Source organism: Podarcis raffonei, chromosome 10 (assembly GCF_027172205.1).
Source record: "Podarcis raffonei isolate rPodRaf1 chromosome 10, rPodRaf1.pri, whole genome shotgun sequence".
In the NCBI taxonomy this organism is placed as follows: Eukaryota; Metazoa; Chordata; class Lepidosauria; order Squamata; family Lacertidae; genus Podarcis; species Podarcis raffonei.
Genome location: NC_070611.1, coordinates 45,689,070 through 45,790,239, shown reverse-complemented (window position 1 = coordinate 45,790,239; position 101,170 = coordinate 45,689,070). Strand labels below are relative to the sequence as shown.

At 42.8% G+C, this 101,170-nt stretch overlaps 4 protein-coding genes and 1 non-coding gene across 13 annotated transcripts; 3 read left to right on the top strand and 2 right to left on the bottom strand.

Annotated features, from left to right (window-relative positions):
* Positions 1-3,779: 3,779 nt before the first annotated feature.
* On the bottom strand, positions 3,780-15,997 carry CHADL (chondroadherin like). 3 transcript variants are annotated; one of them, XM_053406730.1, is made up of 5 exons: positions 15,879-15,997; positions 10,555-10,723; positions 7,615-9,285; positions 6,249-6,415; positions 3,780-5,568 (listed from the first exon to the last, which is right to left on the bottom strand). In XM_053406730.1, the coding sequence occupies exons 2-5, from the start codon at positions 10,708-10,710 to the stop codon at positions 5,277-5,279; spliced, it is 2,286 nt and encodes a 761-aa protein (XP_053262705.1). In that variant the 5' UTR covers positions 10,711-10,723; positions 15,879-15,997; the 3' UTR covers positions 3,780-5,276. The 3 variants fall into 3 exon arrangements, with proteins under 3 accessions (XP_053262705.1, XP_053262704.1, XP_053262703.1); XM_053406729.1 differs by lacking the exon at positions 15,879-15,997 and adding an exon at positions 11,604-11,672; XM_053406728.1 differs by lacking the exon at positions 15,879-15,997 and adding an exon at positions 11,362-11,593.
* Positions 15,998-19,877: 3,880 nt separating this feature from the next.
* On the top strand, positions 19,878-19,993 carry LOC128422942 (U5 spliceosomal RNA). Its single transcript, XR_008332626.1, has one exon. It is a non-coding gene; the product is annotated as a U5 spliceosomal RNA (small nuclear RNA).
* A 1,305-nt stretch (positions 19,994-21,298) lies between these two features.
* Positions 21,299-30,802, top strand: LOC128422579 (chondroadherin-like). 2 transcript variants are annotated; one of them, XM_053406731.1, is made up of 4 exons: positions 21,299-21,553; positions 25,932-26,374; positions 27,813-28,411; positions 29,304-30,802. In XM_053406731.1, the coding sequence occupies exons 2-4, from the start codon at positions 25,936-25,938 to the stop codon at positions 30,162-30,164; spliced, it is 1,899 nt and encodes a 632-aa protein (XP_053262706.1). In that variant the 5' UTR covers positions 21,299-21,553; positions 25,932-25,935; the 3' UTR covers positions 30,165-30,802. The 2 variants fall into 2 exon arrangements, with proteins under 2 accessions (XP_053262706.1, XP_053262708.1); XM_053406733.1 differs by having other exon boundaries at positions 25,915-26,374.
* RANGAP1 (Ran GTPase activating protein 1) lies at positions 30,674-52,755 on the bottom strand. 2 transcript variants are annotated; one of them, XM_053406738.1, is made up of 16 exons: positions 52,647-52,755; positions 46,010-46,168; positions 45,493-45,620; positions 44,334-44,393; positions 43,119-43,298; positions 42,199-42,333; positions 41,029-41,187; positions 40,740-40,853; positions 40,012-40,111; positions 38,353-38,437; positions 37,037-37,205; positions 35,575-35,697; positions 35,087-35,189; positions 34,511-34,599; positions 33,685-33,806; positions 30,674-31,771 (listed from the first exon to the last, which is right to left on the bottom strand). In XM_053406738.1, exons 2-16 carry the CDS (start codon positions 46,119-46,121, stop codon positions 31,702-31,704), a joined length of 1,749 nt encoding a protein of 582 aa, XP_053262713.1. In that variant the 5' UTR covers positions 46,122-46,168; positions 52,647-52,755; the 3' UTR covers positions 30,674-31,701. The 2 variants fall into 2 exon arrangements, with proteins under 2 accessions (XP_053262713.1, XP_053262714.1); XM_053406739.1 differs by lacking the exon at positions 52,647-52,755 and adding an exon at positions 52,292-52,314.
* A 314-nt stretch (positions 52,756-53,069) lies between these two features.
* On the top strand, positions 53,070-99,381 carry ZC3H7B (zinc finger CCCH-type containing 7B). Of its 5 annotated transcripts, none has more exons than XM_053406719.1 (23): positions 53,070-53,090; positions 64,355-64,415; positions 66,254-66,287; positions 67,551-67,748; positions 68,241-68,399; positions 69,028-69,108; positions 70,448-70,507; positions 71,328-71,370; positions 72,134-72,384; positions 73,906-74,254; positions 75,101-75,159; positions 75,968-76,130; positions 76,209-76,370; positions 77,156-77,361; positions 78,109-78,209; positions 79,325-79,506; positions 80,104-80,189; positions 88,214-88,347; positions 90,553-90,658; positions 94,225-94,333; positions 96,042-96,172; positions 97,152-97,315; positions 98,396-99,381. In XM_053406719.1, exons 2-23 carry the CDS (start codon positions 64,363-64,365, stop codon positions 98,586-98,588), a joined length of 3,024 nt encoding a protein of 1,007 aa, XP_053262694.1. In that variant the 5' UTR covers positions 53,070-53,090; positions 64,355-64,362; the 3' UTR covers positions 98,589-99,381. The 5 variants fall into 5 exon arrangements, with proteins under 5 accessions (XP_053262694.1, XP_053262696.1, XP_053262693.1 ...); XM_053406721.1 differs by lacking the exon at positions 53,070-53,090 and adding an exon at positions 58,746-58,962 and having other exon boundaries at positions 70,451-70,507; XM_053406718.1 differs by lacking the exon at positions 53,070-53,090 and adding an exon at positions 58,746-58,962.
* The last annotated feature ends 1,789 nt before the right edge of the window (positions 99,382-101,170 follow it).

Genomic DNA, 101,170 nt, shown 5'->3' with positions numbered 1-101,170 from the left:
AGAGAAGAGACTACGTTTACTTCAGGATCTGGGGCGGAATACAGCTGAGCAAAGTGAGAGTGCCAACTGGCTGCTGTGATATTATTAACGATGAACGAGTGGGGTCTTAAACCTGCATTAATTAAATTCCAGAATTTCTTGTCGTCACGGGTTTTAATGGCCACTGACAGGGCCGTCCAGCGTTCTTTCGCAAAGAGCAATTTCTTATGTTGAACTTCTTGTAGAATGAACGGAATTGGGCTAACTCCCTGATTTTGCTCTGGGAGCTGTCTGATTTCATATCAGACTGAAGAAATCTAAGCCAACTTCTGCACTGTTTGCATTCTTGGTCGAACCAAGTTTGATTCTTCCAGGTTAGAATCGCACGGGGAGGTTTCGTGAGTGAGGGAAGCAAGTAGGCTAGAATTTGCTGGAAAGTTGAGAAATGATTCACATTCGTTGTTAACAGCTGAGCTTTCAAGGCTAGGATCTCAGGGGAATTTAGGAGGACTTTTATGTCTTGCTCCAGATAGATATCCCACTTCTTACGTCCGGGGGCTAAGATCAGTGGGTCCTGGAGGTGGAATGAGCTGGGAAACCCCAGCTGTGTGTGGGGGAAGGAGATGGCAATTGGAAGGTGGTCACTTTCGGTTCTGTTGAACACATTGAAGCAATATGCCTTATCATTAAATGCCGAGGAGGACCAGATGTAGTCTATAACGCTTGCCCCTCTCGAACCTAGAAAAGTATAGAATCCCCCGGACCAGTCTTTGGGTGTGCCATGCAAGCTGTGCAGCCCGCAGTTTATGGTAAGCTCCAGTAGTATGATGCCAGCCCTATTGATGGTCTTATCATGTGAGTTCCACGTAGGAAACCACTCTTCTTCTATGAATAATTGCGACTTATGGGTGAATGAGCCTATATCTGCTCCGATTCTGGCGTTAAAGTCCCCCATTATAAGGATCTCTGACTTTGGAAATTCAGCCACCGATTTATCGAGGATAAATCTTAAATCCTCCCAAAACTGATTTGATTGAGAAGGGGAGGAGGTAGATGGATTGTACAAGTTTACACATATGAAGTCCCCAACCGAGCTATTAGTGATATGTAAAGTTTGAATGGAATTACTCTCTAACCAAAAGAGAGGAGAGATATTAAGTTGAAGCTCCTGCGAAACAAATGTTGCCAGGCCACCACTAGGGCGCCCATACAAATGTGTTTTGGACGCAGGAATCACAAAGGCGTCATAGCCCGGTAGGGATGGGGGGGGTGACGATTCTAGGCACCAGGTCTCTTGTATACCCATAATCTGGAATTTCGCTAAAAACTCTTTCATATCCCCGCCATCCTGTTTGGACGTCCATCCCGCCACATTCCAGGATAGCACATTAAAGCAGTTTGAGGAGGGACTATGTGCTAGTCAGTTACTCTGGTTACTGGTGGGAGAGGCATTGCCAAGGGTCTGAGACAGCACCAGGCGTGAAGTTGCCGGAGGTGACGAAGGGGTGGTAATTTGATTGATATGTCCAACAGGGTCATCAATAAGACCTGAGCTGTCTCTTTGCACAGTGGCTTCCTTAACGTTTATGTATTGGCTTGAAGAGGTTGTGGGTAAATGAGGTTCTGCCAAAAGAGGTTGACTGGCAAAGGACGAGGATGTACAGTCATCTGAGTGGGCCGCACTGATTGAAGACTCCAGGTCAGGCATAGATGAATAGGACATTGACAGATTTCCAAGATGGGGGGTGTTTGGCGCCTTGCTCTTTAAGACGAAGGGCGAAGTAGTTGATTGCAGATCTATTAGTAGAGGTGAAGGGAGACTGCGTTGCGACGGAGTATGAGGAGCTTCCGCCAGGCAGGCTGCCATATCATCCGTTAATGGAGTCCCAATATTTGGCAGGGATTTCTGGGGTGTTAGCCCCTTCGTGACTGCGTTCCTTTGATTTAGTAGGTTACTATGACCAGATTTTGAGGAGATTTTTTTCTCTTGAAGTACATGTGTAAGATGCTGCTTGAGTATATCAAGCCTATTTATAACTTCCTGCTGTTCTTCTAATGGCAACTCACCATAGGATGAGATAAGGTCCCTCTCCTCTAAAGCAGCCAGATGGTCATGCTTCTCTGTTGCTGGAGTAGATAAACCAGGTAGCTTGGGCTGAGAGGGAGGGTGAGGTTCCCGGGTGGGCAGCTTGAATTTCAAGACTATGTCGCGCCAGTCTGGTGAGCGGGTACCTTTTTGTACGATATTACGGAAAAGAGGTTTAATCCTGGTGTCGTGAAAGACTCTCGTTGGAAAGATGCCCCAGGTGGCCAAAAACGCTTTACGCCTAACCAGTAAGGAAGGAATTTTTGGTGACTGGAAGGAGAGCAGTACTTTTTGGAACCGATGGTAGTAGTTCAAAAGTTTCACTGAACTAAGATCTATTAGTGGAGGCCAAATCTGAAGGAGTTGCCTTAGATGATCTTTGATATCTCTTGAATTATTCCACCTTGGGGACCAGGGGTCACTGCTGCGTATAGTTAGACATATTTTGTTTGGTTGTAGGATCAGAGATTGAGAGTCCAATTGAGCTTTTAATAAGTGACCACCAGAACCACTTTCATGTCTAACAGGGGAGGTACACCTCTGTCCCTTTAAATCCCTCGGAGGCAGAGTGAGGTTGAGCTGCAACTCCAACAAATGGGCCTCAAGCTTTTGGTGAAGGTTATTCACCTGCATGGAGATCCCATTTATGCTCTTAAAGATGCAGCGCAGGGTCCTGGTTATTAATTGGAAATGATCGAATCCCATGCCGTCGCCCAGGGCCAACTCGGACTCCCCCTTCGAGGTGGCTCTCACTTCTTTGTCATTATCCTTAGCATTATTCGTTGCCTTCGAGTTCACCCCCTCCACTTCTATGTCGGCTGCGAGGTCAATTAAAGGATTAAAACGATTGTGAGTTTCAACCGTGTAGCTATCTTCCTCGTTATTTCTGCTACAGTTAAAAAAGAAAGAGTCAATCTTGGACTGTTTGGGCCTCGGGGGAGGCATTGCCTCGTCCAGGTCCCTTGGCCGCTTGCCATGACCCATAGTGGAGATAAGGAGAAATATCCACAGTAATTGGCAATATCTTAATGCACCTTAGAGAGTATTGTAGGAGGCAGGGGAGTGGTAAGTAAGAAAAAGTTGGTAGAGTTCGTTGCTTACTTACAATTCTCAGTCCACATAACTCATCGCCTCTTAGGCAGCTCCGGCACAATACAACCTCTCCCCTCTTTATTATTTTCTGTTCTTCTTAGCCAGTAGACGAAGCAATGGACGAAACTGCAAGTTGGTCGCAAGGACTACAATCAATCTTCACTGGGCGTTCATTGTTACGCTAAGTCGAGTAGAGCCATAAAACAATAAAACAGTGCCAATAAACTAAAAACAAAGGAAGACAAAAAGATAGGCAACTATAAGGCAGCTAATAAAACAATTAAAATGTGAACTTAGGATCAAAAGGTGACTAAAAACAACTTAAAAGCTTAATGGAAGGCGGGAGGCTGTGACTAGGCTGCTGCCTCCGCCGCCATTTTTTTCTCTCTCCCGTTATTCTTTACTAGAGTGACATTTAAGATTTGTCTCTTACATTGCACTGGCAATGCACTTCCTTCTAAGAATATGAATTCCTTCCTTGTTTTGTTGCTGTAGCTGCCAGCATCCCCGACCATACAGATGACAGCCATAGTCCAGCACTGGTCCCTGGTGAGGTTAAAAGTGTGGTTAAAAGTGGCCTAAGCCTGTGAGAATCTATTCTGAGAAGTGAAGCAAGAGGAGCAGCCACATTGCCACTATGAACCAGTCTTAAAATTCTCACCACGAGAGCAGATGGGCCGTGGTATATCTCCAGAAGAGGGTTGCCATTTGAGAAAATATTAATAATGACGCTTTTCATTCTGCTAAGCTGTTACCTTGTGAAATAATGGTTGGAATAAATACTGGCCCAGCCCCCTGCAATGGCAGCTTCCTGGGATTTAAATTATGCCCATTACTTATGCATGTTTTTCCATCATCCCAGTGTTTTGAAAAGCTCCTAGGAGGAAATCTCACTACTTCCCTGGGCAACTTGTTCCATTGTCTGACGCTTCTTACAGTGAAAAGGTGCTTCCTGATACGCGGCTTTCAGCTGCTAACTTTAGCATGGACACTTAGAAAGAAGTCATTTTGCAAGCAAAGGAACTTGCTTTTGAAAAAGGCTGTAAATCTGCTGTGCTGCAACTTGCCCCCACGGCTGCTTTTGTTTCCTGCTGTGAAACGCTTGATTTCATTTTTGTTTGGGGACATCTTGGTTCTTTGGAACCATCTTATCCCATGGTTCTTTCAATGCACATTCTTTTGCTATTGCGTCAAATCCCCCGTATTTTGTCTCTTGTAGAATGTTTGCCACCTCCAGAGATAACTCCAGAACACACCAGAGATAAGAGGCAGTTTAACCTTGGGAAGAGCATTGGTTGCTTACAGATGGTGAGCTCCTAGCACTACCCAATTATTGCTCTTCTGTGGTAAGCTATGCTAGAATTCACAACAAATTCCTCAACTCTGAATTGCAAAATTCTGTATATAGTGCCAAAGGCTATTGGCATAGTAGAACATCAATGCATAAATTTGGCAAACTGAATACAATGAGTAGCAGAAGACAAAGACTTAGCCAAATTGTAGCTTAGCCCAAATATTCCAATGCTTAGAAAAAGCATCACAAGAGCATTAACTTTAATAATAACTAAATATACTTCACAAAGTCAACTTTCTAACTATCTCATCTAACAGAAAGTGCTGTTTCGACTTCAACTAAATGCTCCTGCTTGAGACTGTGGGTTCTTTTACAATTTAGCCATGATGCAGAAACAGCACACAGTTCAGCTGTGGGCAAAAAATCCAGCAACCTTGAGAATGCTTTACATTACCTATGTATGTATGGCAAGCTCTTAATACTTTTTAAACCCTTGTTAAATACAGACTGGAAAGTGTGCAGGACATGTCTGGCTAAATCATGGTGACAAGAGGAGTACTTGGTACCTGCCACTACTTCCAGACTAGCAGAATAAACTATAGAATATTTAAGTGTGCACATTTGCCTATAGAGTACAAGCATCTTGGAGATTTCAACCATGCTCAGTGCATGATTGTACAGGCAGACAGCTACAGCATACCGCTCCACTTGCCTGCCTCTTTAACATCTAAGATTGACTTTTGGTATAATTATCAAGTATTCCTTTGAAAATGCACCTTTTGTAGTATGGAGGGATTTACAGGCCATAAAAATGTGCCCCCCCCCTCAAGCCTTTCTCCCCCTATTAGTGGAGAAGCGCATTTTCAGCAACTTGCTTTTCCTGCTTCTGCTTTTCCTGCTTTTCTTGACTCGTATATTCCCAGCTTGCTGCTGCCTCTTCTTACTGGAGCTCCTTCCAGCCTTGGCTTTGGCTTTAGTTGAACTGGTTCGTTTTGTCTTCTTGGTATTCCAGCCTGGGCAGCTTTGGAAGATAGTGACGAGCTTCACCTTCTGGCCACGTACCTCTGCTGGGGAGCCACAGGTGGCTCCTACTCTAAGATTCAGCTTGTCAAGCCACCTGAAAAGGAGGAAGAAGTGAGGCAATATAATCAGCCTAAGTGCTAAGCCTTTGTATCTTCACAGTCACACACTTTCCTGAGAGCTTGCTTCTTGATACAAGAGGACCTTCAGTTATTGTGAAACACAGAGGAGGAGAAAGGAAGGTATGGAGACTTGATGATTTCATTTAATGAATTAATTTAAAAATTAATTTTAAAAAAATCTAAGTCAGCCTAGGCAACTATGGAGCTCAGCTGATCAGCTTGATGCATAAACAAATGAATCACCTTTTCTGACTGTGTTGGGTTGCCTATCTCTTACCTAGCTTTAGTCTAGATACACTGCAGCATTTGAGTCAGCTTAAAGCATATTGGCTTGAAGGCAGATGCAATAGCATTTGAAGTGAATTGGTATAATGAAAGAGTTGCTTCGTATTTGCTGCTCTTGGGCCTTCCCCATCCCTTATTTGGTTTATTGGCAATAAAGAGGAACATGTTGAATTACTGTACAATTTTGTGACTAGGCAACAGAAACTAGAACAGTGCCCATAATCGCTTTGCTGAGATGGCTGGCAAGAGTGCTAGTCTGAGCATGTTAATAGGATGCGTTTGAAGCCCTGCCAAATAAGAAAGAGAGACAAACGTTCTGCCCACTGCTGTTCTACAAGCCCTTGTGCAGTAGTGGGAACTAGCAGCTCACTTGCGTAGCGGGAGAAGTTGGCAGTCACAAGAGAAAGGAACATCACTCAGGCTGATGACCTCCAGAGCTGTAAAGCTGTGTAAGTTCGGCAAACTGCGCACTTTGTTTTTCTCAAGATACAGACTTCTTATCTGTGGGCCCAAGCCAGTGAAGGCACCAGAGGAAATCTGCAAACACAGAACGAGTTTGGCTGTCAGACACTTAATGACATCAGCAGTAAATTCTACGTTAGCATCCTGATCTAGGCCAGTTATCTGAAACTTCTGGCGACATTGACCCACTTGGTGTGTCCCACCAGAACCCTTTGGAATGTGCTCTTCTACTTATCCAGGCACTTTAGCTTCCACATCCCACCCCAGACTGATTACGGTCGTTCCATATTACTTTAAGGAAAAAACTTGGATGGGGAAATGGAATTGCTCTACCAGATCTGAGCATCTTCAACCTATAGCTATAAGGGTGCTGGAATAAAGGAAATAATAGTTCTAGCTTTTAAATTTGCTCATCTGCCATGTTTTCTGCTTTGTACCTTCTCCCAGCCCCTTTCAGATGGTGGCTTTTAATCAAAAGAAAATCAGCAATAACCCCCAGGGTCATATTTATACATTGTGCAGGTAGTTTGGATGCAAGCTGTTTAAAAAGTCAGACTGAGTCAGACCCCTGGTTCATTTAGCTGCGCTCTGGGGTTTTATTCAGGCAGCCATCTTTCCCAGTCATAGCAGGAGATGTCAAGGAATGAACCTGGGACCTTTTTGCATAAGAAGCCTGTGTCCTGATAACTGGGCAATGGCCATTCCCTCAGCCTGCAAGAGCCATGACATGAAATGGAACAGCTGTGCAGCAGAGAGAGTTTGAGTAGGGACAGCCTCTCCTGTCGCCACTGCAATGTGTGGAAAAGCCACACCTGCTAGAAAATGTATTTCATATCTCTCTTAAAGGCCTAAGAGCAGATTTTGTGGTCCAGGGGGAAGGTCATTAGCTCAGAGGCAGGCACCTTCCTTGCATGCAGAAAGTCCTGCACTTAATGCCTGGCATTGCCAAGTGGGGCTGGGGAAAACCCCTGTCTGAAACCCTTGATTGCTGCTGTCAATTGGTTACTGAGCTAGATGAACCAATGCAAGTCTGATTTGATTAAGTTTATCCCCTTCAGGTGAAGCTTGTATTTGGGGAAGGTGGCAAGATAGGGCCTACAGGTGGGTTAGGGCCTCCTAACACATTTATACAATTTCCCAAATTCTTCTTATGACACCTGAGAACTTGGTATTCAATAAAATTAAGCAAAGAAACATTTGCAAAGGGGTGTTATTGGGAATATGATGGCAAGAGAAGGCAGGTCTTAATTTCCAACCTCCCTACCCCTGCTTACCTGTTCTAGCCCCATATCATCCAAATACAGGTGCTGTAGAGATCTTGCCACTGGCAGGAAGGCACCATCCCCAATGTACTTTATGGGATTCTTGGACAACTTCAGTTCACTAAGCGTGGGCAGCCCTCTGAGAGACTTGGTGGGCACTTCCTGCAAAAGATTCTCATCTAGATGCAGCTTCTCCAGCAGCTTGGCATGTCCCAGAGCCTTGGGAGACATGTGAGTGATGCGGTTCCCTGTTAAGTATAACCAGCGTAGCTTCTCCAGCCCAGCCAGATCATTATCGGTCAGCTGACCGATGGAGTTGTGTTGCAAGTGGAGGGCAAAGAGGTTCGGCAAGAGAGTGAAGGAGCTTTTGGATATTTGGTTGAATCCATTGTGGTCCAGGTAGAGATATGCAAGCTGGGCAGGCCCTTTGAAAACATCAGCATCTACAGAATCTATGTTGTTGTTAGACAGGTAAAGGTAGACGAGGTTTTTCAAGTCCTGGAAAGCACCAGGCTGCAGCCTTGCAATCTTGCAGTTCTGCAGATGGAGTGATGTCAGGTTTCTCAAGCCAGGGAAGGAGTCTTGCGGTACCGAGTGGAACTCATTATAGCGCAAGTCCAGAAGTTGGGTGTTGCTTGGAAAGCCTTTGGGAATACTCTGGAGGTTTCTGCTGACACAGTTTGCATGCTGGGAATCTGGTGAACAAGTACATCCTTGTGGGCATCTTACAGCATCCTTCTCTGGTTCCCTGGTGACCGTGGCCAGGCTAGGCAGCAGCTCCTCACCCAATGCGTGACTTCTGCACTTCATATCTGTTGCCCTCAGGGATTCCAGGTGCTCTCCCCTGACGGCAGCAGGACCAGCACATACCACATCGGCGTGTATTCTTGCTTTCGCAGCCCATTCTTTGAAGGGGCGCATTTCACAAGTGCAAAGGACAGGGTTCCCTGTTAGGTCAATTTTTTTGAGGTGGGCCATCTCCGTCTGTGGCTGCAACACGGACAGCTGGTTGTTATGCAGGTCAAGAGTGTGCAGCAGGGGGCTCTTGACAAAAGCTCTGTGTGAGACTTCCTGAAGGGCCATGTTGTCCAAGAAGAGCTGTTTCAGGGATGCCATCTCAATGGCCTCCTCACCAATATAAGTGATTGGGTTATGTCCGAGGTCTAGCTGGGCTGTGCCAGACAATCTAGAGAGGGCCTCGTTAGGAAGGAACTGAAGTTCATTGTGATCTAGGCTTAGCCTCCTAAGGGTCGATAATCCACCAAAGGCCTCGTTGGCAAGCACATTGAGTGAGTTGTGGGACAAATTAATCCACTTGATCAACTGAAGTCCCTGGAAGACCATATCTGGTAGGTAAACCAAGGAGTTTCTGGCCAGGTTAAGAAAGGTGAGGAAGCCCAGCTGACTAAAAGCCCCTGGCTTTATTTCCTCAATGCTATTATTTTCCAGGATAAGCTGCCGGAGGGAGGAGAGGCCATCTAGAGACTCTTGGTAGATGAATGCTATATTGTTGGAAGCTAAATTGAGGTAGACAAGCCGTCCTAATCCCCTGAAAGCCCCTTCCTCAATGCTTTCCACCTTGCATCTCTGAAGTTTCAGGTGGGTGAGGTATGGAATAGGCAAGAAAGTTCCTGCAGAGATGACTTTGATTTCATTACCCCGGAGGTCAAGTCTTTGAGTGACCTGTTGATTACACAGATAAGCTTAAATGTCTAGTTGCATGGACCTGATACCAAATGGGAATTTGTCTACTTGAGACCAGAGTTTTGGGAGTCTCAGGTCTGGGTAGCCACAGGGTATCAGTAGCTTCAAATAAAGCAGTTTGTACAAAAAGGAGTGGGTAATATTTTCAGGCCGCATCAAACAACTTGTTTGAGAAGGTGGTTATAGAATACACTTTAATAAAGGGGGTACTTTCTCAGTTGTATAATCTGTGATATGATTTTGACTATTATAAAATTCCTTGGAACAGAGACTTGGGTTCTTGGATTTCTGAAAGTGCTTGGTCTGTCATAACAATATGATGACTTCTTTGGCTTGTTATGATTTAGGAGCATAAGAAGCTGCCTTATGCTGAGTCAGGCCAATGGTCCATCTGGCTCAGTATTGCTTACACTGACTGGCAGATGCTCTCTGGGGTTTCAGGCAGGGAGTCTCTCCCAGCTTTATCTGGTTATTGAACCTGGGACTTTTAACATGGAAGGCAGATGCACTACCACTGAGCTGTGGCCCTTCCACTTTATGGGGAAGTCCAATATAATATTGTGTTTAAGTGGCATATTATTCCAGCTAAAACCTCAGACCAACTGCAGGATGTGTGCAAGGGGGGCATGCCAGTTTTATCCATTTGGGTGGAATTGTAATATGGTGCATGGGTGAGGTATACAGGTTTTGGATGAAGATAGGGCCAATCTTAGGTGCTAGTGCTATCGTAATTACTCACCTCACTGTCTTAATAGTGTAGGTAATGGATATAAAATGTATGTGTATTATTTTGACCTGTTTGCAATTGCTGAGATTGTTCTTTCTGGTAGTGCAAGGCTCAAGGTATATGATTGATTAAGGAATGTCTGATTAAATCCTTAGATATGATGTAAATGGATGAACTGACATACTATTAATATTAGAAATTTGTTAGAGGCAGCTATTTATTAAAAAAAAAAAGTCTCTGGGTCACAGAGACCTTAGATGGCTTCACTAGAACTTTTAAAGAAACTCCAACCCACTGCTAATGCAGAAAACCCATTAAACATCTCTGATAGGTAGCATTCCAGCCTTGGCTGAATAATAAAAGAGCACTCACCACTTTACAAGGCATTTCCCCCCCAAAACTCTTTTCAGTTTGAACTTTGCCAGTAGGGTGTTGGAGGAAAGGGCCCTATGGATGCTTCATAGAAGTGCACTTGCGCAAACCTCGTGTTGCACGCCCCTTGTTGCTTCCCGCAAACTGACCTGAGGGATGTTAATGGGCACCTTGGTGAGGTTCTTGTTCAAGCACATGACTTGATGCTTGATGCCGTCGCAGAGGCAGATTTGTGGGCAGCGTTCAGCAACCGTCTTTCCGGTGAGTAGGGTTGACAACAGGAGAAGGCGCACAGAGGTCCACATCTTGGGGAAGCGGCTGAGTAGGGAATATGCAAGAAAGCCAAGTCGTAAGGCAATATTAAACTTTCTGCTGCTGTCGTGGACTGGCTGGAGGCAGAGGAGCGGTGGGAGGCTGGATGGGTAAATGGTTTGAATAAGGCTGCATCCTGAAAGGTGTTAGAAAACACAAGGCAAATCCTCAACATGTGTTCCCACCATACTTCTTTAGTAACTGTTAAACAAATGGACTTGTGCACTGGGTGTGCATGCTGAATGCACAAAACCACATACAGTGGTACCTCGGGTTACAGACGCCTCAGGTTACAGATGCTTCAGGTTACAGACTCCGCTAACCCGGAAGTAGTACATCAGGTTAAGAACTTTTCTTCAGGATGAGAACAGAAATCGTGCGGTGGCAGTGGGAGGCCCCATTAGCTAAAGTGGTACCTCAGGTTAAGAACAGTTTCAGGTTAAGAATTGACCTCCAGAACAAATTAAGTTCTTAACCAGAGGTACCACTGTATTTTTTAAAAAATGCTCTACACAGATGACCTTAATATTGTCACTGTGATGTAATAAAAAGGGGTATAAACTGAGCAAGTGATCTTAAGATACACTGCCTCCCCTCCCCCCCAATCCAAACTTTAATATATCCAAGACAGGCACTTTCCATACCAGAAACCTTCATTCTTCCTCATTTGCAATGTTGCTCCTGGACTGGAAGCAAATCACAGTTCTTGAGAATTAAGACCAATTAAAGCAATCTCATGTTGAGAATACAACTTTAATCAATTTAGCTCTTTAATACTTCTGCTTCCTGCTTTTCCTTCACTGCTCTTCACTTTGTGTATTTTTTAATGGCTGTTTTTAAAAGACAAATGTTAAGGCTCCCGTTGTTAGAAGTGAATCTGACCTACCTTAGGGAGGCCCCTCAGCCAAAGTAAAGAGAACAGCAGGGGCTTTGGAGAGAGACCAAGAGAGAGAAGGAAATGGAGGAGGGGTGTGTGCACTTGGAATCACAAATCAACATAGTTTAGACAAAATTAAAATGGAGGAAGAAATCCCTGAAGATTTAGAAACATACATAACCTGGGCACAAAAGCCCAAAGCAAAAATCAGTAATTTTTCATTTACAGGGCAATAAAATTGATTTATACTGTATATAGCCCTCTCTTCTGCCCACCCCACCTCAACTGATGTGCAGGTTATTTTACATAATGCAACAAAATGAAACCATCACTTGATGCCAAGAGGTTCATTTCTTTGCTTTCCCTTCATTTGCCTTCTTTTTGCGCGACCTTCTTTGTGAATTTTCATTTTTCTTTGCCTGTTCTCTCAAATCTGCATGTCTTGGTTATTTTCTGTGCCTGTCAATTTTCCTCTATTGCCAAGGTTAAGATTTCACTCCTCCCTGAAGACCCCTTTCTCTGTAGAATACAAGAGTCTTTACATACATACACCACTTCATTCATTAATTCATTCCACACCTCACCCATTACAACTAATAATACAAAAAAAAATAGATTTCCTAAGGGTTAGTCTTGCTTATTGGAAATATAAAATATTTCTCCTTACTTCCTCTCAGTAAACTGTCAATTACAATACACTCTTCACACATAAAATAAACAGAATGTTTAATACCAGTGAACACAACTGTATCCTGGAAGTGTTATGAATTGCATATTTTTTTGTTTTAGAGAAAGAAGCTCCTGTACTTTAAGCGACTAATTACAATGAAAGTGGAGTTTACAAAGGTATATGGTACTGTTTTAAGTGTTGCATTTTTTATGGACAGTTCCAAACCTGGCGGATTCCACAGCCGTCCCTGTCAGAGAAGCACAGTATGATTCAGATGTCCTTGGCATCTAACTCCCATCATCCCTCACCACTAGCCTTGCTGGCTGGGGCTGATGGCAACTGGAGTCCAGCAACATAGGGAGGGCCAAGTCTAAGAAGCCTTGTCTTCTAATCCATCTCTCTCTTTATTCCTTCTGTGCCAGCAGGCAGCCTGATACAAACCCAGCTGCAATATTTATACCCTTCTTTTACTTCAAAGAGGTCAAAGCAGCTGAGGTCAGGCTAATGTTCCCCCGATTCTCTGGAATGTGTGCTAAGCTTGAGTCTCATGTCCTTGGTGGTATTGGGTCTCAATATCTCCATTTCCTGAGTCACATGTTTACTATGACCAGTTTGTCTGTCTGTCTCTGCAGTGCAGCTGGCTAGACACAAAGCATCCCAAATTATTCATCAAATGTTGAAATACTTAAAGACTAAAAATACATCACCCACCCCATTGCACAATGCTGACTTAAAACATCTGCTTCTAAGTTTATTAGACTTTTTACATCTTGAACTCTACAACTAATTCTTACAGTCATGTTGTGGAGAAATACCCACTTAGGAATGAAGTGTCCCTATTCCTTTAGCCAGAAAGCTTCCTATTATTTGGCAGCAAAAGGGAGTTGTAAACAAAAACTTCTCCCTTTCCGTTATGGGGTACACAAGAGCCCTTACAGAGTCCTTTGTAGGTTCTCCATCAGTAGGAGAAAATAACAGCGGCCAACCAGAGAATTTTGAGAAGCAAAGCAGCTAGTAAGTCTGATCTTTATTAAAGCTGTTGCAACAGGGTGTTCCCTCCACATGCAGGAGAGAGGAGGAGGACCCAGGACAAAGGTGTGCAAGCCCTTATATAGACTTTTGAACTGCCCACCCTAGAGCCCAAGACCACCCCTCCATACATCATACATACATCAGAGAAGGGGCGGACTACAACAGAAATCTGAGTGCGTTGTTTTTATCTTGTCTGCCAGGTTACCTGATTGGATTACCTGGGCATCCTGGCCACTCTTTTGTTATCGTAGCTACTCAGTTTCTGAATCCAGGTCACAGGTCACAGGCTCACCCTATTCATATCCCTTAAGGTAGGACTTGTGAACAAAGAGACAATGGGAAGACTTCCCATTTCCTTCGACCTTGCAGAGAAATATTTGAGGTCATTTGGGAGAGACAAAATGGTTTCAGGACTTTTTTCTGTGGGGTTTCAGACATGTGGTTTATACATTTATGTACGTGCTTGCTTGGTACGTTTATGAACATTTATTTTTTATATATAAGACCTTAAAATTCTTATAACAAGGGCTTTATAATTATCCCCAACTACAACTGACAAAATGCTTCTCCTTCCCCAAGGTGCCCACTAACTTACCTAGTTCCTTACCTGGATAAGTCTACGTAAAGTTGGGAAGAATAAAAGAAATATTGGTGTGAAAACTATCAGAACCTTGTAAACATTCCTGGTATGTGCATTTGCAATGAAAAGAGCTGAATGAGCTCTTGTTCAACAGTGGTGTGTGTGCGCTCTCTCACTCCCTCTCAAACACACAAACACACAGGGAGGGTGGAAGCAGGGAAGGCAGCAGCAAAAAGGAAGACCTGCAATTACCTTTAATTTATCAGTTGCTGCTACCTATAATATTTGGGGGTCAACTGAGGAGTTTTCTATGTACACCAATAAAATAGCATGCAGAATAATTTGAAAGCACATCCACATGTCTCTTGAGTACCTTCGCAGAGTACCTTTTAAATTTTTAAATTTAAAAATTGTACTTCTGTTTAGGAATTAATATGAAACCAGCATATGGATTGCAAACTCAATATGTTTATTTATCATGTGTATAGGTATCCCTCTTGAGCACACTGGGTAAGACCTGTGTGTAAAGTCATCATCCGTTGTTGTTGTAATTAATTCACATCCCACACATGTTGCAGGGCGTTTTGTAGTCACATTAATTCTTAGATGCAAGAGTCTTCCGTGTAGGAATTGTGTCATATATGCAATGGCACTCATTTAGGGGAGTGTTTCAGTGCATTTACTCTGCATAATCTCAGGGCATATTCTAAATCAGAAATGGCTAACCCTCAGTCTGAGAGCCTGATCTGTCCCTCCTAGCAAATTTTTCTGGACCCCTAAGACCCCATCAATTTTGGCAACGAAAACAAAAAACAAGGGAAACCTCTTGTTGGGTTTAAAACCTCTCTGCTCACTCCAGTAGTCTGGTGGGAGTGAGAATGGACTTGTCAGCTGATCAGTTATCTGATGAGCAGGAAAGGAGTGAAGTGGCATCTGTTTTTGGGTGGTGCTCATGGAATATAGCTGATAGTGTGGAAAGTGAATATCGAAAGTACTTGCAGCTTTCAACAGAATAACAGTAGGCTAGAAGGCCACCAGAGATTTATACCCAAATGCCCAGGCAAGAGCAAATTCAGAACTAAAGGTAGACATTTTGTACAGCTCATCTTTCACACAAGGCAGGGACAACAGTCAAATAGCATTGCGGAAAGTGTTGGGAGGCACAGAGCATAACACAGGCTTGGCCAGTCACATTCCACCCTCTTTTGAGGGGGTTGCACTGGCAATATTTATCTGCCTGCTGGAGGCCTTGCTTTACCGCTCATAAAGTAGATTTGGATGTAACAGTCCCTTCATTTATTTCAAACTATTCAAGTAACTCCATGTGCATGAGGTAATTTGTTTTCTGTATAATTTCCTTTGCTGCTTATGGTGCACTGGAAAGCTAGAATTTTCCACAAAGTTTGGGAAATTGTCTTTATGGAGGGTTGTGGGACTGAAGGGAGAATGCTGGTTTATTTGCCATAGGGTTGAAATGATCACCCCCCCCACCCCCCCCCCCCACCGTTGGGAATGCCTGTAAAGCTGCCATACTGTTGCTTTGAATGTCAAAAAAAATAAGGGACATGGTTAATTTCGGAATGCTTCTGCCAACGGAAACCCTGTATTCAGAATGTCCTTTGAAAATGTCAGGATTTCAGCCTACAAAGGGAGAGTTTATTATCATCACAAAAGTGACCCAAAGTGACTTACATTAAAGCCAATTAAAATAAGCACAGCCAATAAAAACCTAAAAACACACCTACACAGATAAAAGGCAGTTCTTACAGATCCTAACCCTCTAATAGAGGCTATAAATACCTGAAAGCCCAATATATAATGCACTGCAGGCATCCAGCCTACAGCCGATAATAGACAATGGAAGTTAGTTAAGACTGTCCTTGTCTAGATATGAGCACAGCTGGGCCACCAGTCAAAGCCAATGGAAGGCACTCTGCACCGTCAAGGCCACTTGAGCTTTAGGTGATAGAAGTGAATTTGGAATTACCCGTAAGCTACGTACCTTCAGAGGGAGTGAAAACCATCCAGGATTCTCATACAAGCTAATCAGTCCTCTTTTTTTCTGCCTGCCATTGCAGTGGCTGGTAATGGAAACACACATCAAGAGCTCTTCATCCTTGCATTAACACTGGACTCTTTGTAATACCTTTAGACTTGGGCAAGCTGCAGCCCTTCCACAGACGGAAACAAGGAAGCTCATGGAGCAGAATTGCAGAGTGCCGCTTCCCCCCTTCAGGCTGTCAAATAGGCCAACCTGTATTACACAGCCTCTCGTTTATGAAGGCGGAGAAGTCCTTCCTCTGCAAGCAGTTTCTCAGTGTGTGTGCGCACGCACATGCGCACACACAGCAAGTTAAATTTCCAAATATCCTTATTGATTTGAATGATTTGCTCCAGTACATTAAATGCAAATTAAAACAAAGGAAAAACCTGTTGGATTCCAGCGTTTTGTTGTAAACAAAAATTGCCCTTTTCCCTTATGGGGTATCCAAGAGCCCATATAAAGTCCTTACATAGGTTCCCTATTGGTAGGAGAGAATATCAGAGGCCAACCAGAGAATATTGAGAAGCAAAACAGCTAGTAAGCTTGATCTTTATTAATCTGTTGCAACAGGGTGCTCCCCTCACCCGCAGGAGAGAGGAGGGACCCCGAAAAATGGCATGCAAGGCCTTATAAAGACTTTAGAAATTGCCACCCTGTGGATCAAGACCACCCCCAGAAACATCATACATACATCACAGAAGGGGTGTAACCTAAGACCACCCCTCAGATACATCACACCCACATCACAGAAAAGGTGGTCTAAAACAGAAATTTGAATATTGTTTTTCTCCTGTCCTTGTTTATCTCCTGTCTGGCAGGTTACTTGATTGGATTGCCTGGGGAGCCCGCCATTCTTTTGTAGTGATACTTATAAGGTTCCTGGGCCAGGTCACAGGTTCACACCCTATTCATATCTTAAATGTGTCCTTAAGACAGGATTTGTGAGGAAAGAGACAATGGGGAGGTTTCCCACTTTGACCTTGCAGAGAAAACATTTGGTCATTTTGGAATCAAAATGGTTCCAGGTTGGCCTTCCTGTGCTGATCTATGTATGTACATGGTTGGTACACTTATGAACATTTAACATATATCTAAGACCTCAAAATTCCTATCACAGTTTATTATTATTAGCCATCTCAAATTTCTGTCTGGGACTCACTTCTAGCATGTTCCTGGACCACAATGTGTCAAACACCAAATTTTAGTTGCTCAACTTTTAGGTAACATGATATGTTGTTGTAGTGTTGAAAACTATATAAAATATATATTTTTAAAAAACAAAACCAACCAGATTTTAGTTTATTTGTTTGACCTTAAGAATTTGCCAGTGGACACTCCAGATTTCAAGGGCCCAATCCAGCAAAAGTTAGTTGCAACTACACTTGACTGACATTTTCTAAACAGGATAATTAAATCAGCTTCAAATACTAATTAGTTGAACTGTATAATTATTTCTTTCCATGCAGGGCTAAAACATGGGCCTGGATCATCGAATGCCTTTACAGTGGTACCTCAGGTTAAGTATTTAATTCGTTCCGGAGGTCCGTTCTTAACCTGAAACTGTTCTTAACCTGAAGCACCACTTTAGCTAATGGGGCCTCCTCCTGCTGCTGCGCCACCGCTGTACAGTTTCTGTTCTCATCCTGAAGCAAAGTTCTTAACCCGAGGTAATATTTCTGGGTTAGCGGAGTCTGTAACCTGAAGCGTGTGTAACCCGAGGTACCACTGTATTTTATTAGAGAATTGTTATTTTGTTCTTCAGCCAGAACAGGCTCTCAATAGAGATTTAGTGTTTAGTTCAGTTCATGACTCTTTTCTGTTACACAGTCTTTGTTTGTCAGCTATGTTATAGTAAATATAAAAAATAGGTTTATTAGCATAAGGGTGCTTCATGATTTCTTTAGTGAATTAATCTGGAGGGGCGAATGGCACACACTGCCTTCTGGATACTGTTGTCACAATCACAGTGAAAGTTAGAACAAATCTTCCATGGCTTACATAGCATTTAGAGTATTAAAAGCATAGTAAAAGCCTTGTGTTTATGAAACATACATATGTTTTATTTATTTACTCACATTTATATTCCATCTCTCCTCCCACTCAGGGTGCTTCCAAATGAGTGTTTATTGTGAGGTGTTTTTTGTTTTGTTTTTTGCAGTGCTCACATGTCATTGGTAGCCCAAATTTTTTGCTCTCTGAACCCAGATTTACTATTTGTGGAGGAAATCCAGGAAATTAATAGTTAAATAGAACCATTGTGAATAAACAAATCAGAACTTTCTCATTTATAATGTGATCCTTGGCTGTTCTCCTGTAGTCTTCAGTGTTTAGTTCAGTTCGTGACTCTTTTCTGTTATACCGTCTTCGTCTTTATAGTCTTTACTTTATAGTAAATATAAAAATTAGAATTTCTTAGAATAAGGGTGCTTCCAGGTAGTCTGTGTTGTAAATGGGGAGGGGGTCATTCAGGTATTGCAAATGGGTTATTGACAACAGTTTTTCATTTATCATACTTCCCCTTGAAGGGGTAAATGAATATTAAGGGCTTCCAGACTGAATCCTACCCATAAAATTGAGTCAAACAGATACCAGCAAAATTCAGATGGCACAGTTTAAAAGGATTTGGCACTCTACTGCAATAAACCTACTTTCCCCACAAAAATCATACTTTTGTGGTAAGCAAATGCACTGAAAATGATGGGATAAGCCTGGTTTGATGCAATGTGATATAACTTGCCCCTTAACAAATCAGAATGAACACTCAATACACAACCCAGGCTCCCAGGCTGTGAAAACAAATCAGGTTAAATGCTCAATATGGAAGTACGCTAAAACAACAACAACAGGCTAACATGCCAATTTGGGTCCGTGTTGCAAAAATGTGCATACATGAGGTGCATTCATTCCACAATATACATCCACCTGGAAGCACCCTACCACTCTGGATGATTCCAGACTGCCATTTGTGGGTGGGATTCAGTCTCGCTTTGACGGCAAATTTAAGTTGTGCAATGAAAGTTGATTCGTCTCCCTTGCCCGACCAGACTTATTGCGATAAGGAAAACGACAGGGACAATATGCACTGGGGAGTGGGCGATACCGTTTACTTGAGGCAATGTCCTGTAACAAATCAAGAGGAATGCTCAGTAAAGAGGAACATAGAAGTGGCCTCTATGTTCAGGGTAGCAAAAAGAGCTTTTCCACACTAAGCCTCATGCTTAAAAGAAAAGCCTGCAGAGGTGACCAGCACACCCCGACTCTCAGCTTTAAGGTTGTGGCCCTATTATGCGTATTTACCAATACATCTCACTGAACACACTGGATCTTAATTCCCAGTAAAGATATGCAGGATCGCGCTGCACATCACTTGCATCTAATGGCGTGAGACTTGAGGCGGGTCTGGGCTTACACTGCACTTTCCTCAAATAATTAAGAGCCTTCTCTCGCAAATAGTATTTTTATTCGTGTATCAAATGCATATTTACAGTGCACGGAGCAGATATGAGTATATACTGTACAAATCTGCTCTTGCACGCATGCACAGACTTCTCTGAGCGGAGGCAATTTTTCCTTGAACAAATGACCTCATTCATATTCTCTTCCCCGCCCCATTTCTGTAAACTAGCACCGGTGGTCTGAGCATGCGCAGTGGCGATCATTATCCGGCAGCCTCGCGACAAGTGCAGACGTCACGTGAAAGCAGATCCGGCTCGGAGGCGAAGGCGGGGCTGCTTAATTTGCATATCCCATCATACATTGCGCGGAAGGCCATAGATGATAAATTTTAAATACTTTTATTAATGTTTTTGTTTCGAACCCGATTATTAAACTCGCCTTATCACCTTGGAAATCTAGTGTTTAGTCAAGGGATTACTTTGGACAGTTCCGTTAGGTATTCGCCCTCACCTGCGAGGCTGTTGACTGATCTCCGGTAGAGACGCCCGAAGGTGTTTCCGCATACTCTGGTTTCTCTTCAGATCGTATAAATCTTTCGCCTTTTACTAAAGATTTCCGTGGAGAGGAACATTTATGAGTTTATAACTAATTTTTTGAGGCTCTGTTTCGGCAGAGCTGTCTTATGTGGTTTCCAAAAGTAGAATTAAGTATTTTTCCTTGAGTGGGTGATTGGCGTTGTTCTTTTAATTTAATATTATTTATTTTTGTGCTCTTGAGGCTGTAAGATGGGTGACAGATTTGTGGTTTTTCTGTTCTTAGGAAAGTGTGGGGTTAGAAGTGTGATGTGTTTCTGTTGGTGTACCACTTGGAGAAGGGCTATTATAAATAGTTTTGGGGTTTCTTTACTGCTTTCTACATTGCTCTTCCTTTTGGGGTTCTGTCTGAGTTGCATGATCTTAAAAGATATGAATTATGTTACTTCTCATCTCCATGTTAACACTATATTTAACCCTACTCAAAAATCTAAAAATAAATAGTATATCACTTAAACAACAATGCAATGACCATGCATTTATTAATCAAAAGCACCCAGCAACACTCACATTTCTGTTCTTAAATTTCCTGAGCAAATTAATTATTCCCAGTGTTGTAGCACATTTGTCTTGCTTCTGTTATGGACAGAGTCCCTGGTCAAGACGGTTCAAGACATGTGAATCCCAAGATGTCACAATGTACAAACACAAAACGTCATGGTACTTCAGTGTTTGTTAGAGTTGATATTTGTTATGGTTATAGTATGTTTGCCTTGCAAGTGATCAATAGTGGAAAAATAATTTAAAAACAAAAGCACAAAGCAAACAGTTAGTAGATTATTCCCAAAATCTGAACATTCATGTTTAATACCATATACTTAAATAATAATCATATGACTATAATAACTGGTTGCAGGCATGTATCTGGGTGTATGGTAAGTCTCATGGAACTCAATAGGACTTCCTTCTGAGTAGACTAACAGAATCGTCCTGTAAAGGTGTTCTTGAATCATTCTCCCAGTTTTTTCCTTTGCATCTTTCGCCACATCTCAGTATTGTTTTATAATACCCAGTTCTGGTAATAATATTTGTCACAGGGGTTTATGTAATACATGAATTGAAAGTAATATTGGTGTGGGAAGTGAGTGTAATATTGGTGGTAGAATCAATGATCAATATTAGTTTTACTCATGATGTACATAGCTTGGGTCATGGAATAACATGCAGACATAGCATTTTGTGATGCAAGTAATGCACAGTGTTACTATAACTCCTGTTTTTTCCTCCCTTTTAAAAATTAACAAACAATAAGAAGTAGTATTTCAATATATATATATATTTTTCATTCTGATGGTAACACATGTAAAATGTTGGAATCCTATTTCATAAACATTTGCCTTTTTTCAGAAACTGAAAAAGAGAAATAAAGAATATTGATTCCACTCCGCCACTTCCTTTTTACTGCCTTATCTACTGGTGTTTTAAGACAGTATCTGGTGCACTGGGTCACTTTTTAATAGGGTGGGGGGCTGCAGGACCATTTTCACCAGAAACAATAGAAGGAAACACTTGTTCAACCCAGTTTCCTATATCAGACTTTGTGGTTGAAGGGAAGCGTATGAAAGAGCAGTGAGAGAAGCCAGCTACTTGGCTGTACAATCCAAAAGCAGCTCCAAGACAGCTTAACAAGAAGCAACGCAGCAGGTAAGAGAGATTCATGGCTCAAATTGATGAGGATGCAGGAGCCGCACAACAGGGAGCAGCACATGAGAACGATAAAAGCCTGAATCCAGTTCGTGCCCCTAAAGAAATACTTGTTTTAGCAAAGGGGTTTTCTTATCATAGACTATAAAATTTAAGTGGGTTTTGGGGTGTTTTGCAGGCTAGTGACAGTGAGGATTGTTGAAGACTATGTAGCATAGCAAAAATGGGAAGAAGTATCCAGATTTAATTGTGAAACCAATATGTATGTTCCAAATAGGTACAACCATCCCCTGATGAATGAGAGACTCTGATTGTGTGATGCAGTGAATAGACTGTTTTTACTTTGAAGGATCTCAGGTCTTTACATTGGCACACTTGCCTTGAATTTCCCAGCAATTGAGACCACAGTATTAGTGTTGTAACCCACACTGAAGTGTGGGTAAGAATAAAATAACAGTAGTGAGTTTTCCTCCCAGAAAGTGCATGATGCTGTATTTGAATTATTTTCAGGTTGACATTTGATGATGGTGTGTGCACAAGGACCATCTGCCCAAAGGATATGTGTACTGTGTGTTGTGGTTGTGCAAATGTCATTAGCATGTATTGATTAATGTTCATTACATCACTAATGAAAACTGACCCTCCATTCATACTAGGCCGTTTTGTATTTGTTATTTTTATGTATTTTATGATAGGACACTCTCATCACAAGTTCTTTTAGGGGTTTCTGATCTCACTTAAAATATATTATGAAACATATGAACAATGGAATCACTCTGAAAAATGGTTGCTACCCCCTTCCAATGACTGAATACAAATCTAGAACTATGTAAAAGCATAACCTGGCTATTGCTTTGCTACAATTAATCAATATTCACCATTTTTGTTAATTCAAATGCTTGCTGGACTGAAACAGTCTTCCTAGTATTCCTAATACAGTCATACCTTGGATTACAGATGCTTCAGGTTGTGTTTTTTCGGGTTACGGACCCGCTGAAACCTGGAAGTACCAGAACTTCCGGGTTTTGGGGGTCGCGCATGCACAGAAGCACTAAATCACACTTTGCACATGCGCAGAAGCGCCAAATCACAACCCATGTGTGCGCAGACGCACCAGTGCAGGTTGCGAACGCTGCAGGTTGTGAACGTGCATCCCGCATGGATCACGTTTGCAACCCGAGTGTCCACTGTAATGGTGTCTGGTGCCCATTGGAACTGATAGGGTGGAAGGCATAAAGGTCAACACTAGGTAGAACCAGAGCCAATGACGGAACCAACTAATTCTCATTTTGCCCCCATCCTCCTGCCTGTTGAATTCTGCAAGAGGCCACACTGAGACTGAGGAAGAGGAGGAAACTGCCGCCTCCTGTTCTGGGTGTAAGAAAGAAGGCTGGCAGGCAGGAGCTGGCTGAGGGCGGACTAAGGTTGGTGGGGCAGTGACCCATTTGCCATAATAGACCAACCTCCCTAACAGTGCAGCCATGTGCACAGTAACCTGAAAGCAAGTCACGGTGTGAGCTTACTCACTAGTAAATGCATGGAGGATTTCAAGACCAGAACTGCCACTGATGTGAGTTTCATCTGCAGAAATCCCTACCCCGTTTCTGAGAGCTTAACTAGCGTGGATGAACATTAATTAAGTGGAAATTAGGTACTGCCTGCTGCTTCTTGATCAAAGTTAGGGCTAATGTGGTGCAGAGAGTTAAAAGCTATTTGCTTTTCCATCACTGAAAAGCCCCTTAACCCAATAGGGTGAACCTATGGCTCTCAATCTGAAGCTGGACTCCAACTAGGTCCGATAGCTCAGCAACCTCACAAAGGCCACCAGTTCTCTTCTAGAAAATGGTCAGATCCATATAAAACCACCTAATGGGTATCACTGCTGTTGTCATTATGTAGACAGGGGATGTTTCATGTATTGTAGAGTCAGATCGCAAATATAACATGTTAGGACAGGAGACTCTTGGGCAATTTATACATCAATCACAGAGCATGCCTGGGGACTTTCCCGGTTCTTCTCCCTATAGCTTTTCCTTGTGTGGATTTATATTTTACTCACATCCATAAAATCACAATTTGCATATGGTTTTATTTGAGTGGAACAGTATGTTTCAGTTGTGTTCTATTTATGTATATTGGCTGCCTTTGAAAGGCTTGGCCTGAAAGCTAGCATAGACAAAGGTATTTTAAAAATGAGTAAGAACCACTTATCTGATGCAGAATTTAACATCCCAAGAATCACCATTTTAATTTATAAGCTAGAGCAAGTTTCTACTCTTCTCTCTCAAATAAATCTCTTTTTCAGGGCAAAAAACAAACCCCCAACTTCCTGTGTTTCTTGGCCACATGGACTGAAGTCACAGAGCCCATTCATCTCATGCCCATGTAGGGAATAGTAGCTTATGCTCAAATTGCCACAACGCTCATCAGAGATAATTTAAAAGCAGACACTTTTCAAATACCACCAGAGGGAGGGAAATCAAGGGCAAAGAGGTCTTATGCCAGTGTTTCCTGCTTTCCAGATTGCTGAATCAGTATATTTTTAGCTGTAAATTATACCCCTGACTGAAACAAAAGGAGGAAGCCCCAACACCCTAACTGTTTGCTTCCAGAGAGGCCAGTTAACTACTTTCTAGAGGGGTAGCTGTGCTACTAAGTTGTTTTAAGAACAGTAAGAGTATTTTGCAGCCTTTTAAAGACTAGTAAATGCATTATGGCATCAGCTTTTGGTGGAGAGCCTTCTCTAACCTCGTGCCACAGGCGGATTTAGGGGAGAAGCATGGCTGGTTTGCCTGCACTAGGTACCCAGCTGAGAGGGTGCCACAACGATGATGTAGGACAGAGGCGGGGAGCTGTGTGGATTTAGGTGTCGCACAGGGCACTGCTGAAATTTGGAAGCCTCAAATCTGCCTCTGCTGCTTGTGCCCTGCATATGGTTTGGACTATGGACACATCCACTTCCTAGAAGATTCTGTCCTGCACATGCATGGAAGCCTTCTGCAGCACCCACACGATAGCTGTCAACCGTCCCTTATTTGGCGCGAAACTCCCTTATCCCAGCGCCGTGTCCTGCTGCTGTGCCTTATTGATGATGTCCCTTAAATTTCCCGGGTTTCAAAGGAAGCAGCTCCTCTCCCTCCCTCCCTGCTGGCCAGGGAGGAGGGAGGCTCCAACTGTGTTGCTTGGCTGAGTTGCTCACCCAATAAGGAGTCCAAGAACTACTGGGGAGTGGAGCTTGCATGCCTCGTGCCGATCAAATCGGCCACGTTGCCTGGGGACTCGCCTTTGCTCAGCGCTTCCCAGTGGAGAGGTAATGGTGGTTTTCCTTGCTGGATCCCCTTTGCCGAGTTGCTGTGCTGTGGAAACCACCGCTTGAGGCTTCATTTGGCTGCTGGCTGGGCTTTCTGCCTTTGGCTCGGAGGGGCTCAGAAGTTGAACATACCTGTGCCCGGAAAATCCCTTATTTTGGCTGCTGGTCCCTTATTTTCAAATCTGTAAGTTGACAGCTATGATCCACACATCGCATCAAAATAGCAGCCCACACTTTCCTCCTTAATTCACATGTCCCTGCTGTTGCTGTGTTGTTGTTTTTAACTTACTGGATAGGATTAAGCCAAGAATACCTAGGACTGTGGTAAGAGGGAATTGGAGAGTATGTCAGTTAGTGCTAATGTGGTAGGGGAGGGCCACGGAAGGCCAAGTGACTCTTGCTCTCCCTTGCCTTGAAAAGCTCGGTGGGTCAACAAGGGATTCCCAGCAAAGAGACAGCAAGGATGATGGCTAGAGAGCAACTGGGGGAAAGTGTGATGATCAGTCTGAGTCTGCCTGAAGGCCTATCCAAGTGACAGTGTCAACTGCAGAGAAATCTCGTTCTACTATAAAAGCTTTTATGGGTTGTGAAGGGGTGAAGAGATTTGCTCCTTTCTTGTCCCGTCTGTCTAGGACACTAGAAGTTAACATGTATTGTATTACAACTCCCATCAGGCCCAGCATGGTCAATGATCAGGGATGATGGGAGTTGTAGTCTGCTCCGCCCCTGCCCCCCCAAACAACCCCACACAATCTGGAGGGCACCATATTGACCACCGCTGGTCTAGGGCTCAGATACGTGCCAGAACAGCACACGGAAGCCTGTTTTAACCTTAAGTATGAAGACTGAACAGCTTTAAGGTGACTTCACACATCTTTGCCAAAGCCCCTTAGTGCCCAACAATGTACGCTTTTGAGCTGGGGAGACGTGGTGGGATGCATGTATAATTCTGACACATCTTCATCATGCAATTTATCAGACAAGGCTCTGGCTGAGCAGAGCTGCATCCCAGACTACCTGCTGGTTTCTGAAGTGAACTTAATTATTTCAGTCTGCTTTAAATTACAGCATTATGGCTCAGCGCTGGTGTGTGGCCTTTACTCTGTCACTACTGTGGATCATTGCCAGCCCAGAGCTCCTGGACCGTTCCCAATGCCCCATCGGTTGCAGCTGCTCTTTCACAGACTGGTTTATTCGGTGCTCCAATGCCAGCCTCTCTTCTCTGCCCACTGGCATCCCACAAGCCACAGTGGAGCTTGATCTGCAGTTCAATCAGCTTGGCAGCCTGCTGGCAGCCTCTTTCCCAGATTTGCCTGAGCTCACCACACTTTTCCTTGGGAGCAACCAAGTGTGCCGGATTGAAGCAGGAACCTTTCTCGGTGTGAAGAATTTATACCACCTCCACTTGGACAACAATCTCCTCAAAGAGATCCCAGAAGGGGCATTTGAAAACCTGACCAATCTAGTCTTTCTGCACCTGGAGCACAATCGGATTGCTTACCTTTCACCAGGTATTTATACATGGGTGTTTCCCCCCTCATTGCTAAGGTAGTGATTATCCCTCTCACTTTCATTCCCAACAGTTTTAGGGTATGAATTGTAGGGAAAGGATGCATTTGGGATGAATGAGTGGACACATAAGACTTAGATATATACCAGCAGCTGACCAATTTAGAAGCTGAGCACAAAGCTGATGTGGAGTAACTTCACTGAAATTGGCTAGTTCAAGCCCTCTATGAATTACCGTATTTTCCTGTCTATAAGATGCCCCCACATATAAGACACCCCCTAATTTTTGACATTATTTTTAAGGGAAAAACCTAGTCTTATACAGTACACAGAAAAATATGGTATTTCAGCATAAATTCAATATGGATCTATTCAGTTGAGGCAAACATCTCCTTTCAACAGCAATAAAGTAGGCCCATGGTATTACTGCTACTGATGATGACTTGCTCATTTTTTTATGTGCAATAGGCCAGATTCTGGTGCCCTATGGCTTATTCTGGTGTCCTTCCTGTTGCCTTTTGTATTCCTTATGGCACAAAAGAAGAGTCTTATTTTCCTCTTGGTTTGGAAGAAGGGAGAGAGCTCTTCACATTCTCTGCAAATTTTATAAAATTAAATTCTAACACAAACAAGGATGCAGTCCTGTAATTTTGAACTCTGCCGTTAATGGTTACCTTCTTTAGTTTGTTGCCTCAAAATGAATTTGGGGTTCCTGCTGCTCATTCTGCTGAGTTGGGCCCTGGATTTTTGCCTGAAAGTCCTGTCCTGATGATACCACTGAGCACAAGACCACATTCAGTGCCACAGTATTGCAGGAGGGGCCAAGAGGTTAAATCTGAACATCTCTAGAGATTATACATACACACACACACCGTAAACCAGAATATTAGCAAACTAGTGCAACTTGCCCATGAGGAAAGACAAGTTAACCTGGCATCATCCCGAGGTGTCAGGTGGGGGGAGACTTGGAAACAAACTAGATATCATCAGACACAAATGTGCATCATGAAAAGCAGAAACTTGTCAGCGATATTCACTTTATTAATTAATTAAAATAGTTATATGTTGCCTCTTAAGTCACAGATCTGCAAGGGACCAAATGGGAGGCTAGTCTCTGTTGTGCCATGTTCAAATCCCACTGCTAGCACCAGGTGATGTCTGGTTCTCAAAAGTTATGTGAAACACACTGAATAATGCTCAGGCCTCCCATATAGCAACAGCTTTATTCATTAATCTGAGCACAAGCAAGTATAAACACACACCCAGAGAAGGAACCCCAGACCTAAGCACTTGGTTGCTTAAGCACTTTTCACCTGTGCTGGAAAGCAGTTCACAGATGTGCTCTGCACATCATTACCACCCTGAGGAGGGCAGAAGTGGGATGGAGTTATTAGCTCTCAGCTCAAGGCAGCTCTTACTTCCACTCTCTCTTTTGCCTAGGTGCATTCTCCTCTTTGAAGCGACTGAGTCTGCTAGACTTGAGTCACAACCTGTTGACTGAACTTTCAGACCAGGCCCTTGGCGGTCTCCAGCAGCTACGCAAACTTCACCTCAGCGCTAACCTTATTGCCAACTTGTCAGCCAGAGCTCTCCCGGGCAACATGCGCATCCTCTACCTCGACTGGAACAGGCTGAAAAGTGTGCCATTTGCCGTCCGCACCTCTGCCACTCTCTCCAGCCTTTATCTTAGTGGCAACCCAATCCAGGAGCTGACATCTCTCTCCTTTGGGAGGAAGCTCAGCTCACTGAGGCAGCTGTTCTTAGAAAACCTGTGCCTGGAGAACATTACCAGCTCAACGTTCAAACGGCTACGCAGACTCGAGGTCTTGAGCCTGAGGAACAATAGTTTGGAGTCGCTGTCACCTCTGTCGTCGCTGAAGTATCTCTCGACTTTGTATCTGACTGGGAACAAGTGGCGCTGTGACTGCAACTTAATCTGGCTTCGCACCTGGCAGAAGCAAGTGGTAAGAGAAGATCGGAGCCCAGTGGAATGCAGTTCCCCGGAAGCCCTTCAGGGACAACAACTGGCTAATGTAGAGGTAATGAACAATCTGAATCACACTGACAGACCCCAGAAACACCTTGCAAATAGAACTGTCAAAGAAAGGGGGGGACAGACACCCCTCTCCATCTGCCATCCAGGGAGGCAAGGGACATTATCACAGTTCAAGGGCAAAATTTTAGCCACCTGAGGACACTGATCCTTGATTACCTTGTATACCACACAGAAAAGAGCCTAGAGATAGTCTAAAGCTGGGCCACAAGACAATTTCCCCAGACTTGAAAGTGGTATGAAACAGGAACACTTGCTTGGGGTGTGTCCACTAGTCTCTGGCAAACAGGTATTGTAGGTTTTTATAATGCTTCAAGAATATGCAAAGCCTGTTAGCTAGAGGCAGACAACAATGGGGCAGAATAAATGAGTGTGTACATCATAGGCAATGTTGTTATCCAACCACATTCATTTCTCTTTAAGCATTCTCTGTCTGCAGCAAAATGGGTCACTGAAGGAAGTAGTGGCAATGCTAAATTCAACTCTGAAGTCATAAGAACTTTCTTAGGAAGCTGTAACATTCTGTACGTGGCACTTAGTTGTCATGTACTAAAACGAAGAGCCTTCATTTAGACAATACAGTGGTACCTCGGGTTAAGAACTTAATTTGTTCTGGAGGTCTGTTCTTAACCTGAAACTGTTCTTAACCTGAAGCACCACTTTAGCTAATGGGGCCTCCTGCTGCCACTGCTGCACGATTTCTGTTCTCATTCTGAAGCAAAGTTCTTAACCTGAAGCACTATTTCTGGGTTAGCGGAGTCTGTAACCTGAAGCGTATGTAACCCGAGGTACCACTGTATAAAGGAGAGAGCAAGTGTGACACACGTTATAGTTGATAATGGAAGATGACTTCTCTCATGTCTTATTTTCCCCTCCAGTTACAGAAATTGACTTGTCCACCTTTTCAAACCGATTCAGCCACCACCAGCTCCTCTACAAATGCCATGCCTGCGATATCTACTCTACCCAGTGAACGACTTTTGCTACAAGCTACGACCCTTCCGATCAATGTTTTCACTACTTTCGTTACCAGTAGGATGGTCTCTGTCGCAGGAACAACTACACAAAATAATCCCACTTCAAGACCAACCACTCATGAGACCCATTACATACTGGAGAAATATGACCCTTGCCTCTCTGACCATATTAGTAGCATTCACACAAGAACAAAAGACCACACTGCCCTGGTGGTTACTTGGTCTTTCTCTGGAGATCATGACCAGTTTGAAGTGCGCTACAAGTCTTCTGTGGATCAGCACATAGTGCGAGTGATTGGACATTTAACGGAGATTGAACTTCACCATCTGCAACCAGGGACCGATTACAGGGTTTGCATTATTCCCCAGAACGAGAACCTCCTGGAGTGTGTGGCTCCTACAGCCCAGCAATGTGCTACAGGGAGCACTGAAGCCCAAGTTCCAGCTCAGCACAACTTAGCCCTGGGAATTGGCATCACCATCGCACTTTTAGCACTGATGGCCCTGGCTCTCTTTGCCTTCTACAAGTGGCGAATCCGACCCTTCCAGTTCCAGCGCTACTATGATGAAGATGGGCTGATTTCTCGACGCCAAGGCACTGCCCAGTCCAAGCTGACCACAGAGCCAGTCTATGAGAACTTAGAAGAGGACAACCAGCATGTTTATATGACAGCTGCCAGCCAATGGCCTCAAGAGAAGATAGACTGCACTCCTGTTGTCCCATCCAGTTTTTCATCCACACCAGCCTATGCAAGCCTCTGATATTTACAGAATATTAGTTATTTGTTAAAATGACCAGGTGTCGTGAATGGCATCCAAACCCTTCACGGCTGTGGATGAGAACGTTTCTTACGTGACCACAAAGAAATGCTGAATCCGATGGAAGAAATCTTTTCTAACCTGTCTCCTCCTTTGTGAAGACTTTTTTCAAAGAAACGAAGTCAGCTGTTATTAACTTTTACAACAATACCAGGAAAGAAATATTATTTGGGTATTCATGTTAGCATAAACTAGTGGCTTTGTTGGCTGAACCTGAAAGGGGATCCATCTATATCACTTATTATGCAAGAGATTCCTATTTTTCTGAAGACCAGAGGAGGGAAAGCACACAAAGATGCCATCATAGCTGCTGTCTGACTATCTGGGATATGCTCCACACAACTGCCATCTTTAGAAATTTCTCATATATATTAATGAAATAGTATTTGTGAAGAAACCCCTGCCTGTAGTTCATGACACAATTGCTCTTTTGATAATCAACAGTGCATGGATAGATGTTATTCGCTTTATTTTTTAATGATTCAAGCTTGGCTTCAAGGTAATGTGTTTTAAAATAAATAACCTGGACAACAAAATCTGAACTAAAAAGTAATTAAAAATGGCAGTATTGTTGAATTTTATGAAGGGTTGCTTATTTCCATTTCTGCACTGTCCAATGAGTCAAATTTCTGCTTCTAACAATCCAAACACAATCACTTTCTTTACTCAAGGTATAAGACAAAATATGAACAGAATGATTCCAAGGAGAGTCAATATTGATTTTTCTTATACTGAACCAAACCTATTTTAATTGAGAGCGTTTATGCTTAGAAATATTACTAGCAGTTTTCTTGCAGGCCACCAGAATCAGTCATTTCAATGAGAAACATCAGTGACTAATGGGGAAGGCTCACTCATGATGATCCAACAACCAATGAAATATCCCCAAATAGGAATATATGTCATGGTCCACACAATATAATAACCTAAATTTCTGAGAAACAGCAAAAATAGTGACACTGCTTTATACCTCGTGCTGGCCTAGAGCTGGAAGAATTGCTCCCCCAAAGCTCATAGGACAGTGCAGTAAAAAAGTTATCGTCAAGATTTTCTGTTACCCCATGAGAGGTGGTCCTCTGACAAACAGTTCAATTTAAGCCATTTAGTGAGTCCAAAGCCCTGAATTTGGAAACAGAAGTTTCAGCTAAACAAAATGCAGAAAAGCTGAGGGAAGACAAACCTCAGAGAAAGGGGGATGTAGGAAAACAACAAAGTATTTACACTGGGAAAGGCAGAGTTCACTTTCGAAAAAAGAGAGCTTAAAAACACACAGCCCCCTCAAAAAAACCACGAACACGTTTTTTTAAAAAAAAGCACATGGCAGACTTCCTCAAAGCTTTAGATAGCAGTAGGTGGCCAGACATCCTGGTGTCCAGAGAGGCAGAATGTTTTATCCGTAAGTCCCGTTGTCTTTATCTGCTCTCCATCTCAAGCACTCTGATGGCAGTCCTATAATGTGAGGGAAACAGCTTCCTGTGTATTACAGCTGGTGGAGGGTTTGTAAGAGCAAGTGGCGGGCAAAGGAACAGGAATCCAAAGCATGATTGGGTCTGCAAAGATAAAATGGAAATAGGAGAAGGGATCAATATTAATGAACTTGTACTTGGATCAACAGATATTCTCAAAAGGGACAAAGAGTTCAGTTATGTAGCCCTGGAATCTGCCACAGGCAGCGGCAATCGCTAGGTGCTTTAAAAAATACTCAAGATTTCCCACAATGCAACAGTCAGATACACTTGTATGTGTCCCATGTACATGTAGGCCCCATGGTCTAAAACGGGAGGCGGGGACTAACTGGCTGCCCATATGTTGTTGGACTCCCAGCATCCTATGGTCCATGCAGGATGATGGGAGATGCAGCCCAACAACATCTGGAAGGTCACAGGTTAGCCACCCCTGGCCTATCAGGATTATTCTGGTGTAACTATGGAGTACAGAGCAAAGTGTACCGCAGGAAAATGGGGTTGTGGGGCAGAAACAGGATTCAATCTGTAGCAAGAGTGAGGTGTGGAACAAATAAGTTCTGCACTGACAGAAGTCTATCCAGGACAATTCATTCTCTCTCTCTCTCTCTCTCTCTCTCTCTCTCTCTCTCTCTCACACACACACACACACACTATCTATCTATCTATCTATCTATCTATCTATCTATCTATCTATCTATCTTCATTTCCCATTGTTTAATATGACTTCAATTCTGCCACAATGTGGTCGACCACTAGGTGGTGCTGCAACAGCATGGGGGTACCGGTAATTGCCAAGAAAAGGACAGTGCAACTTTATTGAATATTTGTATTACTGCTCACACTGGGGCATGGTCTGAGACCGTCTGACTGCCAATACCCGCTTGCATGATCTTATGAGGTTCAATGGAAGACAAAAGTGCAACATGGATAAAACTGTACTGCTCATATGGGTGAGAACAGAAACTAAAGTCTCTTGGGGTCAGATGAAGCAAACACCAAGCATCAATGAAATTAAAGCCTTGTAGCACTTTGGCAAAAGGCCTTGGCTTGCATTTTCATTTTAGAAGGTGTGGAACCCCTTCTATCCACGTGAACATCACAAATCCTATTTAAATCACCACCTAACATTATTGCACCTTCTTGAAAAGACATCAGTTTAGAAACAGAATTGTAGAGTTGAAAGGGACCCTGAGGACCATCTAGTCCAACCCCTCACAATGCAGGAATATGCAGCTGTTGCTTATGGGGATTGAACCTGCAACCTTGGCATTATCAACACCACATTCTAACCAACTGAGCTATCCAGGCTGAGTAAAAGGGTATTTTTGAAAGGGTATTTTTAGGAAGGGATGGTAAACAGAAGCTATAGTTAAGGTAGTAGAATTAAGTTCCCCTTTGGCAAAAACAAATCTGCCAGCATCGTCCATGCCATTTACAGTTAAGGAGTAAAATTTGAGCCCTTCAGAACTCCCCGTGGGAGGCTCTGCTAATGAAAAGTTCTCATGTCATTCTGCTCTTTGAAAGGCAGACCTCAAGGGGATTATTGAGACCTTATGATAAAATATGTGTTTTGATTAACCACACTATTGTAACAATCGTTAGAACACTTAACATTAAAACATCAGAACAAGGTTGTACTGTGAATGGCTCTGGAAAAGAGATCCTCTCTCTCAGGTCCCTCAGGCCATTCACATAGGCAACAAATGGAAGGGCACTAATAAATCAACCATAATGAATGAACAACCCCTCTCCAGATGAGTGTGTGATTCCAAGGCTGGATATCTATCACCCTTAAAAAAACCAGCCAACCAACCAAAAAAGGCTTTTCAGCAAAAAAGTAAGCTGTCATTACAGTTTATGGCTGACATTTAAGCCCTTTGCAATATCATGTGTTGTGCTGAGAGGTTTCTGCTGGATCCAGCAATATGATGTGTCTCTCTTCTCTGGGAGCAACAGGTGTTGCTAATTTTTCTTATTGAGAAAGGCGCAATACTCACTTTGTAACAAAGGCCAAAAGAACTGGCACAAGAGATTTAGGGAAATAATCCTGCTGGACCATGTGGTTCAGAGTCATCAAAGGGCCATAAAGGCTTGGTACAGCCTTGATCTTCTCTTCGCTCTGGAAGGTACAAGCAGACATGAATGAGATACAAATGAGTATCTGGGATCGTTCAGAGACCACTAAGAGGCAGCGGATTTTTACAATCAAGGAGTATATTTAAATTGTGTTGAAAATATAAATTTGCTGAGATGGTGCAGTTCAGATACCACTGTCCCCTGTTTCTCTCCCATCCCTTCGTGACTGCCTACCCTAGGGCCTTTCAAAGCCCAGACAATTTCTTTTTGGCCTGAGAAATGAAAGCATGTGCTCAGTGTCCCTTCTGGCCTTACAGGACATCCAGCTGCCATATCATTTATACCCTTTTTAAAGGGCAGGAAAAGCCCTCAAACGGATGCATTTGGGATAGATGGGTGAGGAAAAGGTAAAATTTCACACTTAGCTGTTGCTTGAGCACAATAGGTACTTGATCAAGGCCCTGTCTATGCAAGTGTATTATTTGCTTTCCGTTCCTACCACATGCCTTCCATTTGCCAAGAGCAGAAATGGGTACTTCCATTTTAGAATACCTGGTATTGATAACAGATTTCTGTCATCGCTTATCACCAGATATGCATAGAAGCCTTATATGGTCACAGAGAAAGAACATCTTCCACAAGCAGCTATCTTGGTCTTCTAAAACTGATTTTTGGAACAAGGGTGCGGTTTGCTTATACAGACCACACCTCACAGTTGCCACAAATCATTTGTTTCTCTCCTCTCACCTTGAGCAAACCCATGTGAATCAGGAGGCTGGTAATGAAAGCGTCAGAATTGAAGGTAGCTGATGAAAAAGCTTCTCTCATCATGGCATCTGAAAAAAGAGAACGGCAGGGTTCAATTTTTCAGGGAAAGAGGCTCTCAAGCTTTAGAGTCCTGAAGGCAGGTGGCCAAAAGAAAGACACTAAGAAGCTGGTGGGTCACAGAACTTAGCTGGTATCTTCATATGGTGGCTAATCTGCAGCTGCATATAGCTCTTCCTATAGCATTTTTGTGTCCCTCACCCAAAAAATTGGTCATTATAAAAAATACTTAATTTTTACTGACTGCTCCCATAGGCACCCTGCTGTGATACCAAAAAGATTTTTATAACCACCTCAGGACCCCCAAAATGCATCTTTTCTTACCAAAACTAATAATTAAAAATTGGTCATGCCCTCTTGAACCCTGTAGTCAATGCAGTTGACCATTTGCCAATGCAGCCCTTCAGCTAAAAAAAGGTTAGCCTCCCCGGCCATAGCAACTGAGCCTGATAGCCTGCTCTTTGCCATCATTCTATTGGCCAAAGTTCCCAGGCTCACCTGTTGTTTCATTCACTGCTGATTTTACTGTTGGCTCATCTTTGAACACAGAAGATATCTTCAGAAAAACCGTAACAACTTTCTCTGTGTCAGATGTGTCTGTCTAGAAGAAACGTAATTCCAGAATCAAAAAATGCAAAATCAATGGCAAGGTATTTTTGCTGCTTGAAAGAACAACTAGTCCGTGGCCATTATGCCTGGAATTGCAGTCCATGCATGACACCTACATCCCTAGCTATTTCAACAAGTAGCAAGCATGGGAAACCCAGCCAGATGGGGTGAGGTATAAATATTATTATTATTATTTCCAGGGGGAAGAATACAGATAAGTCTAATTATACTCAAGCATATTTTGTAGCCTTCCTGAAGTTATGTAAGTATTTGTACTCTGAATCCTCTGAAACACCTATTAAAGACCAATCTCAAACTGTAGCTTTGCAAAAACAACAACAACCCCCCACGACTCATGAAAAACAGCTGTGACTTACCTGCTGCGCTATTAAGGTGGAGCATTTAGGGCCTAGTCGCAACAGTTTCTCTGGGGATGGAAAAGCAAGAAAAGTGCCAACATCCACAGGAGGGAGAGAAGGAGAAACCACTGGAGTAGAATCCTGGAAGAGACGGCCCTGAAAATTAGTGTGCCCTAATAATTCCCCAGAAAATTCACAAGCGCCAGAACTCTAGTGCTGTAGATGAGAAGTGGAGGGAAAGGCAGGTCCCAAAAGAGAGTTGCGGCAACAGGGAAGGTCGTCATAAATAAATGAGTGGAGAAGAGCCTAATGCTATATTACAACACCATGCCGGGCCTTTCCATCGAACATACTAAGGCCACAGTAAAAATATCTTCCTCTCACTGAAGTCTTGTGCCTCAGGAAAAATGAGGGTCAAAGAAACCTTTCTCTGTTACAAGCCACTGCCTCAAGGCAACTGGAACACCTGGACGCAGTGAAACCTACAAGGGCAGCTCCCTCTTTACCACTGCTAAGTTGTGGGGGAGAATTGTGGGAAAGCAAGGAAAAACTGTGGGGTTTCCCCCACAAACCGCTCTGTTGTTTGGGATGAAGAGGGAGCTGCTTCAGTTGTTCCTGAATTATCCCTTCCAATGGACTAAAAAGGGATGGTGCACAGGGAAGAAACAAAGTGAAAGAAGAAGAAAGAGAAAGGGGTAGAGAGCTCTCTCTCTCTCTCTCTCTCTCTCTCTCTCTCTCTCTCTCTGTGTGTGTGTGTGTGTACTGTTTGTGCATCTGTCCAAGAGTGTGGGATGGTGCCACTCATTGACAGTCCTAGCCCTCTGAAGGCATGTGGTCCCCGGAGAGTTAGTCCTCAGACTAGAGTCTAATTTAGCATTTCTGCTTTAAATTTAGTAGGCTAACTTTTGTTAGCCCTGTTCACATTAAACCACAATTTAACACTATAGTTTAATGTGAACAAGCAGAATACTGATGCATACTGCTCAAATGTTCCTGCAGTGCTCCTCTCCTGCCATGGCTGAAACAAGCCAGAGTCTGGCTTGATTTATCATCTGAACCTGGGCTTCTGATTAGGCTGGAAGACTGTGATACAGAAGCAAATCTAGAGCAGTCCACTTCAGCATGCTACTTGCTCACATTAAACCACAATTTGTTTTAACCTATGGTTTAATGTGACCTGTAAATCAGGGCTGTAGTGCTTAAAGTTTGTAAAAACAACTATTTGTAAAGTTTGTAAAAACAAATATTTTCCAGTAGCTAAAAATATTTGAATCGAAATACTTGCTTAGCAGCCCAATTTGACTTGTATTCACTCGATACATTTTAATTAATTTTATGCAACGCTGCATTGTTGGAAATGGAAAAATTACAATGAAAAATGTGGCAGGGGAAATCTTACAGAACACTTTCCCACCCCATATCACTTCATCCACAGCTGTTTTCCCTCTATGTGAAAGTAACGGGATCTGTTCATACTTACATGTGCCTCCAAGATTTTTTTAGGCGTCAGTGATTCTTGCTCTCCCTGGCCTCTCTCCTGCAACTGAGTTGGCTCTTCTTCTTCCTCCTCTTCCTCTTCCTCCTCCTCTTCCTCCTCCTCTTCATCGTCGTCATCTTCATCATCGTCATCATCTTCTCCATCATCATCACTAGGTGGACAAGCGTGAGAGAGAATGTTATGAATATAGCTGCTTCATGCCGTATACAAACATTTTATTGCCAGTCAGTTTGTAACAATCAACACTAAATAATCCTAAATGCAAATAAGAGGACGATCTAGTGGCAAAGATGGAAGTTGGTAGGAGTGGCTATTCTCCCTAGTGGTCCTTTCAAGGAGCAGCAGTTGGACCTCAGGAGTGGATATCATCCATCACTGTATTGTTCTTAATGCTATTTTATGTTCTATTCTATTTTTACACATTTCTGTACACCACCTTGATGTGCTATATGAGTGGGCGGTTTATAAATATTTGTATAAATAATAAATTGTTTCCCCAGAGCCTTCATCAGTGACTGAATTTGATTGTTTTCCAGTTCATATCCCATCCCCTTTTTCTTTTGTTTTGTGAATGTTAGACTGTTACCTTGTGGACAGAGATGCATTTGATATTTAATCTTTGTACAGCTCCTAGAAAACTGGTGGTATACAACCCAATCATACTCAGAGTGGACTCATGAAGATCAGTGGATTTGAATTAGTTATGTCAATTGATTTCATTAGTCTACTCTGACTTAGTGGAATACAACCTGAACTTATCATCATAATTTTCTTGCCTCATTTAGAAAACTGTAGTCACAAAGCAAGTTTTGTATCTTTACACAAGCAAAAAGCAAGTAAAATGGCTTATAAAATCTTTTTCTTAAAGGAGCTCAGAAAGGCAGAGCACAAACCCCTAAGCCACCAAAAAGAGCAGCAACAAGCGTTACCCGAAAAATATTTTCACACTCAGGAATAGAAGCTCCGCATCCTGGCAATGGTTAACTAGCCAATCATGACTAACTAACATAAGGAATGAGCCATTTCCAAAGAGGGTCCATACAATTTAAGTTTTAAGGAACGAAAAACTCAGGCTAACCAATCAAGAGATGGGTATGTCAAGGGCCCCCGAGTCAGATTTATCCCAATGTAACACTCCTAGAATGGTTGTTATAAAAACAGCAAAACCAATTAGGAGCCTGAGCTTCACTACTGTTGGAGAAATGGCCATTTCACAAGCAGCACAGCTTGCATGCAGCTTCACTAGAGAATCAAGGAACTCTAGCAGCAGATTACCATAGCTTCTTCATATATCTTACCTCAGAGATCCAAGCACTTCTGCCATGTTGAAGCCTTCAAGGATCTCTTGGAGCTGCTCACAGCCCTCCTCTCCAAAACAATTCCCTGTGGCAAGGACAGACATCAGCAAAGACTGTAATCCCCACAATGCACCTGCAGCCATCCTGTGACTCTCTCATATGTGTTACTGGGCAGATTTGGCAAGTAATTTTGCGTAGAAAAGGGCAAAACTCTGTGGGTTGTGGGAGGAGATTTCAGGAACTGCTGAAGGCTATCTGTTGGGACTACGGATTTAAGGGAAGACTTTGAAGGTGTCTGAGGAAGAAGTTGGGAAATTGCCAGACTTCAGAACTCAGAGAACCTATCAGTTGCAGGACTTTGCAGCAACCAAGCTTAGGACTTGGCTGTGGACTTTGACACAGCAATGACTTTGAAACAAAGAACCCTCTCTGGTTGAGAGGGGGAAAGCTACTTGTACCATCTGTGTGTGTATGTAAGTGTTGGCCCCATAAAGACCACTCTGCTAAACAGCTGTTTTCTGTTGTGAGCTTAACTACTTGACTGAGCTTCTTGTGCCACATGCAACCAACAAAAACTCTACAGCTGTCATAAAGGCATTTGTTTAGCAATACAAACTGTTGGGAATGAAACAGTTATTGCTTCGGTATTATCTTTATATGAACAACGTTAATATTTAAATGCCCAATCATGGGACGTGCTCTGAAGGAAATGCCACTTCAGTTGGGTTTGCTGGGTCTATGTGGAATAGTGTTTAAAAAGCAAGTATATTGTACTTTGGTAGTGAAGTCTCTGACACAAAATGGCTAAATTGTAGTGGTGATATAGAATATTCATGAACGTTATATATGTTAGGATTCTTGCTCCGTGTTTGCAGTCATGGGATTGTTGTCTATCACATGACGGTGTATGTTTTCATTCCACAGTGTGGGAAGTGACGGAGACAGGATGTTTTGTGTTACTGTGTTCCGTGATGTGGGACTATTGTCCTTTGTTCTCTCTCTTTGCTGTCTGGTGAGAAAGAGGAAGGAGCTAAGTCAGAATGCTCCGAGTGTATTATATGTAAATAAAGTAGATTAGCCAAAATGTTGTGCTACTGAGTTCTGTTACGTAAACTGCTAACACTCTGCAGGGATCCTAAAGCGTGCTAATGCCTTTTGGTATCAGTCGCTGTGATGTTCAGGCTGGAGAAAGCTTTTGAAGCTCCCGAATGACCAACCAGGAGGGAGAGAACATGCCAGTCAGGCACGTGACTCTGCCAGGGTCCTACAAGCGAGTAGGACGATCCTAACAATATATGCTCAGAGAACAATATGTCAGAATGTTTCCTATCCATCTTCTGGGAGAGAAAATCACTTTGGCTAAGACGAAGACCCTGCACAGGCTCTAGGAACTACAGTAGCATTGCACAGCCAACTGATATGAGATTCAATTAGTTAGGGAAGCTAAAGGACAGGAATCTCAGAGACACGATTGGAGAAGCAATTGTGGGCAATGGAACGAGAACCTATGTGAAGGTTGGGTTAAACAGAAGGTTGGGGAAGAGAGGGAACTGAGGCATACAGTACTGTATTCACATGCTGACCTGAATGAACCAAGCAATTATCCAGCTACAGATTTCTAGTAAAACATTTTTGACACTGACATCATAAGCCTCATACCATTGAGATCCAGCTTCTGTAGCTCCGACTTGTCCTCAGTAGCCTCAGCAATAATTAGAGCAGCATCTCGCTTGATTTCACAGAAAGACAAGTTGAGTTCCTAAACAGACAGAAGCTATGGTTTTAGAGGAATATTTTTAAAAATTAGACATATATTTTGCATGCTCAAGCCAGGTATGTCTACAATTCACATTACAAAGTACCAAATCAGGAATCCAAAAAAAGCTTCATTAAAAAGGTAGTGATGAGGTTAGGGGAGAAATGACTGAATTATGAATAACCTTGTTTAAGAGATGGCAAATAGTGCTTGGTTTCTTTTTTAAGAATCACAGAAATAAATCCTAGATGAAGGTTTATGTTGACTCTTTGTAGTTTTAGATTCAGTACACTACCTCTAAGCCAAATTTCATATTAAATGGATGGAAAACACTTACATTTCTCTCAAACAGAATAAATGTCATTCTTCCATCACGCCAAGTGGCTTGTAATATATTCATGCTTAGTGGCTATGTTTTGGCATCAATTCATAATGGTGCCTTTAGCTTTAAGATGGATCTCAGCCATAGGCACAAAAATGAGTAGTCATGTATTTTGTCAATCCCTATTTCGGGGTTTTTGAATTAAACAGTATGGGGAGATGGACCAAAAAAAGAGAAGTATTTCCTATTTGAAATCTCACTTAATCACTCAGATTTCTCCCAAGCAGCTTAACAAAATACAGCCAATACCTTTAACTTATGGAGTCCTTCATTAACAGCTTCAGCAATGGCAACAGCACCCTTGGAACGTACTAGGCAGTCACCAAAGTTGATCACTTCCACTTGTCTGAGTTTCTTGAGGGTCTGAATGGAATAGAGAACATTATTCCACTCACTATTGTACATGACCATGCAAGACCACACAAGACCAACTTAATCCTAAGGAAAGTGTTCCCCCCCCCCTACACTTTCTCAAGATTTCCTGGCCCAAGTCACTGTTAGAATCAAGAGGGATTAATTTTAAGTGAAAGGAGCTCACCTCTGCCATAGCCACAGCTCCCTTCTCTGTAAAAGTGTTATCGTTCAGGTTGATCACCCTCAGCAAGGGATTGACAGCAAAAGCCTCAGCTAAGGCTGTAATTCCTGGATGGTTGATTCCATTTTGTGGCATGTGAACTTCTTCCAGAGTCCCAATAACCTGAAGGGGCAAAAACAGAATGGAAAGCAAATAAAGTTCATGTCATAGGTGATAATTCTAGGAGAGTGGTGTTCTCAGATCCTTTTCTCTCCATCTTCCACAATTGTTTTGGGGTATTCTGTCTGAACCCTTTTTATACTATTTAGCAATCAAAAGTGATTGGCTAATTTGAATAATGAAAAGCCTAAGCGCATTCCTGATTCTAGAATGTTGAGACGCAGAACAACTTTCCTTTCTTGTCTCATTGCTTACTCATCGTGCTTGATTTACTTTTTAAAATATTAGTTTTTGTCTCTCTTTCTAATTTAGTTCAACACCTCCTCTTGCCCTTTTTCTTCAGAGTGAAATCATCTCTCTTTCCTCCACACTTCTTCTCCCAACCACTTTTACTTTGCATGTGGCGAGTTTCTGGTGCTAGCATTGGTCCAACAAAAATTCTGCAGCACAGCCAGAATGCAGGGTGGGTGAACAAGAAGAATTGAGGCCCACCTAAAAGTGGAATGCAGTCCAGTAGTAGTCCCTGGCCCACCAATTGAGAAATACTGCAGGTGAGTTGCTGTTACTTACCAGGAGGGAGGGCCAATGGAGCAGGGAGGTCAATGTGGTGCAAAAGCACCAGCAGGAACCCTAGATTGGCTCTGCCAGTGTGTTTGCTCCGCATCAACCTCCTTTCCACTCTGCCCCTCCTGATAAGCAAGAGCACCCATTTCCTGGCAAGCTAGCACAGTGGTGCCACTCTACCTGGCAAGCCGCTTCTTGCAGCAGTATCAACAGAGGTGACTTAGACTGCCTCAAATGGCCTTTTCTGATGGTGCAACGAACTTGACCACTACTAATACCATTCAATGCAGGAGATAGTAGCATTGTAGCAAAAGGAATTCATTTTTTTAAAGGGCACCACAACACACTTTGGAGGAATGTTCATTAACACCAATGGCTAAGAGCATCCCTTCCCATGTAACAAATGTCAGGGCAAACTTCCTGTCTCAAAGTCCTGCTTTTTGTACTTACACTGAATGCCTCAGCAAGAGCTGTTGCACCATCATTTTCCAGGCGGTTCCTGCCAGCCACAAATACTTTCAGCGCCAAAGGCTTTCCTTGAACACTTGATTTCCTGTGACACTCTTTCAAAGCTGCAGCCAAGATCTAAAATAATAATAATACCAGACTGTTTATGCTACTATAATGTCATTCTGGCCTGAGGGATTCCATTCCTATAAGGCACACATTTAAGCTACCATTTCCTATACATACATACATACATACATACATACATACATAATGCAGGCACTCTGCAGGAAATATTACACACCACTGAAGGCTATTCCCAGCAATAATATCATGAGGGGAGTGTAGGTTAGTAAGATGCAATGACTCTGTTGTGTGTCCTCAACTCAGATTTCCATGTGTGTGAGATAAGGACACAGGTCCCCAAATTAAGGTCTTGGCTCTCCCATCCCTCTCAAAAAAACCCTTCTATGGCAGGCAGAGGAACGCTTTAGATATTTTTAAAAATATCCATCAAACATTAGACTTTTTTTTACTAGAGAAAGAGAAGCCTGCCCACCCTGTTCAGCTTGTAGAGATTTTAATGCAGACAACAATCTGAAGCAATAAAAAACTTGTTGGCAAACAGAAGCCCTTCTGGAACTGGTTCTACTCAAGAGCTCTAAATCAAAGCTTCTGAATAGTCAACACTTGTCAGAAATAGGGTTTGAAGACAGTGTCAATCAACTGACAGGAAGTGACTTCACACAACCCTGCTGGGATCTTCCCTTTGCAGTACCACTTGCATTCAATTTCCACGTTAAGGGGGAAATGTGACATCATGGTGACATCACATGATGGATAGGCAGGAAGCCCCAATAGTGGGGGTTTCAGGTTTCACCCTGCTGTGAAGATTGGATTCCCCAACCACGAAATGCCCTTACCTTGCCACCACCAATGCCCATGCCACAATTGTTTAGCTTGAGTTCCTGCAGGGTGAAACAGGCAGGGCTTTTCAGAAGTGCCTCAAACCCACGCACTCCATCTGGTCCAAAGGCATTGTCACTCAGATCCAGCTCTGTAAGCTGGCAGCCAGCAGAAACAATGGCCTCTCCAAGTGCGATCTGAAAGATGAACAAAAGGTAAATTTGACACAATGCCCCCGTCTACTGCAGAGGACAGAGATCTGCCCTGCAGCCATTTCTTGCCGTCTCTTTTCACTCATCACCCGCTAGCAGCCTTGAGGGGCTCCTTCTCGTTCATAAAATGGAGAAGTTGCGGGTAGGCAGGCGGCTGCCCTGTTTCGTGTCCTATGTGCCATGCCTGTGCCAAGGAGGGGCAACACAAGCAGCTGGGATGAGCAAGTCACACCCATCTACCTGGATGCTGTGTTTCTGTTTCCTCCTGGCCTTTTCTCCAGCAACAGATATGTTGTGACAACGTGCAAAGAGGACTGAGGAAACAGTCACTGATGACACTCTGCCCTCCTTATAATGCCCTAATGTTTTAATAAACTGTTACCATTATAATACAGATTCCATCATTACTCAATTTCTGCCCAACAGAGATCTCTCTTGGCAATTAATCTACGACAACCAATTTCAAAGCTCAAAATTACAATTCTTCTTAACCTTCCTTTTGGTCATTCAGTAATCACATCCCTGTCTCTATCTGAAGCAGGGGTGGGGAACCTAAGACCTTCGAAATTCTCCTCAGGCCACACTCTTGACTGGCTCTGCTTTGCAGCCCAAGTGGTTTTGCATGGAATGAGTGTGTCCTTGAACTCTGACAGTGCCTCTTGGCTGCATGGATAGAGGATAGCAAGGTGTGCATGACTGTGTGCAGAAAGTAGCCTACTGTATAAAGGTAATTTCTAACTTTAATGCCCCACCCACTTTTGCCTCTGCCTCTACCTACCACTGGCATGTGGCCCTCGGAAAGTTACCCAGAAAGGGTAATAAAGCTTGGGCTGAAAAAGCTTCCCCACCTTTGCCGTAAAGTCCCTGTAACAGAAACAGTGTATTGCTCCCACTGCTGATCATCAAGCTCAGAAAGTCATTCCTGCACTTTAGCCTCAGAAAAATATCATGATAAGAGCATGGAATAAGAAATAATGAAAATGCCATTTGGTAATATTAGTGACCTAGTCTTGCACTTACCAGAGCAGGGGGAATTTCAGATCGAAGTCTCCCGGTGAACATATCACTCCAATGACATCTCTAAAATAAGACATATATATATTATATACATGCTTAAAAATAAAAGTACATTGTAATCTACCATTAGCCAAAGTATTTGTACTCACTTACTTGGTGTGCATAACGGAGAGCTACACAGGCTTTATATCAAATGTTTTGATCAAGAGTAGTTTTTTATATTAACAGGTTTTTGGCAGCACATAGCAATAATACATAGAGATTAGAAATTTGGTAAACTAATCCTTATTGTTGGTTTTAATTATTAAATGTTTAAAATATTTGTCTTCAACTGTTTTTTTACTAGTAATTTCATTGCTTTATTCCTCTGGGAAACTGCTTTGAGGGTTGTTGTTGCTTGCAATCAAGTGGTATATAAATTTTGTGAAATAAATAAAATCACCATGCTCCAAAGGAGGCATGCAGAGTGGCAATTTGCTCAAATATCCAGTATAATCTTGCACACCAATTTAAAATCTTACCACATACACATACAAGCTTAGTAACTACAGCCGAAGCACTGCTACTTCAGAGTTCATAAAGAAGGCAAGAAGCAATGTTTTTTTAAAAAAATAGGGTCTATCTATGCAATCACCACCCCACCCAAAAAATAGTCAGACGGTTGTTTTGTAGTCAGAGGGTTGAGGGCAGGAGAGAGAATGGCTGAAGTGTTCATAACTGCTACTGTAAGACCTGGCATATTTCATTTTGTTCCCTGCAAAAATAGTAAACTTTGCTTGAACAATGGTTTCAACCAGTATTTGCTCCACCAATTCAAACTTTTCCTTAAATCATGAGTGGGGAGCCTGTATCCCTCCAAATAATGGCAGAATACAGCTCCCAGCATCCCTGAACGCTGGCCAGGCTGGCTGGGGATGATGGGAGTTGGGAGCCCAACATCTGGAGACCCACAGGTGCACTTACCAACAGAGGCAATCACAGGAAGCACAGTGGTGAATGCCACTTATAATTCAAAATTGCTAAGACAGTTTCGATTTTTTTCTTATGTTTGTGAATGTCACAGATCTACCTGGGCCTGTTTTATCTGCTATTCAAGCAGACAATGAATTCAAGTTGCAAGATAATGAGTTTTCCACTGTCCATCATCCACTGAAATGCTCACCTTGAGCTGAGATTTCTTCTCCAGAGCCTTGGCAATGACCTTTGCTGCCTCCACCCCCACAGTGTTGCCTTCGAGGCGTAGTGCTTCCAGGCCATCAAACTCCTCAATCTCTTTAATCACCTCTTCGGCTGCACAGAATAAGCAAAATATTATTTGTTGCCAAAACTGAGATCTAACAGTGCTAACAGTACCAGTTGTGCATTTTTTTAAAAAAAATATTCTGGAGAAAGGGGTGTGTGTGCAGCCTAGGTATGTACTTAGGGTGGTTGGAGAATCTCTCCTGAAATCATTCTCCTTGTTTGGGTCTCTAGAGGAACCACCAGAAAGAATTTGCCTGTGAAGCACAGATACACATTCATCCTGCAATTCAGAATCCAAAATCAAGGAAGGATTGAGTTTCCTGCGAATCTGCCATTTTAGAAAGATTAAAGGGGGACACACACATATATTTGACCAGGCCAGTCTTTTCCAGGATCTAATGCTGGGAAAACATTCAAAGCAGTGCCATTCCTCTTACCATCTTCTGCGGTATTGAGTTTCAGACTCTTGCCTTTGAAGCTCAGCTGCCCTCCGCCCACCTGAGTTTTAGCTAAGGACTCTGCCAGCTTAGAAATGTCTTCTGATGCCATTTTTTTGGATTGTGTCAACCTTTACTGATTACCAGTTGGGAAGGGTGCTGAAAAAGAGGAGAGAAAGCATATACCATCAATGGGGTAAAAGCATGCTGTTCAATTATATGAAGAATTTTTTGTTTGATAGATAACTGCTTTCAAGGCTTAACCCCTTAAGTGCTCATGGAGAAAATGAAACAGTCAAGGGAAGGGAGCAAAGGGTTAAACCATCACACAACCTCCTGCAAAACAACTATTACAGTAGACTAATAATCTTTGCCTACCTTATATTATATGCCACGAGAAAAGAGGTCAGAACAGGCTAACACTGGGGTGAAAACTGCCTGCGAGGATAGCAAACAGGCCCTGTCACATGCAGGCGAAAATAAAAGAACAATAATTTACCCAAGTCACCACATGCCAGTTCTAAGAGCAGCGGATTAGGAAACAGCTATTGAAAAGAGGCTGCAAAGCATAGTTTGCTAGTGTGTACTGCCATGCTTCTGCTAAGTTCCACATAAATAATGCAGTTTGGTTTAATATTCGGCATCAGCACATTTCAGGAAAGGATTATTTGCATGAGGCTGATGATAAACTGGGGCAAGCATGTCAAACTCAAATTAGTAGAAGGGCAATATTCATCACCTAGCAGAACCTAAGCAGCTATATCCATAATTTTAAAAAGTCAGCTCCACACTCATTCACAAAATGTTGATTTTCTGAAGTCCTGTTCCTGATTTCTGCGCACCTAGCAAAGCCTGAGCGAGGAAAAGCTCCAGTGGGGAAGTTGGGGAAAAGACAAGTTTGAAATATAGGCAATCAGATTCCTCATTATAACACCTGCCTACGCTTTCTCTCATTAGCAGTATCTGGAGGAGGAAGGAAGCATTTCTCTGACCACATACTCTGGCTGGGTTTCAATCCCAGCCACTAACAAGGAACTCTGATATGGCCCAAATGTTACATACACAGCTTGACGATTCAACACTATGGATTTTAATGGAAATGAAAAGGAGCCAAAGCTAGATGACACAGATTAGCAGCCATTCCCAAGTTTGTTTCTCCCTACTTAAGGGCACTGGTTTCCTATCATCATTATTTATTTGTCACATTTTTGCACTAAGGTGTCTCAAAGTGACTTACAACAATAAAAATAGTGTCTATGTAGAATGTGGCATGGGCAACGAAGGCTATATTGGAGACACACATCTCATAGTTCAGGACCATCAATGGTAAACATAGTTTACTGTAAGATACAAGCCCCTGCAAGTCAGCAAGAACCACGGAAGCTGGGCTCCCAGAATCAATATCCAACTGACACCATGTTACAATGTGTGCTACCTGGACTTTCATGTGGACCACCAGCATTCATGTATGTTCATATACACACTGCTGAGAGGTTTAGGATCTTTTGCTGGAGTTACGAGGTGCGCTTGTCATGGATGTGTGTTAACCCTTAGTCTTATGCCTACAAGAAGCTCTTACACAAAGAAATAAAGAAGCTTGGTTTATTATATAATGCAGGGGTGACAAACTATATAAAAATGCTGCTTTAGACGGCAAAGTTACAGTCTAAGCAGGTAGCAAATGACAATATGTATACACTTCGATGAAAGAGTAAGATTCCCCAACTATTCTAAAGGCCCATGACAATTTTGCTATAAACCCACACTAGAAGGAGGGGAGAGGGAGGAAAGTATACATGCCCTTAAAGTGAAGCAAACGTGTGCAAAGTCCTAGGGATCGCTGGGTTAAGTGCTGTCCTGTTGGAGCTGTGAGAGCTAACTAACCTTTGCATCTAATGGTTTTTTAATACCCTTTTTGCCAAGGCATGCCAGTGGAGAAGGGAGGGGGTTGTGAAATGAGTGGTTTCTATAATTTCCATAGTTACTTCTGGAATTTCCTGCCTAGTTCTCATCTTTGGTCATCCTGTTCCTGTCTGTTTAACAAAAAGGTGACAGATTTGTGACAGTGAGCAATTACCTGAACCTTTACATCACCTTATCATTGTGTAGATGGATCTCACTGAGGAGCTGAGTATCCTGTACCTGACAACTAAATTTGCCTGGGTTTATCCTTAAAATCAGATGTGTGTGTGTGTGTGAACTCAGGATATTCCTGATTTCAGGGTGCTGGAGTAAGGCTTGTGTCAGGTTACCATGGAGTTCATCATGGAGGGTCTCATTTCAATCTTATACTTAGTCCATGATCTACAGAGATAAACTATATCATAAACTGAGATTCACACACACTTCCTTCAAGTACTGTGAAACTCCCAATTACGTAATAAAATCACTGGTTGCTATGTTTCCTGGCAATTTGACCATGTTGGGCAATTTCAAAAGTCCACTTTATCATGTAGCAGGGAAGGAAGCTACCCTAAAATAATTTATTTTATATTAATTTCTAAGCACATATGTAGAAATTGGCACCAAAGATGACATGGTCTGCAACAGTTAGAATTGTGCGAGCCACAAAACCAGAAAATGTGGAATGTGTGGTTTAGCGGTCCAAAGTAAGCAAAGCAAACCTATTACTTTTCTATATTAGTATCACTTTTTTAGATAGGAAGGAATAGCCACTTGTTCCTTATCTCAACACCAAAACTCATGTCCACAGCACTGCATCTGTTTGCCACCTTCTAAAATGAAGATTACCTTCATGCTATTTTTAAACAAGAGGTGTCATATTTATCTACAGGCCTAATTATATCTCTTGGAATTAATATTTTGTTAACTACCTCCCCCCCCCCATTTCAATCCGAATTCTTATTTAAAATGTTGCTTGAGCATGATATTTCAATTTTAAATTGAGTCAGTATACCACATAATTGTTATGCCAATTGTTAAAAGACTGATCCAGCACACAAATCTTCCTGTATACTTAAATAATATACTAAGCATCTGTCATAATCAACATTGATTCCTAGGGAAGTCTCTCCATTTCCTTGATCATTTTGGTTGCCCTTTTCTGACCCTTTTCCAAATCTACAATATCCTTTTTGAAGTGAGGCAATCAGAACTGTATACAGTATTCCAAATATGGTTACACCATAGGTTTGTATAATGGTGTTATTGGCAGATGATATTGGCAGTTTTATTTTAATTCCCTTCCTAATTTTTCCTAACATTGAAATCACCTTTTTCATAGCCACTGCACACTGGGTTGACATTTTCATTGAGCTATCTACCGGTACTTTCACCCCAGGGCCTTTTTCTTGGTCCCTCAAGAGTTCCACAAGGCTTCATCTTATGATCCATGCTATTCAACTCTGACATAAACCTGTGGGAGAGAAGCTCTAGAGATCTGGAGTGTGGTGTTAGCACAACCACTTTGAGGTGGGCTTTTATATTTTCACAATCAAGTGGTGTATAAATTTTATGAAATAAATAAAAATAAACAAACCAATAAGCATGGTAAGGACACCCAATTTTCTCTTTCCCATTTGATTCTAGAGAGGTTGCGGAAGATCTTGAATCACTGCTTGAATTTAAGGAGCGACTGAATGTGGGCTAATAAATTCAGATTCAATTCAGATAAGACAGATGTGCAGTTGATCAGGAGACCCAATCCAGGGTTAGGTGTAAAGTCTGTTCTGGACAAGGTTCAACTCTTCATAAAGGAGCAGGTTCACAATCTGGGAGCTCTTCTGGATCCAACTTTGCTCTTGGAGATCCATTTAGTAGCAGTGGACAGGACTGCTTTGTGCTGCTTCAGCTTGATGAACTAGCTGTACTCTTACCAGGAGAAAGCAGCTCTCCTCACTGTCATGCCTTTTTCACATCTAGGCAAAGTTAACATACGGCACTTTATGTCGACCGTCTCTGAAAACTGTTTGAAAACTTCAACTGGTACAAAACGCTGCAGCTAGAGTTTTGGCCAGGGCCTATCTTCCACCTTGAAAAGGATATTGTAGGACTGGAAAATATTCTGTAATGGGCAACCAAATGGTCAATGGACTGCAGTAACTCCTCTCTGAGGAAAGAGGCTCTTTAGGCTCTTTAGTTTAGGAGGAGGAAAAGCTGAAAGGGGACATGATGGTATAGATCTGTGGGGGGGGGGGTTCCTGTCTAAACCCTAGGAATGAATAAATTGAATGAATTGAGGAAACTCCTGGGCTGGCTTATGCAAACCAGCCTGGCCAAGCTAGGGCAATTGGCAGGAGAACTCCTCTTCCCAGGTGTGAACAGACAGGGGTCTGATTTGAAGGGTTGTCAAGCTGATGGGGTGTGCTTCTAAGCAGAGGTTTCTGGGAGGAATGAGAAGGAAGAGCGGAGGAGAGATCCATCTTGGCCAGGGAGAGAGGAAAGGTTGCCTACAATGCCGTTGGCCATGCTGTAAGACAGGCATCCCCAAACTCGTCCCTCCAGCTGTTTTGGGACTACAACCCCCATCATCCCTAGCTAACAGGACCAGTGGTCAGGGATGATGGGAATTGTAGTCCCAAAACAGCTGGAGGGACGAGTTTGGGGATGCCTGCTGTAAGATCTGGATTCCCACCATGCAGTCCGAAGGTGCAAATAAACCATATTTTTTTTAAGCCCAACAGTCTCTGCCGTGTCTTCTATTCTCCAGAGGGACAAAGACCCTGTGTGTGTCCCTGTGACCCCATGGGCTCTTGCCACCACTTGGCAGTGAGAGAGGCAGGCACTGGACTTTTGTAACAATATACCGGTATAAAATTACGCATAGCATGGATTTATTTAGTGGATGGAGTCTGTCGTCCTTTTCTTTAGAACCTAGGATCATCCAAAGAAGCTGAATGATGGGAAATTCAGGACAGGCCAAAAGAAGTACTTCTTCAAACACATCATAGCTAAACTATGGATTCACTATGTAGTGACTGATGCCAATTTGTTTCACTTTGAAAGGTATTACATAAATACATTGAAGATACGGTTATCAGTGGCTACTTGTCACAATAGCAATATTCTATCTCCAGTACTGAAGAAAGTATGCTTGTGAATATGCTAGGGAAAAGGAATAGCAGTGTGTTGTTGTGCTTATGTCCTACCTATGGCCTTCTCATCACGGGTTTCCAGTTCAGTTCTGCACTATTTGAGACCATGATATTTAAAAATATCACTCCCTCCCCCATCCACTTGGCTTCACATTTCACCACTATCAAAAGTGTAGTTGGGGTGGGGAGAAAGTTACCGTATTTTTCGCTCTATAACACGCACCAGACCATAACATGCACATAGTTTTTAGAGGAGGAAAACAAGAAAGAAAATATTCTAAACAAAATAGTGGATATATGATTTTTGTGGTTCATGCTGTGGCCACAGACATGTGATCTGACAGTGAGTTTGGAGTAGCCCAATGCAAAAATCCTGAGGATCCATGCTTTGTAACCATAGAGGAGGGAAGGAAGGGGAACCATGGATCCTCTGCTCACGACTGCAGCAGATCCCCCCCCCGCCACCCGCACGCATTCACGCCATAACACGCACAGACATTTCCCCTTACTTTCTAGGAGGAAAAAAGTGAGTGTTATGGTGCAAAAAATACGGTAGCTTTTTGGCAATGTCTCCATGACTATCAAGCTTTCTAACTCATTTTTTTCTTGTCATACTTTAACTTGATTTCCCCGTTAATGATACTCTATTGCTAGTTCTCTGTTCAGACTGTTGTAGAAGACAAGACATTTTTTAAAAAAATAATACATAAAATGCATTTAATTTTCCACTCCTGATTTGACTACTCCTGTAGTGACTATCAGTGCTGCTAAAGGCACATTATTATAATCTCTTCAGCTCCAAAACGCTTCAATATTATTATTAACTAGTGGTTTGTTACACAGGTCAAGAGACTGTCAACTTGTTTCCATTAGAACAATCACTTCCCAAACAAAGGTCCTATTTAAAACCTTTTGTTTTTCTGCCTTTATCACCCTACTCCTGAAGCAAAGGGAAAATGCGTGAAGCTGACGTATTTCCTCATGTTGCAAGCTATTTCAGTCATCGAGCATCGCTCAGCCAATCTAGACACACCGCTCGCCTTCATTGACTCAGTTCCGTCTGCTTCCTCGCTATTCTACGTAAGCAGCCTCCCATGCAGATGCTCACTTTAAAAAAGTAAGTGGAACTGAGAGAAGGTGAGCAAAGAGGTGACTCGAGTCCCTCGCTCCGTAATGCACGGGCTTCGCACAAACGCAACAGCACAACAAAATTACACAACAGGCTCACCCGAGTGGGCCCTAAAACTGCCAACGAGGGCGTGACGTCATACAGGGAAGGGACCGAGAGTTTTGGGCTGGTAAAAAAGCACTCCTAGTGGGGCGGTTTGGATCCACGTCTCCGCCGGGCGAACCGAGCACGGTGTATGTCCCGTGGGAAGATACGGACACGTGTATCTTGAGGGGCAACGCGCAAGTGCCTCCTCCTTTCCCACCACGCGCCGCGCCTGGCATGGCCGGGGCGGAAAGCGGGGAGGCGGCGCTAACAAACCCACCCGGCGCCCTCTCACCGGCGAGCCTGCCTAATAAACCCAGCCCGCCAACTCCCGCCCCTCCTCGCGCGAGACCACCCGGCGGCCGCTTACCTGCGAAAGCGCCGGGTTCCAGCCTGTCACGTTGCAGCCGCTACCGCAGCCCCAAGCCTACGAAGACGATGGCGTTATGGGAGGCGGAGGATTTGAAAGCCGGCAGTTTTGTTTCCTACGCTGTGATTCGCTCTTCGCCTTCCCGGTCTTCCGCGCCTGCGCAGGAAGGGGCTTTCACGGCCTGCCTGCCTCCTCCCCTTTGCCCCCTCCTTCCTCCTAAAGGCGCCCAGGCAATTGTTAGTGCGAGAGCCGAAACGGAGGGGAGAGGTCACAATTTCGCGTCGCACGACGCGGCTCCCCCCCCTTTGCCGCAAAGCATCCTGGGAGCTGTAGTTTTTTTACTAGAAGCGTCCTGGAGCTCCCCCTTTAAAAAACAAAACTTTGCGGTGGAGTGAAGGAGGCTGAGTTCCCTACTGTTTTGTTGCTTGGAGCGGCGGGTCAGTCGTGTGTAACGGGTTTGGATACGATTATATGGTTTTGTTTTGTTTTTAGTACGACTGCTACCTATTTTCTTGAAGAATTCCTGTGCCTTTAAGAACTACCTTCAAGAAACTCTTTTATGAGAAAAAAATACAACGTTTGAAGTTTTTTAGTTTAGAAAAAGGTGGGGGGGGGAGAATTTGTTCCGGAAATCCTCTGGTCTAGTAGACCCCCCCCAAGTGTCCCTATTTGCCAGGGACGTTCCCGATTTAGAGAAGCCATCCTGATTTCTGATTTGATCCTGGAATGTCCCACTTTCCCTTAGGATGTCCCTATTTTCATTGGAGAAATGTTGGAGGGTTTCGAGTTATCCAACCTCTGAGCCACCTGAAGGCAATCCTGTATAGAGGTTTTTAATGTTTTATTATGTTTTATACATGTTGGAAGCTGCCCAGAATGGCTGGGGCAACCCAGTAAGACATGTAAAAGTAAAATTATTATGGAATGGGACATCCCAATTTTCATTGGAGAAATGTTGGAGGGTATAGTTTAGACTTTTACAAAACGACACTAATTGCTTCAGTGTGTTGTGAACTAGGCCCAATCTGAACTATACATTTAAAGCAGTATCATATCACTTTAAACAGTCATGGTGTTGCAGCGTTTCCCCTAGTCAATAAAGAGAGACACGGGTTCTCCGAGGAAGGTCAGAATTTATTTGGCCCACCTGTGGAGCGAAGACAGAGCAGAGGCCAACATCTGCACTTCCTGAGTCAATGGCTTACCTAAAAGAATGCAGGGAAATGTAGTTTATGAAGGGTGCTGCGAGTTTGTAGCAGCTACAGTTTCCAGAGTGGTTTAACAATCAATCCCTCTTTGGAGGGAACTCTGAGAACTGTAGCTCGGGGGGGGGGGGGCAGTAGGGATCCCTAAGAGCTCTCTCAACACCCTTAAAAACTGCAGCTTCCAGGATTATTTGGAGGAAGCCATAACTGTTTAAAGTGGTGTGATACTGCTTTAAATGTATTGTGCAGATAGAGCCTTGTTTTTTTGCATATGTTTACTCAACAATTTACAGCATCAAAATAAGATTATAGTGGGGCTTTGGAGTCTTGCACCTACATTTCCCAACAGACTCTAATGTGACTTGCATCACTGACCTAGTGAGGTTGGTTGGTTTGCTATGAAAAAGAGGTAGAAACTGACTACAGTGCAGCTTGGTAGCAGATCTGTGTGGCACCAGTGGGGAGAAGTGGAGCAGAAAAACACTTAAATGAGCATAATCAAATTGTGTACAAATCTGTGCCCACTTTCCCTCTTTTTATGCTGTTTTAACAGCCACACTAGACAAACTGCTGTGGCAAATGCTACATGTGGCCAAGCCTGCAATATTCTGCTATGTCCAAAATATAGATATGTACCACATATGCAGCCCACCAGTTTTAACAGGGCTTTCATTCAACATTTAACATTTAACAGGGATTTTTCATTCGTCACAGTTTATTGCCTTATTCAAATAATTTATTGGTTGCCTTTCAGTCACTCAAGATACCCTAGAGTGAGACATAAATAAAACTAAGCAGAGCAAACTCAACAGCCCACAAAACTGGGGGGAAACCCATCATCAGCAAGAAAAAGTATTGCTTGTTGATTTTCCTTCTGATTTGGGGGATAACAACATCCCCAGTTATTATGTTGACCAGCTTCATGGGTTCTTGTTTTTCACGAATTTACCTCTTTTTCCTCTCTCAATTTCAGTGTTGACTAACTCTGTGGTCAACTCTGTGAAGGACAGGATAAAAAATTTTCCCATTAAAATTGATAAATATATGTTTAATTTGACACCTTCCTCATCAGTTACTGGACTGGTTAAACATTTATTCCCTAACCATTTTTAAGTATCCATTATTTTATACTCACTCCTAAAATTGGTTGTCTCTACTCATTGGGACACTATCAAACGTTTGACTTCTATTTATATACTCTGATTTTTTTTATCTATCTATCATCTATCTATCTATCTATCTATCATCATCATCACCATCTATCTATCTATCACTGCAAGTAATCACCTTTTACAGGTGGCTTAGTTATTATAATTCTTTATTCATACACATTTATAGATGGATAAAGTAGTTTACAGTACAGTCCTATACATGACTACCCAAGTAAGCGGGTCTAGAACTGTAGCCTTAGTCTGGTACTATCTGTTGATAAATTGCCTGGAATATTCTTTACTGAAATGCCAGTTGTTGGTTGGACAAGCACCTACTCCCTTGCATGAGTAGTGCAAAGGCATGTATAGGAGTTGGACAAAGAGAGAGGGAAGACTGTACTATGCACAGCTAGAAAGGAGGAAAGGATCAAAAGAAGAAAAGGACAATGGATAGAGTGGCCGACAAAGTGTAAAAAGAATGGAATACTGTAATGGAACGAAATTACCGGTAAAAGGATGGATGGGCTGAAGGAAAGGAAAATGATAAGCACCTTGGCCTAGTGCTGTGATTCCTGGCCCCTCAACTTGCTATATAAGCAAGTACACAAGTCCTCCTACCTGCATGGCTGGTTTATTACCAAGCCACGAAAGCCCCTCCTGATCAAAGGGAGCAATGATGGAAATTAGGGAGAGAGAGAAATAATTATTGATTGTTGTCATTATTAATATATTAATTAATAATGGGAGTAGTGGAAAAGGGAATGAGAGAAGCTACAGAAGGAGGAAGGAAACAATATCAAAGGAGCAGGAAGAGGAGGGGTTAAAGAATCTGGAAATTTGGGGCAATGATACACATTAAGTATGAAAGGAAAAGGGTGGAAGAAATGACAGTTTACTAAAAATATTTTCAGACAAGTGAAACCTCATTTATCAACAGCACCCCATACTATTTTGTGGTATGTGCACCCCAGAATTTTTAGCCCTGTTAAGTGGACCCTGGGGATAGGAAGTCTGACAACCCCTGATTTTTTTTGTAACATGATGTCAACACTTGGCTCTTACAAGCAGCTGTGATCTGTATCAGCAGAAGATTCTGAACTGTCTTTAAAGAGAGCCTTATATGTAGTGTAGTATAGCAGTCTAGTTTGGATATAACTGGGGCTTTCTCCAGATGACAAATCAGCATGCAACAAAGTACAGTAAAAGGCACTTCTAGCTACTAACAGCACCTGTGCCGTAGAACATAGAATCATAGAATCATATCATAGAATCATAGAGTTGGAAGAGACCACAAGGGCCATCGAGTCCAACCCCCTGCCAAGCAGGAAACACCATCAGAGCACTCCTGACATATGGTTGTCAAGCCTCTGCTTAAAGACCTCCAAAGAAGGAGACTCCACCACACTCCTTGGCAGCAAATTCCACTGTCGAACAGCTCTTACTGTCAGGAAGTTCTTCCTAGTGTTTAGGTGGAATCTTCTTTCTTGTAGTTTGGAACCATTGCTCCATGTCCGCTTCTCTGGAGCAGCAGAAAACAACCTTTCTCCCTCCTCTATGTGACATCCTTTTATATATTTGAACATGGCTATCATATCACCCCTTAACCTCCTCTTCTCCAGGCTAAACATGCCCAGCTCCCTTAGCCGTTCCTCATAAGGCATCGTTTCCAGGCTTTTGACCATTTTGGTTGCCCTCCTCTGGACACGTTCCAGTTTGTCAGTGTCCTTCTTGAACTGTGGTGCCCAGAACTGGACACAGTACTCCAGGTGAGGTCTGACCAGAGCAGAATACAGTGGCACTATTACTTCCCTTGATCTAGATGCTATACTCCTATTGATGCAGCCCAGAATTGCATTGGCTTTTTTAGCTGCCGCGTCACACTGTTGGCTCACGTCAAGTTTGTGGTCAACCAAGACTCCTTGATCCTTTTCACATGTACTGCTCTCAAGCCAGGTGTCACCCATCTTGTATTTGTGCCTCTCATTTTTTTTGCCTAAGTGCAATACTTTACATTTCTCCCTGTTAAAATTCATCTTGTTTGTTTTGGCCCAGTTCTCTAATCTGTCAAGGTCGTTTTGAAGTGTGATCCTGTCCTCTGGGGTGTTAGCCACTCCTCCCAGTTTGGTGTCATCTGCAAATTTGATCAGGATGCCCTTGAGTCCATCATCCAAGTCGTTGATAAAGATGTTGAATAAGACCGGGCCCAAGACAGAACCCTGTGGCACCCCACTAGTCACTCTTCTCTAGGATGAAGAAGAACCATTGATGAGCACCCTTTGGGTTCGGTCAGTCAGCCAGTTACAAATCCACTGAGTGGTAGCATAGTCAAGACCGCATTTTACCAGCTTCTTTACAAGAATATCATGGGGCACCTTCTCAAATGCCTTGCTGAAATCAAGGTAGGCTACATCCACTGCGTTCCCTTCATCAACAAAGTCCTTTAATACCAGTAGAGGCTGCTCCATTAGCATGAATGGGGCCCAACCTCAACTGTCCATCAGCTAACCCCACCCACCTGCCAACCTTCTTCTTCTTTTGTTAAATAATTTTTACACCTGCCAACCTTAATCACAACCAGGGCAGGAAGTGGCCATGGCTGTCAGCTTCCTCCTCCTTAGTCTCAGTCCCATCCTTTTAGAACTCAGCAGGAAGGAGGACAAAATTAGAATTAGTTGGCTTCGCTTCTCATTGGCTGATGCACCACCGACTGTTGGCTCCCTGCCTTTTGCTCTACCATTCCCAAGTGGGCACCAGCCACCACTGCTTAACACAATTCTGATTCTGCCCCTCTAGAAAGGATCAGAGCTGCAATGAGACTGAGCCTCAAAGGCCCAGTCCCTAGGGTTGATGGACCTGAAAGCTGCTGAAAGGTCTTGTGAAACCTGCTCTCTCCATCTCCATCCCCTACCATGGCATGAAAGGTGGAATTAATTGTTATATCCTCTAAATTTAACTCAAACTAATCCCACAGCCTTGGACATTGGGAATAGCATATTAGCATATTGCTTATCTATAACTAATAGCCAATGGGGCTATTTTGCTGTATTTTGTCATAATAAAAAATTGCATTGTTTTTGCCTCTCAATTAATTACCTAGTACCCTGTTTAATCAAGTGAATCGGGACACTTACAACAGATTAACAGAATAATAATTAGGGAGAGAAATAAGGGGGAAATACACAGGTAGATTAAGCATTTAACTGTGTATTTGCAATAATAATAATAATAATAATATTTTGTTGGTTTATTTCCTTCACTCATTTATTATTACAGTGGTACCTCGGGTTACATGCGCTTCAGGTTACAGATGCTTCAGGTTACAGACTCCGCTAACCCAGAAACAGTACCTCAGGTTAAGAACTTTGCTTCAGGATGAGAACAGAAATTGTGTTCCGGCGGCATGGCAGCCGCTGGAGGCCCCATTAGCTAAAGTGGGTGCTTCAGGTTAAGAACAGTTTCAGGTTAAGAACGGACCTCCGGAATGAATTAAGTACTTAACCCGAGTACCACTGTATACATCCTTGCTCAGATGTTTATCATCATAGATTGCAATGTAGTTATAACCATATCTACTCAGAAGGAAGCCATATGGAATTCAGTGGGGTTTATTCTCAGGTAAATGAGATTAGGATTGCAGCCTAAATCTCTGCTAGGAAGGCTGGTGTTATGTGTGTGGTGTCGATGAAGCAGTGGACTGTAGGACCTGGAGGGATCCCAAGGAAGCATTTTGCCTTGCTGGTGAGACTGAGCTGGAGAGACCTGGAAATGAAAGTAAAAAAGACCAAGAGGCACATGGAGGGAGCTGTTTCGGCAGCAGCTCTAGGAACAGAATGTTGCCTTCTGTAATTAAATAGCAATTACTAGTATTATTACTAACCGTAATAATGCTCTAATAATATCTCTAGTAATATCATAGCATTTATCAAGGCGGGGTGTAGGGGGAATCCCCAAGCAGAGGAGGTGAGTTGGTTATTCTGTTGTTTTTCTGTGAAGGAAGGAAGCTAGGAAGGAGGAGGGTGGCTGGGTTGGGGGTATGAAGATGGGCCAAAATACCCCTGAAGCAAAACTGCTCAGCTTTGCAGATGAGTAACGGAAATATTTCTCACTGCATATGTTGCTTAATCCCAACCAGAATTAAATAGGACGCGAAAGTCACACTACTACCGTCTCTCCGGGTCGAATTCTTAAAAGATAAATGTCTTCTTCCTCCCTGTGCTCCTTCTTTTGAGGTTGGGAAGTTTTTTTGGGAGGAACTAGCGGGAGCTCGGAACTGAATGGCGATCCCAGAAACCTTTTGACTTCTCTCACGGTTTCATTTCGGGTCTGCGGTTCTAGAATTTCATTTCATTTTACTGTATTTTATTGCTTTCTTGCTTAAAAGCACTGACACAGTGAAGATAATCTTTGCAGGAACGCTGATCTTGGACGAGGGGGAGTTAAGTAAAAAAAAAAAGGTTTGGCTGTTGCCTCATCTGGCATTTTATAATCCATGACTTGTAAAAGTTACGTTGCTTAGCAGAACGGAAATGTTTCATTTAAAATCATTTTGGGCGGTTTTTTTTTAGTCTGGAATCACCCGTGACAGTTTGTTGTGAGCTTAGCAGCACCAAGTTGTATGTCGTGGCTTCCGAAGGCAGAAGGCAGGCGGCTCCTTCCTTGTCTGTTTCCGCGTTCGAGGCACATCTAACGCCGGTTACTTTTGCTAACCGAGGCCGGGGATTTGGAGGCCTTGGATTGGTGGGAATGGGGTCAATTCTAGAGGAATTAAACCAGAAAAATGTGCATGTGTGTTTTAGGGCTGTTAATGGGGGTTGGGGGGGGCAATGAAAAGGAGGACCGTATTTGAAGGAGCAGAGCAATAGAGGCAAACCAGCAAGACGGAAGATGCCGCCAATGCGCATAAACAGGGTACAATCCACGTCGAAAAGGCTTACGAATGTCTGTTATACGCCTGTTGCATTACAGTATGATAGCTAACCAAAATATGTTGAAAACTGGGAGAATGAACACTAGGGGAATGGGAAACGTGTTGAAACCGTTGCTGAAAAAGAGAATCTGTTCCCTCCCTCCCTCCTTTTCCCTGCATATTGCAGAGGTCTTTACGGTGCATGTAAATATTTGGGGAGACAAGCGCTAGGGAGATGTGTGCTGTAAAAGTAATCTTACATTTGGGTTTGCAGCTCAATGCTACCCTGTTAATGTGCGATATTGAGGGCTGCAACTAAGCCTCACAGTTTTCTTTATGCAAAGCAAAACATCACAATTTGCATGAATGCAACGAACCTGTTGTGATTCTGCCAAGCCATTTGTACATTTTTTCGGTAGAGTCTCCTTATCGCATAATCGGTGAAACGTTCCAAACATATGGGATTATAAAAGCTTTGTATTACTAACTCCTAAGGTTCAGGGTTGGAGAGGAGTCTAGAAAACATGAGATTTGAAACCCTGATAATAAATGTGTCCCTTTTCATTTGTTTTGTTTCTCATTTTAAGCTTTTAGTGCATGTTACAGCAGTTTTAAGCTTTTACTCTGCAGTATACCATCTCTGAGCAGTTTGTAGATCCAGTTTAAAATACAAAAACAATCCAAAGTTTAAACAGTAAAAACAATGAAAACCAACAATAATACAGAACTGGAAATAAAAGAAAAGAAATCTAAAGAACAGTATACACAGCAGCAAAAAAACAACAACAACAATTTAAAACCAGCTAGAGGAATAATTAGGTTGATCTTAAAACCCCATAAAATGACTATCCGTTGTACACAGGAACATAGGAAGCTGCCTCACACTTAGACCATTGGCAAAATCATTCCGTACCATCTAGTTTAAACTGTAGGCATGTCATGAGCAGCTATTGGCTAGTGCCTGTAACAACATATTAAAAGTGAAACATTTGTTTCCTGCTCCCTATTATGTTACCCCATTTGAGAACTTTAAAAAACCCTAAGAAGCAAAATACTACCAGGTGTGCTACTCCAGCAGAAGTACTCAAGATGAGTTTAAATATTTGTGCAAAAAATAAAAACCAACCTCAGAATTCTTCCCACCCCTCACAGCAGTGTTGTGTTGCTTTTTCCCCCTTTCTAAAATTAAGGCAGTCTAAAGGGATTGACAGACAAATAATGGTATAACCAACCAATATTAATGCAGTGTTTACAAAATATATTTTATAGTTAAACAATCCCATGATGTTTTAAAGTCTGCTTAAATTTAACAATAAATTGTTACTCCTTTGAGAAGGACCTTTACAAAAATGCATTTCCAGACAAGGACATCAGCATATTTAGATGACAGTTCTGTGGTGCGTATGTGGGCAAAGTTATATGTAAGATGCATTAACTTCTGTATCACCTGCCATATAAGAATCCCAAATACAGTTTTTTTATTTGGAAATTTATGTATAGAGTTATGACTTCCGATAGGATTGTGTATTTGCTGGCTGATTTTATTAATAAATAATAGTAAACTTATGAATAATCTCTTACATTATCACAAAAACAGCTTTAAAAAGTTTTGAAAACAGTAATAACCTTTCACAAACACACACACAGGTTTAAAAACAGTACAAAATGAACAGAGACCTTTTCACCCAGCTGGAAAAGCTTATTGAAATAACAAAATCTTCAATTGTTTCTGGAGAGTACAGATTGTAAATGCCTGTTGTATCTAAACTGGAATGCTGTTCCACAAAACGGGTAGCCACATTGAAAGCCCTGCTCCAAGTCACTTTGGAACACGTTTCTGCTATTTTGGGCACTTGAAGGAGAAACACTCTTGCAGAACACAGAGACCCACTGTGTGTATAAGGGATAAAGCGGTCACTTAAGCAGCCTAGTCCTAAGTTGTATGTGCTAGTACCGAAACCTTGAATTTGGCCCAGTAGTAGATTGGCAGCCCATGCAAATCCTGCAAATAAAGTGCTATATGCTGCTGGTGGTTTATCTCCACAAGCAACCTAGACACTGCATTGTACATTAGCTGCAGTCTCAGGGCCAACTTCAAGGGTAGCCCCCACATAGAGTGCATTACACTAATCCAACCTTGAAGTACCAATGCATGGACAGTCGTGGTTAGGCTCTCATCATAGACACCTGCATCTCTAGGGATAGAGCTATATCTAGAAGCACTCCACACTTTGCAGATGCTCTTTCAGGGAGTGTTTGGCCTCATCCTGGATTGGGACACATTCTCACTGAACCTAGGAACCCAACCCCCACCCCCTACACACACTGTCTTGCCTGGATTCAGACTCTGTTTATTAGCCCTCATCCAGCCCACCACTGCTTCCAGACACTGGTCCATGGCCTGCTCAGCCATTTCAAATTCAGATATTACAGATAAAAAGTTTTGGGTATCATCAGAGTACTGATGACTCTTCATCTTCTAATGGCTGCTCCCAGTGGCTTCATATATATGTTAAATAGCATTGGAGACAATATAATGCCCTGTAGCAGCCCATAACTCAAGAGCCAGGTGGGCTGGGAATCACAAATTCAGTGTTAACTTCTGGAAGTATCCTTGGAGATAAGCCCAGAGTCACTGCAGAACAGTGCACTAATATCCATCTCCCATAGATGGTCCAAGAGGATTTCATGGCCAATGATACTGAATCAGGAGTTTAAGCAGGAGCAGCAGGGTCACAATCCTGTCCCTCCCCTGATAGAGGTAATCTATCAGAGTGACCGTGGCCAATTAAGTCCCGAACCCAGATCCGAACTCAGTTTGGAATGTATCTAAACAGTTTCCTCCTAGAATGCCTGTGACTGCACTGCCACAATTCTCATTGTGCATAAGATGGTAGTTTCTATGGTATCCTGGAAATCAAAGCCTGCCTTTCAAGTTTGCTTTCTAAAAAGTGGGCACTTGGGGATGTATGAAAATGGAATGTTGAAAAGGTAATGCATACCTTGTGACTGTGATCCATTTGTAAGCACCATTCCCTCATGCAAAGGAGTGTTCACTGCACCCTGGACCCACCCAGTCACGCCCACCCCGCAGCTAGCTTTAATCAGTTTTGAAAAGCAATGGTCGAGACAGCACTGGAGGCATAGTCACAAATAACTTGTCAAAGTCCTCAGGCTTCCAGAACTGATCCCACAAAGTAAGGCTTGACGGAGCATTGCAAACTTCACTCAGAGCTTAGTCTTAATTTGTGTTGTACGTTATGGGATGTGCTGAATCTCACTTGGACTTTTTCCCCTGTGTTGAACTTTCTCCTTTTTGCAATGACATTTTGGTTTCAGCAGATCAAAATACCCGGTTTCCAGCAATATAGAATACTAATTCTGCTGCAGATTCAGTGCATCTTGTGTTGCACCTGACCAACTGAAAAATACTTTTAAGTTTGCCTAGCACAGCTAAAGATAGCTGAGAACAAATTTTCCTGTTTTGTATTTTTAATATGAAATGTCAGAACAGAGCACTGAATCATGACATAATTTTTGTGCTCTGAATTTTTCTCCTGAACTGAGTTGGTTGCTTGGTTTCATCTTCATCTTTCATGTTCCTAGTTGTACCACCATAAATAATTCACAGCCTTCATTTTGGTTTGCATCTTCAAAATTGGAAAAACCTAGTGTAGCTAGGTGGGTCTTAGAATCTGTGTTGCCATGAATTGCGTAGAGTAACATCTCTGTGCATAAGATGGTAGTTTCTATGGTATCCTGGAAATCAAAGCCTGCCTTTCAAGTTTGCTTTCTAAAAAGTGGGCACTTGGGGATGTATGAAAATGGAATGTTGAAAAGGTAATGCATACATCTATCTGGAAGAAAATGTGTCACCAGAAAGCAGGATTTTGTTCCTCTGTACAGACCCCAGTCCATTGATGTTCATTGAGGCTGGAATGGTAGCAGGTCAGCTGAGGCCATTTTGGGGCAGTGTGGATCAAGCAGACTTTATCGTGCTTTAAAAAAGGGGGGTGGCTACTGTAATATGCATTTACATGTAGTTAGGTTTAATAACAGTATTTGCACTCTTCTATTGGTCCCTAGGCCCATTTGAGGGTGGGAACTGTTCTCTATATAATTCTAAATGGGTTTAACCCACCACATTTGAAGCAGCAGCTGTGAGAGACCATTCCTCAGTGTTGGAATGCATGCTTTAGCAGCAGAGATGAGCAACATGTGGATCTCCAAATGTTGTTGGACTTCTAACTCTCATCAACCACACTCAGTGCTCAGGAAACATTGGAGGATTCATACAACATCTGGACAACCACAGGTTTCCCATCCCTTCTTTACTTGTACAGTCCCAGATACCTCTAGTTAAAACTATCCTATGTTATTGTTAAAGTTGTATCGTGGGGTACGCTCAAACTCTAAAGGTTTAATATATGCTTTTCCCTACTGCAGTGACTGTAATGGAGAGACAAAAACGTAAAGAAGAGATAGAGAAGGGACTACAGTTCATCCAGTAAGTGAACAAGTTTGGAGACCGTGTTGTTTCTATTCTCATTAATCTGTGAAATCGAGCAATCCTTACTTTAATATATTTATTTTTTAATATATATAATTTATTTTCCCTTCAAATGAAGACCAAAACAGCTCACACAATAAAGCATAACTTTCATAAATAGCAGCAGAAATACGCTGACATAAAAATACCTAGTTTAAGAAAAACTTATAAAGAATCAAACCACAATTCTTGTACAGCTTCCAAAATTGTGGCAGCACTATAACATAAGTAACACTTGTTGCATGGAAATGTATACTTGGCCTTGAGCTGAGTGTACTTTGTTTTTTTATCTTTGTAAGGGAGAACTGTGAAATACAGTGGTACCTTGGAACTCAAATGTAATCCGTTCCGGAAGACCATTCGACTTCTGAAATGTTTGAGTTCCGAGTTGTGGCTTCCAATTAGCCGACAGCTAGGTTTTTGCACAGTGGAAGTTGTGTCGGACGTTCGTGTTCCTTGGAATGTTTGAAAACCAGAGCGCTTCTGGGTTTTTGGTGTTCAGGAGCCGAAACGTTCGAGAATGGAGCAGTTTGAGTTCCGAGGTACCACTGTACTAGAAGTTTGCAGTCTTAACTTTATAGAGTAAGGCTGCAGATTGGAAGGCTCCTATTTTAATAAGACTATTCTAGAGTAAATTGAATAGATTGTCATGGCAACTGTCTATGGTTATAGGGTTAAGACCTGCACTCCAGTCGATAGTCACTTCTGGTTCATACAACTGTACAATAGTCCAATTATAAGTGATAGAGGAGCCAAATTCCCTTCAAATCTCTGGCGCACACCCAGCTTTTTCACATACGTAGCAGCCCATGGAAACTGTTAACTAGCTACACTTGGGAACCTTTTCCATTTGTATATTGAAGAATGTTGATTCATTCTATTGAAGGAAAATACTTGACAGACATAATTTATTGAACTGGACACTATGCCTGTGATGTGGAAAACAAGTAGTGTTATCATTTCCTAGACAGAGAAACCAAAGTGTGTGTTTGGGTTGTTATCTGGCTGTGGAGAAAGTATTGCCTCCATGAGGCCACCTAGCAATGCAGGGGACATTTTATCAACACAGGAAACATTGGACTTTTGGATGGCAATAGGCCAATTGCCACCCAAGCGAGTTGAAACAATTTATTTGTTTCCCTCTATTTAAGTTCCCATCTATGATAGTTCAGGAATGATGTTGTGCTGGCTAATACTATAGTTTGTGGTACATTACCAAGAGGGCTTTGTTTTCCTGTGTTAGTCACTTTCACCGCCTTGAAAGTCAGAAGAAATTTAAACCGATACCGAAGCACAGCCAATTTTTTGATTATCTTGTCTTAGTGGCTGTCTGTTTGCTGTTACTTTAAGCCTATTTTCGTGCCCAAAGAATCATTGTGTGTGTGTGTGTGTGTGTGTGTGTGTGTGTGTGAGATACACACACACACACACACACACACACACACACACACCAATCAAATAATGTAGATTTTTGTGCAAAAGGTTTTGTGCATGTGTGTATATAAACATAAGCAAAGTATTCTTCAGCAACAGGTAAATTTGTGTGCAACGGCTGAAGCCAAAGGGATAATGTAGCTTCCTGTACACATAGTTTAAAGTACAGGCCATGAAAAACTTAAGTGCATTCTGCAAACTCATCTCTGAAAAGTGAGCATACCAATGCCCACAGGTAAAAAAGAAGAGGTTCCCTATTTCTACTTAACTGTATATTATTCATTTATACTGCTTCACATATTAGAGAGATGTATATATATATGTATATTTCTGTACTTCAGAAGCCCTTTGTCTTTGTTTAGGTCCACGTTACCCCTAAGCCAAGAAGATTATGAGGTAATTTTAAGAGTTTCTTTTTTTAAAAAAAGAAGAAGTACCAAATGATATTTTAATATAGAATGTTATCTTGACAAATTAGTCCTTGTGACTGGGGTGGTGATGGCAGGGAGGGAAAGGGAAGTAGTTGCTTCTTGCCACTGGATGGGCAGAGCTCCTCATAGAACAAGGATAGGGAAGCTTTTTCATGCCGAGGTCCATCCAAGGTCCATATTTCCTTCTGGGCAAGTTTTTTAGGGCCACATGCTAGTGATGGATGTGGCTAGGATTCAGGAGATGCCATTCTAAATCGCATTGAGATTATCAGCTGGGTCTGTGTGGGTGATTTTTATACTAATTTTATATCCTCCTGCTACTGAGATCTCCAATTGGTTCAGTTCTCAAATTATGAGTATGTAAAAAACTATCAACAACGTGGGCATTTACTTTCCAATAATATTTTTGTTGTTTGACTAAGTTACTTAAATACGTTGACTTCAGTGGGTCTGAGTACAGCTTAGCTTTGATACTGCCAAATTTGCTTTAATTGAACAAGCATGCTATGCATACTTGCCCGAGATATATATTTATTTTAAAATGGGAAACTTGAATTTACTCAAGCCCACTTACTTACTGAGTTGTTGCCTAGCTCTTAAGACTCTTCATTTGAGTTCTGCAGCCTCTGGCAGGGCATCTGCCCTAAAACCTTTGACAGATGTCCCCTCTCCAACCATAGCTATGAGTCTAGGGATCTCCTTTGCTCTAAAAATGTACTGTGACTGATCTAGGTCTTATTTTTCTTGTCAAGTCCCGTCCACACTGTGTTGTGACATTGGCACACTGCATAGCAGGTGCATAGCAGACAGTAATATTGTGAAGCACAATATCATTGAGATTAGATTAAGAAAAAGCAGGTGAGAGCTGCGTTCACACATCATGCTAAGCCATAAACCATGGCTTAATGTGCATGAGTGAATCTTGTCCATTGTACTCTTCCCCACTCCTCCAGCTGACACTGTGAGGAAACAAATGGCTTGGATAGACATATTCACCGTACAATGCCATGACGAAGCTTTCCAACCAAGGAACACCGTTTCTCTCAGCAGACAAGCTTTTTCTCATAAACCTGTCCACAGGGAATTGTGACTTTCTAGGATTATTCGAATTATGTGCCTCCTTTATATTCTGAGAGAACATATATAGTGATTTTGATGCCTTTTTGGCACTGTAGCAAGGACACTACGGGATAGCATAGTGTTTTTTCTTCATTTCTTATTCCTACAGGCTTTTTTGCAAAAGCTGGTGAGAAACTTATTTGCAGAGGGCAATGATTTGTTCAGAGAGAAGGATTTCAAGCTAGCGCTGGTTCAGTATGTTGAAGGGCTGAATGTGGCCGAATATGCAGCTTCAGATGAGGTGGCCATTCCGGTGGATCTCTTATGCAAGCTGCATGTCAATCGGGCTGCCTGCTACTTTGCCATGGTGAGTAGTTTTGGGCTAGTTTGTGCATGTATGTGCTTTATTTAATCTCTCCATCATTGGATGACTTGCGTATAAGCAGGTTTAAACTGCATTAGAGTAATTTTGGTTGAAATAAAAAAACTTTTTTTTCAATATACAGTATGTCATGGCTCACTTGCCTTTATTTGATGTTGCAGTCATCAGGTGATGATCATACTTGTGCAATTCATTCCACATTCCATTGCCTTTAGGGGGTGCGGGTAGGGATATATATTTAGGGGGTGCGGGTAGGGATATATATATATATATATAGGCACTATACACCAAGGGGAAGAATTATCCATTGTTGTGGGTATTAACCTGACACACTGTGCTTTTGCTCCCCCTTTCTTTTCTGCACAAGCAGAACTTAAGAGCAATGAGTTAGGTCGGACAGATCTTGCATGGAAGGAGACGTGTAGGATCCGTTTATATCAAGCTTCTTATGGTTATGATAGTCTCATTTTCCAAAAGGGCCTGCATGAGAAAGCTCTGGAAGACAGTGAGAAGGCTCTGGGATGCAACAAGGAGAACATCCGTGCGCTATTTCGGAAAGCCCGCTGCTTGAATGAGCTAGGGAGGCACAAGGAAGCATATGAATGTAACAGCCGCTGCTTGCTCTCCCTCCCGCATGTAAGTAGTGGCTTGCACATTTACAGTCATTGACTTTTTAATGGAAAGTGCATAAATGTGTTAAAATAAATTACAATCAAACTTGAGATTTCCATTCCCCTCCTCTATCATTGGTTCTCTCATCTTTTGTTTTGATCCAAAGAGCAATAAAAAGGAATCTACAAATCTTCCAAGCATTGAGCAAACTAATAAATAGAGCAGGCAGTTTCCAGCACAAATATGAAAGCTTTTTATTGTCTTTAGCACTTAGATTTGCAAATATATTTTTATATATGACAGCTTCTGGGGGAAAGCCCCTGCTCTCTCTTACTGCAAGTGCTGCTCCTTTCCCCCCAGCTTCCCCGCCATTATGTCCCCTCTTGCAGAGACACTGTCCCTTGTTCTGCTCATATCTCACCTCTAGATATTGTGGTCTGGATTGGAGAGACGGCAGAAGAGAGAGCTTGGGAGCAGGAAAAAATAGGCATTTAGAGGATTCATGCAATTTTACTTATGAAATTTACACAATTACACATATGACGGGCCTGGATTGTAACCCCGCATAAGTGGGGGGGACCCCTGTATTTGCAAAGAATTGAGTGAAACACTTTGTACACCTACAAATGCGCTCATTGTCTTCTCCTTGAAGGATGAAAGTGTGGCACAACTCGGCCAGGAGCTTGCACAGAAACTGGGATTAAGGGTCCGGAAAGCCTATAAGAGGCCTCAGGTATAGTATTCATGTCCCACGTTTATTTCAGTTGGCATATATAGGGTTATGTGATTGCATCCTCTCGACAATTCTTTGGGATACATTTGACTGAGAGTGACTTGCCTAAAGCTAGCTAGTGAGCATCAAGATGGTTGTGCAGGGATGTGAACTTGGGGTTCCAGCATCCAAATCCAGCACTCTAGCCCAAGGCTGCACAGCATGTGATTCAGCTCACCAACAATGTGTGGTAACCTCTGAAGTGCTTGGTACGCTCCCATGTTTATGCAGTCCTCAAAAGAGAGAACAGAAATAGGAAGTGTTGAGTTCTGGTGAACTGCCATTCATGGCCAGTGCTCAGAATTGGGCTTGGTGCACTTGAGCAGGTCTAGTTTGGGGATCCTGTGTGGCCCTCCTGATGTTTACTGGACTCCATCTTTCATTACTCCCAGACTTCGTGGCCAAATGTCAGGGATTATTTGAGTTGTTGTCCACCAGCATCTGAAGGGCCTCCATGTTTTTTTTTGGGGGGGGGGAGTACTAATTGGTGTGTACAGTTGCGTGTAAATGTGTGTATAAAAGGCTTATGGGAAACCAGAAGGTTGAAATGGTGAGTACAGTGGTACCTCTATTTTCGAACGTAATCAGTTCCGGAAGACTTTTCAAGTTCCGAAACGTTAAAAAACCAAAGCATTTACTTCCGGAAAACTCTATGCAGAAGCCATGTGGCACGTTTGACTTCCGAAAAGCGTTCAGAAACTGAAGCAGTTACTTCTGGGTTTTTGGCGTTCAAAAACTGAAACATTCCACTTCCAAGACGTTCGAAAACCGAGGTACCACTGTATTCTATTTTAAGAGCACCTGCCACTATTATAAATGGTATTTAATTCAGCTAGCCAGCTCAGAACAGAATCATACTGTCTGGCTGCCTATGAAGACCTTAGAGAGCGTGACTACCTACCTCCTCTCCTGTCAAAACCTAGCACTATTAGTTTCACCCAGGATAAAATCCAAAATAAGACTATCCACTTGCAAATGATGCGATATTCCAAACACAGTACTGTAGTCAGTTCTTGTTGGGAACAGCATGTAACCTGCAAGTATATTGTCCCATTTGACTTTTATATAAGCATGCCTTGTACTGAATGTAGAAAACTGGGAAGTGAGGTTTAGCTGCAATTTCTGGTCTGTGTACAGGGTGCATGTACAGTGCAATACATATCTATCTATCTATCTATCTATCTATCTATCATCTATCTATATCCAGTCAGTGCTATCTTGTATGTTTACCTGCTCCTTAATATGGAAGTCACTTTGTGTCAGAATCTTGTAGATTACCACTGTTCTCTCTTCCTTGCAGCAGGAATTGGAAACGTTTTCTCTACTTTGTAATGGCCTGTCTTCTGCCTTACCAAATCAGGTAGCCTTTATTGATAAAATAGTGCAAGTGAGACCTGAAACAACATTTTGCAGTGTCAAGTGCTGCTGTTCAGCATGCCAGCTAGCCAGAACCTCTTCGTGAAACTTCATTTCATTCCCTGTCCCCATTTCCCGCTTAAAGAGTTTTATTGTTCTTCAAACCCTGGGATTCTACCAAGTATGCTGATATCTCCCTCATGTTTCTCAGTGATCCTGTTTGGCTAGAGTACTATTGGCACTCACTGCCTAAGTCCAGTGTCGCAAGAAAAGATGCCTCCTAGAAATGTTTAATTTTAAGTGCAATTGATTGCATTCCAGAATTTTAGCAGAAACTGAAAAACTGTAGAGAGTGCTGACTGGCTAGCTAATGGCCCTAGTGACAGTCATGAAGTCAGTCAGTTGTGTAGAGCACTGATTGTCGGTCCAACTAGTCACATAACTCACATGGCCTGAGCAGTATTTCAAGGTGTTTTTTTTAAAAAAATAAACCCAACAGGAAAGGGATCCAAAGAAAATTTAACCAGATGAACATGTGCCTAAGTTATTTGTGTTTTTCTAATGGTTGAAAGCTTGCCTGAAGCCTGGTGGGAAGGGTGAAAGAGAGGAAATTAGTGATAGTTTCAAAGACCGGTATGTGTGTCAGTAAAGTGAATAAACACTTTGCATGAGGAAAAGACTGCAAACTCCTGTAGTTAGGTACATCACTGTGTGCCCTGAAATAACTCTTTGTGAAAGTTGGAGAAAAGATTTGAATGCTGAGAGTAGCAACTCCCCCCCACCCTGCCAGAGGGATGACAATAGTATATTCTTTCTCTTTGCAGACTGTTTCTAATGGATTGGGCTCTGTAGATGACATTGAAACAGGTGATTAGTTTTATGTTCCTTTGACTCATAGCAATTTTTGTCTCTCTTACTGACTTAAGCTTTGACTTTAGAAAGTCTCAGGGCATATCTTCAGGACCTCTGGTTCTTCCACCTGGTTTGCCACTAAGGACTATATCTGGAGTGACAGAAAATGTTCTGGTAGAGGGGAGGGCGGAATTAAGTTCTTTCTCTTGTAACTTCCCTCCCTGAGCCAGCTTTGAGAACCTTGTACTGGGTTTGCAGTTGTTTCCCTGAACTGTGTAGATCAGCAGAAAAACCAGTGTATGCTGAAGCTCCCAGCACATGTAAATGAAATCCACTGCAGGAGATACTCTTTTCCCATGATACACTGGGCACCAGCATGCTATGAAATTTGAAGAAACTGTTAGAAACATGACTTTAAATTGTACTCTACCAGATACTGAAAGACATATTTTGAAGATGGGAGACACAGTATAGTACAGGCTTTGAGTGCAGAAGGTCTCTGGTTCAATTCCTGGTATTTCTGTCTTTCTGTTTATGTAAGGATCACATAGTGGGTGATGAGAGAGGGGTGGGGGGAGAGACCTCTGCTTGAGACCCTGGACAGCCACTGCCCCCCAGAGTGTACAATATTGGGCTAGTTGGACAAACGTCCTGGGCTGGCATACGGTAGCTTCCTATAGTTCAGACAGCAAGAGTCTCTGACCTTCAGTTTCTGCTACTGGATTGGGATCTGTGTGCACGCTGCCATCTGGACGTGATCAAGTAATTTGCCTTGCAGACAGCTCTCTCGGTCTCCAGTGCGTCACCCCTCCCAATGTCTCTGTGAGTGAGGATTCTTCCTTTCCATCAACTGACTTGGATACGAAAGGCACACCAACTTCACTGCCTGCCGCCACCCTGCTCCCTTCTACTGATGCTGCATCCATGCCAGGGTCTGAGGGTGCTGATGACTTCACTGAAGGAGGAGTTCTTGGGCATGAACTGGACTCCATTCTGGATTCTATTGCAGATGGGTCACAATACCCTCTGGTAAGAGTGGATTTCCTAGGTCTACCTATCCATCTACGTCTCTGCTTTCAGTCACTCCTTTCTGACTTTCCCTCACTCTTCTCCTCATGCACTGGAGAGTTCTGTGTCTTTCTCCCTCCTCCTTTTGGTTTCTCTTCCCTGCCCACAAACTCCTCCTTTTGGTTTCTAAGTATCTGACGAGATCTGAGCCAACGTGAGACCTGAGTATATTATACATTTCCATGTGGCATTGTTTATCACCTTGGGAACACAAAGGGTGTGTGCACATCTAAAACTCCCAACTGTATAGCTGTGGTGAAGCAATTGGAAGCAAAGTTCTGGTCTCCCTGTCCACACACATTGGCCTTTTGGAGTGCAACTTGTTCTCTACTAGTCTTACATGTAATTAAGTGATACAGTGGCATTGATGTTGACAGTGGTTGAAGTTGTCCAGGGTTTCCTCCCCAACATCCATTTCAAATCTTGGTTAAGAGAAAACTCTGATACCAGGAATGGGGAAGTCCATAGCTTAATGGCAGAGCATGTGTTGTGTACAGTATGCAGGAAATCCAGGGTTCAATCCCTGACACCTCAGCCTGAAAGGATCCTGTATTAGGAAAGTATTAGGCATGTACTAGGAAAGACCAAGTGTCTGTGTTAGACAGCAACTGCTAATCAGAGCAGACGGTTCTTTTCTAGATATACCAATGCTCTGGGTCAACACTGGGCACATTCTCCTTCCCTGAAGCTCCCTGAAGCTTCTTTCTGGTTCCCTACTGGATCTGTTCACCTGTTGCATTCTTCCTCCCTTCTCCCGCACTCCAGTTAATGCCACTTATGCCTCTGACACCTGGTTAGTCTTGATGCCTGTGTAATTCTGAACTGCAATGGGGGAGGCAGGCGTTGCACCCCAAAAGAGAGGAGGGTCTGTGTGAATAAAAGTGTTGGTGCTGACCTTTAAAGCCCTAAATGGCCTCGGTCCAGTATACCTGAAGGAGTGTCTCCACCCCCATCGTTCTACCCGGACACTGAGGTCCAGTGCCGAGGGCCTTCTGGCAGTTCCCTCACTGTGAGAAGCCAAGTTACAGGGAACCAGGCAGAGGGCTTTCTCAGTAGTGGTACCCACCCTGTGAAACACCCTCCCATCAGATGTCAAAGAGAACAACTACTACCAGACTTTTAGAAAACATCTAAAGGCAGCCCTGTTAAGGAAGCTTTTAATGTTTGATGGGTTACTGTATTTTAATATTTTATTGGAAGCCGCCCAGAGTGGCTGGGGAAGCCCAGCCAGATGGGTGGGGTATAAATAATAAATTATTATTATTATTATTATTATTATTATTATTATTATTATTACTACTACTACTACTACTACTACTACTACCAAGATACTGGTTGATAATGCTGCTGCGTTGGAGAAAGTAACTGTAAACTAGTCTTCAATTCTGTCTGTCATAGTGCCCTGTGCTACCTACCTTGTGTACCTGGTGTATTTCATCTCTTCCCCTCTAACTGTATCATGTTTTATCTCTCTTGCTGAAGTCCCTGGTCCAAGGTGCCATCCCTGCCAACCTGTCTAGTGAGATGCCCCAGCTGATCCCCGTGTTTCCAGGTGGCACTCCTCTGCTCCCTCCCGTGGTGACTGCCAGCATTCCAGTCTCCACACCGCTCCCTCCTGCTTCCTTTGGCCTTGTGATGGATGCCACTAAGCAGCTCTCCTCCTCATCTGTCCTGGACGCCTTTGAATCGCCTGTGGGTGGCAGTGGCAGCTCCCCTTTGGACTCACTGGATTCGCTGGACTTGCTCCCATACACAGAGTCCCGCCTCGATGTGTTGGATGCTTTTGGAACCAATAGGGGATCACTAGATGCGCTGGATTCCTTTACTGTTGGTAGGTGTGGGGCCTGTTAGAGTCACATTATCTTGTGATAAAGGAAGAGCAATGCTGCATCAAAACTCCGTATAATTTCTAGGCATATCTCTGTGAAGAATCAGCTGCCTTAGGCTCATGTTACATGCTCCTCCACTGCCATCTAACTCTCTCCTTCTCACCACTCATATCAGTTCCTGGCCTATGTCCCAGCCTTGTCTTGTCACTTTTAAATGGCAAATGTTTCTTTTTTCTAACTAGGCTGGGTATAATAAATAAGCAAATGCATAAATGTGTTGGTTTGTAAAGTGCCCATCATGTGGTTTGCACCAAACAGCAGCAGTATTAGTTCATTGCTGCGTTATAGATTAAGAGAAACTTAAAGAATTACTTGACTGAATAACAAGATTAACATGTAAGAGGATGAAGGAGCAGGAGGTATGTTTCTGTATGATCCAAAGCAAATTTGAAGAAAAGAGTCTTTTTCTAGCCAGTGATATCTAAACCACTAGAAAACAATTTTCCTCTTGGTGAGAACTGCCTCTTTGGAGTAATTTGAGACTAACACTGGAGAGAGAACCCCTTGGGATATTTCCCTATGCAGACCTCATGGTAATGACCTGGGTGGCAGGGCTGTGCAAGAGCATTACTATGATTTTCTTTCTTAAATCTAGGGGTTTTTTTTAAATTATTGAAACTATCTGCCTCAAGTGCTAAAAGAATGTGTAACTTGGTTTCTGTTGCCTCTTGGGAACTTAAGAAAAGAGAAGGTTGTTGAATGTGGTAGTGCTCAGGTAGTTGGCAATCATGCTTGTAACACTGGCCAGCTGCCTTCATTTCTCTTGTGATTTTTCTCTCCTTGTTCAGAGGAAACCAGCACACAAGAACCACGGCAGCCTGCTGGTATCCAGAAACCACCGCCCTTGGTGAGTAGTAGTTGTTCTCTTTTTCTCTGGATTGGGACATGGAATAATCTGTGGGCCAAGAGCTGAAAATGGACCCCTTGGCATCATGTAAGGTCGCAAAACTTCATTAGGATTTTTTGAAAGGTGTATATCTTGGTTGCATTTTCATGTGATAGCCCGTTCTGGCAGATTGCTTGAGCTCTTTATGCTGTCTTTAAGATGGCTGGTGCCACCTTTTCTAATTTAAGATATAATGTCAACAAAGTATGTGATTTAAAATGTTAAAATTGTGTTGGAAAGCTAATGAAATCCGTTACAAAAAACTAATAATTTCACTGTTTTTCACAATTACCATGTATCAGAAAAAAAAGTTATTTTCCCCTCCTGAGCTATATATGACACTTTAGCTGAACCACATAGGCAATTAAAGTGTATTGGACAATTCTGGATACTCTTTGACCTTTCTAATAAGCTTTCCAATAAGAAGGAAATAGATTTCCAGGTGCACCTTCAGTGTAACAGTCGGTAATATAGTTGATACCCAGATTCCATCCAGTCTATTCCACTAATGGCACAATAGGGCAACACTTTGGCCGTTCTTCTTTGCAACGCTGCCTAGAATTAATGGGAAAGCTCAAGATTGTATTTTGGATTGACCACGAAAGTCAGAGTAATTCTCCTTGCATGTAGAGTAGAGTCATCAATGAGAAGGTCTTTAGTCTGCGCGCTTTGGCTTGTTCTTTCTGAAATGCAGGTTGACCTGAAGAACTTCAGGAGAGGGGTTCAATTACTTTTCTTTCCAATTCCCCCCCCCCCACTCTCTCTCCAGACAAACCACAGTGGACCAAGTCACCCAACGGTACCCAAAGTGGTAGAGTTGCTGATGTGTCAGCCAGAGTCAATGATGCCCAACACAGCTCTGCTTGTGAAGAATCCGCTGGCATCCACTCACATCTTCAAACAAGCCTGTCGCATCTGCTATCCCAAAACAGGTTATTTGCTTGTGGTGACTTGGACTAGTTGCTATTGGAAAAACTGGGTTCTTATTAATCTTGTCTCCCCTTTTGTAGGACCCAAGGCTGGTGATTATACCTACCGAGAAGGTCTGGAACACAAGTGCAAGCGGGATATACTGCTAGGCAGGCGCTGCAACTCGGAAGATAAAACCTGGAAGAGAATCCGACCACGGCCAACCAAGACAAACTTTGTGGGATCTTATTATCTGTGCAAAGGTGAATTGAAGGGAAAGGGTTCATGGGGGGGGGGGGATGGGACTGCTTCATACAGAAGGAGGGTTCTGTGAAATATGGGGAGAGAGAGGCTGCTTTCTGTAGCCATGACCTGTTTCCTACTGACCTACCCTCTCCTTCATGAATGTGTACAGACTTTAATTATTATAGGGATTTATACCTTTGCCTTCAATCGATTCCCCAGCATGGTGGCTTACAAAATTTTCAAAGTTCAGTAATAAAACAAGATAAAAGATATACAAAAGCACACCCAAAGCAGCAAGCTTTAAAAGGGCAGCATAAAAACACAATTGCCATCAGCCAAGAAAAAATGATTAAATTAACATCCTAAGAAAATCAAATTGTCTGACTTATGCCAAAATGGGCAGGTGTCAGGCAGGTCTCGTTGGGGAGATTAAGTTAATCATTAGTAAAGATGACAGGGGCTTGAGTTATTATGATGAATAATTGCAACCTTCTCCAATGTGGTACTCTCCAGATGTTGGTGTTGTTCTACTGCAACTCCCATGAGCCACAGCCAGTATGGCCAATGGTTCAGGGTGATGTGAGTTGTAGTCCCAACAGCATCCAGAGGGTACCAGGTGGGGGAAGGCTTGGCTACCCCAAGATGTGACATTTTGAACTCACTGGTTTATTTTTAAGTGTTTGTGATCTTGGGGCTGAGTGGGAGGGGAGAGAAGGAAACAGAAGAAGGGGTAGCAAGAGAGCTTGGTTCTGATTCCAGCCTCCATTCCTTGTGTGGTGGTGTGATGTCTGTTGCTTTGTAGATATGCTTAACAAGCAGGACTGTAAGTACGGGGATAACTGCACCTTCGCGTACCACCAGGAGGAGATCGACGTGTGGACAGAGGAGCGGAAGGGGACTCTCAATCGTGACCTCCTCTTTGACCCGCTGGGCGGAGTCAAGCGGGGCAGCCTGACCATTGCCAGGATCTTGAAGGAACACCAGGGCATATTCACCTTTCTCTGTGAGGTATGGAGTAGAAGGCAGGCAAGATGTCCTTCCACAGCATCCTTCTCCTTGTCTAGCTATATAACTGGGCCGTTGAGCCTTTCACCCAGAATACTGTCCAGTGCCGACATTTATCAGTTTTGGTTTTGCATAAAAACACCAAAATTCTGCTTACCTTTCTCTCTCACACTCAATTCTGGGTTGCAGCTCTGTTTTAAAGTGACGGAAAATGGCGCCTCTCTGGAATTTCCTGCCTAGTTGCTATGTGGCTAGCCTTGAGCTGGCCTCCAGAAACCCCCAGTACTGCTGAGAAACATGAATTGGAAACATCACCGTGTGGTTGTGGCTTGATTACAATAAGCATCCTGTTCTCTCGCATAGTAACTTAGCAGAAAGCCACTGTGTTCTAGTCAATGGAGCGTTAGGCTGGGTCCTGGAAGATCGGGACTCGTTGAGTGGGCAAGTTGCAACCTCCTAGCCTTAATTTCTCATCTATAATAATAATTACCTATAATCACAAGTTGCCAGGAGCATGATAAAGGAACACAAGAAGCTGTCTTGCACTGAATCAGACCATTGGACCACCTTGCCCAGTAATGTCAACACTGACTGTCGGGGGCTCTCCAGGGTTCCATTTGGGAACCATTCAGATTTCAGCCCTTGTTAGGCAAATATTACAGTGCATTGGAAGTGCTTTAGAAATGATTGTTTAAAGCAGTTTCTAGGGACTTAAGAGTCTGAAACCCTTTTCTAATGGTGTGCTTGCAGATCTGCTTTGATAGCAAACCCCGGATAATCAGCAAAGGGACCAAGGACTCGCCAGCAGTGTGCTCCAACCTAGCTGCGAAACATAGCTTTTATGATAACAAGTAAGTGGGCTGGGCTTCGTCATAGGAAGTTGCCTTGCACTAAGTCAAACCTTTAACTAGCTCGGTATTGACTCTACACAGACTGACAGATGCTCTCCAGGGTTTCACACTAGAGTGTCTCTACCTGGAGATGCTGGGGTGCAAAGCAGTTGCTCAACAATGAGCTGTGGCTGATGGTCTCGCCAGTAATACCCTACCCCACCCTCTTTTATTCTGGGAATACTGGCCTATCCTATATTATTATGATAAGGATCATTAAATCCATATTCATGCATTACCTGTAGCAGCATGGAAACAGTTGACATGTGGTTGTGCTCATGCTGCTACCATCTAGCACAGGGGTGTCAAACTCAAATTCATCGGGGGCCGCGGCGCCGCTAGAGGGCAGACGTTCTCTGGCTTGTAGGCTGCTGCGCATGCGCTGAAGAGGCGGCTTTCTTGTGTAAAAAAAAAAAAGCGAGAATAAAAGGTGAAGGCTGGCGGCCGGTGGCGGCTACACGGGCCACATGACGAGGTCTGGCGGGCCGGATTCGGCCCGTGGGCCTTGTGTTTAACACCCGTGATCTAGCAGATCATTTAAAGCAGCATTCCTCACCGTGGTGCCATCCTGTTAACTACCATACATAAGCACCTCAGTTGTGGAACCAAGCCTTTCCTGTTGCTGGTTCTGATGATTAAGTATTTGCCATGCTTCTTGAGTAATGCATAAATCAGGCCCAAGATATAATATTCTATTTTGTCTGTCTAGCCCAGTCAATACATTACTCATGAAGCATTGCAGATACACAGTTGTCAAAGCCCACATCCAGTAAGTGTGTGTTCTGAAACTGAGGTATGTACCCATGGTGGTCTAAACTTAGCAGAATTAGCTCCCAAAGTGGCTTATAATGAAAATCCGCAAAAGGTGCAAATAATTAGGGACTGGTGGGCATGTTTTATGGCAGTCACTTGACAGGCTAACATTGTAATCCAGATTTGAGGTTCTTCTCTGTAGAATCGGGGGGCAGAAGGCGCTGCAAATGGATGGGCTGGCTCAGGCTGAGCAGTATTTTTCTATATCACTGCTGTTTTAAAACAAGTATCTTTATGAATAAACATTCCTCTCCTCGATGCAGGTGTCTAGTTCACATTGTTCGTTCCACCTCACTAAAATACTCCAAGATCCGCCAGTTCCAGGAGCACTTTCAGTTTGATGTGTGCCGGCATGAGGTGCGTTACGGCTGCCTGCGTGAAGACAGCTGCCATTTTGCTCACAGCTTCATAGAGCTCAAAGTTTGGCTGCTACAGCAGTACTCCGGTAAGTGTACCACTTGGCTCATCCTGAGGATGGAGAGGGAGATCTGCAGTATCTATGGTTCCTGAGATGCCTTTCTAGGGACCATAGGATTGTACCTTTAGTGTATTGAAATCTTACATACATGAATTATAAGAGTTGAGGGAATGATTTGTGGTGTTAGGTTTTAATATTCTACGCTTTGCAGAAAAGAAAAGCTCTAGAGTGGATCAGTGGATGTAACTGCCAACTTGGCAAGAGTGGCTGGAAATTGGAGGCAGCATGTCTGAATCAAGAACTCTTAAATTTTATGCCCTTTTGTTGCTATATTTCTGCTGCACTTGTAGAGTGTGTGTGTATATATATATATATATATATATATATATATATATATATATGAAGGGTGGGGTGTGTGTATGTGTGTACACACACACACACACACACACACACACCACCCTTCATCAGAGATCTCAGGGTGGTTCAGAATAAAATTACTTGAATCTCCAAGTCTGTTGGTCCATTGCCTTTTTGAAACACTACAAGTAAAACCATTGTTTTAAAAAATCTGAAAAGATTCTGGAAGTTGGAAGCTCTTAATAGAAGACTTTATTATAATTCCAGGGATGACCCATGAAGATATTGTACAGGAATCCAAGAAGTACTGGCAACAGATGGAGGCACATGCCAGCAAGACTAACAGCAATATGGTAAGGAACTTCAAAGATCCAATGCCAATGGCTGTGTTTTATGAGAACACACATTCATTGATCAAAGGTAGACAGCATTAGGAACTTCCAATTCCAGGAGGTGTACTTTACTTCAGTACTTGTGTACATAAAATGTACACGAGCATTCCCTAATTTTTCCGCCCACACAGAAATTCCCAGAGAACATTGTGCATAGTTAAACTCTGGCATTCACTAGCCTAAGAAATGGTGGTGGTCACCAACTTGGCTCTAAAGGGAAACAGACAGGTTTGTGGTAGATATGGCTAACAGTTGCTTCTAGTCTTGATGACTATGTTGCCTTCAGTATCGGTTGCTGAGGATAGGGCTGTTGTCCTCATGTCTTCTTTGTGGGCTTCCCAGAGGCATATGATTGGCTACCGTGAAGAACAGGATGCTTGACCTACCAGAACTGTCTCTGTATTCTTTTGTGTGCCTTTGAGAGAATAAGAAGCAACTCTCTCTGTATAGTGGCCCCCCAGGAGAGGGGTGGGATTGGCTGCTACTCCAGTATATTCTTATTATTAAATGGTGTATGTATTCCTTCCTCTTCCTTGCTTTTAACTCCCCCCCCCCCTCTCTCTCATTTGGAATATCATAGGGGTTAAAACACATTAAGGAGCTTCTTAAATGGAAATAATTGTTTATGTGAAAATAGCTCAAGGGTTCTTTTGTGTGTAAGACCACATTCCTAAACACACTTAGTGGCCAACAAGAGCCATTAGGCACAGTGGCACTAACTTCTCAGCAAGGATGAATTGGAATATATTGCACATGTCCAAAATAGGATCCAGAATGGAGCAGTTGGGCCTTGAGGCAGCTTTCAAGGAAGGGAGGAGGATGTTCATGGGCTGTATGGGCGAGTGGCTCTTCATACTGCAGTGCAGCCCATGGGGGGGTGGGCTTATTTTGGGTGGAGATCCACGAGGTTTGCTGCAACTATTACTCTGACTTCTCTCCTTCCCACTCGGTTCCTTCAGCTGATCATGCCTGCCGGCATCTAGCATGACGCTGTTAGAGGCAGCACTATCTCATTTGTTATTTGTGGTTGTTAAAGTAACAGAAAAGAAATTATGCCCAGAAAGCCCCCCTGCCCTGGGACAAAATCAAAGCACAGAAGCAAAATCCAGAAGCCATGGACCTTAGAAAAAATATAGTCATGAGTAGCTAAGAGCTTTGACCAAACTGCGGGAGGCAGTGGAAGACAGAAGCGCCTGGCGTGCTCTGGTCCATGGGGTCACGAAGAGTCGGACACGACTAAACAACAACAACAGCTAAGAGCACTCTATTGAACCATGAACGGGGATCAGATTTGATTCTTGGAAGATTATGGCTCGTGGGAGGGCTGTTGATCTGTAGGATGAGGTTCAAAAGCCAAGTGGCAGCTTTTTATTTTTTTAGTTTTTATAATTTTCATTTATATAAATTACAACAATTATTCAATCATAATTTTAACATTTAAAACTCTGACTCCCTTCCTCCTCTTTCTATGGCTATTTACATTTCTTTTCATCTTCCTACATACTCCAAATTATCTCAACATATTCTTTCATATATCTACAGTGGTACCTCGGGTTAAGTACTTAATTCGTTCCGGGGGTCCATACTTAACCTGAAACAGTTCTTAACCTGAAGCACCACTTTAGCTAATGGGGCCTCCTGCAGCTGCCACGTCGCTGGAGCACAATTTCTGTTCTTATCCTGAAGCAAAGTTCTTAACCTGAAGCACTATTTCTGGGTTAGCGGAGTCTGTAACCTGAAGTGTATGTAACCTGAAGTGTATGTAACCCGAGGTACCACTGTATTCCCATATATATCCCATATAGAGAGAGAGAGAGAGACTACAGGTTTTTACATTAATCCTATCAATGTCTTAATCTGTTTACAGTTTGTTTGTAAATACTCAGTAAACCATTTCCATTCCTTTCTTTAAAAAATTGTTAAATTGCTATCTTGATTTCTTATTCTCCCAGTAAGTTTTGACATTTCTGCCTAGTCCCATTAACTTCTATATCCATTCTTCTCTCGTTGGGACCTCTTCTTCCTTCCATTTTTGGGCAAATAACATTCTTGCAGCTGTGGTTGCATACATAAATAAATTTCTATACTGTTTAGGTAGTTCTGATCCCATAATTCCCAAAAGAAAAGCTTCTGGTTTCCAAGTGGCAGCTTTGAAAGTACTACTGTGCGATAATAACCTGCTACCCTCCTCCTGGGTTTCATTCTGGAGTCCTGGAGAAGTGCCTAGCTGATGAGTAACAAAAGGAGCCCAGCCCTGGCATTGGATTAAAACAGCTCTTGAACTAGAACACTTAAGTTCTTTGACCTTTAATGACTTTCAGAAGGTGTGGCTAGTAAGAAGAGAAAGAGAGGGGAGGGGAGACCCATCATTTAGAAATTGTTAGATTAAAATGCTAAATAATATTTCCTACCACTTGGTGTCTCTTATTCCTTCTGTCAGTCAGTTTCAGCAGAGAAGGACATGTTATGGCTTGTCCAGCACATAGAGGTTTGTGGCTTCATGCTACTATAACAATGGGGTCAAATAATCAAACTGTGCAGCTACATCATACTTTTCAGAGAAGAGCACAGGGTGGAAGAATTGAGGCAGTACAGATGCCAGGAAGGATCAGGCAGGAGCTGGGGAAGAGGGCAGTTGGGGTGTTGTGGTAGCCGGTGAAACAAATTAAACTCTGGGTGCTCTCCCACCACCATTTACTTCCATGGTGGTTTAAGCTGGCACACATGTAGCCATTAAGGAAATGAATGGTCTGCATTGTCCAGTCTCATGATGTGGGGCTGAGAGTTTTCTTCCCTTTTGCTTTTTTAAACACATCTCTGTTTCTGATTTAGAAAATTGCACGCACACAAAACCATTTTCTTTACGGTGTGCTTCATGCAGACCCTGGCAATTATCCATGCATTGGGGAAGAAGCAAGCTTGAGGACCAGAGGGATGGGAAGGAGCTGTCTGGTAGAAGGTGTTGACCAGACCTAGAGCCTTTTTTGGCTTGGGGAAAGGAGGGAAGTGTTGCTATTTCAGCATTCCACCTATGATTCATACCCTCCAACATGCAATAGAGGAAAATTGGGATGCACACTCGTGCAAGAGCATGGCCCCCCAAAACGCGTCTTTCAGGGTGCGCTCTCACTGAGCCATAACGGGACATCCTAGGATCCAATCAGAAGCTGGGATGGCTTCTGTAATTCTGGGATGTCCCTGGGACAGTTGAGGGGTGTGATGATGCCCAAGTACTTCAGTGCTGAAGGTGGAGGGGACATGTTCCCAATGAGAGGAGAAAGACCAAGTAGGAGTAGTAAATTATTAAGTGCCATGGTGGAGTAATGCAGCGGAAGCAGAACTGGGGCAGTGGAGGCATAGCCTAGTATCAGTTACCAGCTAGAGCAGACAGGGAGGAGCGGTCTTTTCATCTGACAAGAGAAACGGCCTATCTCCATGTCGTGGGGGAGGCATTCAGAAAGCATGAGGAACACATGCAGCTTATGAGACCATTTTGGAGGCTGGGCTATGAGTCCCCCATCCCCCATGGCTGGGTATACAAGGGAGAAGGTGGCCTTGGGCCGCTCACACCCTACTTCTCTGAGGCTGCAGCCTTCAGACCTAGATCCCTTCATTTCTAATATCTGCGGACATGTAATATTTGGGGGTGCATTCAAGCCAAGGATGCTGAAGAAGTGCTGGACTGTTTTTCTAATGAGTCTCGCAATCCCTTTGTGAAATAAAACATCCAATCCATCCTCCATGATGGGAGTTGGAAGTCCAGTAGCATCTGGAGGGTCCAAATTCCACCATCTCTGAGCCTAGTGGGTGTCTTGAACTAAGTCAGAAATGTTCAGTTAGTAAGAAATGCTGCTGTGAAAAGCCCAGCTGATAGCAATGAAGATTTTTAAAAAATGTTTGTGCGGGCATGTTCAGAACATGCTTGTTGCTGATACCCTGCTAATTAAACAGGGTCCTGCATGACACTAATGTATAGCATGCTTGTAGCTTTTTAAATGGAAGGGGATTTCAAATATAACTAACCAGTCCCAGATGGGTTCATTGTGGTTTTGTCCAAGCCGAGGAAACCATCCTACCAGCTTTTAGCTAAGTCTCAAAGAAAGTAGCAACAGTTCACTGGTGCAGAGGGCTAAGCAACCAACAGTGGAAAGTTTGTTTTTGCCTTTCTTTTTCTCCAGTCTAAGCAGGTTAATTTGGCATAATGCTTATTCAGCTGTGCTTCCAGCTAAAGAACTCTTGCATGGCGAGAGAGTGGGGGAGCTTCTGTGGGGAGAGGGATGATGCAATGTCACATTAGGGGGGTGGGTTCTGTCTCCCCAGAATTCCCTTATTTGTGTGCGCTCTGCTCTTGTGCTAAGATGACTTTGGTTCAGAAAAACTAAATAACAGGATGACATGCTGTCTTGCTACTTCCACAGATTGCAAAATCACCTGACATTTTCTAAGCTGTGAAGTTGTCTGGAAACTAATTGCACAATGCCTGAATGCGTTCATTTTTGGATATACCTGGAGCAGCCATTCTGTATAGCCGGCTTCACTCTGGACTGCCAGTAAATAATGCCGGGCTGAGTTGCTTTTTTTGGCAACTAAATATGTGTGAATAATTGGGGACAGCTGGAGAAGAGTTAACAGAGTTAGGGAAAGGTTACGAGAGAATAATACTCTTGCATATCTAAGTGAAATCAGACCCATCCCACATTTCTAGAATTGGCCTTCAACCATTGTTCTATCTAGCTCAGTACTGTTTACACTGACTGGCAGAAACTCTCCAAAGTTTCCATTGGGGGGCATTCCCAGCCTTCCCTAGAGATGCCAGGGATTGAAATTGGGACTTTCTGCAGGCAGAACGGATGTCCTGCTTCTGAGCCACAGATATTTCCCCAAAGCATACTTAGTGACTACTCGGGGATGGTAGAAGAATGAAAACTAGAGGGAGGGAGAATTGGAATTGAATGTCCTGAAAGAAATCATAGCTGGCTGGCTGGAATTCTGAAAGAAGCTCACCCTACTTCAACATTTTGTTGATGATCTTTTTCGCGTGCTCTGCCACTGATCCACTGCTCTCTTTCTCGTTGTGGCATGCCTTCTGCCTTACTTGGAATAACAAATCAAAGCATTGCTGTGCCAAAGCTTTTAATCATGTGGCCGGTATGGTTTAGTTGCCAACTAGATCTTGTAATGTTGGCCCCATAACAATGCAGCTGTTAATCTGAAGCCAGTTGGGCTGAGTTAATTCATGGCATGCTTAGGAACCTCTAATTTCCATGCAACATTGACTAATTTATTAGCAATCTGTCAGGTATGTGTCTTGCTGTTACAAATACAGTCATGCACAGTTGATGCTTTGGCTTCTTCTTTCAGTTCCTTTTACCTTTGCAAAGATTTACTTGGCAAGGGTGCATATGCTTCTCAGCTTTGGGCTACTCACCTGAAAAGACCTGTTCAGTTTGTGCTTGCCTCATGTTCTTGGAAGCTTCTAATGTTTAGAAGAAGCCTTTGATGAGGGTGTGAAAAGACTGGAGGCAGCGATTATTAGATAGATACCTAAGGGATGAATTCCATCTGCAACAATGACTTATATGGATTTATTTGGTGGGAGGGCCTTGATGGCAGCTTTCCACATGGCTAATTAACACTGTAGAAATAGGTGTCTAGTAGGCTTGGCTAATAGGGATAGCTGTTTTTGTTCCAGGAGTTTGTGTTTCGTCATAGTTACACTTTTTGCACCATACCTCCTGCACTAATCTGGATTAGCCCTGTTTTTCCATTTGTTCTTGCAGTGATCAGCATGGCGATTGGTACAATCTGTACTTATGTGACTTGTGACACCAGCCTGGTGCGTTTACCCAGGGCAACTGAGTCTTTAGAAACTCCCTCCAGAATTACACACATGCAAAACTTTAAACCCTCCTTCTAGGCTTGGTCTAAGGCAGGGTCCATTCTCTGTGGAGATTTCCTTGGCCTCAGTTGGTGTGCTCTGGCTACCTGATTCAGGTGGCTATCCTTACCTGAGAGTAAGGACTCAGTGGAGTTTGTTTTGAGTTGATGGAGCATAATCCTACACAAAACAGTGTGGCTGAACAAATAGCTCAAGATCAGCATTCTTTGCGTTTTGCACTCCTAAAGCAGTTGGCACCCAGAGTGACTCATTCGTCCCAGACCCCTGGTGTGTGTGTGCGTTTTATTTTAATTTAAGTTCCATGAGTTTGTTTATAAAGAAAAGCAGCAAAAAAAATTCTAACATTGCAGTCAAAGGAATAAGGATTGTATGTGAGTATTGTGTTTAATGTTCTTTTTTCCTATAGAGGTGGCAAGAACCATAACAATGTGAACCCTCTTTTCTTCCTCCTCCCCCAACCAACACACATTTTCTACACTAAATCACCACCACCAATTGCATGAATATGTGATCTCCTGTCCTGGAGTAACTATCTCTCCATATATCTCATCCTCTGACTTCTCCCTCCTGCCACTGTTTCTTTCCAAATTCTAAGTTGGCACAAATTGTCTTTAAATTATTAGCAGCTCTTTTCTCTTCTACTCAAATTGTTAATCATTCAGAGCTGAAGATGGTAACATTAATATGTTGCTCAGGCAGAGAATTCCATCAAGTAATATTTTATGCCCCCAATGTTATAAAAGATGATATAGTTTATATATGCACATTAAACTGCCTAACAGCATCCATGTCACCCAGGAGACCACAGCTGCAGAGATAAGAAAAGAAGAGTTGTTCCGTTGTCTGAAGAGGTCCCATCCTGGTTCACATGGAGAAGCCATTTTCAACAGAGCCCACCAATGGAAGCGCACAGCTGTATTGAGGCAGCACTGGGTGTTGAAATTTTGCACCCGCTAACAATTTTGTGTCCAGGGCAACCGCCACTGCAGGCCCCCCCCGCCCCAAATCCTATGCCACTGCTATGTTTCTCAGGGACACAGGTAGCGTCTTGGGCTTGCCAATCGGAAGGGTGGCGGTTCTAATCCCCGCAACGGGGTAAGCTTCCATTGCTCTGTCCCAGCTCCTGCCAACCTAGCAGTTCGAAAGCATGCCAGTACAAGTAGATAAATACGTACTGCTGCAGCAGGATGGTAAACAGCGTTTACGTGGGCTCTGGTTTCCGTAACAGTGTTCCATTGCACCAGAAGCGGTTTAGTCATGCTAGCCACACAACCCGGAAAGCTGTCTGTGGACAAACACCAGCTCCCTCGGCCTGAAAGTGAGATGAGCGCCACAACACCATAGTTGCCTTTGACTGGACTTAACCGTCCAAGAGTCCTTATGTTCCTCAGGGTTACTTTGTGTATTTATGTTCATTTTAGACTGGGTGTGTCATGTGCAATGTTTGCAACCCCTGCAGGAAGTGAAGTGAGTCCAAGCCCAGGACTATAAAGATCATATAGGCCCAATTTATGCCCTTAGAGCCCAATCTATTGATTAGATACTGTGCTGAACCAGTGGCCAATATTGGCAAAAAAAGAAAAAAACCGTTCCTGTAGGAATGCAATTGTAAATTCAACAGCATGGATCATAAAAAGAGTTGTTTTTTTACTGTGAGTTTTGCATTGTGTCATTTCATTATCTCCAACACCACATCCCACAATACTAGAAAACAGAAGTAGGTGGCTTATTAGCTTCTTCAATAGCATGAAACAGAGTCTGTGGAGAGAGAAAGAGAGAGCGCTTTATCTTTATCTTCAGTCCCTTACATATGATATCCTTTACCTTTTCAAATAACGGGATTTTTGTCTGTAAATTAGCAGCAAAGGCTATTTACTTATATATCACTATCCATTCTAATGTAATTTTATCTTACTGTTAGGATCTGTTTTTGCAGTCTTGTTTTGTCGCTTGCTTTATTCTGCAGTTCTCATAAAAGAACATACGTGTAAAAATGTGTATTGTCTTAGTAAATCTAGCTTGTCCAATTTTGTGGATGCAGCAACTCCCTCCACCAACTTTGTTCCTTCCTCCGTCCCAATATCAGGCTTCTGCGAGGACTCCCACGTCAAGCACTTTCGACCTCCAAATGAAATTTGTTTGTGGCCAGTGTTGGAGGAATGGGCAGGTGGTGGAACCAGACAAGGACCTCAAGTACTGTAGTGCCAAAGCTCGCCACTGGTAGGTGCCCTTACCTATTCTACTGCCTGTAGAATGTTTTCCTACCATAGATTTTGTGGTGTGCTTTTATTTAAACGACTGCTGTGGTTTTCTAGGGTTTTGTTTTTATTCCTTGTAGACTATAAAATGTATTTGTGGTCATTTTTGAACTGAGTCAGTGCCAGGCATACCTACTCTTGTGGAGGAAGCTGTATGGAGAAAAAACATGGGGAAAAATGATGCAGAGTTTATGGGCCAATTACTTATGGGTCTGTATTGTTTTAATACAATGTTTCCCAAAGTTTTGATAATGGGACAGGTGCCCCCCCCATTTTGAAAATGGAGGTATACTGAGGCATTCCCAAAGTAAAGGAAGGATTGAACTCTGATTAATAAGAATACACACAGAGGCTTGAACCAGCAAGACTCTGGGAAGGGTGCGTATAATAATCTCTCTCCCTCTACCCCACGGCCCAGGTCGTTTTATTCACCAAAGAACTTTTTACAGTGTTCATAAGAACGAATCAGACTTCTTCTGAGCATTTCAATAAACCCCAAGTTGGGAAAATTTAAACTACCAAAACTAATTAAGCACGCATATTGCGATCATTATCACCTTCAGGTGAGATCTGTTTCCTGGCCCTAAGATTAACATCCTAAGATTAACATATCAGAAAAGCTACATCAAAAGAAGCTGCCCACTATCTTTGATGACCCAGGATGCCTGCCTGCAGGATGTGACTTGTCAAGAAAGAGAAATGGAACAGGGATGCAGAGGTGTGGATTGATCAAGAATCATATCAAAATAGTTTAAACCCAGTCAACGCAATGCTTTCATTGCTGACACAGATGGCTTACTCTATATTTATAATTCCTCATAGCAATCCCACCTGATCACTACAGTATACTTCAGCTTTGCACTAAAATAGATTACTATAAATGCTTGATTAACTTGCAAAGCGATGGGCAGGGAGTTTGAAGCCAGCCCATTTTGATTCTGCTTCCCAAGATCTTACCCTTTCCTTTGCCTAGGAAGCATGGTTGCTTCCCTAAGTAGGCAATGTGTCAGGGATTCCCCCATGCCTGACAGCTCTAGCGCAGGTTGCATCTGGGGAATCCTTGTGCATTATTAGTCCTTCCTTCAGGGTTATGTCAATGATCATATTCTGGCAAAAAGGAGGATACGGGTGCTGTCTGCTGCCTCCCCACTCGGAAGGTATGCACGGTGTCTGCACACACTCCTTCAATAAGCCTTCTAAAATCTTTATCCTAGTTGGTGCCTGTCCTGTACCTGAATGGATTGTGTGTATTTGTTGTTGTTTTCAACTGCTTTTATATTTATAGTGGTTGTTTTTCAAAATTGTTTACATACACAATTGCTTTTTAAATTGTTTTTCTATACAGTCGTACCTTGGAAGTTGAATGGAATCTGTTCCAGAAGTCTGTTCGACTTCCAAAGCGTGCCTTCTGATTGGCTGGAGGAAGCTCCTGCAACCAGTCAGAAGCTCCATCGGTTGTCCAGTTTCCAAAAACAGTATGCAAACTAGAACAGTCACTTCCGGGTTTGCAGTGTTTGGGAGCCAAAACATTCAAGAACTAAGCTGTTCAAAAACCAAGGTTTGACTGTAGCCAAGTTTTATATTTGTCATTATAGTGTAAACCATTTTGAGATGCCTCTTGAGGAGTAGCAAGGGTAAACAAATAAGGATACAGTGAGATAGATGCCACCAATGGTTATTTAGATATTAGATTTATATCCCATCTTTCCTCTGTGGCTGTTAAGAGATAGTCTCCCTTCAATTCAGGCATTGCTACTCTGCTTTAGGAAGGTGCCTTCACACACTGCCACAGACCTGGACATAGTAGCTGCTTCAGTTTTTAAGTCCTAATTCTCTGTCATGGCACAATAGTGTGCCCTGACAAGCAGTTCTGAAAGCTCTTCCTTAGTCTATAAATCATACAATCTATGTGATACAGGACCAGATGATCTGCATCATAAGGCGTTTCTTATCTGCTACTGCTTCGCACGGTTTATTTTGGCAATCAGATGTTGTGTGTTGTCCTCCCCACCCTGCCCACGTGGTTCGTGGCACAGAGCTTTCCTTCTTTCTAGCAGGGAATTCTGGATTCATTAGCTCAATCTGTACACCAGTTGTCATGAAAGCCAGACTCTGCTCATAATGGAACATTTTCTGAGCATCTTTTTTGGTGTCCTCCCCCTCGTAGTTGGACCAAGGAGCGCCGTGTCCTGCTTGTGATGTCCAAAGCAAAGAAGAAGTGGGTGTCTGTCCGACCATTGCCTTCCATCCGCAACTTCCCTCAGCAATACGATGTGAGTAGCACTGTTGTTTTGCAGATGGCGCTTAACATAAGAACATCATCGGAGCCTGCAGGATCAAGCACAACTAGTCCAGCATTCTGTTCTTACAGTAGCCGGTCAGTTGCCTATTGGAAGCCACAAGCAGAACTTGAGCATAGTAGCATTTCCCCCACTTGTGTTTCCCAGGAACTGGTATACATAGGCAAACTGCTTCTGACACCAAGGTAGACCATCACCATCCTGCTTATTAGCTGTTGATTGCCTTATCCTCCATGAACTTATCTCTTTTGAAGCCAGCCAAGCTTATGGCCACCACTGCTTTTTGTAGGCGTGAATTCCCTAGTTGTTGTTTTTATTATTATTATTATTATTATTATTATTATTATTATTATTATTATTATTTCTCAGCTCAGGGCAGTTCACAGAATAAAATAAAGGATAAAAACAAGAAAACAATTTAAACAAAAGAGGAAGGTTTGCAGCTGGTGCCTAAAAATATATAATGTAGGTGCCAGGCGAACCAAGTGCTGTGCGAAGAAATGCCCTTTTTTTGGCTGCCCAGAAACTTGGATGCCTCTTGAATTTTAGTATTATGAGAGAGGGAGAAAACATTTCTCTATCCACTTTCTCACTGTGCCTCATTCTTTATATCTGCCGTGTATCTTACTCGCCTTTTCTCTAAGAAGCCCCAAATGTCGTGTGACCTTTTCTTATAGGTGAGTTGCCTTTTCTTTCCATTCACACTTGAGCTCTGTATGGAGTGAGAAGGGAGCCAGAATACAGAAGCCGAAGGAGGAAGAGCTCTTTAGACAGGGGAATGGCAGAGTTATTGTTAGACAAAAAACAGGTGCTGGTTGAAGGCCAAGATTAGTCAGTGGTGCAATAATGAAAGAATATTTTGACACCCGTTGAAATCACCCATGCAAATTTGGTGGTTTTAATTAAAATCCTTGTTCCATGGAAGACTGGTTGGCTCTGGAATTGGGTATAGCGTTTCACCTTGGGTTACCCTCCTCTAATTCAGAGTGCTGTGTGTGTGAAAAGAAGCTGGTGACATTCCTCAGTTTGTTTACCGCCAGAGAAGGTGTGGCACTAGCTCCTGGGCTTGAAGATGACGTGACTTCAAGTCAATTCAAGGATTTGGAAAGCACTGATCATTCAAAAAAGAAGAAAACTATCAAGAGGAGCTCTTAACGTTAAGCCCAGTTGTGGGTGAACATGTTGCAAAACTTTTTTGTATTCCTTTTTCCTAAGGGAAAGGAAGACTCAAAATGACCAACAATATTTGGTAAATAATGAGCAAGCAATACATGCATGTGCGTATATTCACACATGAATGTTCAGATCTAGGCTTTTCGTGTGCCCTCTAGAGTCAAATGTTTCCTTGCTTTAGGAGAGTTTTCTATAAAAATCACCCAATCCCTTTTTTAAAAGACTTGTGTTCTGTTGCAAAAGGAAATAACTGTGCTTCAAAAATGGTTGCTACAAGGAAGTGAATAATTTTACTGCTGTACTTCTGTTGTTTGCTAAGTGCATGGATGGGGAACCGTTGGCCCACCAGACGTTATTGGAATCCAACTCCCGGCCAATGGACTCCAACTCTTGGCCAGTGGTCAGAGGATGATGGGATTTGTAGTCCAACAACATCTGGAGACCACAAGTTCCCCACCCCTGGCTAAGGGAATAGTTTTTGTTTGCTTTGTTGGAATTGTTCATTAAATCTGTTTCTAATCTGAGTGTCTGTTGTCTATTTCCTTTGAGCACAAAGCCAACATCTTCTGTTTCCATGAGTGAGTAAGGATGAGGAAGAGACGTTAAAAACAATTGCTTTGGAAATCATTCTCCTAGAGCATAGCATGACTGTGGATGAGGAATGGGTAGTTGTGCTGTAGCCTCCTCAGGTTGTGGTCTTTTCAAGAACTGAAGAGGCTTTGTGGTAGAAACAAGAACTGAAAAGGGAGATATGAGGGAAAGGGGAAAAGTTAGCAGTATGTCTTGGAGGAGAAGCTTTTCTTTAGTTCTCCTCCTATATTTATATTTTAGTGTTTTCTATTCAACTCTGCAATCTAGGAGGTTCTTGGAGAGGTATTCAAGAAATCCGGCCTTGATTTGTCTCCATTTCCAGAAACGGAGAGAGGATGTGGTCCAGAGTAACTTTCTGATATGTTGGTATGGCAGGCAGGTCTCAGACTCTCCCCTCTGAGCTTCACTGTGATGCCAGGCTCTTGCTTGAAAGCATGCTTGAATGTAGCATATTGAAGGTGTACTATTCTTAATTCCATGATGCAGCCTTCCATTTCAAAGTAGATCTCTGTGTAGCTGCATGTGCTAGAATGCACCTGCAGTTCTTGGGAGTGCTTGTCCAACACAAGGACAGACATAAGGGCTCTGAGAGAGAAAGTGGACTTAAAGAGTAGTAGGTTTTCCTTTGTACCCTGTGTCAAGGGGAAAGATGGCAGTGTCTGAAGACCTTGCTTAAATTGCAAGTGTGAGACATGTGGTGTGTGGCCATGGCAGGACTTCCAGGACTTGCAGAAAGCAAGTCTCTGGTGCTGATACTCTGGAATAAGAGGCAGGTGGGGAGGAGCCCATGACTCCAGTCCCTGTGACACAGCAACTAGTAGTGTTCTGCACAACAGCTGCTTTTTGAGTGAGGGGAGAAACTATGCCACCACCACCCTAATCCTGCTGTGGATCACCACAACCATTCTGAATTGACTAGTAGTGATCCATATGAAGAAATTGCTGCAGTCTGTATGGCTTATTGATAACCAGGTGCATTGATTGGCAGTGCACCTGAAACTCAGAAGGCCTTCATCCAGAAGTGCTGCAGCAATTGCTAGCCTCAGGAGGTCCCAGAAAATCAGCAGAAAGCACAGGAACAATTCCACAGCAGTCTTCGCAGAATAACAGTGGGTTGTTGAATAACCTCCATAAGCCCCCAGTGTATCAGTCTTCTGCTTCTTTTTCTTCTTCTTTGCTTGTCATCTTTCAGGTGTATGTGTTGGAGGTGGGTTCTATCACCACAGAGTCTTTAATGGCATTCAACATATATACAGTGATAAAAACCAGAATAAACTTGTACCAATAAACTTGAAAATTTAAATCCTACAGCTCTCAGGGCTTATCCTCACTTACCTTTAACCTGCTCTTTCCAGGCACAGGTCTGCACTTAAAAACTCTGTGTCTGAGCATGGGTTTTTTGTTTTGTTGCAGTGAATACCTGCTCTTTAGCACTCATTTGGAGCAAACGTCAATTCAGATTTTCCGGAGATTGCTATTTGCTCTGATTGAGCTTTAAAGAACAGGTTTTTGTTGCCGGGGTGGGTGGGGGTCAACTTCCTTAATGCTGGAAGGCTATCACCTGTCAAGCTGGAGAGACAAATTTGTATGTTGTTATCATTGCCTAGTCACAGATTTGCAGATACAGTCTGAAGCAGAATTAATTCGCAAAGCTTGCTTGTCCCCTTTTTGTTTGACTTGGCACCATTCTTGGCTACTTCATCCTTTTTTCTTTTGAGGGTGGAGGGGTTTTTTCTTTTTTAAGGTTTGTGTGTGTGTTTTCTATCTCTTTGCAGCTATGCATTCATGCCCAAAATGGCAGGAAGTGTCAGTATGTTGGAAACTGCTCTTTTGCCCACAGCCCTGAAGAGAGAGAGATGTGGACTTTCATGAAAGAAAATAAGAGTGAGTGGAATGTATGTTTGGGAGCAGGGGGAAAACTCTCTTCCATTCTAGTTCCCCATTCCCCCCTTTTTAGGAAAGCTAGCCTTGAGAGTGATGGACGCACTGTGGCTTAGTGAAGATGTAAGTCTGGCTCCCTAAAAAGCATAGTTTGCAAACCAAGGGCTGATCTTGTGAAACTCACCCCTTCCTTCCCCTCTCCAGAGCAATTCTCCCTTCCTTCCCTGTGCTAATTGAAGTACTGCATTATGAGGACACCAATGTATAAAATAATTGGGAATCTTGTCTCTTTCCCCAGTTTAGGAAGTTGAGTTTGGAGCTCTGGGGGAGCTTGGACTGAGAGCTTATATAGTAGCAGGAGACTCCATTCCTGCCTGGCTTTCTCTGCCAGGCCCTGTTTTCAGGCACTTACCTGCCTCCTGAATAGCCAAACATGCTGTTAGCCAAGCATGTTCTTGCCTTGCTTCTGTCTCCTCCATTATTGGAGCTCCAGAGGTGATGATTGGTGGAGGGATGGAATCCAAGAATTATTCAGGAATCTAGGCTACTGGTGTTATGAGCTCTGGTCCTGGGGCCAGGAGTTCTGAATCTGGCAGGGTTGCTGGCAGTGAAATCTGCTAGGGTGCTCTGCTCCTCTATGAAGAGGTTCCAGGTCTGAGTAGAGCTAAACCTGGATAGGATTAAAGCCATGACTTGAAATTGGTTTACAAACCATAGTTCCTAAAACTATGGTTAATGTCAGGAAGGGGGTGCAGATGACTCCAGAGAGCAGAGGAGGGAGGAGCGCATGCACAAGACTTGACTCCCGATCCACAGATACCCGCAGTTTACAGGAGTCAGCTTTAAATAGGAACCACACCATTGTGGGCTGGAATTGTATTCTAAAACGTTACACGCATGTATAGCTATCTTCTTCTCTGCCGGCTGAAACAGTGTCCTGCACCTTGTGCTATTTTATTTTTATTTTGTTTATTTATCGTATTTATATCTCACCTTCTGGACAGCCTTCCAAGGGCCACATTCCAGTAATGAGCAGGGCCAGAGGCAAAAGTGGCTTTTAACTTTGTACAGTAGTCTAGTTTCTACACTCAGACACCTACCCCTCTCTATTCTTCATCTAAACAAGGGAGAGCTATTATCAGAGTTCGGGGACAAATTCCACCCATCCAAAAACACCCAGGGGGGTGTTGAAGCTGGGTTGGGGGGGTAGCCTAGGAGTGTGGGGTAGAGAGAGAGTCCCAGGGAACAGATAGAGAAACTTGGAAGTTCACATTTAGCCCCCATGCCTGAAGTTCCTCACACCTGCCTTAAAAGAAAAGAAGTATTTTTGTAAGTCCTTTCAGCTGTGGTGGGGCTTTGGCTCAGTTGCAGAGCACGTCTTTTGCATGTAGCAGGTCCCAGGTTCAAATCCAGGCATCTCTAGGTAGGGCTTCTAGAGAGACCCCTGTCTGAAATGCTGAAGAGCAGAGCTACAAGAATGCTAAGATAATACCAAACTAGATGGACTCTTGCTCTGACTTATTGGAAGCCGCCCAGAGTACCTGGGGAAACTCAGCCAGATGGGTGGGGTATAAATAAATAAATTATTATTATTATTATTATTATTATTATTATTATTATTATAGCCGCTTCCTTTGTAAAGCTTTCCTATTGGAGATATTGTGCTTGGTATGATGGAAAGGAGGCTCATCAGACTGATATTTCATTGCAGTTTTGGATATGCAGCAGACCTACGACATGTGGCTGAAAAAACACAATCCTGGGAAGCCGGGTGAGGGGACCCCTCTGACATCACGGGAAGGGGAGAAGCAGATCCAGATGCCCACTGATTATGCTGACATGGTAACATCTTTCTCTTGCGCAATCTGTCGCTTGCCATCCATAAGCTGGTTGATGGCCCATTGGGTGGAATGTTGCTGCTCCTGAAGTTTTTTCTGTTTTTATGCTGGGTTTCTTCAGGGGTTGTTGGAATGATTTTTATTGAGAGGTATTGTTTTGTACGTTATGCCGTTGCTCTTAGCAGCAAGCAATTAAGTCAAACAAATAATAAATATTGAATCCCCCCCCCCCCCGTTTTTATGAAGACAGCGTACCATTTTTTAAAAAGAAGTGGAGGGCCACTTCATTAATGGCATGTATTTTGCTGGAATGACATGAAGTATTGGGAGGATCCAATCCTTGTATGAGTAGTGAAATATATGAAGGATTTAATGTTGACTCTATTTTATTACACCCCCACACACCCCTGTGCCCCTGCTCACTGTTTCACTCACCAGTCCCCCTGCCATTCTCCCCACATTCACCCCCAAGAGCTTCTGCTTCCCACCCCATGCAACTACAAAGGTTGCTTTTCACTTTCTCAGCCCCATTTCCGAAGTTAGTTTTCTGTTCCATTCTGCAGCCCCATTTTACACCTGTTTTCACCATGCTCATTGCCATCCCTCCTACTCCCTCTCTTTTTGCAGCCCCTTGCACCCAAATTTTCACATGCACCCCCTTTTTTCCTCCCCCTCATCCTTTTCTCTCCACCACTCCCCCCACAAAACCCAGAAGATCTTTGGCACTTGCAAAACATTTTGGAAAGTGGATAATAAAGGAAAATCTAGTTGGTGATCAAACTATGAAACACATCAAACAATGGATTTCTTTTATTTTTATCTGAGCTATTTCTATACAGCTTAATTAGTAGAAATGTTTATGTCATGGGCAAAGTGATTTTGGAGGTGGTTGGAGGAGCCCTTTCTAACCATTTTATGGAGCAGTTGTTCAGTGAAACAGCACGAAGTTAAAGAACTGTGTTCTCCTGTTATCTGATGGCTAGATGGGCTACCATTGCTGGCTTTGTGGGAAGAACAGCAACAGCAAGAAGCAGTGGCAGCAACACATTCAGTCAGAGAAGCATAAAGAAAAAGTCTTCACATCGGAGAATGACTCCAGCTGCTGGAACTACCGTTTCCCAATGGGGGACTTCCGGCTGTGTGAAAGGTACTGTGCACAAAACTACCCCCTTCTCATCTGGTTCCATACGCAGTCAATATGTAACTCCAGATTAATAAAGAGAACAGTCCTTGGCTTCAGCTCTTCCTCACCCCATTGCCGTCTAGCCTTATGAAGAGTTCTGAAGGACTCAGAAGCTTATGTACTGTTTTGTCACGTTTCGGTTGGCCTGGTAGAGCTATTGCCCTAATATTGATTTGGAATTTTCTTATGGGGCAGCACAGCTACTATTTACTTTTTCAGGTTAAATGTTTATTAGTAATAAGTGGAGAGGCGCATCTATTTATTTATTTATTTTTAATAGGCGGAGAGCCAGCTTTTATTTACTGCTTCCAATTCACTTTCTAACTGCTGCCACCAGATGTCTGTACTACATTGTTTACCAACATCTTTAACTATATCTCAATAGCTGGTGAAATTCAGACATGGTACAAAACTGGCCAGATACACTTTTATAATAAAAGTAAAGTAAAGGTAAAGGGAACCCTGACCATTAGGTCCAGTCGTGACCGACTCTGGGGTTGCGGCGCTCATCTCGCTTTATTGGCCAAGGGAGCCGGCGTAAAGCTTCCGGGTCATGTGGCCAGCATGACTAAGCCGCTTCTGGCGAACCAGAGCAGCGCACGGAAATGCTGTTTACCTTCCCGCCAGAGCAGTACCTATTTATCTACTTGCGCTTTGACGTGCTTTTTAACTGCTAGGTTGGCAGGAGATAATAAAAGTAACAATACATAATTTACTATAAAGTATAAAGGCATGATAAGTTTGCTGTTGTTTCTTTAAGACTTACTTATGTTTGCTTTAATAAGGTTATCATATCTTTAAACAACAGTTACAGTTTAGATGTTGCTCAGCTCCAGCTCCCATCATACCTGACAATTGACCCGGCTGACCTGTTTGCCAAAAAAGTATCCCTCTTTTGCCTTGGGCCCTTGCTATGTTTAGTAGAAAAAACCCTCTGTAGTTTGAAATTACTTTTCTGATGTCAGATACTGAAGAACGGAGGGAAATGGTTAAAAATGGGGAAAAAACCTAAAGTCTCTTAAGCCATGTGTTGTCCTCCTGCAGATTCCAGAAGACAAAATCCTGCCCTGAGGGGGAGAAATGTCGCTCTGCTCATGGCCAGGATGAACTGACAGAGTGGCTGGATCGGAGGGAAGTCATGAAGCAGAAGCTGGCCAAAGCCCGCAAGGATATGCTGCTCTGCCCCAGAGATGACGACTTTGGCAAATACAGCTTCCTATTACGGGATAGCATATAATTTACTGAGGGTGGTGAGAAAACAGGCAGATTTTCAGAACCAGAGATGTGGGAAGGGAAGGAGCAGGGCAGTGACAAAGAGACTGGTAGTTGTTCCACAAACCTTTCTTTGATTGTAAGATAATCAAGATGATTTACTGATGTTGAATGGGATTTTGAATTGATTCATCTATAGCCAGGGAACATGATGCTCCTAGACTTTTGTTCTATCTCCCCTGCTCCCTTTTTAAACATAATTTTTCAATCTACCACTTTTCAACTTAAAAAAGATACTGTTTTGCGGTGTTTAGTAAATAAGAGGGAGGGGGCTTCTCACTTTGGTTCCCAAGCCCCTGGATCCTTTATTTGGGGTGCCTGATTGCTGGAATATTGCAGCATCGTGGACATGAGCATAGAGAGATAGTGGAGAAATGATGAGCAAGTGGGGTTTTGTTCAGTGTTGGTGACTGTGCAGTGCTGTGTGCTTCTTCTCCACAGACACCCAAACCATTGTGTAGAAGAATAAGGTAGTAACTTAAAACAAGCCCAGTTCAAGCTATCTTTAAAGTTTTGAGGTGACTCCGGTGGTTGCTGTAGGCAATAGTAAAAAATAAGATCATATTTTTCTCTGCGTATTCTAAGATTACCTCCTCCTTTCTGCCCATTCCAATCCCTCTCAGGTGAGGGAGGACAATGAATTTCTAGTTCAGCTAGAAAGATTATCACTACATTGCCTTTGGAAATGGAGGCAACAGTATATTCCCTGCCTTCCCATATAGCTTATCCTGTTACCCAAAAAGCAAATTGATAACAGATTATTGTGTTGGACCTTTGTTTGTTAAGCATAACTGTGAAGATTCTTCCTCCTACAGTTGGAGCAATTGCACAATGCAGTCTTTACCTCTCCATAGAGACACCTAAAACCAAGATGCTCTTTTGAGGATTGACATGTGCTTAAGAAAAATTAATGTTTGCAGGTTGTGCAGAGAGCCTGCTTGGTTGTTACTGAAAGTGTGTCAGTTCCACCTTAGTGGTGCCCCCCCACCCGTATTGGATAGATGTGTGCGTCTGCAAAGACCAAAAAGCAATGATAGCAGAAATTGACAGAAATTATGTAAAAGGAATCCCGCCGTTTAGATTAAAAAATGTTTGCCATATAAAAAACAGAGTCAGGTTGGAAACTTCTTCTTTTTTTTTGCCACTCAGATAATAAAAAATGTGGTGCCACTCAGATAATAAAAAATGTAACTATACTTGAAATCAAAGATAGAATTAAATGCAGAGAGAGAAGTTAAAAATGTTTCCACAAGAGAAACTGGTTAAACCAAGGTTACATAGAAGGAGAATAAAAACTTCCTTGCATATGAATGTTTCATTTCCAAAACTAATAGAATATATTATCTACAAATAGCTTCCAGCCACAAGAACACATTAAATCAGCTTTCTGTCCCCTCTCTGACAGTGGACAAGGTTCCTAGAAGGCAATACGATCTCTTCTATATCAGTACTATTTAATACACCTTTTGAAGTGAGCTTCCAGAGGCTATCGTCCAAAGCATGCTTTCTATGAGTTAAGTTCCATTGAACGCCATGGGGGCTGCTTTTGGGGTAAGCATGTTCATCACTGGGCTGTAAACGTCTGCAAAAAATGATGGGAACATTAAACAAAACGTTCTGTGAAATAGGGGTTGAAGAAAGGAAAAAAAGTGCTTTCATTTTATGACACTTGGCATGATGTGTGTGTCTGGATAAGAATGCAGGTGATCTAAAATGTGCACAACTTATATTTTTGCAAGCTGAAATGCTCAGCACTTGTGACTGAACAAGTTGGCGCAATTCTATTTTTGGGTCTAAGAGGAAATGCACTAATATGTGTATTACAAATTAGTATGCAGTATTGGAATATTTGCTTTATGTTTTGCAAGCAGATGATGTGTGATCTGAATGAGGAGGTTTCATGCTGAGATGTATCTATCTAGGACCTGCAGTCTTGGTTATACTATCTATTTTATGAAATTGTCCAACTAAGAGTTTTTGATATTTAATCAAATTTTATAACCCTTTCCTACTTAAATAATATTAATTAAGATAATATAAGCTATCCCTATAGACATGAAGAGGCCCAAATAATTGTGATAAGGAAGGGGAAGTAGAGTGAGCAGGGGAACATAAGATCACTAGGTTAGGGTTCTCTGAAACCTTTTGTTGCTTTATTTTCTTTCTAACTGATGATCAGATGCCCCATTACTCATTTTTGTCAGTATCTGGCCTTCACACTTATTAACCCACTTGTACCTATCGTAAAACCAGTTTAAAGATATTTGCTCTTTTTATAAGCAAAACCAGCTACTTGTTTTCAAATAGGCTTATTTTGTTAGACGAAAAACTCATATTCCTAAAGAGGAGATGTAGGTACTTTTCATTGCTATCTTCTAGGAGAAGGTTATAGCTTTTTGTGTGTTTGACTCCCAATGAATGGTAGTCATGTACCCTGACCACCACCATTCCATGGAATAATCCACACGTACTTTTCTTGAAAGCTATGATTCCCTTTTATTGATTTGATTCTTCTAGAATTTGAAACAAAACCACTCATATCATGTT

Bases quoted from the DNA above. Each gene is read 5' to 3' on its own strand.
- LOC128422579 (XM_053406731.1), top strand. From the start codon at position 25,936: ATGGCTCAGCGCTGGTGTGTGGCCTTTACTCTGTCACTACTGTGGATC. The intron at 26,375-27,812 runs GTATTTATACAT...TCTTTTGCCTAG, and splicing joins GATTGCTTACCTTTCACCAG to GTGCATTCTCCTCTTTGAAG. The intron at 28,412-29,303 runs GTAATGAACAAT...TTTCCCCTCCAG, and splicing joins AACAACTGGCTAATGTAGAG to TTACAGAAATTGACTTGTCC.
- ZC3H7B (XM_053406719.1), top strand. From the start codon at position 64,363: ATGGAGAGACAAAAACGTAAAGAAGAGATAGAGAAGGGACTACAGTTC. The intron at 68,400-69,027 runs GTAAGTAGTGGC...TTCTCCTTGAAG, and splicing joins GCTTGCTCTCCCTCCCGCAT to GATGAAAGTGTGGCACAACT. The intron at 80,190-88,213 runs GTAAGGAACTTC...TCCCAATATCAG, and splicing joins GCAAGACTAACAGCAATATG to GCTTCTGCGAGGACTCCCAC.
- CHADL (XM_053406728.1), bottom strand. From the start codon at position 11,384: ATGAGGAAGAATGAAGGTTTCTG. The intron at 10,724-11,361 runs GTATGGAAAGTG...TTCCCTACTCAG, and splicing joins AGGAAGAATGAAGGTTTCTG to CCGCTTCCCCAAGATGTGGA. The intron at 6,416-7,614 runs GTAAGCAGGGGT...CTGTGTTTGCAG, and splicing joins ATGATATGGGGCTAGAACAG to ATTTCCTCTGGTGCCTTCAC.
- RANGAP1 (XM_053406738.1), bottom strand. From the start codon at position 46,121: ATGGCATCAGAAGACATTTCTAAGCTGGCAGAGTCCTTAGCTAAAACT. The intron at 34,600-35,086 runs GTGAGCCTGGGA...CTCTTTTTTCAG, and splicing joins AGCAGTGAATGAAACAACAG to ATGCCATGATGAGAGAAGCT. The intron at 31,772-33,684 runs GTGAGTATTGCG...TTATCTTTGCAG, and splicing joins CTTTTGGCCTTTGTTACAAA to ACCCAATCATGCTTTGGATT.